This window comes from Dipodomys merriami, unplaced genomic scaffold, assembly GCF_024711535.1.
Source record: "Dipodomys merriami isolate MVZ:Mamm:240054 unplaced genomic scaffold, mDipMer1.0.p SCAF_202, whole genome shotgun sequence".
NCBI classification, from domain to species: domain Eukaryota; kingdom Metazoa; phylum Chordata; class Mammalia; order Rodentia; family Heteromyidae; genus Dipodomys; species Dipodomys merriami.
Window position 1 is genome coordinate 1,060,292 of NW_027203405.1, and position 103,656 is coordinate 1,163,947.

General features: G+C 61.8%; 1 protein-coding gene and 1 long non-coding RNA gene across 2 annotated transcripts; one reads left to right on the top strand and one right to left on the bottom strand.

Annotated features, from left to right (window-relative positions):
* Positions 1-42,251: 42,251 nt before the first annotated feature.
* On the bottom strand, positions 42,252-46,825 carry LOC138833241 (uncharacterized). The gene is made up of 4 exons (XR_011373848.1): positions 46,658-46,825; positions 44,879-46,031; positions 44,004-44,067; positions 42,252-43,857 (listed from the first exon to the last, which is right to left on the bottom strand). It is a non-coding gene; the product is annotated as an uncharacterized lncRNA (long non-coding RNA).
* A 3,499-nt stretch (positions 46,826-50,324) lies between these two features.
* Positions 50,325-103,321, top strand: Bahcc1 (BAH domain and coiled-coil containing 1). Its single transcript, XM_070031624.1, has 27 exons — positions 50,325-50,502; positions 70,963-71,142; positions 78,614-78,736; positions 81,446-83,200; positions 83,335-83,443; positions 83,738-83,928; positions 84,016-84,174; positions 84,390-84,607; positions 84,740-85,073; positions 85,916-86,737; positions 88,572-88,771; positions 88,886-89,022; positions 89,505-89,633; positions 91,738-91,849; positions 93,940-94,229; positions 94,755-94,933; positions 95,012-95,313; positions 95,514-95,621; positions 95,699-95,849; positions 95,931-96,045; positions 96,148-96,223; positions 96,696-96,804; positions 97,428-97,544; positions 97,684-97,860; positions 97,982-99,144; positions 100,174-100,410; positions 100,770-103,321. The coding sequence occupies exons 1-27, from the start codon at positions 50,325-50,327 to the stop codon at positions 100,974-100,976; spliced, it is 7,878 nt and encodes a 2,625-aa protein (XP_069887725.1). The 3' UTR covers positions 100,977-103,321.
* The last annotated feature ends 335 nt before the right edge of the window (positions 103,322-103,656 follow it).

The window sequence follows — 103,656 nt, forward strand, 5'->3', positions numbered from 1 at the left end:
TGCCTTGCCCAGCACCTGCTCGGGCTGGGTGGCCTCCAGCAGGCTACAGCTGTTCCCTGAGGCTCCGGTTCTTGCCTCTGGATGGCTGGTCAGCTCCACAAGCACCTGTGGGCTCCTGATACCCACAGCCGCCCCTCCCACCCACAGGCCCCAGGCATCCGCCGTACCCACTGCAGGGGGCAGGTGCTGGGAAGGTTCTCCCGCCTGCACAGCCGGGCGGGAACACTCCAGGAGCGCAGCCAGGGAACCCCTTCTTGGGGGCCCCTCTGGGGAGGCTGCAGCCCTGGTCCCTTCCTTTCCCCCCAGTCCACTTGGCAAACCCTTGGAGAGGCAGGGCAGGTCCTGGGGGCGGTGGGGAGGACTCACCCCAGGCCCCACGGAGGAGAAAATGCTCACAGTCCAAGAGCCCAGGCAGCGCAGGGTCCCCCGCAGGGGGCGGGGGCTGGCCAGCTGGGCAGTGCCCACTGGTGTGGCCAGCGCCCAGGGCCAAGGGGCCCTGCTTACCCTTCCATCCAGGCTCAGTCTGCTCTAAGTGTGGGCCATGTGGCAGGGTATTATAAAACTCTGGAAGGAAGAAGGCCAGACCAGCTGAAGGCTGAGGTGAGATTTTTTTTCCATGCCCCAAGGGGTGCAGAGAGCCCCTGCCTGAAGCAGTCATCAGCAGGCTTAGAATTCAGATATGACGTGTGTGTGTGTGTGCGTGCGCGCGCGCGCACGCGCCAGTCCTGGGGTTTGAACTCGGGGCCTGGGAGCTGTTCCCCAGCTTTTGTGCTCAAAGCTAACTTTCTACCACTTAAGCCACAGTGCCAGTGCCACTGCCAGCTTTTTGGTGGTTCACTGAAGATAAAGGTCTCATGGACTTTCCTGCAGCCTGGCTTCAGATGTAGCTGGGATTACAGGTGAGAGCCCCCGGTGCCGGCTAGCAGAGACTCTTCAGAGGGGGTCGATCCGGCTATCCTGGGCGCTAGCTCACTCATCACACCAAACACACGGTGGGCATGCAGATGAAGGGTGGTGCTGACTCAGAGGGCTGGCCGCGGCCTGGAGCCAGGTGGGCATGCTCAGAAGTGAGCCAGAAAGAGACCCAGGGGGGGAGGCCAGATGGTCGGGCATGTGTGGCCTTGGCAGGCAGGCCCAGCCTAGAGCTCAGGGGCGGACACGGTGCCCGACCTGCCTCCACTCTGGCCGGGGAAGGTGTCCGCGCCCCCACACCACGTCTCCTGCCAGTTTGGGAGGCTTCCTGTGTCTTACTGGCAGTCTCACACGGGTGAGAAGCATCCAGAGAGGGTGAAGCAAAGCCCTGTGGCAGGCCTTGGGCCCCCTGGAACATTGGGACAGCTGGGAGGGGGGACGGACAGACTGGAGACCCCCAGTCCAGTCTGCTCCAGGCTGGTGGAGCGCATGGGCAGAGGTGGCTGGGTGCCCGTGGTGTGGTGTGCAGAGGTGGCTGGGTGCCCTGCGGTGTGGTGTGCAGGCCTCAGGGAGCATGGCTTCGTGCGTCTGATCGTCCCCACACACCCCCAGAGTTGTCATCTTGGGTCACACGGGGCTGTACAGGGCTAGGGAGCACCAGGAAGCTGGGCTGCAGGCAGTTCTGGGGGACCCCAGTCAGTCTGGGGCTCTGCTCTGGTTTCCCCGGCTGTCAGTTCTGGGCTGGCCATGTCCATCCTGTGTCCTCCCCGTCTAAGGTTTGGATTTTGCTGGGATGAAGTGCTGAGCCCTGGGCTGCCCTGGCGGGGCGGGTGGCCTCTGGTCTGCGCTGATGGCTGGCGTGGGATGGCGGGGGGGGGGGGGAGGGGGGAGGGTCGTTCAGGGCTCTGTCCCCTGCATCAGTGCAAATAACGGGGACCCAGAGGAGGGGCCCTGGTGGGACCACACCGGCACCATCCTCTCGGTGCTGAGAAGTAGGCAGGTTTGGGGCTGTGATGGACGGCTCAGGCCGGGCAGGGGCCCCTGATACCTCAACTTTCCCATGTGTGGATGGGTGGTCTGGACTCACCCTGGTTCAGGTGGCGGGGTTTGCTTCGCTGTGGGGGGGCTGTGGAGTGCGTTCAGACGCATGCGCGTGTCCCTCTGAGGCGGCGCCTGCGGCTCCGGGGGGCCGTGCGGCCACAGGGGACCACCGCGGGCTCGGGCGGGCGGCTGCAGCGGAGGGCCAGCAGGGGCTACTCACCCCTCGGAGAGGCTTTGTCTGCAGACGTGGCTGTCAGCTACGTGTTCTGTGTGGTGACGGGGCGGGGGGGGCGGGGAGGGGGGGCGGCGCTGGGAACGGGGTGCCGGGCCATGGCACGGCGCTGACCAGTCAAGGTGACCAGCTGTCCTTTTCTGGCACCGTGTGCTGAGCCGAGGGGCTGTCCCGGGTCTGTCCATGCGGGGTGTGGCAGCGGAGACCGGTGGCTCACTCCCTCCTCAAGCCCTACAACGGCCCCTGGAGTCAGCTGCTCCCGCTCCACCTCTGGTGCTTGCTGTCAGAAACCGTTTTCTAAGTAAAACCAATGCTCGTCTACTTTCTACCTGAAACCCTTTCTAGGAGGATTCTGACACACGTGCTAGATCCCTTATTGCTTTCTCTCCCTTTATTTAATATTACAGACGCTGGTAAGATTCTGCAGATACTACAACTCTACCCTCAGTGTGTCAGCACCTAACATCTAAGAACAAGGTCAAGCCCCGAGACTCACACCTGCTGTCCTAGCTACTCAGAGGCCACAGAGAGCTGAGGAATCAAGGTTCAAAGCCAGCCTGGGCAGAAAAGTCTTCAAGACTCAGTCTCCAATTAACCAGCAAAATGCTAATCTAGAAGTGTGACTCAAGGGGTAGATCGCCAGCCATGAGCAAACAAATGAAATGAGAGAGCAAAGCCCTGAGTTCAAGCCCCAGTACCAGCATAAAGTAGGTAGGTAGGTAGGTAGGTAGATAGGTAGATAGACAGACAGACAGACAGACAGATAGAAGGACCTCAGTACCACTGGGTCCAGACAGAAAAGCTGTTGCTGGCACACCTCCTCCTGTGTACAGACTCCCCAGAGCCTTTCCCTGCCCCTGTCCTGCTGGAGGGGACGCTCTGGGCCCTGGAGTTCTGGGCTGGATGGGCTGTTTTCATCTCCTCAGGCCAGCGTGCTCTGCGTCTGGAGCGGCTGCTCTGTAGAACGGCCCCTTCCTGCTTTCCCTCCTGGTGGTGGCTGGCGGCAACGCCGAGCAGGAGCACTGCACGGTGGCACTGTGGCGGCTTGGAGACTCAAGCTCCCCCGATGACCCCATCTTCTACGTGGGGAGCTCGGAGACTTCTTCCCCTGCGCCCCTCCCACTGGCTCCCTGTGGACAGCGGCAGCTGCTCCGCAGGTCTGTGGGTCCCCAGGGCGCACCCTGGGGGTTTTGTCTCACCTCTGCACGGGCAGGGAGCTGGCTCCAGGCAGAAGAGCCCAGAATGGCTGGCAAAGCACGAGGTGCCAGCAAGGATACCGCCTGGGACCCCGAGCTCCTCCAGGGGGGTTGAGCTTCGTTCCCTCAGCCCAGGGGTACGGGCTTGGGCTGAGGTTCCTGGGAGCGGAGTTGGGAAGATGGAAGGTACAGGGTCACCATGAGGCCCAGGTGGGTATGGACCAGCACTTTCTGTCCCTCCGCGGCCAGCAGGCGCCGGGGGGTGGGGGGGTGGCTCAGGGAGACTCTGGGAAGCCCTCCGTGAGGCCCTGAAGCTGCTGTCTCAGCTGCCCGAGGCCCACTGGCTCAGCACTGCCCCGTGGCGTCTGCTGCCAGACACACACGCACGCAGGCCCGTCAGGCTCTGGCAGGCCGGTCCAGGGGGCAGACCGAGGCCGGCGTGTGGAAGGGCCACGTCTGGAAGCCACAGTTCAGGGAGGTGTCCCGCATGGCAGGAGCTGTCACCTTCCTGGGCAGAAGGGCCAGAGAAAGGGGACAGCGTCCCTGTGGGGCAGGGCAGGCCGCCTCTTCCCTCCGGCGTCCGGCCAGGCGTCCCCCCCCCACCTTGCGGCCCACCTTCCCCACCCCGGCCCAGCCCGGCCCTCCTGTCCCCCTCTCCAGTCGATAAAGGGCATAGGAACACATCCCATTTGGATGACAGCTTCACCAAAAACCATTTCCCAGCTCCAGAGTCAGGTGCACGGCCAATGCCACAGAACCCGGGGCTCCGGCCGGGCAGCACGGGCAGGAGGGGGAGAGCTTAGCTCCCCGCTGCCCACCTGCGCTCCTGGGCCAGCGCTGTGGGGACCCAGCCCAGCCCTGCGCTGGGGCAGTCGGGTCAGAGAAAACAGGGTCGCCGACACCCAGGAGTTCAGGAATGGCTGTCTGTCTGGATATGGGATGGATGAGAACTTGGGAGGAGAAGTAAGAGGAAGCCAGGCCGGGAGGGGGGAAGTGGGGTGGGGACGGACGGACGGTGACCCCGTGAGGTACAAGGGACCAGGCTTCGGCAGGTGACTAGGCAAGGCAAAGCTAGGACGGGTAGCTCAGAGGCTGGGTGAGGGTCGGGGGCTGTCTGTCTGTCATGTCGTCCCCATGTTGTCTGGGGGTATCCTGCGGGGGAACCCTGCGGGGGCCAGGCACTCACCCACAGGGGTGGAATCCGGGTATGGTGCCCCAAGGCCTCCAGCGTGCCAGGGCGGAGCGGGTGGGAGGTGAGCAGTGCAGGAGCAAGTCCGGGCCCTGCGCTGACACTGCAGAGGACTGAGGGGCTCCGCTAATCTCCCTGGGGCACTCAGGCACCATGGACAGGAAGAGGCGGGAATGCACTGGCGCCTGCAGAGCCGACAGCAGGACACCCTGCGGCAGCAGCCCGTGCTGCAGCCCCAAGGACAGCAGCCGCCCACAGCCTGTCTAGCCCGGGAAGCCCGGTCAGTGCGGCCCCAGGCCCCAGGCGCAGTCTCGGGCTGGAGGAGGGACCCGCTGGGCGGAATGATGACAGTAAGTCATCTGCAAAATACTGCGTGTGCACAAGGGCACACTTCTGGTCAGGCCCACTTAGTTTAAGTCCTGCTCTGTGGCCTTGGCCAGATGACCGACCCTCTCTGTGTCTCATGTCTTTGACGGCGGTGTTATTTCCATGGCAACCCAGCTACAGGGAGCCATGGTGCTATTGTTGCAGTGTAGCACGTGTGGGTACCGGACAGCGGCAGCCTTCCCTTCCTTCCAACCCTGCGTCCCTGTGGCTGAGGGACAACGCGCTTTGGCGGTCTCCAGAAACCTCTGGAATAGCACAGATCCATCCCAGCTGAGGCAGTGTGCTGCCCCACCATGGTCCCGTGCCATTAGAAGCCATGCCCTCCCTACCCCCTCCACGGCCTTCACTCTCCTCCCTGAGTGTCCCAGCTCTACCAGGCCCGTCCAGACACACCACCCCAGCGTGGGTCCCGAGACCGCCTGGGCCACCCAGTGCCTGAACTGTACTGTACCACCGGGAGGCAGGCCTCCCCTCCCCCTCAGCCGGCTCCCATTCCTGGCTGCCAGCGTGATTCAGGTGGGACCAGCAGGGCCAGCTTTGTGGACAGCGGGCAGAGTGGTCTGACCACTGGGCCATCCTGGGAGCTTGGAAGCTCTCATCCATCCAACCACCTATCCACCCGCCCGCCATCCGTCCGTCCATTCACCCACCCTCCCATCCGTCCGTCCATTCACCCACCCTCCCATCCGTCCGTCCATTCACCCACCCTCCCATCTGTCCGTCCATTCACCCACCCTCCCATCCGTCCGCTTGCTCACCTACCCACCCACATCCACCTACCGCCTATCCACCCGCCACCCCCACCCGCTCAGCCAGCTTCCCGTGAGTGCCCTACTCCTTCCTGGCCCAGGGCCCAGACGCGTCTTCTCAGGCAGAGCCACTGGAGGAGCTCCTTGGTGATTCCACCCCCTCGCCTGGGCTGGTCCTCATCTCCATCTTCCAGGGGCCTCTGAGACCCTGTCCGGAGGACTGAAGGCTCAGCCCTGAACTGTGGGCACCGCTGCGTGTGCAGGGTGGGCGTCTGCCCCTTCCCATTTTGTACTGGCATTTGTACTGCGCTCTGATGGAGCAGCAACCGGAAGGCTGCTTGAGAAAGGAGGTGGACGGTGGTACCCTAGCCCAGCCCAGCGGCTGTCCTCCACACCCTGACTCCCTGGGCCTAGCCTGCCCTGGCCTGCAGCTCTCCATGGGCCCCCTCCCCTCCTCTCTTGCCAGGGCCTTTCCTGGGACAGTGGCAGAGCTCAGCAGGAAATGGCCTTAGGGGACCTTCTGGGCCAAGGTCCAAGGTCCAGGGTCCAACACTGGACCCTGGCACGGGGGCAGGGATGGCCTGAACCCCTCCCAGGCAGCCCCACCCCAGGGCTGCCGCACCCAGCTGCGAAGTCACACGGGGGTCCCCTCGCCTCGTTCCTGCTAACGGCTTTTGTGGGTTCCTCTGATAGACCCAGGCCCCCTTCTCCCAGCCGGCCTGATCAGCAGTGAGTATACCACCAGGAAAATTACTAATTTCCATCCCTCAAGTTTACTTCTGGGAAAGTTTGCCAATTAACTCAGCCTCGAGCCGAGGCTCCCAGATGAAGGGGAAGGGAGGCAGTGGCTCAGCCTGGCCCTGGGGGAGGGCTGCAGGTCAGAGTTCATCCTCCAGAGCTTGGAAGGTGGTGGAGGACAGACAGGGCGGAGGCCCCTGGCTAGGGTGGCCCAAAGGCGGAGTTAGGAGGCTGTCTGTGCAGCTGGGCAGAGGCCAGGCAGCCCCATTCCTGGATCTCCTGAGCAGTCAGGTCTGGCAAGCCTAGTGGGGGCTGGGGGCAGTGGATACCAGTGCTGGGTCCAACACGACCGCCACAGCCAGGGCCTGGCGTCTCCAGGGTCCCCTCGGCAGCCTTGTGCTGGCCCCCACACACTTTCCTCTCCCATCGCTTGCAGGGCTGCCCCAGGCCTCATTTCCCAGTTCTTCTGTACAAAGCCAGGCCCCCGGCCCTCTGCCCTGTGCAAGACCGGTGCTTTGGCTTAGTGGTCCGTGATGTGGAACTCCTGCAATCAGCATCTGGGTTCTGACTGCACCCGAGGCCAGTGTGTGCTTGGGAGGGCGTGCCAGGGGGACTGGAGGCAAGCTACAGGGCTGAAGAAGCCCACTCCAGCTACAGGAGACTAAAGGATGCGCCACAGGAGGAGGCTTCTGGGCCCTCAGGTCTTGGCATTGCATATGGCGCCTTGGCCAGCAGGAGCCCCTGAAGGAGATACTGAGGGTGAACCTTTGAGGACCTCATCATCAGGCTGGCCCAGGGCTGCCACCTCCTCTTCAGAAGCCAGGTCCTGGGGACAGGGGTGGGTGGTCTCTTGATGATATGGGACTTGTGGCGGGGTGTGTGTGTGTGTGTGTGTGTGTCCACAGCTGTGGGGTGAGGGGAGGTGACACTGCACAAGGTCCCAGGGCCCCCGGGGGCCGGGCCTGGTGGGCTGCGCCACCGAGGCCCTTCTCCACGTGTTTGGAAGGTGGCCCATTAGTATCACCTCCTAGAGGGCCTGGGCCAGACCACTCCACACGGCCCCACAGGCTCACCTCAGCCCCTCTCAAGGGGCTGTGCCCCACCCCATCCTGAGCCCCACCAGGCCCCAGAAATCAGAAATTAAACAACCTGTGTCCCAAAATTCACAACTAGGACCCATTTTATCCTTTTAAAAATTATTTATTTCATAACGACTATGAAGTCCTAGTGCCTGCGTGGACCAGTTGTCAGATAAGCAGCAGCAGCTGACCAGGTCACACCCACAAAGCTGGCAGGTCTCCAGGTGGGACAGGGTTGGCACAGGCAGACAGCTGCCGGCATGGACCGTGGTCCAGAGCGCCCCCCCATACTGACCGCCCAGGGAACGCCTGGACACAGAGATCTGAGGAAGGCAGGGCGCATAGCGCCTGGCCAAGGCCAGGCCTGTGGGCTGTGGAGGGCAGGGTGGAGAAGTCTCCACTGGACCCCCTCCGGCACTGGCCACTGCACTGCGGGGGGAGGGGGGACTGGCTCCATGTCCCTGGGATCACGCCTCTTCCTGGCTCTTTTGTCCCCCTGGGGACCAGCAGGAAGTACCTTCTTTCCACACAATGGAGGCACTGGAGTTCCAAGGTCCTCTTCACCAGAAGCTGGGGTTGTGTCGTCTGCGGTTAGCTACAAGGGGCCTGTAACCATCTCCCTCTGGAACTGACTGCTCAGCGGGGGGTGTGTGTGGGGGGACTGTTCGCAGAGGCCAGCGGTGACCTGGGGCAGCCAGAGAGGGCCCAGGGAGTCCTAACAGCCGGCAGCCTGCTCCTCCCTCCCGCAGGCCGCCCAAGGGAAGGGGGGAGGTGGCGTCTCTTCCCCACTTAGGTCGCCCTGTGTAGGGGTCACGGAGCAGGGAGATGCATGCGACTGAGCCCCTCCCCCTCCAGCCCACACCCCTGCTGCAGGATGCGGCTGTCCCTGTCTGCCCAGATAAGCGACCAGGGCAAATTTAGGGGCTGGGTTAGGGCAGGGGAAGAGATTTGCAGAAATACTCTGGGCTATTGTTACCCTTTCCGAGGCCAGGGAAGGTTTCCTGGCTGCTGTAACAAGCCAAAATAATAATAGTAATGATAATAATGCTGCCCCTCCCCCGGCAGCAGGAATTCTGGAAGAAAAAAAAAACTACACAGCTGCTGCTGCTATCACCCCAGGAAAAAACAAGGTCAGGCGCTGAGAAGATTTCATGGAAGGTGCGCCCCCAGACTGGCCCCCTTCCAGGTGGGGCACCCAGGCTGTCCCTGAAGTGGGGAGGGCAGGCTGGGGGCTTGGCCTACCCCAAGTCTTACAGGACAGAAAGGACAGAATTCCAGCAGCCTACCAGCACTCCCAGGGCTGCTCCAACAAAGCATCCTCAAACGGGCAGAGACAGCATTTATCAGATGTGTGCTAATAGAGTGGGCCCTGGATGTTGGCCTGCTGGTCAGCTGGGGCCACTGAGACCCTTGTCCTGGTCAGGCAGAGGTTTGGCAGGGTGGCAGAGCCTGGAAAGATCCTCCAAGGCTCACGGGCCATGCTCTCTGGTGGGGTGAAGCAGGCTGGAAGGGACCTGGTGGGGCCTCTTTGGTGTAAGGTGTGGAACAGGGCCAGAACAGGGCCGGGCCAACAGCGCAGGGCTGGCCAGGGTGCCGGCAGGGACACCTAAAAATCCAGGCTCACCAGCCCAGGAGCTGGGGGTGAGGAGGAAAAGCAGAGGTGGGGGCAGAGGGGGTTGAGCCCTTGTTTTTTGTTTTTACTTTAGAAATTATGTATTTTATGTCACAATCACTTTTTGTTAAGACCACAAACATCCAATTTGGCTTGGTGTAATAAAATCAGCGCGCGCTCCCTTAAACGGAGCCATTGCAGGGAATTAAGTTGTGAAATCTAATCTATTATATCCATAAAGGAGAATGCCTTCATTGTAAATTCGGGTTATAAAGAAGCCGTACCTGCTCCAGCCTGCAACCTGAGGCTCATCAGAGGCCTCCGGGGGGCCGCGCCGAGGCGCCCGCGCCCCTTCCCGCTGCACCCCCTTGTGAGGCACCGGGCTGGGATCTGCCGGTACCAGGGGCGCCACGGCCTCCTCCCGGCCGGGGCAGAGACGCGCGGGGCGTCCCGGATGCATCGCAGGCGGCCCCGGTCCGCGCACCGCGCACCTGCGGGGCCGAGCCGGGCGGCTGGGCCGGGGGCCCGGAGCCCGCACCACCCGCTCCGCCCCCGAGGCCCCGACCAGACAAAGGCGGCCCGCCGCACCCTTCCACGCCGAGCCTCGTGCGCGTTCCACCGAAGGGATGGGCTCTGCCGCCTTCCCGCGGCCCCGGGGCGGCGGGGAGCCGAGGCGGCGCGGGCCCGGCCGCCGGAGGACGCGCTCGGTCCGGCCGCCCCGCCATCCCCGTCCGGTCGCTTCTTTCCGGCCACCCCGGACTCGGTCCGCAGCGAACAAAGGGAGGGGGTGGGGCCGCCCGGGCGCCGGCGGCGAGGGCCGGGCCGGCCTCCCCCGGGGAACCCGCGGCCCGCACCCCGCACGGGCGGCGGGGTCGACAGCAAAGCCCTGGAGCCGGCCGGGGGCAAGAACCAAAAACAACCACGCGGCAGACGCCCGCTCCCGCCGACCTCCGGGGGGGCCGCGCGGCCCGGGGCCGGGCCTCGCGCTCCTGGCACTGGCGAGGGAGGAGCACGCAGCGCGGAGGGGTCTTCGGGCCGCGGGCCCACTGGAGCGGGGACGGGGCGCGGGGCGGCGCGGCGCCATCCGCCCGAGCGGGGCCTCCACAGCCGGTTGGCTTTTTCGCCGAGGGAAATGGCGTCCGGGGCTTTGGTGGACGCGGGTCCGCGCGCGGGCGCCCGCCAGGGTCGGTGTGGGGGAGGGCCCGCACCCAGCCCGGGGGGCGCACGCCTCGCGCGCCGGCCCGGGAGGCCGCGGGGCTCCGTCCCGGACCCCGGCCTCGGCTTGCCGGCCGAGGGGGAGGCGACACGGAACCAGCCGCCGCCGGGTGGGCGCCCCGCGGAGCAGGGCTCCCCCTCTTCCGGACCGACGCCAGCTCAAGCCTCCCCTCACCGGGAAGACCCGGCCCGGCTCCGCTGCCGCCCCAGCCCGGCGGAGGGACAGCGAGACACGGCGTTCCCCGACGTGAGCTCCGCTTCCCCGCCCGCCGCGGCTCCCCCTTGTTGTACCAACCCGGATCACCTCCCCGGACCCGGCTGGAAGCACCCCCGCCCCCGGCCCCGCTCCCTCCCGGACACCGACCGGGAGAGCGCGCGGACCCGGCTGGAAGCACCCCCCCCCCGCCCGCACACCCGCCCCGGGGCGCCTAGGTCTGAAGTGGGCTCGGGCGAGGCGGAGGAGCCCGGGCAGGCCCGTTACCGACGCCTCCGACCCCGAAAACAATAACAGTAATAGTAATACTCCCACAGGCTCCCGGGCCCGCGAGGACCTGCGCTGAGGCCGGCCGACGGGAGCCGGGAGCGGCTCCGCCAGACCCCGGCTGGATCCGGCTCCCAGCGACCTCCGTGGCTTCCCCGGAAACGGAGGCCGAGCTGGCCGCCCTCGGCCGCGCGCCCTCGGGACCCCGCTCCGAGCGCCCGGGCGGGAGCTCCGGAACCCCAGGCCGGGGCTCACCCCGCGCCCCCAGAAAGACACGATCCCCGCGGGAGGCTCCGACCCGCCAGCCGGGCTGTCGCTCCTCCGCCCCGGGCGCGCGAGAAACAAGGAAAACGCACGTACCTGGCGGCGGCCGAGGGCGGCCTCGCGGGCCTCCGCCGGACCGGGGCCCCGGAAGCCGCTCCCCGCCCGGCCGGGCACCCCACGGCCTGTCCCTCCCCGCCCCGCCCCGCCCACTCGGGGAAGCGCGAGAAGCCGCAGACCGCGTCCGTCTCCACCGCCCGGCGAGCGCCGTTCCCGTCCGCCGGTGTTCCCGGGGCCTCGGCTCCGGGCTGTGGCTCCGACTGCGGGCGGCTCTGGGCTCCGGCGTCCTCAGGTTCCCGGCCGCCGCGCGGAGACGGACGCGGAGCCTCGGTCCGCCGCGGCACGGCCCGGAGCCCCGGGGCGGGAGGGGCGCCGGCGGAGGGACGGGCGGGCTTCCCGCGCCCCGCGCCCCCCGGCCGCGGCCCTCCGGGGCCGCTCGGCCCCACCCCCGCATGGGCGCCCCGCCCCGCCGCCCCGCCGCCCCGCCCTCCCAGTCCGCCGTCCGCCCGTAGCCCCGCCCGGCCTCCGCCCGGCGCCTCCGGTCCCTTTGTCTGGGCCGCTGGCGCGGACCAATGACGTCGGGCGGGGGAGCGGGCGGGACGCAGCCTGGCCAATGGGCGTGGAGGGGTGTGTCGGGGGCGGGGCTGCGGCCTCGCGGGTCCCGCGGACGCGCTCGGCGCGGCCCGCTGCGGAGCCGGGCGCGGTTCTGCCGGCCGGCGCGGGCTCCGTCGCCGGGCAGGCGCCCCGAGGCGGGCGGGGAGGGCGTCCAGGCCACGGGAAGCGGGACGGCGGCTTAGACGTGGGCAGCCTCGAGGCCCTGGAGCCCTGTGCGCGGGCGCGAGTGGCCCGACGAGGTCTGGAGTGTGGCGACCCGAGGCGCCCGGAGCCCCGGGACCCGGGCGTTGAGGCGAGGGCCGGGCGCCCAGCCCGGGCCCGGGAGGACTGGACATGGCCGCAGGCTCGGCCCAGTGAGTCCCCTGCCCGGGAGACGTCGGGACCCGGTCTGGCCCGGACTCCCCAGGTCAGCCCGGCCCCGTGGGCAGCGGGGTAGACGTGAACCGGAGCCCCGGCAGGCGTCTCCGGGGGAGGGGAGCCACCCGCTGGCCTGCTCGCCTCCGGGGGCGGGGGGAGCTTTGATCCCCGCACCTCCTGCCGGTGCCGCCAGGCCCTTCTCACCCCGGGCCAGTCCTCGGCCTGTTCCTCCCCCTCCCCCCCCCCCCCCCCCGCCCCCGTCCCGGGGAAGGCATTTCCACACTCATCCTGGTTCCCAAACCTTGCAAACGAAGTCACAAACCAAAACTGAAGGGACAGTCCTCTGGGCGGCTCGGCCAGGCAGCCCTGGGCTTTCCCCTGGGGGAGGGCCCTGGGTGAGCCCCGGGGAGGCACCCGGAGGGGAGACAGCCCCATCACCGCAGTCCCACAGCCTGCCCGACCTTGACCTGAGAACTCTCAGTCTGCGTGGCCCTGAGTGGCCATTCCATTCCTGGGGTGTCCTGGATCTGGGGGTGGCCTGTGGGTTGTGCTCCAGGAGGCTAATGGTGGTGCTGATGCTCCCAGGCCTGCTGAGCCCCACAGTGTCAAGATGGCTGGCCTCACTCACAAAGAGAAACAGACCAAGAAAAATCAGCAGATACCATAGACTGAAGAACACACCCAGGGACATGGGGTCCCTTTCCTCCCAGGCTGGGCCTGGACTGCTTCCCAGGTTCCTTTGCACCCGTGGCCAGCTCCTCCCCGGGTGAGCTGAGTGGGCCTCTCTCCTGGCCACAGCCGGTCCTCCCTGAGGGAGCTGAGAGCCACCACCAGTGCGACCCAGGAAGCCTCCTGAGAAAGGCAGGACCACTGGGAAGCCTGGGACCCAAGCAACAGAAAGAGTCAAGGTCAAAAAGTGTCCAAGCCAGGTGCCAGTGGGTTAGCCTATAATCCCAGCCACTGTTTGAAGCGAGCCCAGGTGGATGAGTCTGTGAGACTCTCATTTCCAATTACCACCAAAATGCTAGGAGTGGAAGTGTGGCTCAACTAGTGGAACACCAGCCTTGAACTCAAAAGCTAAATAAAGAACAGGGCCCAGTCCCTGAGTTCAAGCCCTAGCATTGGTGCGTGTGCACACATGCTCACAAAACAATAGGTCTAGTTCTTGGATTTTATGTTTACTTCCTTCCTGTGGGTGTGGCAAGGTGGCTTCCTCTGACCAGTGGGGTTTTTATTGGTGGTGGTGGTCGGTGGGCATGGGGCTTGAACTCAGGGCTGGGCTGTTCCTCAGCTCTTTTGTTCAAGACTAGTACTCTACCACTTAGAGCCACAGTGCCACTTCCAGTTTTCTGGTGGTTTAGTGGAGACAAGAGTTTCACAGACTTTCCTGCCTGGGCTGGCTTTGAACTGCGATCCTCAGATCTCAGCCTCCTGAGTAGCTAGGATGACAGGTGTGAGCCACTAGCGCCTGGCTCCACTTTGGGTTCTTGAGTGGTTGGAGAAGAGTCTCATGGCGACTTTTCTGCTCGGGCTGACTTTGATCTACAGTCCTCAGATCTCAGCCTCCTGAGTAACTAGGATTCCAGGCGAGAGGCAATGGTGCTGGCTCAGTGGGATTTTTGTCAGATGCCGAGTGAGGGAAGAAGTGGAATGTGCTAGCAAGCTTTACCTTGTCATCTCACATGCCAGGAGTCCACCCCAGGGGGACTTTGAAGGAAGAAGGAGTGAGCAGGTGCTCCCGGGGAGCCTAGCGCCGGTGCAGGAATGCAGAGCGGGCGGCTCTGCGGCTCTCAGCTGGCCCTTGGGAGTGAGCCTGGCATCACTGCAGCCGCTCAGGGGTGGCCCCTCCAGCAGCACCGTGGTGCCTGCTGACTGAAACATCTGCGCTGATGCAGGCAGAAGCTGGCCCTGGGGGGACAAACACTGGCGCATGTGGTGTTGGTGTAGAGGTTGGGCTGTGGACGGCAGGGAGACCGAGGTAGAGCTGGAAATGATGACACACCCCTGTCACGCTGCGGCCGTGGCTGGGGCCGGGAGCCTGGGCCAGGATAGAAAGGAGCCAGGCTGTGAGCCTGGGCTGCCGGGTTCACTGCAGCTGGGGAGACGATGAGGCGGAATTGTAACTAGATAGCCCAGAGTGGTGAGCTCAGAGGTGGGGAGAGCCACTGTTTACACCTCAAACAGGAGGGGGAGAGAGTGTTACTGCCCCAAGGCCCTCTGCAGAGCCAGCTCCATCAATCAGAGGGCTTGAGCCCGAGGAAGAACTCAGATTAAAGAGCATGTGACTCGGAGCCATGTGGATAATTGAAACTGCCCTCTCCAGACCTTTCCATGCCTGTGGGCACTCACGGGTGCCTGGAAGCCAAAAGGCAGTCAGGGGACTGGGAAGGTGGCTCAGCGGTAGAGCGCTTGCCTCGCATGCATGAAGCCCTGGGTTCCATTCCTCAGCACCACATACACAGAAAAAGCCAGAAGTGGTGCTGTGACTTAAGTGGTAGAGCGCTAGCCTTGAGCAAAAGAAGCTCAGGGGCAGTGTCCAGGCCCTGAATTCAAGCCCCAAGACAGGCAAAAAAAAAAAAAAAAAAGGCAGGCTAGTGGATGATGTCTGTCTGTCTGTCTACGGCTCCTCCTCTCTCAGCCTCTGGCTAGCTGCCTTCTCAGGCTCCCTTGCCAGTGAGCATGGCCACTAACAGAACGTGGAAGGTACCCGCCCCCCCTCCTCTGGGCCTTCTGCAACCTCCCCACCCCCCAGCTGGAGGGAGCGCAGACCGCCCCTCCCTGCCTGGCTCTGGCCTCGGGTAGGTCACAGAGAAATGCGCTGCGGCCAGCGGTGAGCAGCTGTGTTTGGGGTCCATTTGTTACAGCGGTTTAGCCTGAGCTACCACATAAAGAAGCCAGAGTTTTCAAAACACACAGAATGTTTCAAAACAGCACTAATAATGTCTTCAGGCAGAAAAGAAAAAAGATTTTGTCTTAAAGAAAAAACCAAAAACAGCCTATAATCCTAGCTACTCAGAAGGCTGATATCTGAGGATCACAGTTCAAAAGCAGCCCAGAGATGGGTGCTTGTGGCTCACGCCTGGAATCCTAGCTACTCGGAGGCTGAGACCTGAGGATCGAGGTTCAAAGCCAGCCTGGGAAGAAAGTCCGTGAGACTCTTAGCTCCAACTAACCACCAGAAAGCCAGAAGTAGAGCTGTGGCTCAGAGTTAGAATGTTAGCCTTGAACAAAAAGAGCTCAGGAACAGTGCCCAGGTCCTGAGTTCAAGCCCCATGACCACACCAACAGCAACTACAGCAAGCTCAGGCAGGAAAGTCCATGAGATTCTTTTTTTTTTTTTTTTTTTTTTTTCAGGTTGTGGGGCCTGAACTCCGGGCCTGGGCGCTGTCCCTGAGCTCTTCAGCTCAAGGCTAGCGCTCTACCATTTGAGCCACGGAGCCACTTCCAGCTTTTTCTGTTTATGTGGTGCTGAGGAATGGAACCCAGGGCCTCATGCATGCGAGGCAAGCGCTCTACCACTGAGCCACCTTCCCAGCCCTCCATGAGATTCTTATCTCTAATGAACCACCAAAAGCTGGAAATGGAGCTGTAGCTCAAGTGGTAGAACACCAGTCTTAAGGGGTAATAAAGCTCAACGATAGCACCCAGGCCCTGAGTTCAAGCCCCAGTACTGGTACAAAAAAAAAAAAAAAAAAAAAACCTGGCAAGATATAGTGGCACACATCTCTAAACCCAATCCTCTGGAGACAGGGGCAGGAGGATCTTAAGTTTAAGACTGACTACCTATCACAACCCTCTCTGAAAAATAACATAAAATAGAATCTGGAGCAGAGGATGTAGCCCAACGGTAGAGTGGGAGCTTAGCATGTATAACACCTTGAGTGAAACCCCCAGCACCAAAGCAAAAGAGAAAAGGAAGAAGAATCTGAAAGTAAGAAAAAGACAAAATAAAAGAATCTGGGGAATTGAACATTCAGACGCTCTTTGCTTTCTTCCTTACAATTTTATGTATTATTCAAAATTTTACAAGAGTACATTATTCATATATCCAAAAAAATGAAAGAAAATGGTGTTCATGTGAGAAAATAAAAATAAGCTTAAATATATATATTCCAGAATTCAGCGAGGTATCTTGGGAAATTAAAAAAAAAAAAAACTGTAGTGTTGAAATTTAAAAAAAATACTGTATGGGTGGCCGGGCCCGGTAAGCTGGAAGGTCAAACGAAAAAGGGACCAAAACAAAAGCTGAAGATAAACGTGCAGGCAGCACACGATGTGTGGAAAGGGTCCATCCGCCCCCCGTACTCACCTAAGTGGGTTTCCACAGGAGAAAGAGCAGAAGGGGAGGGAATTCTTAAGGAAATAACGAAAATGCCCATGGCCGAGGGAGTCAGGTCATGAGAGCATTTTAGAACAGAGGGAAGGGAGATAAAGGTGCCCAGTGGGGGTAACACACGCTCCTCCAAGAAAAAGAAAAAGAGCCAACATCAGATGGGGACACCTTGGGATTCAAACACAGCATTGGGCACCTTCACGGTCCAGAGGGAAAATGATCTGTGCCTATAATTCCATGCCAGGCCTAACGGCCATTCAGAGCTGAGGAAAACACAAACCCTGTGCTCAATTGTGCCAAGTGCTCAGAGAGTTCATTTCCAACAAATACTACCTGAAATCATTACTAGTTATGTACAGTAGCAAAAAGAACCCATGAATAATAAATAGATAAATAGATACACTCAGGAGGAAGGCCAGGGCACCACAAGCTGCTGACATCTATTTTCCTCGGGGAGTCGGTGTTGAGCTCTGGCCATGTGGGAGAAGGATCTAGATCACCCTAGCATGGACAGTGGCAGGGCGAGGAAGAGGGGAAGGAACTGCAAGAAGGGCTGTGTCCTTCCCATGGAACCGTGTTGATCTGGATTCATTCTAGACAGGAGGAAGAAGAGGTACTTTCAGCTGGACATCGGTGGCTCCCGCCTGTCAGCCTAGCTACTCTGGAGGCTGAGATCTGAGTATTGCGGTTGGAAGCCAGCCCAGGCAGGAAAGTCCATGAGATTGTTATCTCCAATGAGCCTCCAAAAAGCTGGCTCAAGTGGTAGAATGCAAAGCCAGGCAAGAGCGCAAGGTCCAGAGTTCAAGCCCTAGTTCAGGGGTGGGGGTGGGGGAGGAATTATAAAAGAGATGCCGGGAGCGAGGCTTGGGGCTCTTGCCTCTGTCCCTTGAACCCACAAGTTCAAGGCTAGCCTGAGTCACAGCAAGATTCCATTTCAAAATGAGAAAGATGGGGCTGGGAAGAAGGGGCTGGAAAGATGATTTGATAAAAGTTCAAATCTGGGGCTGGAGATATGGCTCCAATGGTTGAGCACCTGCCTTACACTTGTAAGGCCTGGGGTTCAAGCCCTAGTACCCTGCATGTCACCCTAGATCCCAGGAAGTCTGCAACCACCCCTAGCTCCCGACCAGCCCAAGGGCAGAGCTGAACCTTCTGTGTGTCCAAACTGGAGGTCGGAGGGGAGATGACTCGGGTCTGGGAAATGCAGCTGTCCCCGCCGGTCGTGTGACACCCTGGCCTCCCATGCGGCCCATCAATGCCAGTCTGAGGCCGAGCCTCTGTCCCCACCCGCCCCCCAGAGAACGTGCTGCAGGGGGAAGGGGCAGTGACCCGGCAGAGGCCGTGGCCTTGGCTCCAGGGCACCCTGGGTCGGCTGCGCAGAGGACTGCCGAAGAGAGGTGCGTCTGGGGGCCGGGAACGGGGCTCCACGGCTGGTGCTTGCCTGGCACGGGTGAGGCTCTGGGTTCCATCCCCACCACACACACACACACACACACACACACACACACACACACACACACACACACACACACACACACACACACACCACAAGGATATACTTTGAAATATGTATATCCTGTGCCAATAAAAATATATAGCAGACATATTTACAGAGCTGGTATCATAATATTAATAAAAGATCAAAAGCCATAGAGACAAATACCCTGGAAAAGGTCCCCGAACCTATATTTGGTTTACAAGCATCCCAGGACTGTGGCTGTCGGGTCTGCCAACTCTCTGAGAGTCAGCTGCGGACAGCAGACACCTGCGGAGGAGGCGGAAGGCCGGGCCTCGTGCAGAAAGGGCCGCAGCTACCGTCTGTCTTTTGTCCTCAAGGTGGTGCCTCTGGTTCTTACATCTAGTTCTAAAAAGGAGGGGCGCACCCCTGCGGGCAATGGAAGCAGGTGGACACCGCGGTGTCTGCACGCGTCTGCATACGGGAAGGCACCACATTCCCTTACCACCAACGGTGGGGGGGGGGGAGGTGACAGGCGGCGCCAAGACCCGAGTCCGCTGCGCGGCTCTGAACCACTAGGCACCAACAAACGCATCTTCAAGGCGTACAGAAGAGCAATGACAACAAAAGCCTCACAGAGCTATCACATTAATGGGTGTACAGTTCGTAAGAGATCCCAGACTCGGAAACTGGGTGACACAGACATCCGTGTGAAAAGCACCAATGATGCAGGCGACCCATTCCATGTGACAGAACTGTTCTCAGTGCTCGGAGACCACACTGCTTTCCACATGCGTGCCAGCTCCCCAGACTCAACCTTTATTGGGCCAATAGTTTACAAGGAGCACAAATCGTGCAGTTTATTATTATTTTTTTCATTACAATGAAGTGACTTAGAATTAAGAGAAAGAACGTAACAGACTAAGTCACTGCACAGTTAAGAACACCCTCCTAAATAACCCGTGGCTATAAAAATGGAAATTGCCAAGCTGGGAAGGTGGCTCAGTGGTAGAGCGCTTGCCTCGTATGCATGAAGCCCTGGGTTCGATTCCTCAGCACCACAGACACTGAAAAAGTGGGAAGTGGTGCTGTGGCTCAAGTGGTAGAGCAATGGCCTTGAGCAAAAGAAGACCAGGGACAGCCAGGATGGATGTGATCCTCATGAGCCGGTGCCACAAGACCACCATCTTCACGGACACCAAGGGAAGCTGATCACCATGTTAGAGCTAAAGTGCGTCAAGCAGCGGCTCTACAAGGACGACCAGCTTCTAGATGACAGGAAAACGCTGGGCGAGTGTGGCTTCACCAGGCAGACAGCGCGGCCACAGGCCCCAGCCACAGGGCAGGTGAAGCCTTTGAGGCCCTGCGCATGGAGCCCTTCTCCAGCCCACCAGAGCTTCCAGATGCGATGAAGCCTCAGGATTCCCCAGGCAGCGCCAGTGAACATGCTGTGCGCGAGGGCCCAGGCAGCCCCCAGAGACGCACCCCCCACCCCACTAAACGAGCTTTGGGTGTCTGCCTGAAATGGCAGGTTATTTTCTGTTTGTTTGTTTACATTTTGACCTGGCAGAGGCCCACCTGTGGAGCTGCTTAGCACTGACCAGACAGGTGCTCTGCCACTGAGCCATGCCTCAGCCTGAAACTTCAAGGCATTTATGAATGAAGAAAGTGTCCCCAGTCCAAAGATACAATAGCTCTTCACAATCTTGGGAAAACCAAAAGGGAGGGAATAGAATAACCTTTCCGGCAGGCCGCGGCGGAAAGCCCAGCACACTGTCAGGATCTGCAGAAGACCCAGGCTTTTCCTATGCTTTTGAGCACTTTACATAAGGTGGTAATTATTCCCTGAAAACCTGGCAGAACTTGCCTTAAAGCCCTCTGGGTCTTTTTATGGGTGACATTTTTATGGGGAGATCTTGACCATATTTCACTTCTATGGTTATTTCTACTTCTTCTAAAGTCAATTTTAGTGCTTTTTTTTTTCCTCCTAGAAAATATATTTCTTTTTCTTTTGTTGATACAACTTTGTACCTAAGGTTCTTACAAGTTAGAAATAATCACTCTGCCTTTGTGGTTTTGATCTCCCTTTGGATTCCCCATGCACACACAGCCTTGTATGCACGTGCGAGTGTGTACACGGGCGTGTACAATCTTCAGGAGATGATTTCACTGTGTCAATCATCGGTCACATCTTCTCATCTCTTTCTCAACTGGCTTTTCTCTCCTTCTCTTACAGATATGCTCATCTCTCTCATCCTGAGAGTAAACATCACCGCAAACAGCCTGCTGAAATACCTCCCCTCACACCAAATAGCCCCACACCTCCCTCTCCTCTCTCCTCAGAGAAACATCTGGAAAGAATAGCTTGCACCAGACTTCTGTTTTGCTTTGTTTTGTTCCCCGTCCACTGCACACTAATACTCTTGTAAAGTACAATAAAAAGAGTAACTAGAAAAAGGGAAGAAAAACCTCAAAGACATCCAAAATGCAAGCCCTAATTTTTTTATTATTAGGCTCTGCAGGCAGAGCTCACGCTGTCAGCTTGCTATAAAAGTGCTAAGCACTTCCTTCGTCCCTGCCTGCCGCAGCCAGGAGTGTAACACCTGGGTGGGCACCGGCGGCCACGCCAGGGCTGGGCTACCCTCTGGTGCTGGGGATGAAGCCAGGGCCTTATGCAAGCTGGGGAGGGCCGCTACTAATGGGCATCACGCCCAGATCCATCCCACTCACGAAGCTGTGCGTAGCTGACTTCTGTCCGGATCCCCCTCCCCCAGCCCCGCCACCCCCACCTGGAGGGTTTTGTCAGAGCACCCATCCCCCAGTGACGTTTCAGCCGCTTCTCTTTGCTGACATTGCTCACTGCTGCTTCACCCTTTCTAGTCCATTTTCTGCTGCTGTAAGAAGATTCCTGAGACCAGCTAATTTATAGAGAAAAGGCATTTCTGTGGCACAGTTCTTGGGCAGTCTGGGAACACACGGCTGGCTCCCGGGGAGGCCTTGTAGAGGTAGCATTGCCTGACAAGGGCATCATACGGCAAGGCGGCAGGTGTGCCAGCATGGCCTCTTTCTCTTCTTAGAAAGCCGGGATGCCACCCTGGAGACCCGCCTCCCAGACCTACCCAGCCCTCATTACCTTCAAATACAATCAGCATAGGACTTTGGGGATTAAGGTCTCATGTGACCATTTTCTTCCTTCCTTCCTTCCTTTTTTTTTTTTTTTTCCTCCTGGCAGTGATTTGAACTTGGGGCCATTTCAGCAGCATATACCTCCAGCCTGGCTTTAGCTGGTTTTTTTTTTTTTTGGGGGGGGGGAGGGTCCAGTCGTGGGGCCTGAACTCTGGGCCTGGGCGCTGTCCCTCAGCTCTTCAGCTCTCGGCGAGCGCTCTACCACTTGAGCCACAGCACCACTTCCACTTTTCTTTTTTTTTTTTTTTTTTTTTTTTGGTCGGTCGTGGGGCTTGAACTCTGGGCCTGGGCGCTGTCCCTCAGCTCTTCAGCTCAAGGCGAGCGCTCTACCACTTGAGCTACAGCGCCACTTCCGGTTTTCTGGTGGTTTTTATTGGAGATAGGAGTCTCACGGTCTCTCCTGCCCGGGCTGGCTTTGAACCGCGATCCCCAGATCTCAGCCTCCTGAGTAGCTAGGATTACAGGCATGAGCCACCAGCGCCCGGCCCACTTCCACTTTTCTAAGTGGTTCATTGGAGATAAGAGTCTCACGGACTTTCCTGCCTGGGCTGGCTTTGAACCGTGATCCTCAGATCTCAGCCTCCTGAGTAGCTAGGATGACAGCCATGAGCCATGGGCACCGGCTTAGCTGGTTATTTTGAAGATGAAGTCTCACGGACTTTTCTGCCCCAGTTGGCTTCAAGCTACAATCCTCCAGATCTCCAGCCTTGAGCCCAGGCACTCAGCCCACATGAAGGGCAGACATTCAAGCTTTGACAGTACTTTCTCCTCCTGCTCCTCCTCCTGCTCCTCCTCCTGCTCCTCAAGCTTGTTAGGCAGGCTTTTTGGTTTGGGATTTTTTGTGCTAGTCTCCGACCCTGAACTCAGGGCCTAGACACTGTTTCTGAGCTTTTGTGCTTAAGGCTAGCATTCACTTGAGCCACAGCTCAACTTCTGGCTTTTTTGGTAACTAATTGGAGATAAGAGTTTGCTCAGGCTGGTTTCGAACCATGGTCCAGATCTCAGCTTCCTGTGTAGCTGGGATTACAGGAGTGAGTCACCAGTGCCGGCTGCAATGGCTCTTGAGGGATACATTCTCCAGAGCCCTGTCCTGTCAAAATCCAGGGCACATGGACACCTGCCCACATGGGGATTATTTCCAGGACAGCATGTTTACAATTCTAACTCCCGGCCAGGACACTTGGCTGCTCACAGAACACAGCCCCTAAGTGACTGGGATGCGGGCCGGGGCTACCTCACTTCGAGAAGCAGCCCAGTCCCGTTTTACTCCTCTGCACCGTGGGGCACTGGGCCACCGGGAGGCACTGAGACAGACGTGACCAGAGAGGGGGTGGGACACGGAGCGGAGCAGGGTCCCCGGCTGGCCGGAGCCCTCCAGATCACACAGGTCAACACGGGAACTGGATGCGTGCACAAACCCGGCCACCAGTGTTTCCAGTTTAGAGGCAGGGGTCGGGGCAGAGGGTCCCCAGAGCCAGCGTTGGCTTTTGCAGATTTTTTTTTATCAAGTGTATGCAAACGCACGTAATGAACGTAGCACTGTGTACTTAGCAATTTTATGAAACTGCACACGGATGCGAGCTAGTCTATGAAGTCACACACATAGATGTGTGCGTGCACATCTACATCTACATCTACACCTAGCTGCACAAACACGCCAGGGTTTTCTGTGAAGATTTTTATTGTGAAATGATTGTAGATGCACTAGCAGTTGTCAGAAATAACACCAAGAGCGTCTCCACCGCCAGTGCTGGTTCCCTCGGGGGTACAACTTGGGGTGCAGCCAAGGCTGGAGGCTGGAGTGCCCGGGGGTTGCTCAGGGCCCTCCCAGCCGCACCCCTGCGCCCGCCCTGCTCAGCCCCTGGCAGCCACACCCCTGCGCCACCTGCGCTTTCTCTCATCTCTGTAATTCTGTCCTTTCAAGAAGGGTGTATAAATGGCCTCCTACAGTATCTGACCTTTGTGGACTGACTTTTTCTGTCTCAGCGTCTGGGGATTCATCTGGTTCTGCCAATAGCTCACTCTCTTTTTTGCCAAGGCCCCACACCGCTTCCCGGGCTGGGCCTGCCCCGCGCTGTCTGAGCTGCGTCTGTGGTCACCACCCCACATTCTGTCCTGTGCCTTTTTTACCAGTCCCAGGGTCTGAGCTCACTGTTTCGTGCTTGCCCAGCCAGCGCTTTCCTGTTTGATTCCAGCCTGAAGCCCTTTTATTTGTCCCATTCGTTTCTGGATAAGATCTTCCTTTTTGCCTGGGCCAGCCCAGACTGGGATCCTCCTACTGACTCTTCCCACTAGAGTTGGGACACAGACCTGTGCCATTGTATCCGCCTATTGCTTGAAATGAGGTCTCTTAAATGTTTCTCCTGGTGGACTGGATCATCAATCTCTGCTTCCCAGCACCACGGCTCTTTAGCTTCTCCTGTGGGGGCCATCTGGGCGGTTCCTCATGATCAGCTGTCAGGAGTAAAGTTGTTGTGCGCGTGTCTGGTCAGGATTTTGTATGCGCGAGCATACATATTCACGCATCTGGGATACATTCTCAGGAATGCAGTTGTGGGGTTATTTGGTAGTTGGGTTTTGGGGAGTGTGTGTGTGTACGTGCGTGCACACGTGCTGATACTGAGGGTTGAACTCAGGACCTGAGCACTGACTGGCTATCCCTTAGCTTTTTTTTTTTTTTGGTCGGTCGTGGGGCTTGAACTCTGGGCTTGGGCGCTATCCCTGTGTTCTGCAGCTCAAGGTGAGTGCTCTACCGCTTGAGCCACAGCACCACTTCCGGTTTTCTGATGGTTAATTGGAGATAAGAGTCTCACGGACTTTTCTGCCGAGGCTGGGTTTGAACTGTGATCCTCAGATCTCAGCCTCCTCAGTAGCTAGGATTACAGGGGCCCGGCCCCCTTAGCTTTTTTCTTCAAGTGGCTCTACCACTTGAGCCACAGCTCCACTCTGGCTTTTTTTTTTTTTTTTTTTTTTTTGTCGGTCGTGGGGCTTGAACTCTGGGCCTGGGCGCTGTCCCTCAGCTCTTCAGCTCAAGGCGAGCGCTCTACCTCTTGAGCTACAGCGCCACTTCCGGTTTTCTGGTGGTTTTTATTAGAGATAGGAGTCTCACGGTCTTTCCTGCCCGGGCTGGCTTTGAACCGCGATCCTCAGATCTCAGCCTCCTGAGTAGCTAGGATTACAGGTGTGAGCCACCAGCGCCCGGCTCACTCTGGCTTTTTGCTGGTCAGTTATTGATGAGTCTTATGACTTTCCTGCCAGAGCTGGCTTTGAACTTTATCCTCAGATCTCAGCCTCCTGAGTAGTTGTGTTTGCTTTTAAGGAAGCCTCTGAACCATCTTCCAGAGCGGTGTCATTTTACATCCCTGGCAGCAATGCACGAAAAATCCAGCTTCTCCACATCCTCGCCAGCATGTGATTTTGTGGCCATTTTTGGTTGTAGCCATTCTAACAGGTGTGCACCGATATCTGGCTCTGGTTTGAGCAGGTGACATTGCACAGCTTTTCCTGCGGTTGCTTTTCCACTGGGCAACCTCCTCAATGGAACATTTGCTCCTGTCTTGGCTCACTGGAGCTGGTCTTTACCATTAGCTTTAAGGATTCTTCACATGTTTTAGATGCTAACCTTTGGTCTGGGAAGTGGCAGTCAGACATCTCCCAGGCTTCAGCTTGGCTTTTTACACTCGTCATGGGTTTTTTGTCTTTTTTTTCAACTTTTTACTTTTTTTTTTTTTTTTTTTTTGTCCGGTCATGAGGCCTGAACTCTGGGCCTGGGCACTGTCCCTCAGCTCTTCAGCTCAAGGCTAGTGCTCTACCTCTTGAGCCACAGTGTCACTTCCGGCTTTTTTCTTTTTGCTTATGTGGTGCTGAGAAATTGAACCCAGGGCCTCAGGCATGCAAGGCAAGCGCTCTACCACTGAGCCACCTTCCCAGCCCTCAACTTTTTACTTTTTAATAATTTTCAAGTTACAGGAAGGTTGTTGGAGAAGAATTCAAGATCAGCGATCAGTGATCTTTTTCATTCATAACTTCCCATTCACATTATTAAATGCAGGAAGTAGCATTTACTCCCATCATCTTAGGTTTATATGTATTACATTGTTTTTCTTGTATATATTTTCTATGAAAATGGAAACTCCTGAGCTTAGATTCTTTCTGCTTGTTAAATTATTACTGCTAATAAAAGGTAAAATACAAAAATGTAAGTAATTTAGAAAGAAACTATGATGACATAGATACAACGTACCAACAATGTATTAGTAAATCCTGGGAGATTATGTGGTATCACAATGGAAGCAAAGACCTTTGAATCCTAAATAAAATAATATATATATATATATATATATATATATATATATATATATATATATATATATATATAAAGATGCCTGGCTTACACCTGTAATCTTAGCTACTCAGAAGACTGAGATCTGAAGTTCAAAGCCAGCCCAGATAGGAAAGTCCATGAGACTTTTTTTTTTTTTTTTTTTTTTTTTTGTCGGTCGTGGGCTTGAACTCTGGGCCTGGGCGCTGTCCCTCAGCTCTTACAGCTCAAGGCGAGCGCTCTACCACTTGAGCTACAGCGCCACTTCCAGTTTTCTGGTGGTTTATTGGAGATAGGAGTCTCATGGTCTTTCCTGGCTTTGAACCGCGATCCTCAGATCTCAGCCTCCTGAGTAGCTAGGATTACAGGCGTGAGCCACCAGCGCCCGGCCCTCCATGAGACTTTTATCTCAATAAACTACTCAGAAAATGCCAGAAGTGGGGCTGGGTAGGTGGCTCAGTGGTAGTGTGCTTGACTTACATGCATGAGGCCCTGGGTTCGATTCCTCAGCACCACATAAGCAGAAAAAAAAAAAAAAAGCTGGACATTATTGGGCTGGGAAGGTGGCTCAGTAGTAGAGGGCTTGCCTTGCATGCCTAAAGCCCTGGGTTCGATTCCTTAGTACCACATAAGCAAAAAGAAAAAAGCCGGAAGTGGCGCTGTGAGCGCTAGCCTTGAGCTGAAGAGCTGAGGGACAGCACCCAGGCCCAGAGTTGTGGTAGAGCGCTAGCCTTGAGCCAAAGAAGCTCAGGAACAGTGCCCAGGCCTTGAGTTCAAGCTCCAGGACTGGCACAAAAAAAAAAAAAAAAAAAAGGAAGGAAGAAAAACAAAGTTGTTAAATAGCAAGTACAGAGAGCCCTGAATACTGTTCACCCCAATCCCTCATACTAACATCCTTTTCTTTTTTCTTTTCTTTATTTTTTTTTACCACTCCTGGGGCTTGAACTCTGGGCTTGGGCATTGTCTCTGAGCCCCTTTGTTTTTTTTTGTTGTTGTTGTTGGTCGTGGGGCCTGAACTCTGGGCCTGGGCGCTGTCCTTCAGCTCTTCAGCTCAAGGCTAGTGCTCTACCACTTGAGCTACACACCACTTCCAGCTTTTTCTGCTTATGTGGTGCTGAGGAATCGAACCCAGGGCCTCATGTGTGCAAGGCAAGCGCTCTAGCACTGAGCCACCTTCCCAGCCCCTCTGAGCCCCTTTGTGCTCAAAGCTAGCACTTTATCACTTGAGCCACAGCACCACTTCCAGCTTTTTCTGAGTAGTTTATTGGAGATAAGAGTACTGCCTGGGCTGGCTTTGAATCATGATCCTCAGATCTCAGCCTCCTGAGTAGCTAGGATGACAGGCAGGAGCCACTGGCGCCTGATTCTCTTATTCTGTTTTTTGAACCACTTGAGAGTGAGCTGGGGAGAAGATGCCCTTGTCCCTGACACCTGAGCATTTCCTCCATAACCACAGCATAACCATCAGACTCACGGCCTTCCCTTGATCTGAGGCGGCTGCAAACCCCGGGAACCCCGGCAGCTGTGGTGCCGTGTCTCCTGTGACCCCAGCGCCCACCCAGACACAGACACAGACAGCCACTGTTGTCATGTGTCAGCTCAGAATTAGTCTTTGTGGCTCTGGCCATTCTGAGATCTGACAGGGAGTTCAGAGAGGAAGCTAGAAGCCGGCAATGACTGTGGAGTAGATGGGTAAACTGAGAGCAGAGAGTAACGCCTGGCTACAGGCCTCCGTGTTCTTCCCCGGGGTGGAATGGAGTCCTGGGAGGGAGGCTCCTGCTCTGAGGCTCCGAAGGCCAGGAGCTGGAGCTGTCTCTGTCACCTGACAGAGCCCAGGGCAGTCAGTGAGCCAGAGACTACTTCTAAAATGTGTCTCTTCCAACATGGTAAGCCAGGGTAGGAGCTCACTGCGTAGACTTGCTAGGCAGGCGCTAGACCACTTGAGACATGCCTCCAGCCCGTTCTTTGTTCTGGTTCTTTTTCACAGAGGGTCTAGCTTTTGGCCTGGGCTGGCCTGGATCATGATCCTTCTATTTATACTTCCCACTGAAAGGGTCCTGGGATGAAGGTGCCTACCACTATGCCAGGCTGTTGGTTGAGGGGAAGCCTCCAAACCTGTTCTGTACACAGGAAGCCCTGGATTTCACCTATGACCCCCACCCCCACAAAAAAAAATTAAGCACAACATGGCAAATCAAGTTTGGCTTTTGAATTTGTATTTCTCTCTGTTTCATTGCTTTGGCTTGTTACTTTATTTTTTTGTTGGCGTGAGGCTTGAATTTGGGGCCTGGGCGCTGTCCCTGAGCTCTTTTGCTCAAGGGTAGCGTTCTACTTCTGAGCCACAGCACCACTTCTGGTTTTCTGGTGGCTCAGTGGAGATAAGAGTCTCACAGACTTTTTTACCCTGGCTTCAAACCTCAATCCTCAGGTCTCAGCCTCCTGAGTAGCTAGGATTCCGCTGGTGCCCGGCTCTGGCACTGATATTTTGAAGAGCGTGGGTGGGTGAATTCATGGAAGTCTCCTCAACCCCGTTTGAGTGTTCTGCCACCTCCTGGCCATCAGTCCCAGGTCTGTCCCTCACTTGTGGTATTAATGTCTATCATGTGGCGTAAGGTGACATCTGCCAGATTCCTCCACGGTGCAGTTAATTAGTATTTTGAACTTACTAATTACTACGCAGCAATGACCCGGTGCTTTGAGGACAGGTAGGCGGAGGCTGAGCGGATCGCCCGTTTCCTCCAAACTTGCGCCAGGAGCTGGAGCAGCTGCCCTCACTGCCCCGTATCAAATATTCATGCACCGATGCCAAATGGAAGTTTTCTAATCCCATCGCTCCCTCTACATTTAAGAGTACTTCCCCCATTCACGTATTCAATCATTTCTTTTACCATGAATTATTTATATGGTAAATAAAGACAGCAGTGCATTACTCCACAGCCTTGTGGGACAGACCTCGCTCTGAGCGGAGAGGGAGAGAACCCTTCTGAGCCGTGTCCTGCCTTTCTCTGGGACCCCGTTTTCTGGGAGGACTTCCTGAGTCTCTGGTACAAGAGATATTTTGGCCCAGGGTGAAGCAGGCTCCCCCCACCCCTGGGGTGATGTTTCCCACACAGCCAGCATTAGAAACCAAGTTCCAGGCCAGGATTTTCACTTGCTCAGTGCTGCTGGGGCTTTGTGTCCGGGGCCAGGCACAGACACCCCCCCCCGCCCCCCGTCTATTTCTGGATCAGCTGTGTTAAGAATCACAGTCCTGCAGGGACCACCAGGCAGCCCAGCGCTGAGGAGCTGAGTCCCCCACCCCTCCTTTCTGTGCTCCCAGCTCCTCCTCTTGATAGGCTGTGTGGGATCCCCTCCCCCCCATTTCCCCTCCCCCCCTCGCCCCTCCGTACCACCCTGTGGACATGTGGACCTGCGGCGGCTTCCTGGACTATGTGAAGTACAGGGAGGAGAGGGGAACAGGCTTTGCTGGGGCCATAAATAACCCCACACCGGAGCTGAGACACCAGAATCTATTTTCTCTGAGCTCTAAAGACTGAGACTGCGGCCAGGGCAAGATGGGCTTCTAGAGTCACTGAGGGAGGGTTCACTCCATGCCCTGGCTTCTGGGCAGCCCGCGCTGCCTGGTCCAGCGTGCGCTCTCTGCTCTTCCTCCCAAGGCTTCTGTTCTCGGTGGAAGTTGCTCTCAACTTGTGAGGAAGCCAGTCATTGGTCTGAGCCATGGTTCTGACGCCAGCCAGTTCAGCACCAGCAGTGCCATGCATGGGCTGGTCCCTCTAACTTTCTCGACCGTGTCCCAAATCAATGTCATTCACATGTGGCGGCTAGACCCAGGAGACAGACATACTCATGAGCATGAACGGACATATATACACCTAGATCCATACGTCTTTGCATATAAACACAGACCATGATTCTAACTAGGGGACGATGCAGGAGGGGAAGAGCAAGAGGAGGGAAGAGGGATGGAGAGGGAATAATTTCAAAACACAACTGTAAATAAAGACAGCATGAGGAGCCTCAATCAAGGCCACTGATCCGCAATGGCTGCGGGACAGGGAAGAGAAAGCAGCACACTGAGTTTCTCTGAGCCAAACACACAGGCGCGTCTGAAATGCCATGGTGAGCTGCCCGGCGCAATTAACACCCCAAAAAGAATGGCAGGCCGGGCGCTGGAGGCTCACACCCGTAACCCTAGCTACACAGGAGGCTACGCAGGATCTCAGTTCAAAGCCAGCCTGGGGCAAAAAAAAGCCCACCTTATCTCCAATGAACCACCAAACTCTGGAAGTAAAGCTGTGCCCTAGCCTTGACCACACTCATACACACACTCTCTCTCTCTCTCTCTCTCTCTCTCTCTTTCTCTCTCAATCCGCTAATGCCAAGCTGCTCATCGAGGTGCCCTGACACCAGAGCCGGGGCCGCGTGGCTCAGAGCACACACGGAGCCTCGGGAGCGGGAATCCCCGTCAGGGTCTGCATGGGTTAGCAAGCGAGCCTCCGCTCTGCCCTGGAGTCACGGGAAGAGCCGGAGAGGGACAGGCCTTCGGGGTTCGAGCGCGTGCTTCTCTCAGCAGAGCACACAGGGCCGAGGCCCTGGCCCCACTCACAGGTCCATGTGTTTGATGAATTTGTCATAACTTGAAAGGCCCTGGTTTCCACACTAACTTCCCGTTCCAGTTCACTTGCCAACATTACCACAGGCGGGTTAATTGCATGTCCGTCAACTTGCCCAGGGAGCCACAGCGCTCTCCGCCACCTCCACGCGGCCCCGCAGCCCAGGTGCACTGCTCCACGGCTCCCTGGTCTGTGGACAAGGCTTCCCTGCAGGAAGCCCAGGAGCCCGGCCCAGGCATGCTGGTGCCCCATCAGCCCTGATATTGGGAGCCACGGCGGCAGCCAGCCCTGATCCAGCCCCTCTCGTAGCTGCCCAGGCGGGCAGGAGGAGGCCTGGTCAGTGCCGGACAGAAAATGTAGCACCATCGAGCCGTGTGCCTCCTAACCCAGCAATCCCCCTCCCAAGACATGCAGCAAGGACACACACAGACAGGTGTGTTTGCCACACTGCACGTGGGCTGGAATCCAGCTGGGCTCCCGGAGCCCAGGCAGGGTGGCGGAGCCAGCAAACACCAAGACAGCGGAGCACCAGTCCCCGGAAAGAGAGAGGTAAACACGGGCCAAAAACCCAACCATAGCTGGGTGCTGGTGGCTCCCGCCTATCATCCTAACTCTTCAGGAGGCTGAGATCCGAGGATCATGGCTCAAGGCCAGCTTGGGCAGGAAAGTCCATGAGACTCTTAACTTCAATTAAACACCAAAAAGTGGGAAGTGAAGCTGTGGTAGAGTACTAGCCTTGAGCAAAAAGCTCAAGGACAGTGCCCAGACCCTGAGTTCAAGCTCCAGGATCATCATGCATGTGTGTGTGTGTGCACGCACGTGCGTGGGCTCCCGTGTGTGCGTGCGCGCGCACACACACACACAGAGCCAACTGCAGAACCAAGCTGGTGCTCATGTCCAGGGAAGACGGGGTGCTGGCATCCTGATGTCCACCTGTCTGGATGATTATGTTTGGGTGTGTGCCACTTCACTGGCTTGTTGGATGGTTTTTTACTTTAGAATCTTGTGTGTGTGTGTCAGTCATGGGGCTTGACCTCTGGGCCTGGGTGCCGTCCCTCAGCTCTTCAGCTCAAGGCTAAAACTCTACCACTTGAGCCACAGCACCACTTCTGGCTTTTTTCTTTTTTGCTTATGTGGTGCTGAGGAATCGAACCCAGGGCCTCATGTACACAAGGCAAGCGCTTTACCACTGAGCTACCTTCCCAGCCCCACTTTAGAATCTTTGATGCCCAGAGCTCCATCCCCAGCACTGAAAAAAAAAAAGGGGGGTGGTGGTGGTCATATTAGTTTCTTAAGGTTGCTATGGTGAACTTTCACTTAAAACCACAAACATTTTCAAGCTGCTGGTGGCTCAGGCCTGTCATCCTAGCTACTCAGGAGGCTGAGATCTGAGGACCGTGGTTCAAAGCCAGCCCGGGCAGGAAAAGTCCAGGAGACTCTTATCTCCAATAAACCACCAGAAAAGTGGCACTGTGGCTCCAGTGGCAGAGCGCTAGCCTTGAGCTGAAGAGCTGAGGGACAGCACCCAGGCTGAGAAGTCAAGCCCCATGACCTCCCTCCCTGCCCCCTCCTCCCACTTATCCTCTCACAGGTTAGAGCCCAGAAGTACAAGGTCGTGGTGCTGCAGGGCCAGCCCCTCCGGAGGCTCCAGACCCTTCCCTCCAGCTTCTAGGCCCCAGCATGCCTTGGCTAGTGGTCGCATCACTCCGGTCTCTTTCCCCCTCTACCTTTAGGTGGCTTCTCAGTGTCTGAGTCTGCATCACTCCACCTTTCCCTCTGAGAGGACCTCTGTCATGGATGGAAGCTCCGGAGCACAGATGGAGCTGGTCCACGGGCTGAGGCCTGCATCCCGTCTGTCCCTCCAGACTGTGCGCCTCAGCTTCCGATATTGGGCCACCTATGTGGTGGAGGCTGCCTGGCCTCCCTCTTCCTGCAAACCTCTGGCCTCTCAGCTTTTCTCTCTCCCCTTTGAGGCCCTTCAGCCATGTTGCTTGCTGGAGCCACTGGGATATGGGGCACAGGGGACAGGGGTGGTGGGCGAGGGCAGGCTGGCTGGCCCAGCTGCTGCGTGGTGGCCTCCATCCTGGCCTGCCAAGTCCTCCCATTCACTGCTGCCTGTGCAGCAGCAGCTAGGGGCATGTGTCCCACCAAAAGCTCCGCTGAAGTCCTGACTCCTAAGTGGGGTGAGGGGAGCCCGGAGCTCCCTGGATTGGGGGGCCTGGTGGGGTCCGGCAGGAAGAGGAGGGCCATGCAGGGGCTGGAGCCACCACAGGAGGGGTGGAGAGCTGGAGGCCAGGCCTGGGGGAGGGGAGACCCCTGCACCGGCACTGGGCCTGTGAGAGGAAGGGAGGAGCAGGCAGGGCCTGCAGGGCACCAGCCACCACCACAGATCCACATCCAACCTCTTCCTGTTGTCCTGGGCCTTCCAGTAGGGGCCTCCCTTCCCACCCTTCCCCCACCCTTCCCGGAACCTCCTCCGTCCCGTCCCCCTCTCCCCTCTGCCCTCTCCGGACCCAGGTGCACCACTGTTTCCGCGTTTCTTTTCTTGTTCTGAGACAGCTTCTGTGGCCCCCGCTGGCTCAGGCCTGGGATTGTAGGCGTGAACCACCACACCAGTCCACTTCCCTCACACACCCCAGGACCCAACAGTGGTCCCACACCCTCCAGCCCCCAGCCTGGCCTCCTGGAACCTGCGAACCCACCCTTGGGCCCCCATGGGGCCGTCCCTGCCAGACATGAGGAGTCTGTCTCCCTCCCTCCCCATCCTGGGAACCCCAGAATTTGTGTAAAACCCAACTCCACTCCCGCTCCCTCCCAGGCCCAGGGCCTCCCACCTTCCCTGCGCCGCCCTGCTCTCACCGGTCCACTGGCAGAGGGCCGTTCTGTCCCCCCTTCCTGGTGGCAGCCACAATGTCCTTCTCATGCCCAACCCCGCCTCAGTTCCAGGCCTCCAGGGGGTACGAGGAGCCCTGCCCCTGGGGCTTCCCCTGAGGCCCCCCTTCCTGCCCCGTGGAAGGCCCCTGCGCTCTCCATCTTGGAAACCTCAGGCAGGGCCTCTGCTTCTGGGGGCCCTCCTGCTGGAATGCGCCCCACACCTGTATGACCAAGACAAGGAGCCTGAGATGCCCTGCTGGGACGTCACCCTGACCCACCTGTCTGAAGCAGCATCCGCATGGCTCCCAGAGGCCCCTGGGCAGGCGTGATCGTGGACGTGAGGGTCTGGTGCACCAGGTCCCCCGCCAGCCCCCTCAGCACACCCCCTGGCCCTGGTGCCACCAGGGCGGCTGAGCCAACGGATGGAGGGTGGACAGGCTGGCTGGAGACAAACCCTCGGGCTGGGGGTGGCCGTGCCAGTGGGAGATGGCCAGGGGGTCAGTTCGCAGGCGGGGCGGCTGGTGCCCTGGGGGCTTGGCCCGTGGGCGCCCCTTCCCTACAGCCGCTCCCCACCCCCTTCCAGAGGTCTAGGGGGGCTGGGGGAGGGGCTGCCTGGGAGCTACCCCTTGGGGTGGGCAACGCAGCTCTGCCAGGGGCCTGTGTGGCCATGCGAACAAGGCCACGCCGCAGGAAAAGGCAGCCGATCGGACACGGCTGGGCCCAGGAGACTGCCATGAGCTTTGTGGCCGGCCCTGGAGTCTCACCCTGAGGCCCCTCTGCCTGGCCCGTGGGTGGGCTTTCAGCAGCCAGCAAAGCCCCTGATGATTGGCACAAGATCAGTCAAATAGGCCAGTGGGCAGGAGGGCGGGTCCAGAAGGCCGCCCCTCCCCCACCGGCTGATTTACAACAAAGGCCACTGCAGTGGCGCGCGGCAGGCTGGCCCTTTCTTCCAGGTGCCCCATCAGCTGCATACTGACAGGAGCATCACCTCCAAACCCACACTGCACCACGCACAAAATTAATTAAAAGTAGATCACATGCCAAAAGGTGAAAAATAAACCCTAAAGCTTCTAGAATAAAACATAAGAGGATCCCTTCAGGACACAGAGGTCAGTAGAGATTTCTGACGGAGGACACCAACGCCACTAGCCAGGGAAGACAAGACTTCATTAAAACGAAGAACTGAGAGATATGGTAAGAGAAAGGTAAGCCAGCCACCAGCTGTCCTTCACCTCTGTATCATGAGAGGTTGATAGATGCCCAGCCAAGACTTTGTGTCAAGATTATATTAAAACTTCTCCAAATTACTAAGACAAACCAGTTGACCTTTTTTTTTTTTTTGGTCAGTCACGGGTCTTGAACTCCAGGTCTGGGCGCTGTCCCTCAGCTCTTCAGCTCAAGGCAAGCGCTCTACCACTTGAGCCACAGTGCCACTTCCAGTTTTCGTGGTTTATTTGAGATAAGAGTCTCATGGACTTTCCTCTCCGAGCTGGCTTTGTATCAGATCCTCAGATCTCAACCTCCTGAGTAGCCAGGATTACAGGCGTGAGCCACCAGCCCTCCACAAAACAATTAATTTTTAAAATAGGTATACACAGGTCCCCCATATGGCCAAAGGGCATCAAATAGCCAAATGTCTACATGAAAACATGGTTGGCAACATAGCCAGTACAGAAATGAGAACTAGCCAGCCTCACTGGTCATCAGAAAAATGGACTCTAAACTACCAAAGATGCTGCTCCAAACCCTGAGACTGACTGACAGTTCCACGTGTCTGTGAGGACCTGGGACAGCTGGATTCTCCTTTGTTCCCAGCAGGACAGCCACTTCTGAAAGTCATTTGGTGACTTGAACTCATTCCCCCTCCTACTCCTAGCCATTCACTCCTAACTGGAATCAACACACATCAGCTAATTCTATGTCAACTTGACTGGGCCAGGAGGTGTCCAGATATTTGATTGGCTATTACTTGGGAGTGTATCCTCGAGATCTGGGTGAAGTTAGCCTCTAACTGGGTAAGTGCAGACCAACCTGAATGGGCCTCACAGACTCAGCTGAAGAAAGAACCAAATGGAACAAAACTCAAACCCTCCCAAGAATTAGAGGGGTTTTCCTCCCTCTTGACTGAGCCCAGCCATCAACTGGCTTTGGACTTGAACGGTGCCATCAGCTCTGGGCCTCAGCCTACCCACTGCCGATCTTGGGACCTGGTAACTCCATCCATAGTCACTAAGTCAATGCTTCCTCATAAATCTCTTCAGGTAGACATAGGGGCATCTCCTATTGTTTTTGTCTCTCTGTCTCTAGACAATGCAGAGGAAGACAAGGGAGTTTGTAACTCCTAAAAGACATCTAAGTTAAAAACAATACAAATCACAGTTCCCCAGGCCAGGTGCCTAGAAGCAGTGTGGCCCAGCTAGCTCCTCCTGGCAGCTCTGCCGCCTCTCCCCCAGCCTCTCCTCCAATCTCTCCCCCAGCCTCTCCCCCAGCCTCTCCCGCAGCCTCTCCTCCAATCTCTCCCCCAGCCTCTCCCGCAGCCTCTCCCCCAGCCCCTCCTCCAATCTCTCCCCCAGCCTCTCCCGCAGCCTCTCCCACAGCCTCTCCTCCAACCTCTCCCGCAGCCTCTCCCCCAGCCTCTCCTCCAATCTCTCCCGTAGCCTCTTCCCCAGCCTCTCCCACAGCCTCTCCCCCAGCCTCTCCCCAAACCTCTCCCGTAGCCTATCTGGCAGCCTCTCTCCCACAGCAACTCCCCCAACCTCTCCTGTAGCCTCTCCCCCAACCTCTCCTGTAGCTTCTCCCCAAGCCTTTCCCACAGCCTCTCCCCCAGCCCCCTTGGAGTCACTGCTGTGCCTTGTCTGGAAGCTGATTGCTCTCAAATCTGCTCCCTTTTTGAGGGCCTTTTTCTCTTCCCTCCAAGTCTGCATCTGTAGGGCCACCTCAAGCTAACAGGAGCCTCCTGTCTGGGCCCTGGACTTGAGTTCTTCATTCTCCTGAAAACCTTGAGGGTCCCCCTGGAGAGCAGCCATAGGGCGCAGCCCTGGTCCCACGGACTGTCCTCCAGGTCTCTGAGCTGGGGCCGGGGATCGAGCGACAGGGAGGTGGGAGAGGAGACCCAGGAAAGGTGACAGTTAATCTTGGTCGTTGATTTGGCTAGATTGAGAGTCTCCTAGGAGATTAGTGGCAGACTCTTCTGGGGGTGTCTAAGGGTGTTTCCAGAGATAGTTATGCCACAACCTAGCAATGACATAATGGTGTTATTGGGAGGTGGTAAAAAGTAGGAGGTGGGGCTTATTGGAGGGGAGTCCTTGAGAGCGCACATGTCTCCCTGGGCTCTGTGTGGGGGATGGGTCCCATGCTGTGGGTGACTCTGCTCTATCAGGCCACTCCTCGACCCTCCAAAACCATACGTCCAAATTAATCCTCCCTCCTGTCTGTCAGGCCTTCTGTCACAGCCACAGGGAAAGCAGCTAATGGAAAACAGGAGGGCTGGGTCAGGGAATGAGGGGCTGGAGGGAGATCCTGGGGCAGAACTGGAGGGAAGATGGGGCGCTGAATGAGATGGCCTGGCTGGGCCTAGTGCAGGGGGCAGGCCTCACGTCCTGCTGGCCAGAGGACAGCCAGTGGGAATGGGGGGAAGGCAGGCATGGGGGGTGGGACTCCACGAGCCTGCAGGGTCCCACACTCCCCTCACAGGACGCTGCTCTGTGAGGGGCCAGCCCCTGGTGCAGACCATGTCCTAAGTCTTTCTGTGCCCAGGGATGGGGTGCTCATCCCAGAAAGAGCAGGACTCCCCTCTCTCATCTATTCAGTGCTGCTTGGCAGAGTGGAACGAGGAGCAGGCAGGGCATCCTGGGCAGTGCAGGGCAGCGTCTGGAGATGGACAAATGACCCGGGAAGCTGCTCTGCAGCCCAGCCCAGCACATGCAGCCAGCTGTGCTGCTGCAGGCTGGGCACTCGGTGTCTCTGGGACCAAGAAAGCTCACCACATCGCCAGAGAAGGGGCAGTGTCTCTGCACCCTGAGTGCAGGCTGAGTGTTCCCCCTAGGAGTATCTGGGGGACAGAGGAACAAGAACATGGAGGATCCTCAACCTTGGCTTGGGACCTTGCCCATCAGAGGGAAGCCTAGGAAGTTGGTGGTTCTCATCCGGGGCCTCTGGAAACGTACCAGGTGTGTGTACATTTTTCCAGAAAGAAAACAGATGCATGTCAAGGCTCCCCCTACGTCTCCAGGGAGGTTGCCAGGACAAAGAGAAGGGCCAGGTGGGCGACAGGCTGGCTGGGCAAATGTGGCCAGTGTCTCCACACCGCTGAGTCTGAGTTCTGCTCCCTTGCTGTGTCCTGAGAGAACACACTCACCTTGACAGGAGAGCTCAGAGGCGCCCAGTGAAGCCCCCCAGTCCCTCAGCAAGGCAGTGACCCTGGGAAGCCACAGCACACAGGGGTTAGTGGAAGCCAGTCTGAATGTCCACAGTCCAACCTGGCGACCTTCAGATTCTCCTGGGCAGGGCCTGGATTTCAACTCCCACCCCACCCTGTCCCTAGCTCTCTTCAGGAAGACCAACTCACACCTTTCCCCCAGGAAGCCAGAGGTGGGGGGGGGGGGGCGCGGCAGGCCGCCAAGAACTAGCTTGGGTCAGAGCCCTGGGGCTATTTTATAATAAAGGACCACAAACTATGATCTTGAAAAAGAAAAAGGTTATTATTTCCATTCTGGAGGGCAGGACTCCAAATGGAAGTGTGGCAGGACATCTTCCTTCCAAAGGCTACAGAGCCAGTGGGCAGCTTCTGAGGGCCCAAGGCTCACCTTGTCTTCTTCCCCCTCTTCCTCTTCTCCTCTCCATCCCCCCCCCCCACTGGGATATGAATTCAGGACTTCGCGTCTGCTAGGCAGGTGCTGTATCAAGTGAGCTATGCTTCCAGCTCTTTTTGCTTTCATGTTTATTTTGTTTTGGGTTTGCTTTTTTTTTTTTTCTTCCCAGAGTCTCTCAGCCAAGTGCTGGTGGCTCACGCCTAACTACTCAGGAGGCTGAGATTTGAGGATTGAGGTTCAAAGTCAGTCCTGGCAAAGAAGCAGGTGAAAAAGACTCATCTCCAGTTAAGCACCAAAAAACTGAAAGTGGAATGGGTTGTATCTCAAGTGGTAGAGAGCCAGCCTTGAGCAAAAAAAGTTCAGGGACGGTGCCAAGGCTCTGTTTACACACACACACACACACACACACACACACACACACACACACACACACACACACACACACACACACACACACACAGCCTATCCCAAACCCACTGCTGTTCAGCCAAAAAAAATGGTCCACATTGTAGTCTTTCTTGCCACCAGGAAGCCTTCTGGGATTGACCCCTTACCCCAAATGCTTTGGAGTCATAGCCAAGTCCCCAGCCTCCAGCCACCCCCACACCTCAGCTGAAGCCCCGGCTTGTCTCTGCAATTGGACCCCCGGCGGGCAGATGCCACGCGGGGCCTCTCACTCTGGATGACCAAGAACTCCCAGGCAGCTGGACCAGCACTGGGATGCCGTCACTGATTCTGCTCCCAGCTGGGCCTGGGGTGGAGGCACTCATCGGGGAGAGGGGCTGAAGAAGGGATGTCTCCTTGGCATTCCCTCCCCGGCCCCCTTCCCCTTCCCACCTCCCTCCACCGCGGCTGCCATTTTAAGAAAAAAGGAGAAAGCTTAACAAAATGGTTCTAGCCCCCAGCCTTGAACCTCCCTTTTTACCCTCTCCACACCCCCACTTCGGGGCATGCACGCCTGGAGAGACTGCGTCCAGCACCCACCTAAGGGCTGAAGCCAAAAAGCCAAAAGCAAGCAGCTCTTGTTCTGAGGCTCACTGGCCCGTCCCCCGCCCCCCCAGTCTCGTGGTCTCCACGGGGTGTGGGTGCAGACAAAGCCGTGTTCATAGACACCCTGGGCCTGATGACACTGGCACAAGGACCCCATTCTCTGCTGTCCCCAGCTGTGTCCCCTCCCCCAGTGGGACTGACATCAGAGACTCTGGGTCAGACATCCTGGGAGCCCCCCCCCCGGGGGGGCCAGGCTCAGCTGCTGGGTTCAGAGAAATTCACAAGAGGCCCGGAGGCGGAGTCTGGGGTGGGCAGCTGGGGTGGGCTCATGTGCGGAGGGGGAAGCTGCTGCACTTTTACAACTGATTTCTGAACCGAAAAGTGGAGGTTCACATCCAGCCTGTTAAACGTCATCTCCTGGTTTCAGGCCAGCCTGACCTTGCTGGATCTGGCTTCCAGATTCTTGTCTATTAGCAGTTCCTCCCAGTGGCAGTCAGAGACCTGCCAGGCGCAGCTCACCCCGACGGGCAGGCGGGAGGGCGCCCAGGCCGCCGTGGGCCTGTGGATGCGGTGCTGGGGGAGGCCTCTAGCCTGCGAGGTGAATGTGTGAGGTCTGCGGGGATGCAGAGGCCAGTCCGGCAGCACCCCGAGTCTGCCCAAGGACCCAGGGCCCTGGGTGAGAGAAGGTCGGGGCCAGACATTCACCGCTCACCTCCTGTCCTGTGTCTTGGCTGTCTAAAGGCCCAGGGTCCAGGCCGGTCGGACACCACAGTCCGGGTGTGCAACCAGGAGTTGGGGGGTGGGAGGTCGGTCCCAGAGGCCTGCCGGGGACAGGAGCATGGGGACGCAGGGCTGTCCTTGGGGATGCAGGGCTGTCCTTGAGCGCGCAGCCTCTGGACATGGCTTTCTCCCCGCAGGCAGCCCGAAGGGCTTGGTTTCTCCTGTTCCCCTGCCCCAGGTCCCCAACCAGCCCCGGCTCGGCCCTGTGCCCTGCAGGGTCGAATGCAGGATTGGGCTGGGGGGTGGGGGGGCAGAGGCTGGGAGGGGGGGCAGAGGCAGAGTGCACCCACAGCCTGTACCTGGCTACCCCCTCTCCTCCCCCCCACCCCCCCTGCATGGCCCTCAGCTCGGACAAAGGCTGGCTGAGCGGCGGTGCCTTTAAGGACACAGCAGCTGCGGGGCTCCGGACACTCTGGCCGGGCCTGCAGTCTGCGCCAGCTCCCTTCTCCCTTCTTCAGACACGGGTCTGGGCGCCGCCCCTCCAGAGCGCCGCCTTCCCGGCTTGGGTCTCAGGGACTTCGGGTTCTTTTTCTCCTACCACCCACCGGGGCTTTTCTGCGTGGAAGAGGCATGACATGGGGTCGGGGGCTGGGCCCACCACGAGGCCCACCCCGGGGTCCCGCAGAGGAGGCCTGGCCAGCCGGGCAGTCCACTGCCCCACATCTGCCCAAGGGGAAGGTTTTGGAAAAGGCCTGAGGAGCCGGCATGCAGCAGCAGACTCTTCCGGTCTGCTGGACGTTTTTTCGGGGAGCACCCCTCCAGGGGAACCCTGCCCTCCTGACTATGGACATCTCCCTCCCGAATGGAGTGAAGTATGCGCTTGTAGGTCAGAAAACAATAACTTTTAATTGAACGGATCGCCCATCCTGTTAACAAAGGGCAGTGGCCAGGCAGGCCTCCACAGGCCCTCCCAGCCATGGGACAGGGAGGATAACCAGGCCAAAGACTCAGGTCCCCAGACACGGCAGGAGGAACGGAGGGAGGCTTCTTCCCAGGGAGAGGAGGCAGCAGGGGGCCCCCCACCCCCCAGGACAAGTCCCACAGGCCGTATGGGAGCCCGGCCAGGACAGCACTCTTCCGGCGCAGAGGTGTTGAGGGGAGCCCGACGGAGCTTGGGGACTGGAAGGGATGCACATGGGAAACTGCCGGGACTTCAGGTACCTGGCACCACGGGGGGTGGGGGGAACGACAATGAGGTGCTGCAGGGCTCCGGGTTCCTGGCTGCCTAGGCTGGGCCACCAGAACTGGAGTGGGGTAGAAGCCAGGGGACCCCACAGCCCTGCCCTACCCAGCCTTGCTGCCAGGCTGGGTCCTAGCTGACTCAGCTGGGCTTGATCAGAGGCACCAAGATACCCAGCGTGTATCTGTCTCCCAGGGCCTAGAAGGCTGGAGTCCCTCTACCTGCTGGTGTGGGAATCCGGCCAAGGAAGTCTGGCCTGGTCCGGACTTGCCCTGACAGAGACCCCGGCAGCAGGACCCTGATGTCCACAGCTACTCTGCCTCCCAGCACCTCCTTTGAGGCCAGGACGGCAAGTGGAGGCAGGTGTCCTTGAGGAAGGGTCGGGCTCTAGAAAAGACTGCAGAGATAGCCCGGACAGCCGGGGGCCCTGCCCAGGTGCTAATCCTTCAGCAGGGCTGTGAGCCGCTCAGCCCCTCCCCCATCCCTGCGGGTGAGATCTGAGCTTCGGGTAAGTGCTGCTGGAGTCAGGGGGTCCTTCCTCAAAAACCAAGGCTGTCTGGGGCAGCTTCCTGCCAGGAAAAGACCCACAAAGCAGTGCCTCCATTTCGAGGAAGGCATGCCCTCTGACCCTTCCCAGACTCAGCAGGGAGGATGGGGAGCTGCGATGATGGTGGTGGCCCTCCGAGATCAGGGAAGAGCAGAAAACAGTGAGCAGCAGGGCAAAGGGGCCCTGGAAGCTCCCCCTCAGCCCTGGGGTCCCCAGCATCTCCTGCCTTCCTGATCCTCTTCCCTAGTAGCGGCAATCGTACTGTTACTAATAAAAAGGCAGCCTGGCATTGGATGCCTCTGCCCTTTATGAAAATTGCTTTAATTTAACCCAGATGGGTCTCTTCACTGATAACCTCATACAACGAGCACCCTGAATTATACTTTCCGTGTGAACACACTGGGTTATATTTAGCCACAAATTACGACTCTGTTTAACAAGCACCTTCCCTGAACGGGGAGGGGGCTGGGCCGCCTCCCGACCTGGCTGGACAAACCTGCAACAACAGAAGTTAGAGCTTTCCCTCCCAGGAAGGGGGCGGGGGGGGGGGGCTGTCAATCAGGTTCCTCTCCTTGTGTTTTAAAACTCAGAGCCAGATCCTGAGGTGTGCCTTGGATAAGGTCTTTGGTTTGCAGAGGTGAAGCCTGTGCTTCCAGCTGGGCCTTGGGCACTGCCCGGTCGCCTCTGGGCCGTGTGGAGCTCGGACCCTCGGGGAGACGCGCTGCCAGCCAGCTGTGCTCCCAATCCTTCCTTCTCCGTCCCTGCTCTCTGCCCCTTACCTGGGCCTCAGCCTAGACTCTGGATGGGAGGGGCAGGCACTGGGACAGGGGCTGGGAGTACCCCTTCTCCATCTCTAGGCCCAACTAAGTAACAGACATCTGCAACTGAAAGCTTTCTTTGGGAGCGCAACCCCTTTCTTCTGGGATTGGGAACAGGAACACCCCCACCTTTCTCTTCCTGCTCAAGTAGGTCTGCCCAACAAAGCCTCAGCCTCGAACACAGAAAACCTGGCGAAGACAAGGCTGCCTGTGCCCAAGCAGAAGCCCAGGCTGTACTGCAGGGATCCCTGCCAATACCCCAGGCAGGAGGGCTCTCCTGGACGCCACCTCACCGGGTTCCAGGGACTTTAGTGACCCTGGCCCAGCCAAAGGCTGTGATGAACAGAAGTGCCCCTCCCCCCAGGGTGGGGAGACCTCCTTATAAGGGGAGGGGGCTCACACCCAGGAAACTGCTTTCAATTTTATGTTTTTACACTTCTCTTATTTGAGAAGAAGGGTGCAAATTCTATCATTCCCCACCCCTAGTTAGGCTCTTAAAAAACTGGTTCTGGAACTAGAAGTAGCGCTATGGCTCAAGTGGTAGAGCATGGGCCTTGAGCTGACTTGCTCAGGGACAGCTCCCAGGCCTAGAGCTCAAGCCCCACGACTGACAAAAAAAAAAAAAAAAAAGAGAAATCTTTCATGCGATTGCTTCTAACATATTTATAAGATTATGTCTTTGTTGCTTTGTATGTCCCTTCCCCATGGTATAACCCCTGCTTTCACTGTATTTGATGTTGGTATATGTGGAAGGGAAGGGAAAAAAACAAATCGTTAAAACAGGGATACAGGAGGACCCATTGCAACAATGAGATGTACAAGTCATTATGTTGAAAAACGAACTTTACAACTTTGGTGGGGGGGAGGATGGGAAGGGATGGGAAGGGGAAACAAAGGAGGAGGCTACAATGCTTGATAAGAAATGTACTCATTATCTTGCCCATGTAATTGTAACCCCTCTGTATGGTATTTTCACAATAAAAAATACGTTTATTAAAAAAAAAACAAAACTGGTTCTGGGGTAGCTGGGGAGGCCTAAGAGTGCTGACTATCTCAGCCCAGCCCTTCAGCCCCAGCCCAGGGTCCAATGTGCACATGGTCCAGGCAGGTTCAACACCCCCCCCCCCTTCAGAAACCAGCCTAGGACCTCTCCCTCTGTGCCTCTGGTGGGAAGAATTAAGAGTCAGTTTTTGTCATCAAGAAATTGTTTCTAATTTGCCCTTTGACTAATGGCCCAGGGAACAATGGAGAGACACGGACATGCAATCGCCCAGTGCCAGTGCTGCTGCTCTCTTTACTTGGAGTGGTGACTAATTCACAATTTTATGTAACTCGCCTGATGCTGCCCCCCCCAGCCTGTGTATTAAAAATATGATTATTTACTTGGTGATTTCACACAGTGGGATGGTGGTCACTTGGGAGCTTGGGGGGGTGGGGTGGGGAATGGGCTGAGATGGCTGCTGGACCGGGCACTGTGGGGCAGGAGAGTCGGCTGGAGGTTTCAGGGACAGGTGGGAAGGGCTGGCTGCACTCTGTACTTCTGCATGTGTGAGGTGTCTTTGCCTGCGTGTTTGGCACACGTGTGTGGAGTCATGCGTGTGAGGACAGGTGGTATACATGTGTGTAAATGGAGCACACGCTACGGCACGAGCACCCACGTGTGCACATGCGGAGGATGCGTGAACTCACAAACGATGAAGTGCGGTGTGGGTGTGGTGCCCAGCTGCCAGGGCGCACGGCTCTGTGAGGTGTCCACTGATCTCCCCAGGCCAGGGGAGCCCGGAGAGGGTCTAGCAAGCGGTGGGAAGGAGTTCCATGCTCCAGCTGGGAAGAGATGGGCTGTCTGCTCAGTGTGCCCGTGAGGGGCTGCAGGGCCCAGGGCCCAGGGGCCGGGCACTGGGGCGGAGGGCCCAGCCCTGGTTGGAACCCCCTCCCTGTGCGGAGCCGGGCCGCGCGCAGCCAGGACTGACCTCCGCCGTCCACCTCCGCTCTGCCGCCGGAAGGCTGGGCTGCAGACCCCGGCGCCACGTTCCTCTGCACGCGGAAACACGTGTTCGCTCGGGACCGCGGGGAGGGCGGCCCGGGACCGAGGGCGCCCGGGAGCCCGTGTGGGCGCTGCGAGCTGCCGGCCGGGCGGCAGCCATTGGCGTCACAACCGTTTGGAAAGGGCATTGAGCGAGGGGAAAAGGGGAGAAAAAAGGCTGGGGGAGGAAGGCGGGGCGCGGGGGCCCGGCCGGGGCGCGGGAGGGGGGGTGCGCGTGCGGGGGGGGGCCGGGGCGCGGGAGGGGGGGTGCGCGTGCGGGGGGGGGGCCGGGGCGCGGGAGGGGGGGTGCGCGTGCGGGGGGGGGGGCCGGGGCGCGGGAGGGGGGGGTGCGCGTGCGGGGGGGGGCCGGGGCGCGGGGAGGCGCGTGCGGGGGGGCCCGGCCGGGGCGCGGGGGTGCGTGAGCGCGGGCTCCTCCTTTCCTCTCGCCTTCGGCCGGACTCCCCGGTTGGAGCGGCCCGCGCCGGCCCCGCTCCGGCAGCGCCTTTCTCCGGAGCCGGGCGCGGCGCCCGCGCGCGTGCGTGGGAAGCGGGCCGCCGCCGCCGCCGCCGCCGCCGCCGCCGCCGCCGCCGCCGCGCCCCGCGCGCCTCGGCCCGGAACCCAGCTCCGCCGCCCGGGCCGCGAGACGGCCGCGCGCCCCTCGGGCCTCGCGGGGCTCGGCGCTCCGGGCTCCCCGCTGCCGAGCAGCCGCCGCGCCCCCGGGGCCCCCGGCCGCGGTCCAGCCCGCCGCGGGGGGCCCCGGGTGCCGGCGTGGCCGCGCCGCGTCCCGCGTCCCGCGTCCCGGCCTGCGGACCCCGGGCTTACCTGAGTTCCCCCCGGCCGAGCTGCCCGAAGCGGGTGCCGGCGGAGGCTCCGCTCCGGCGGGCGGGAGGTACGGGAGTCCCTGCCCGAGGCTCGCGGCCCCCACCCCGGGTCACCGCTGCCCGCGGGGGGCGAGGCGGTCCCGGCCGTGCGCCCGCTTCCACCACTAGGAGGATTCCTTTGATCCGCAGACTCTCCGCCGCACCTCGGCTCTCGGGCTGCCGGGGTCGGCCCGCGGGGATCCTGGAAACGGTCCCCAGCTTATCTCCTTTCATCAAGCGGCCTTGGGCAGCCTTGAAACCGCGGAGCCAGTAATTGCTTTTTTCAGGAGGCCCAGTGCGGACTGGACACCAGCCAATCAGCGCCTTGTTTACACTCGGTGATTGACAGTCCGCTGGCGGAGTGCCAACCAATCCCGGCGGTCCCGCGGGGGAGGGGAAGAGGGGGCGGGGAGAAAAAGGAGACGACGGGCTTCAGCTTTAACCCCTGCGCGACCGCACCGGAGCCCGGCTCCGAAGTCCTAACGCGTGCGAGGGTGCATCCAGTCCTGAGCATCTTTTTTTTCTCAGACAGAAAAGGAGGAGTAGCGTATTCGCCACCACTAAGGCATCACCTCGACTTCTTGAGAATAAATACCATTTGGGTAGGAAGCCAAATTCTAGCCGAAGTATTTGCCTGCGGAGGGGCTTAAGAAGCGGTTTGATTCTGGTCTCGGTGGAGGGCGGTTGGGTGGCGGTTTTCCGCGGCAGTGAGGATCCAGCGGTCAGGCAGGACAGCCGCGCGGAGCAGTACGATGCTTCGCGCCCATCGTTTGCACCCTCCCCGAATGACCCGGGGAGGACGCCTGGGAGCGGAGGGAAAAGGCGATCGCGCGCCCCGCCAGCGACCCTCGCTTCTCATGTTGCTTCTTGATCCGTGAGGATCGAGATAGCTCGGAGAGGGTCGGGGGGAGGGCTCGCGCCCGGGGCCCGGCCGGGCCAGCCGTTCCCGGGAGCGGGCGGTGCAGCTGGGTCCCGCAACCCCGGGCGGCCCCGGGGCCCGCAGGAGGGGCCTACCTGAGTCAGGTTCCGATTCCAGGTAGGAAAAGGACATCTGTTTTTACCGAGTGCTGGTGTTTCTTCCCCCGCCGCGGTCCTCTGAACCAGAAGCATTAGATCTGCGGAATTAAAGGCGAGGAAGAAGAAGAAGAAGAAAGGCCTCTCCCTGCGTCCGGACACGCGCTCTCCCTCGCCCCCGGCTCCCTCTCCCGCCCAGCGCCACCACATTCCCCATTCAGCAGCTAGGAGCTGCGCAAAGGAGCTGCGCAGTCGCCAGGCTTGAATTAGGCGCCATCGGGCTGGGTAGTAGCCCCGCTGCTCGCTGATTGGCAGCTCCCTGGCCCGGCGCCAGCCTATTGGGAGGCCTGTTTACGCCGAATGAGTGGCACGAGCTCCCGGCCGTGGAGAGCCGCGCGGCCAATCAGCGCGCGGGCTGGTCCGGGCTGAGCGGCACGAGCTTATTAGTATGCAGGGCCCGTGGCTGGCCGCGCCGGGCTGCAGGTTTGAGGGCCGCTCTGGATGGGCTCGCTAGAGTCGTTGTTGTGGAAGCCGTGCATTTACAGTGCAACAGTCAGCACATTGAAAATACCAATAGGAATACAAAACAAAGTCACATTTACTGATTTAATTGTATTGCATTCACTTGTATCCCGGAAACAGCCTCCAGTAAGTAACTGAAATTGCTTTCCTTTTTGGTTTTGTATTTTGGTTACTATTATTTTTTGTCTTGGCTTTGGGGACTTACATTTTTTGGCGCAGAGGAATTCAGGGTTGTGCTGAGAAGTAACCGATCTTCCCTCTGAAAGAACCCGGGAGAATGTCGAGAAGGCCTTCTTCTTTTTAAAGGTGGACTCGACGGGAGCGCGGTTTTTCCTCCGGAAAGTCGTATCGATCGGTCTCAGGTCCCCCCGTCCTGCGTCCTTGCCGCGCTCCGAGCGCCTGTCTCGATCGACACCCAGCATTAAACATAAATAATCGGGACAGGACGGGGGCCGGGTGGACCGCACGCGCGCCCGGCTCCGGCGGACCCGGCGCCCCGACGCCTCGCGCCCCCATCCTCTCCCCTCCCCCAGCCGCCGCGGAGGGGCCCCGCCCGGCCGCTCCGCCGCGCAGGACCCCGCGGCTCCGGGCGCCCGGGCCGCCGCCCGCAGGGGCTTCCTCGGCCAGGCGAGGGGCTGGGAGGGGAGGGTGGCGGCCGGTTCTCGGGCTCCGCTGGCTCACGGGAACAGTTTAGAGGTGCTGCTTTGTGTGTGTTTATTTTCCTTGGGGAGCGAGGGTGGAGGAGGGGGCCCGGGCGGCGCTCGTCCTCGCGGCGTGGGCTCCGGGGGCGGCCGCGTCCCCCCCCGGGAGGTGGGGGGCAGGGGTCCGGCGCGGCCCTGGCTCCGGTTCCTCGCTCGGGCGGGCGGCGGCGGGGCCGCGCGGCCGTTTCGTAGGGAGCGGGTTCCACCGCGGCGCCGGGCCACCCGCGCCCGCTGCGCGCCCGGCCTCGGCCGGCCGAGTAGGCCCTGCGGCGCCCCGCGCGCCCGGGCACCGGCCGGGGTCGGGGGGGCCCGGATCCCGCTTCCCCACCGGAGACCCCGAGTGTGTGAGCCGGTTCGGGGGCGCAAGAGCTGCAAACAAAGCCAGCCTGAAGATCGGCCCGGGCTCCCGGAGCAGGCCTCCGGCCTGGGGGACGGAGGCCCGGGGGTCACGCCCCGCCGCCCTGGGGAGATGTTCCGGGGTCTGGCCCCTTCCTCCGAGCCGTGGTCAGCGATCCCTCGGCCTGCCGCCACCTTCGCGCCAGCCCTGCCCGGGGCTGCGGCGCGGCCCGGCGGCTCTCCCCGGCAGCCCGCCCTGGGGCCGGGGCCGGGGCGCGCGGTGGGCGCCGAGCTCCGGGACTCTGGGTGGCGACTCGGGCCGCGGGACTGGAGGCCCGGGCCGCGGATGCCCCGCGCGCGCCCCGGCGGGCTCGGGCCTCCCGGGTCCCGGGCGTGGGCAGAGCCGCGGGCGCGGCGGCGGCTCCCGGGAGGAGAGCACACAAAGGGAGGGCCGGGGGCTCACCGCGGGGGTGGCCGTGGCGCGGGCGGGCGGCGCGGTCCACGCGTCCGTGGGCGAGCGAGCGGGCGGACGGGCGAGGAGGGTCCCCGCGCCGGCGGCCGGCCCGCAGGGGCTGCGGGCAAGAGCCCGTGTCCCAAGAACCGCGAGCCGCTCGCACTTTCTCGGCAACTTTGCCAGGACTTGTTGGGGGGCCCGAGACAAAAGGCCAGCCCACACGACCCCCGACGCCGGCGGGCAGCCGCGCACCCCCGCGCCGCCGCCCCCGACCCCGCTCCGGGCCCCCGGCGCCTTTGAAGCCGCGGGTTTCTGACCCTCCCTCCCCTCCTTTCTTTCCCTTTGTCCCGCCGGGCGCCCTCCCGGGCTCGGCCGGCGCCGGGCCGGGCCGGGGCGCGCGGGTCCCTCGCTGGGCCGGGGCCGCCCCTCCCCTGACCCCGGCGTCCACAGCCCGCCGACCCCGCGCGCCCGGGCCCGGGCCGCCCGACGTCCTCGGGCCGGCCCGCGCCTCGGCCGGCCCGGTTATTTGTTGCACCCGGGGAAGCGTGGAGCTCCCCAGGGGGAAGGGAGCCCCAAACTCCTTTGTATGGCGAGTGGAGACAAAGGGCGCTCTGTGTGCAGCCCGCTTATTTACAATGCAAAGGCGCTCCGGATAAACAGTAAAAAAGCTTATCGGCTCAGCAAATAGGTGTTCCCGCAACGCGCGGGCTGCTGGTTATGGATGAAATCAGACGCCGAACAGCCCGCGAGTGGAAGCGCGGTGCAGCCCGAGCCGAGAGCGCGGCGCTTAAATAGGACTCGTCCCTGCCGCTTTGTTGTGACCGTGGGCCGACGTTTTATATGTTAAAAAGGAACCACACAGGAGTTTTTCTCGAAAGTTCACGCTTCCGAGCGTGGCGTCCGGCGCCTCCCCTGGCTGGGAGGCGATCCCTGCCCCGCAGACAATGCGCGCTCGGGGGAAGCCGCGGTGGGTGCCGCGGAGGGAGGCGCACGTGTCTGGCGGTCAGGCCACCACCCCGGGCTCCGTGGCTCCTCGCCGAGTCTGAAATCGTCCCAGTTTCGCCGGCCAGTGGGGGGGGGGTGGACGAGGGACTCGAGGGTCCCTTCTAGGTGGTCCTGCAGGACCGGCGGCTGGGAGGACTGCCCAGGCGCGGCCCATCCGCCTCGCCGCAGCGTCGGCCTGGGTGCCGGCCGCCGATCCCCGGTCTCCCGGCCCCCGGCGGGCTGTGAATGGGGAAACGTCGTGGCCGGTCCGGGAGGCCAAGGGCCAACACTTTCTGACTCTGAGACCCCCCCCCGAGCCCCCAATTCGCAGGAGAAGATCCTGGGCGAATTTGATTGGGGGGCGGGGTGATCGTTGCAGCCTCGCCTGGGAGCTCCCGGCTCCGGGCACGGCGGGCCTGGCACTGCGGCGCGGCGGCCCAGGTGATGCCGGCGGCGGGCGCGGGCGCCCGGGGCGCGGGGGACCCGGCCGGGGGTTTTGGCCCCGGTGCCGGGGCGGCCGGGCCGGTCCTGTTGCGGGGAGGGGGGTGGGGGGCGACAGATTCAAAAGAATGGCCTGGAAGGCGCGTGGGGGAGGGGAGGGGAGAAAAAGAAGGTTATAAAGAAACCTCGAGTTACAATCAATAAAATGACTCGCCCAATTAGCACGGTTATTCGGGTAAGCGGACTGCGGTAAAAGCCGGACCCCGGCGTGGCGGGGAAGCAGGGAAACGCGCGCGGGGCCCGGGCCTGCGCCCGCGAGCCGCCCCTGGGCGGCGGGGGAGGGGAGCGGGCGTGCGGGGGAGGGCGCGCGCCAGTGTGCGTGATGGCTTCGCGGGTTGGGGTTCCGATCGCCCGGCGGAGCCCGCAGCCGCCTCGCCACGGCGCCCTCGCCGCGGGCTCCCGCAGGGCCGGGACGCTGCCCACGGCGCGGCCGGGTCGTCCCCGCTCCTCCAGGCCGCACGCGGCCGGGACGGTGCGTGTGCGTGCGGGGCCCCGGGCGCGGAGCGGCGCGGTGCGGCGCGGTGCGGCGTGTGCCGCGGGGAGCCCGCCGCGCGCTCGGGGCCGCATCTCTGGGTCTGGCGGCGGGTCGGGCGGGCGGGCGGGGGGCGGGGAGAGCGGGCAGGGCGGGGACCCCCGGGCCAGCCGAGCCCCGACTAACCGAGTCTCCTCCGCTTGCCTCCGCAGACCATGGACCTTCACGGCGGCCGCCGGCTCGGGGCACGGCCGCCCGCCGAGAAGCCCGGGCCGCCGGCGTGCTGACGGGCTCCGCCGCCCCTGACGCCGGGGACCCCAGACGCCGCCCCCTCCGCGCCGCCCGCGCCGCCCGCCGTCCCCGGGCCCCGGCCGCGCTGCTCCCGGGAGGCGGCGGCGGGCCGGGGCCGGGGCCAGGGCCCGGCATGGATGGCCGAGACTTCGCGCCGCCGCCGCATCTGCTGTCGGAACGGGGCAGCCTGGGCCACCGCAGCGCCGCGGCCGCCGCGCGCCTCGCCCCGGCCGCGCCCGCCGCGCAGCCCCCGGCGCACTTCCAGCCGGGCAAGTACTTCCCGTCGCCGCTGCCCACGGCGCCTCACGCAGGTCAGTGCCCGGCCGGCGGGGCGGGGGGGGCCCCGGGCAGCCGAGGACGCGGGAGCCCAACGAGCGCCGCCCGCCGCGCCCGGCGCCGGCCGAGGGGCTTCGCCTCGCGGCCCCCACGCCGGGCGGCCGGGCGCCTTCCCCGCGCGGCCCCGGGGCCGCCGCCTCCCCTCCGGCGGAGCGGGCCGCGCTGCCGTCCCTGCGCCTCGCTGGGGCGCGGCGGGCGCCGGGGCCGCGCCGCCCTTCCTGCGGGAGCCGGGAGCCGCACGGCCCGGTGGCCGGGGGTGGGCGCCGGGCGCGGGCCGAGCGCTCCCGGGAGCTGCCCGGGACAGGAGCCGTGCCAGTCAGGGCGAGAATGGGTTTGCAGGGGCTGCGTTTGCTTTCACCAGCGCCTCGGGTGTCCGGGCTCGGCCCGGCTGGGCAGGCGCGCGGGATTTCGGTGCACGCGAGTCGGTGCGCTCTGCGCCCGGGCGGGGAGCGCCCCGCGTCCCCCGCCGGCTGGCCGCGCAGCCCGGGCGTCCACGCGGTAGGTGAACAGAGCCCGTGTCCCGGGGCCGGCCCGAGCCCTCGCCGGCTGGTGGTATGTGGTTCGTTCTAAACATCAGAAATGTCGCTCGGTGCCTTCTTTTTTTAATTTGGCAGTAACAGTTATTATTGCTAGCTTGATGAACTGTGAATACTAATAAAATTATATCTGCTTTAATGGGATTACAATTAGTGCATGGATTAAAACGGATGGCGGAGACGGTACTAAAAGGGGACCGCAGGAAAGGATGGTGACCAAAAAGAAAAAGTACATTTCCTTTATGTACATGTGTGTATATGTACACTCACATATATGCACACCTATGTATATATATATATATACATATATATATGTATCCTTTTCCAAACCTGAAATTGCTTAATTACTAAGGAGCCCCCAGCATTTATTTCAGGAGGATTACCCAGTGGGCAGCCATGCCAGCCAGGCTGCCTGCTCCTCTTTCCTTTTCTGAAGAGCTTTGGGGGAGATGGCCCAGCCAGGTTCTTTCTTGCTCTTCCCTTTTTCTTTCTCTCCTTTTTCCCCCCCTCTCCTAGCTTTATAGCTGGAGAGAGGAAGGGGAAAGTCCTTGCCTAAACAAATGGCAATTTAAAAAAACCTCTTCCCTTTTGTCACTGTGGTTATTAAGTGTCTCTTCCCACCCTGGCCCACCCAGCTCAGACCCCACTGGGGAACGGGGGAGGGGGTCGGGCTGCAGGGACAGTTCCCCAGCTTCCAGGCCAGTCCTGGCCTCTAGCTGCAGGCTTTTGGTTGTGCTGGGGGTGGGAGGCCAAGCCTACTGTTGGGGGATGGGGAGGAAGCCTCCCCGCCCCCATATGCGGGGCCCTCTTGCCCTGCAGTTACAGTGGGATGGAGAGGAGGGGCCCTGTGCGGAGGGAGAGGGAGGCTTTGGTCCGTGCCCTGGCTGGCGGGGGCTGCCCCCCTGGGGAGTACAGGACAGGCCACATTCCCCACCCGTTCAGGTCACTGCTGCCTCCCGACCCCATTCACCAGCCCACAGTCTGCCCATCTCTGGGTCAGCCGCCATTTCTCTTTTCTGCCCTTATTTTCAGATGTAGGTAATACCCAGTCAGGTGGGATGTGGCGGGGTGGCTTGGACCTTTGTCTTTCTTGCTCATTCTAACTTGGACCACGTGGTTCTTGGAGTGCAGGCCACTGAGGGGTGGGAAGGATTGCACCTGGCCCTGGCCTGGGTCCTCTGCTGTGTTATTGACCCCAGGCCTTCTCTCCACCCCATGCACTGGGGGCCCTCCTCCTCGGGTCCCCCCTTAGTGGCTGGAGGGCCACATGTGCCTGATCCTGGAAGCCTAGCTTCCACCCCTGGGGACTGGAAGGACCTATTGTGCTTGGGGATGTTGGGCTGGTTTGTGTGGGAAGCTGGCCGCGTGGGGCCGCGTGGGGCCAGAGCCCTTTGTAATCTCAAGGAGTCAGGATGTCGTATTGGTTTTAAAATTTTGCTTCGTGTATTTTTTTTAAAAGGCGTTACACCTGGCTCCCTCTACTTTTGTCTGTGTCTGGAAAGGAAAAAAGAAAAGTGTAGTGAGTCGAGTCATTTGTTTCAAGCCTTCTGTGCAGATCTCCAAACGGCCAGCGTGGTGGACTCTCCTTCCATTTGCATGGACAGCCTTGGCCTGCGGGCCAGGCTGCAGTGGGGCGGCTGCCCCTCCCTGCGCAGGCTGCCGGCCGAGAGGAGAGTCTGTCGGTGGCTTCTTCCGCTCATTGGGCCGCTTCCCAGGCAGGTGGCAGAGCATCCAGCCATAGGGCTGCAATCCCAGCTCTCTTTAAGTCCTACCTCCTTGTACTGGGCCACTCTCCCTGTGGACCTGGCCTGGCCTGGCCACCGCTGAGCCTGGGCTCAGAGTCTTCCCACAGAGTCTGCCCTTCTTCCTCCGTACCCAGGACTTGCCAGTGTCAGCCAGGAGGACCCCGGCTTCTCCCGGGTTGGTTTTTTCCAAAAGTGAAAGTGTTGTTAGCTATTTGGTCTGTAGGTTTTCTTTCTTTTCTTTTCTTTTTTCTTTTTCCACGTAGGGTCTCGTGGTAAAGTGCTGTTCCTGTAACCTTGTCACTGAGAGGTGCAGTTAAAATGTTTGGAGCCATTATTTTTAGTGCAGTGTTAGATTTTGTCTCTAATACAGATGGTCCGGAGGCAAAGCTGTGAAATCTGGGAAGGGGGGAGGTTAAAAAAAAAAAAAAAAAGAAAGAAAATCAACAAGAAACAACCCAAGATTTCTCATCAATGTTTCTGCCTGGAGCGACTGGGGAATCTCGCTCTCCCCAAGGAGTGAGGAGCACATTTAATCAGCCCACAGTCGGCTGGGAGAAGCCCAGGAGATGAGTGTGCCTGACCCTCCCCTTCCGGCTAGGTCGGCCCCTGTCCTTGTCGGTCTCCCGGTGACCCCCGGGGGCGGAGCCCCACAGAGGGGTCTATTCACGTGTTCTTTTGAATCGTCCTTCTTTCTCTCTTTGGGGTGTGAATTGCCCTGGTCTGGGCTTGGTCTGCCAGCCCATGCCTTGTGTGGAGATGCCATGGGACCCAAGCTGGTTCTGGAGAAGAATTGCCAACCCTCCTTCCTGCTAAAAAGTGCGTGGGGTGGCCAATCTCACTAAGTAGAAAAATAAATATGCAATCTGCCAAAAACTCCGCCCAGCCCTGTAGAGATTTAAAAAAAAAAGAACACATATACAACAATCATTTCCTGTGTGAAAAGACCCTATGGAAGGTCCCCCTCCGTCAACGTGCGTGCGTGCACACGTGTGCATGTGTGTGTGTAAAGAAAAAAATACATTTTTGTAAATACCTCATTAACTCCATGACAGGACCAGTGCCTCTGCAGCAGTTACCAACATTAAGTAGGTGTGAAAAGAGTGACTTTCGAAGCCTCTACCCATCCTGCTCTCCAGTGACAGAGCTAGACATCAAAGCCACCCTGCCCGCCCAGCCGCGGGGATCCGGGAATCTGGCGGCTGGCCTCGGAGACTGGCCGGCTGTGGTGGCCGCGCCCACCCCGCCGAAGCTGTTTTTGGAATGTGGGTTTTTTCTCAGTGGGGGTGTGCTGCCACCATGTCTGATTATTCCTATAAGGAGATGCCGAGTTCTCCATAGGAATATCCAGGTCACGTGAGCAATAAGGCAAATTAGTGATCGAGGCAGGGAGCGGCTTTGTGCAAATAGCACATCTCCCCTGAAAACACACAGCACCCCCAAACGCTCCACGGTTATTCTTAGAAATCTCCCTCAGCTCCCTGCGAGACAGGGTTCAACAGCCCGCACAGACAGGACAAAACGCATAGGAGGTTGTTAGAATAACATGGATGAGGCTAAAAATACCCCTCAGAAACACACATAAAAAAGCCAAATCCAACAACAGAACGAGCTAAAAATATTCCAGGCTTTGGCAAAGAGCAGAGTTAAATAAATTATACAAGAGCCATTCATGGGAGCAAGTTGACTTTCTCTCTTACGGGAACTTGGTTCAAGCTAATAAAAATAATAATTTACTAGCCACTGAGCTTTGCATGAGTTTAAATTTAATTGGTGGGGCTTCTGGCGTTTGTCACTTCTTGGCGATTAGTGGGCTTGCCCTGGCCTTGGGCCGGGTGAGGGGGCTGCCGAGCAGGGCCGGCTGCTGGAGCGGAGCGTACACTAGGTTCAGGGGCAGCGGATGGGGTGGACCAGGGGAGGACAGCCAAGAGGCCAGTGGGGGAGGGAGGCTGCCGAGTGTTCGTCCGTCCAGGAAGACAGAAAAGGAACAAGCAAGCGCGGCTATTTTAATTTGATAAATGATTGTACACCTTTAAGAGTGTGTTTTAACAATCAAGATACACTCCAGCAAGTTGATAGGATGTTCGCTGTCAACTTACATATGTCATCAGAGCGGGCTGTGGGCATAAATAATGTGGGGCGCTCAGAATGCTCTCTGCAGCCTTTCCCCGAGGCTGAGGCCCTGCCACTGCCCCCTCCCCAGTCGGTGTCTCCCCCTCGGTGTCTCCCAGCGAGGGAAGACGGGCCCTGAGGGCCTCTTTCAACGTGGGTGCTTTGGCTGTGTTCCCTCTTCTCTGGGAGCTCCCCACCATATTAAGCACATCAGGAATGCTTGCTCTGAAAAGCCACTGTGGACGTGGGTCTAAGATGAGGATGAGGTAACTGAGGTTTAAGTGTACTGTTTCTCAGGCATCTTATTCTTCCACTCTGAGTTTGGGGTGAGGGCAGCTCCCTTCGTCTGCTTTTCCTTGATGGCTCCCTAATGAAATCTTCCCACCTTCCTGGCTGGGCCTCTTAATGCCCACAGGGACTACATTTCCCAGAAGGCCTTGGTCTAGCTCCAAAGCCAGAGCCCCCTGACCCTCACTGTCCCCTAGCTGGGAATTCCAGAGCATAGATAGAATTCGGCTAGCACTCTGGGAGTAAGCGTTTTCTGGGAGACAGGGAGTGGGGGGGGCCTCACCCCAGCACTCCCTCGCCCTTCCTTATCTGAATTCCTCCTCGTCCGGACGTACTAAATGTAGGAACCTAGCTACCTTGACACTCCGTAGACTGTCACAGAGTCCCAGGGGAGATGCCTGCTCAGCCTGTGGTATGTTCTCTTCTTAGAGGGGCGGTGGCTGGCATGGGAGGGGGGCAGGAACTCCTGCTGTCTGGGAGTCCCTGGGGAAAGTGCCCCTCAGCCCTGGGGTGTACCTCTGTCCCCCCCATAGAGGCTTGCATCCTCAAGAATGGCTTTGGCAAATTGTTCAAAGAAACCCAGGGACAGAGTGGCCTCAGGGTCCCTTCTCCTGTCCAGAGTAGGTTCTGGAACCCTGGCTCCTTGGCAGGCTCCTGGGGGAAACCTGTCCAGGGTGCCCCTTGGAGAGTCCCAGTCGGCAGTGAGCGTGTGTGTGTCCCCTTCACAGACACACTGAACCTGCTTCAGGATACAAAGCACACTTCCGGTCTCCTTGCGATTAGGTGACGCACTGCCCCCTTGCCCTCCAGGGAATGGCTCTCCTGGGGTTCCCTGGTCCCTGTTAACCTCCAGGATCCCACTCCCCTTCTCCACAGACACAGTGTAACACCCAAAAAACAAAATCACGAGTCCCGTGTGCTGGGTAGGAAATGGCCCCGCAGCCTGGTGTGCGCCGGGGCTCCGGGCGGGGGATGGCGCTCCGCTCTGGCTTTTGCGCCCGCGCCGCCCTCAGACAGTTTTATGGGATAATACACCATTCAGATCACGCAGGCCTGTTTGTCAGTGGGCTGCCCTGTTTGTCATCATCTATAATGTGGCCGCTGCCCGTGGCCCCCCAGCCACGGCCACCACAGGCCGGGGACAGGGTGCAGGGTGTGGGGCACCCAGGCCCTAGGTGAAAGATGAGGTTTGCCTGGTGGCGAGGTCAGCAGCGGCCACACTGGGACCCGTGGGCTGGCATTGGGGGCGGCCGGGCTGGTGCAGCTGTCCCCTGGGTTAGGTTCCAGATTGGAGGGGCAGGAAGTGCTTCCTACGTTCTGACCCTGGGGGAGCAAACAGGTGGGTTGGGCCGCTGCTCCCCCCTTCCTCCCACAAAGAGAGCAGTGTCCCGGGACAAGAAGGCTTGAGGCCGGCTGTGGCGCTGACCCTCCGCATTGGCCGAGGTCCCCCGGGCGCCAGGAGCGGGAAGGACACGTGCCGCCCCTCCCCCCCAAGCAGGGACTGGAGTGCTTTCCAGGAGGAAAGTTCTAGAAGAAGGGGTGCACCTCTGGTAGAAGCCTCTGAACACCAGACTGGGGTCCCCAAAGAAAAGAGCTCCGTGGCAGGGGTGGGGGTGTGCTTTCTGGGGGCACTCTGCCAAAAAGATCCTTAGTCCTACTAAAGAAGAGATCAGCTGGCCTGCCGCCATCTTCATAGGCAGAGTTGGGTCTCACAGGACCCCCCCCATCTCCACCCTCTCCCGTCCCTCTCAGCATCAGGGCTCCAGTGGGGAGGCGTAGGGTACATGGCCGAATGCCAGGCCAGCCAATGGGGAGCGGAGCTGGATGGGTGTGAATGGAGGGGAGGGGGAGCTGACCGGCTGGCCATGCCGGAAACTTCAGGACAGGACCCCCAGCCTGGGGTGAGCTGACCGTGAACATACCTCCCCCCGCCCCCCGCCCCCGTGGGCATGCAGAAGGGCTGCACAGCAGCCCAGTGCCTTCCTGTCCTTGCCCATGACCAAGGTGTGGGTGAGAGGCCACGCTACAGGCCGCAGCACACGCGGCCACCCCCATGCCAGGGCCCAGCGCTTCGCATGTGTGCTCACCCTCAGGTACCCCGTGGGAGTGGAGCCGCAGGTGTCCCTGGGCTCTGCAGGACCTCCCGCCCAGGGCCTCCGGAGCGCGCTCTGTGCGGGTGACCAGCGCCCCCTGCAGTACGCATACCCTCCCGGATTGCCCTGAACTTGGTGGGACTTGCTCTTTTCCAAGTTTGGCTTTGCATGAAGATGTTTCCCTTGTGAGGTTCAACGCAACACGCTGAGGAGCCTGTCCCCTCCCTAGATGCCGACCAGTCCCCAAACCCTGGCTCCTTTCCCACCGGAGGCCTGGCCATTGGACCAGACGCTGCCCCAGGTTTGCGCTGCCTCTCCACCTCACGGCCTCCTGGACCCGTCCTCTGGCCTTGGTCAGCTGTGTCGTGGCTGCTGCCCCTGGCTCCGCTTCATCCCCGCTCCCCCAGGAGAGGGGAACCCCTGAAGGCCAGGCACTCAGCCTCCCAGCTAGACGGCCCCCAAGTACCCGCTCTCCTCCCCACGCTGCCCCTCCACGGCCGCCTCCCTCCTGCCTCTTCACCTGTTGGCTCCTAGAGCCCATTTTTGGCTTCCTCCAGAGACCTTAATCCTGAGAACATCCTGGCCCTTGCAGACCATCAGGATTCTGATCTTCAACCCCCAGTCCTCCCCCCACCGTCCACGCAGTCACCTTCCTGCTCTGGTCATGGTCCCTCCCCCTGACCCTTCCCCCCCACCTTTCAGGGCTGCCCCAGAGGGCCTTGCAGCCTTCATCCAGCCACATTGGCTGGAAGGCTTCAGCCAGGGCCCTTCACCCTTCCACCTCCTAGGCTAGGCCTCACTCTCCCCAAACCACTGAGGTGGAGCACAGGTGTCTTTCCTCTGTGCTGTTCAGTGTCCCCCACTGGGAAAGAGCGGATATGCCGGGCACCGGTGCCTCACACCTGTAATCCTACCTGTAAAGCTGCTCAAGAGTCTGAGCCAGCCCAGGCAGGAAAGTCCGTGAGACTCTCATCTCTGGTTAATCACAGAAAACGCCGGAAGTGGTGCTGTGGCTCACGTGGTAGAGCGCTAGCTTTGAGCAAAAGGAGCTCAGGGACAGTGCCCAGGCCCTGAGTTCAAGCCCCAGGACTGTCTAAAAAAAAGAGGGATAAATGATCAAATGAGGAAAAGGGGTTGGAACAGAAGTAGGAAGCCATTGCCAGGTCTGAGCGTGCCCTGACTTGTCCCTTTGTTAAAGACCAAGGTGTCTACTTCTCACTCCATGTGTCCCTGCCCCTATCTCTGCACTGGTCGTCAATCCCTGTCTTCCCTGCAGGAAGAGCCTGCTTCTAGCCTGATGTGGCCCAGGTCCTTTTTCCCACCCTTCCCCACAGGCCCAGGCAGGCGGGAGAAGGAGGGGCTGGAACCCCTGTGTGGCTCTGGTGAGAGGGGTGGGGGGGGTGCGGGGTGCCGATCCCACCCTGGTCTCAGGAGGGTGACAGCAGGCGGCCTGCCCCGTGCGGGGAGGAGAGCAGCCTCCCCACAGCCCCTGAGGACCGGCCAGGTCTGCACAGAGGGGCCGCTGCCTCGGTCAGCGGGTCACCCATGGACAGTCTGCCTGAGAGCCGGTCCCCTTTTTGAGACCTTTTTTTTTGCATCCCTTTGGGCATCCTAAAAATAAACTTTTAATTTGCTTTAAATTACTATTAAAATTAAATCTAAATTAAATTATAACGCATCTTAGGCTAACCCTGAAAAGGCCCTTCGTGTGTGTGACTATAGATAAACCAGGGAAATCAGAAGAACTGTCCACACTGCCACCCTTGTGCTGCATAATTCATTGCAGATTTGGTGACAAATACTAAAATTACAAAACCACCAGGTCCAAAAGGGCCCCGAGGTTGGCCTTGGATTGGGAAACACTCCTTCAAAGGTCGCTAAGCAAAGGCAGGCCAGTAAGGAGCCCAGGGCAGCTCAGAGCCCTCGGGACCTGCCTTCCCCAACTGCGCAAGGGAAGCTCCATGCCTGATCTGTGCCCAGTGCCCTGTGCTCCCCCGCTTCCTGGAGGGCCAGGCTGCTCCGGGCACACCAGCCCTGTATTGTCTGTTTGTGTATCAGTTAGCTATTTGCCAGGTACCAAATTCATCTCAAACTTCGAAGCTTAAACAACAGATGTTCATTATTGCCCCGTTTCTGTGGGTAGGAACGCATGGCCGCGGCAGGGCCCGGATAGATGTGGCTGGAGACCTCAGTTCCTGACCCTGGAGACAGCAGGAGACCCTAGCCACAGCCTCAGCCTTTCTGTAACCTGACCCCTGGGTGGTGGCCCTTGCTTTGGCCAGTCTGTGCAGGCAAGCACCTCAAGCACTGGGGGATGGGGGCAGGGCCAGGGCCAGGGCCGCGGCCACTGGGGCAGCTTGCTCTAACTGTGGCTGTGATGGCCCAGACCCCTGTATCCAGGCCCACCCTACCTCTGGCTGGCTAGACCACACTTTGGGGGGCTCCATCCCTTCTGGGGTCACTGGAGCCCCCCCTCCACCCAGCTCAGCCCCCAGATGTCCTTCTGCTGACCCCATGTCCCTCCCCCACCGGCCCCGCTGCTGGGTGTCTCCATCCTGGGCTGATCGCGCCCGGCCAGGGCGCTGCTGCCCTGGCCACGCCCTTACACCATGGTATCCCCGGAGGGAAGCAGCCCCCACCACTGCCAGCTTGCGGCTCTTTGTGGTTTGCTGTGAGGTCCAGGCTGGGCCGTGCTGGTCAGGGTGTGGCACTGGAGCCTGGGTGGGCGGCCCTGGCACCGTGCTGGAACTCAGAAGCTGGCTAGTGAGCGGGCCAGGGTAGAATTGCCCTCTCCGGATGGCACTCAGGGCTGCTGCTGTGGCAAGGACTGTGGAGGTCTCTGGTCTGGCAGTGCGCTCCTCCAGCTGACCCTGTGCCAGCTACCTGCCCGAGTGGGGTCAGCTCCCCACCCCCTCGGGCTGGCCCCCGCTCCAGGCCAGGCACGGAGCAGCCCACCCCACCCTGCCGCTCCACTGGAGTAGGGAGCTGGCCTGGCCTGCATTGGGTTTCAATGGTCTGAGAACTGCTGTGAGTCTGGGGCTCTCCCGAGACCCTCCAAAGCTGTGGGGAACAGTGCTGAGCCCGAGCAGCCCTGCCCTGCCTCCCACATGGAGCCCAGCCTCTTGCTGGCCCAGCCGGGGAGTGGGCCCCCAGAATCAGATCATCTGCTTGCCTGTGGTCACCCCTGGACCAACCGGGGAGCTTCTCCCACTGTGGCCCCGACCCGCGGTGGCTGGTCGCCAGCCCTGCAGTGGACCACCAGGCTGGGCTTCTGTCAGGTCTCTTGATGGAGGTCTGCTCCCTGGGCTGGTCCTCTTGGCTGCCCTTCTGCCCTCATCCTTGGGGTCCCTTGTGCAGTGGGGTGCGGTTTTTCTGTCCCAGAAACTCCCCCTCACCCTGCTCTCAAGAGTTCCAAGAAGCCCCATATTCCTGCCTGGAGACACTGGGGTTTGCATTCTCCTCACACCGTCTTTGGAGACAGGAAGCCCCCGATGCCATGCTGGAAGGGAGTGGACACTTGGCCTGCTGCCTCAGAAAGCGGCCCGAGGCCTGAGAGCTGGGGCTGGGGCTGGGGCCAGGGCTGGAGCCAGGGCCAGGGCTGCTGGGGCTGGGGCAGGGGCTGGGGCAGGTTCAGGGACAGGGACTGTGGCTGAGGCTGGGGCTGGGACCAGGGCTGCGGCTGCGGCTGGGACAGGGGCTGGGGCAGGGAGGGACAGGGGCTGGGGTCGGGGCAGGGGCAGGGCAGGCCAGGGCAGGGCAGGGCAGGGACAGGGGCAGGAGCAGGGGCAGGGACTGGGACTGGGGCCGGGGCTGGGATGGGCCGGGACAGGGACAGAGGCCGGGGCGGGACCGGGGCTGGGGACCCACCTTCTCCTAGAGCAGCCAAGATGGAAGCTACCAGCCGGGCTGTGTGGTGTCTGGCCACCCTCTGTGCCTCATGTCCCCACTTGGAAGCTGCTGCAGGACAGCGGGAGAGGGCCTGGGCTTTCGGGCAGCCATGTGTCCCCAGGTGCTGAGCAGTCCCCCCCCCCCCCGCCAGATCCCCAGCAGTGATCGGTGCAGTGATGCAATCTTGCTGAGAGATAACAGTATTTTGAACATTTTGTGCTCAGTGGTCCCTGCACTCCCTGCCCCTCTGTTCCCCAGGAAGGGTTTTCTGGGCTTCCCCCTGGGTCTCAGATCTTATTGTCACAACACCTACCCGTCTGGGGTCCTCAGGTGTGAGGGCACCCGAGACTGGAAGGCTATCCCCAGAGCCAGGACCTGGAGTCAGGCAGCCACTGCCTCAGTTTCCCTCTGGCCACCCTCCTTCCTCACCTTTGTGCTCTGCTCCCCGGGATGGGGGTCCTGGCCCAGTGCCGGGGCTTGCCAGGCCCCTTGAATTCATGGCAGGGACCGAGGGGAGGATGGCTGCTGGGCTGGTGTGAAGGGGGTCTCGGAAGGGCTCAAGTTGCCGAAGTTCAGGGAGGACCATGAGTCCCTCCCAAAGTGGGCTCTAGGGCCAGCCCTACCTGAAGCCGGTGCTGGCACTGGCTGCCAGAATACCTTGCCTCTCTCCTCTAGCCCTAGGTGGTGCCACGTTTCCCAGGAGCAGAAGCTCGCTGGCCCACGTCCTTGGAATGGCCAGCTAGAGCGCTCTCTTGGCCGCACATAGCAGATGCCCCGCTGGCCATGCAAGTCTGTCACGATGGCTGGGGCTGGACGCCCACTGCTCCTGGTGCCCTCCAGGGCAGTGGCGGGGCTGGGGATGTCAGGGCAGATGCCGACTGGGTGGCTGCAAACACCCACCGGCAGACCCTCGGAGCCAGGCCCCTGCCATGGGGACAGCGGGCCTTACACCTCCAGGCAGACAGGCCATCCACAAGGGTCGGGCCACGGGAGGGGAAGAGGACACCCCAGGCAGCCTCCAGCCTTGCCCCCGCCTGCGGCGTCGGCTCTGGGGGCCGGGGTGGGGCCACAGAGCAGATGGGGAGTGCAGCCGGGAGCGTGAAGCCATCCACGGACCTTCCCGCTGGCGTCAGCATTCCACGGCCCCGTTCTGCAGCAGTCTGTACTGTCCGGCTGGGCGAGGCTCCAGGCTTTCTGTCCCTGACCTGTGTCCTGCTGCTGCTCACAGCTGAGACCCAGGGTACACAGGATCAGTGTGAGGCCTGGAGGAGGGCCTGGCTGCAGGAGAGCCGTGCGGATGGCCGCAGCGGGACCGGAGCCTCCAGCTCGGCCTGCAGGACCTCTTCCTCTTTCCTCAACCCTTTTGGCAGCGCTGGGATTTGAACACACAGCCTCGTGCTTGCTAGGCAAGCACCCTACCACTTGAGCCACCCTGTCTTTTTGCTTTAGAGTAGTGTTCTGTGTTTTTTGCCCACAATTGACATACTACAATCCTCCTACCTATGTATCTCAAATAGCAGAGATTACAGATGTGAGTCACCACACCTGGCTTTCTGTTGCTGTTGTGGAAATGAAGTCTTCCTAACTTTTTGCCTGTGTTGGTCTCAAACTATGATCTTCCTGATCTCTGCTGCTGGAATTGTGTCAGCTGCTTCCTTTCCTCTTCCTCTTCCTTTTCCTTTTCCTCTTCCTCCTCCTCCTCTTTCTCCTCCAGGCCTTTTGTTTATATTTTAATCCTGAGGTAAGGGCTTCTTAATTTTGTCCTGTCTGCACCTCCCAGGGAGCTGAGATTCTAGGCATGCGCTGCCATTCCCCGCTGAGGGCCTGTCATCTCTGAGGCACTCTCAGGCTGGGGCTCTTGTATGTATGTCTTCTTGTGTGTGTGTGTGAATTTGTGGGGCATGCATGGAGGCCCACGTGTAGGCAGTATGACATGCTCCCCTGAGTGTGGGCCGTGTGTTCACACCCATGACGTCTGCTCTCCTGTTTCGTGTGTGTAGTGTACACAAGTGTTGGTGATGGTGTGTGTGCACCTGTGCAGGAGTCTCCCTTTTTTTTTTTTTTTGGGCCTGGGGCTTGAACTTGGGCCTGGGCACTGTCCCTCAGCTCTTCAGCCCAAGGTGAGTGCTCTACCACTTGAGCCACAGCCCCACTTCCGGTTTTCTGGTGGTTTCTTGGAGATAAGAGTCTCAGGGACTTTCCTGCCCGGGCTGGCTTTGAACTGCGATCCTCAGATCTCAGCCTCCTGAGTAGCTAGGATGACAGGCCTGAGCCACCAGCCTCTATACCAGGAGGCCCTTCCTCATGGCTGACTTACTTCAAGACAGTGAGCAGAGAAGTGCTTGCTTCGGCTAAGCTCCTCCAGGCTGGGGGGGAGGGGGTGGTCACTAGTGTGTTGCTGACCAGCCCTGGTCACCTTCCCACGCCCTGCCCTGCTGCCGGTCTGCGGTCCCCTTAGGAGCGCTGGGAGGTCCTGGCCACCGGCCTGCCTGGGAGGGAAGGGGAAGTTATAGAGAATGGGCAGGGGTAGGCAGCCCCCAGCCCCCCCCACCGCACCACGCCCACTCCCCAGGCCCCGGACACTGGAAACCCTGAGTCACCCGGGGAGGTGGATGGGGTCCAGGGCTGCCCCACTGGGGAGCCTTGGCCACTCCACCCCTTGCACTAGCCAAAGGGCTAAATTTACCCTTTTAATAAGAACCAGACTTATATCCGATTTTCCTTTCCTTTTATTAGTTTTGGGCTGTTGGTGGCTGGGCCTGGCCCCGGCCGTCCTTGCCTCCTGGCCGTTTCCATGTTTGCAGGTCAAGTGGCTTAGCAACCGCAGAGCTTTCCTATTATGGCCTTGAGAGGGGCTTCCTTTGGGCCAGCAGGGACTTCCGGAAGGTTCTCCTGGGCTGGCCGAGGGGCTTCCCAGGCCGCCCCAGGGATGGGCCAGGCCTCCCGCCCACTGCTTCACATTCTTGGCCTCCCCTTTAGGCTCGCCCCCACCCCCAGCCCAAGACTGCTTCCAGATCCTTCCTGCCTCTGCCTCCCTCCCCCTCCTGTCTTCCCTTCGTCCTCTCTTCCCCAAGCCCACTCCGCCTCCTCTTCTCCCTCAGCCCAGGCTGGTGTGGATGGTAGGGCCAGGTCACTGGGCGAGCTGCCCTCGGGCGCCCCAGGGTGGTGGCAGTAGGAGGGGGCTCCGTGCCAGCCGTGGCTGGTGAGAGGTGCAGACTGACGGGTGCTGGAGTTCGAAGCCAGGGCTGGGGCTCGCGGGACCTGCCGCCTGGGCAGGCCGGGCTGGGGTGCTGCTGCAGCCTGCTGGGCTAGGGTCTGGGAGCTGCAATTTGAGGCCTGGAGTTTTCCTCTTAGCAAGTGGACCTGGGTGTGTCCCATCCTGAATGGCGGAGTGGGCAGGCCGGGTCAGGGAGCATGGCTGGCCGAGGCCTGCCTTTTGGGCCTGAGAACTGAGGTTGCTAAGGCCACACACACGCGTGTCCACCCAGATGGCTGCACACTCGTAGCACACACACGTGTGTCCAGGTGTGCTCACGCTTAGAGGCCCGCACGGTCCTGGCCAGCTGCAGCCTCCCTCCCGGTGCGGCCTGGCTTCCGCCTGATCCCAGCACACCGGGACGGCACTGGGCTGTGCTTGTGCCACCCCGAGCACACAGAGCAGCATGTGGTGAGGCCCTGGTCCCGGTTTCCTGGGGGTCAGGGGTCTCTGAGCAGCCCCTCCTCTCCTCCCAGAGGACCCGGCCCCTCCCCTCCCAGGCAGCCCCTCCATCCTCCCAGGGTCCTGTATCCTTAGGAAGCCTCACTTCCTGGAATGAGAGGAATGCGGGGTGGGGCCGCAAGTATCTATTCTCTGCACCCCCAGCACTCAACTCTGTGGAGGGGGCATTGTGCTCCGGTGCCGCCCCACACCCCACTCAGCTGCTCCCCAGTCCCTTGGGGAAACCAGAGGCTAGGTCCAGGCATCCCCAGCTCCTGGGTGGCCTTCGCAGAGAGAGCCGGAGGCTGGTGCTGAGGGGAGCGGGAGCCCAGTGAGGGCCGGGGGGCTGGGGGGGGCCTGGCGCAGGCAGCGGGCGCAGCAGCCAGGCCCAGAGCCCGAGGCGCCGGTGCCAGAGCCCGTCAGCTGGGCTTCCGGAAGCCTGGGAAGGGACTTGCTTCTTGGGAGCCGCCACCATTTCAGGGAGCTTTTTTTTTTTTTTTAACAACCCATTTCACAGTTTCCAGAAAAGGAGGACGCGCTCAGTGTTCACTTAACTCAAAACAAATGCCTGTTCTCGGCAGCGCTGCTCCCGAGAACCTGGCTCGGCTCTGTCGCAGCTCTGGGTGGGCACGGCCAGGTGGGCACTGTGCCGCCCGATCGCCCAGGCCCGGCCCCTGGCGTGCCCTGTCCTGAGGGCAGAGGCCTGGGGCGGTCAGTCAGCCCTTTGGGAGGCGGTGCTCGGGAGCTGCTGGACTGTTCACACCTGCGCCATTGCACCCCAGTCCCCCTCGCCTGCCAGAGCTCCGTGTACCACCTTGGCCACAGACGTGGCCACAGCAGGCAGCTGGCCTCCAGCCTTGCCTGCCCACGGAGGGCCACTGAGGGCCAGGCCCTTCCCACACAGGGCTCTGGGAGGGGCTCAGCGGTCAGGCAGAACGGCCATCAGGGGTGGGGACCCCAGCCCCCACACCACTACGGGTCCTGTGCCAGGTGGAATGGGCCTGTTCTTCCCTCAGCGGGCCCCACCGCGTCCGCCCCCGAGAATCTGGACAGGGTAGGGTGTGCGGGCTCGAAGGAGGCCCCAAGGCAGGCCACTCGCTCTGCTGTCTGTCCTCCCTGCCCCCCATCTCTGGCCGGGGGTGTGGGCGTGGCCCGGAGTCTCTGTGGAGGTGTGCCACCGTGTGGCACGTGGACAGACAGACCAGCTTCCCAGAGGCGGGGCTGTGTGAGGCACAGTGACCGCGTGTCCGCAGCGCCTCCTGGCACACTGGCTTCCAGAGGGGTTTTCTCAGCCAGCCTCATGGCCAGGCCAGGCCTCCATGGTGTCCTGGGCAGAGTTCAGGTGGCCCTGGAGCTGGGACCAAAGCCTGTCGTGTCTGGAGCTGCAGGAGAGGCAGTGGGCGCTGGCGCGTGTGCGGTGGGGAGAGGGAGCGGGCGGTAGGGAGGGCCCTTCCCGGGGACGCCCCTCGGTGTGCTGTACCTCTGTGGCGTGGAGACCCAGAGGGAGGCATGCTCCCAGGGACTGGGCAGCCTTGGGCATGCGCACCGAGAGAGGAGGGCGGCCTTCTCGTGACCCGGCCCAGGCGGCCTGGCGCTAGGGTCCGGGGCGGATGATTCAGAGTCCACCACGCCCAGTTCCCCCAATAGGAGCCTGGTGGCACTGAGTTGTATGGGTTTATAAGGTCCTTGGTACAGAGGTGCCAGTGTTGTAGTAGGGTCAGATGATGGTGCCCGTCTGGACGGGGCTCTGAGGAGTTCTGGGGGCTCTGGCCAGTCCTTCTGGGCCTCTCTAGGGCACAGGGCTCCCCACTGACCCCTCGTGGGCTGGTGACTGCAGCCCTCGGGAGGCCAGAAGTTTGCCAAGAGGAAGACGCTTTCAGCCCAATTGAGGCTGGGCTTGGCCCCCGGCTCTGGCCTGGCCGAGGCCCAGGCCACACGGGGCTCCCAGGCAACCACCGCTTCAGCTCTGTCTGGAGTTGGCTACTGGCTGGCAGGTGGGGGCAGGGAAGCAGCAGCCATGTCTGCCCGTGGGCTCTGCCAGCTGGGCACAGCGCCATTGTCCAAGCCCTCAGCGACAGAGGTGACAATAAGAGCACGGATACTCCACCCTGGGTCTTCCCAAGGGCTCACAGAGCCGGGCCGGCTAGGGAGGGTCTCAGAAGCAACAGGGGGTGCCACCCACCCCGAGAATGCCCATCTGGCAGGGCCCGTGGGAGCCTCGGTTTCTGCCAGGCCGGCTCAGGGCCACAGGGCCCACTCCTGAGTCAGGGCTGTAGGGCTCAGCCCCATCGCGGCCTGTGCCCTCCCGGGCCGTCCTGAGCAGCTGGCCTCTTGGCCACGGGGCGACGATTGGGCTCAGTTTCCTCAGAGAGGTGCGAGAGCTCTCACGGTGTCCCGTGGGGTCCCCTGTGGTGCTAGAGGGGCCCAGAGTCCTCCTGGCCGCCATCAGGGTCCTGTGGTCGCTGGCAACTCCCGGGTCATCTCTGATGTACCGGCACTTGAACATACTGTGGTACAGACAGAGGTGGCACAGGCCAGGGGAGGGGCTGCAGCCCTGGCCCGTCCTCTCCCTCATCTTCCAGACGCCAGCAGGGTCCCCCTCTTAGCAGGCTCTGGAAAAGCAGCTGAAGCAGCTGTAAAGGAATTCCTCCGAGGGGCCCCCATCAAGTCCAGAGACACGCCCGTCTGGAGGCCGAGCTGGGGTCTCCAGTCAGAATAGGAAGTGCAGCTGGTCCCTGAGGGGTTCCCGCCCAAGGGACCCCCTTTTGGGGTAGCACTGGAGCTGGGCTTTGGCAAGATTCCCTCTAAGACCCAAGACCCAAGAGGGTGGAGGTGCGGTGGCCTGCTCTGCCCACCCGGCCTGCCTCTCCGCTAGCTGCCCAGCCCCCTGTGGGGAGCCCTTGGAGGGCTGTGGGTGTTTGACCAGTGAGATTTCCTCCTGCACCCCAGGGCAAGGAAACCCTGCTGGGGGGGGCTGTCATTCTGCCTCAGTTTCCCTACCCACTGGGGGGGGCATGTTTAGCTCCGGATCATCCCCCCCACCCTTCCCACCCCCTCCCCCCGCCTGCTGTGCTGTGAGAGAGCCCAAGGTATGGGGTTCCCAGGCCCAGATCATGGAGAAATGTTTTCTCCAGACCTAGCTTTTGGGCTGGATTGCTTCCCGCCCTCCGGGGAGGAAAGGGTGGGCGGGATTCCCTGGGAGGGAGCAGAGGGGGGGTTGGGGGGTAGGAAGGCCGCCACGCTCACCCCACAGGCAGGCCCTCCACCCCCACCCCAGGGTCTCTGGAGTGTGGCTGGAGCGGGCACTTCCCCTCCCAGCCTGGAATCCCCTCTCCGGGCGGGACAGGCCTGTGGTTGCGGCGGGAAGTCCCGGGCTCCTGGCACCTTCCACTGTCCTCACCGGGCCCTGCCCTTCCCAGACGCTTCCCCCGAGTGTCTGGGAGAGGCCGGTGCCAAGCGGTGCCCACCGCCTCAGCGGGGGTCAGGGAGCCACTCCACACCAGCCCGTGCTGGGAGCTGGCGCTGGGGCCCAGTATGGCTGCCAGGGTCTCCTGGGGCAGCCCCCCCCGCCCCCCGCCTGGCTGCCGCTCTGCTGAGTCACCCCAAGTCTGGGAAGCTCCCAGGACCACGCCAGCCGGGATGAGGCATCACAAATACACCAATGCCCCTGCCCCCCGGGTGGGGATCGGTGATCCTGACTCACCGTGGGCCGGCCTGCATCTCTGGGGTCCAGGGCCCCTGAAGCCAGGCTCCATGCTCAGGACAGAGGTGGCAAGGTGTCCCAGGGCCCTGCCTGGGTGGGGACAGCAGTGCGGTTCAGACCGCCCACGGCCTGGCCTATGCACAGAGCTCTCTCGTGCATGCATGCAAGAACTGGTAGCCGTGGCAACAGGGGCAGCTCACTGGCCTTGGCCTTGGTTGCTGGACTCAGGGAGCACGGGCCCTGGCTGATGATGGCTGGGTGAAGGGTGTAGCTGGCTGGGTGGGCAGGGTGTAGGGGCCAGCCTGGCGGGTTCCCCGGCAGCTCGCTCTCTCCTGTTCTCGAACCAGGGATGCAAAGTGGGATGGCTGGGCCCCAGGAGCTTTTGGCCACTGCCTCCTGAGCCTCAGATGAATGGCTGTGAGCGGCTCAGCGCGAGCCTAGTCAGAGTGGTGTCTATGAGTTGGTCAGTACTGTTCCATCCTGCCCTGCCCTCCCTTTCCCCCCCCTTCCCCTGACTCAGTTTCCCCCCTCCCTCACCTGGGATGTAGCACCACAGTCTCACTATGGCCAGTTAGTAGACTTGAACAGATGGACAAAGACTCTGCTTTGGAGAGAGACCCACACCTTGCTTGGGTCCACAGCCCTGGCCTTGGTCCTCAGGGAACCATGGGCAAAGCATTCGTCCAAAGTCTACCAGCATCTGAGAAGCCTGGGTTAGGCTAAGGGCCGAGGCCCGGGAGCATCAGAGGGCTGTGTCTCAGAGAAGGCCACGGGCAGCTTGTCTGCCATGGGTCCAGAATGTGTACATGGTGTATACCCAGCCCCTGGTTAGTGGTGGTACTGATGCTGTGGTTGTTGTTGCTGCTGATGGTTGTTGGGATTGGTGGTGGTGTCGGGGATGGCAGTACCATGGTAGGTAGAGGTGGAGGTGGTGATGTGGTTGTGCTGGTGGAGGATGTGATGGTTGTTGGGGTTGGTGGTGGTGTCGGGGGTGGCAGTACCATGGACGGTGGAGGTGGTGGTGGTGGCGGTGGTGATGTGGTTGGTGGTTCTGGTAAGCTAGCAAAGGTATCATTCTTAGTCTTGCAGTAATAGGAGGATGTCAGTTCAGGACACCTAAGACACAAGGAGGCTCGGGACCCCGGGTGTGATTACCGTCTCCCACAGGGGCAGCTTTTCCTGCCTCTGCCTTATGTATTTGAAGACAAGCACCCCGGGGAGCTGGGCCTCTGCGCGGTGCTCTGTGTGGTACTCTGTGTGGTGCTCTGCGCGGTGCTCTGCGTGGTGCTCTGCGTGGTGCTCTGTGCGGTGCTCAGCATGCCCCGGGGAGCTGGGCCTCTGCGCGGTGCTCTGTGCGGTGCTCTGTGTGGTGCTCTGCGCGGTGCTCTGCGTGGTGCTCTGCGCGGTGCTCTGTGCGGTGCTCAGCATGCCCCGGGGAGCTGGGCCTCTGCGCAGTGCTCTGCGCGGTGCTCTGCGCGGTGCTCTGCGCGGTGCTCTGCGCGGTGCTCTGTGCGGTGCTCAGCATGCCCCGGGGAGCTGGGCCTCTGCGCGGTGCTCTGCGCGGTGCTCTGCGTGGTGCTCTGTGTGGTGCTCTGCGCGGTGCTCAGCATGCCCCGGGGAGCTTGGCCTCTGCGCGGTGCTCAGCATGCCCCGGGGAGCTGGGCCTCTGCGCGGTGCTCAGCATGCCCCGGGGAGCTGGGCCTCTGCGCGGTGCTCTGCGTGGTGCTCTGCGTGGTGCTCTGTGCGGTGCTCTGTGCGGTGCTCAGCATGCCCCGGGGAGCTGGGCCTCTGCACGGTGCTCTGCGTGGTGCTCTGTGCGGTGCTCTGCGCGGTGCTCAGCATGCCCCGGGGAGCTGGGCCTCTGCGCGGTGCTCAGCATGCCCCGGGGAGCTGGGCCTCTGCGCGGTGCTCTGTGTGGTGCTCTGTGTGGTGCTCTGTGCAGTGCTCTGTGCGGTGCTCTGTGCGGTGCTCTGTGCGGTGCTCTGCGTAGTGCTCTGCACGGTGCTCTGTGCGGTGCTCAGCATGCCCCGGGGAGCTGGGCCTCTGCGCGGTGCTCTGCGCGGTGCTCTGTGCGGTGCTCTGCGCGGTGCTCTGCGTGATGCTCTGCGCGGTGCTCTGCGTGGTGCTCTGTGCGGTGCTCTGCGTGGTGCTCTGCGCGGTGCTCTGCGCGGTGCTCTGTGCGGTGCTCAGCATGCCCCGGGGAGCTGGGCCTCTGCGCGGTGCTCTGCGCGGTGCTCTGTGTGGTGCTCTGCGCGGTGCTCAGCATGCCCCGGGGAGCTGGGCCTCTGCGCGGTGCTCAGCATGCCCCGGGGAGCTGTGTCTGTGCGCGCTGCTCAGCACGCTGCGGCCGACTCACTCTCACCCCTGTGTCCACAGCCAGCAGCCGCTTGATGGGAAACTCTCCGGCCTCGTCTTTCATGGGCAGCTTCCTCACCAGCAGCTTGGGCTCGGCGGCTTCCGCGCACGCTGGCGGCCCCGCCTCCTCCCCCTCTGAGCAGGCCTACCGGGGCTCCCACCCTGCCACGCCACAGATCTGGTTCTCCCACTCCCACGAAGGTGAGTCCCAGCCCGGCCCCCAAGGCAGCCAGCAGCCGCCGACCGGCCGCTGGGAGCCCCGGCTGCCGGGCCACGCCAGTTCTGGTGGGGTCGACCTCCATGCCAGGGAGCCTCCAGGATAGGTGGTAATTGGTTGGAAATGGGACTCCCCCCTCACACACACCGGGCACTGGTTCTGGCCAGATGTGTGCTCCAGATGGGCAGAGACGGAGGAAGGGGGGGCCGGGGAGAGAGGGTTAGGGGAGCTGAGGAAATGTGGAACACAGCTGGGCCGGCGGACTGGGCCGTGCCCTCTGCCGGGGGCTGCACCCCACCTCCCTAGACTCAGCCTTGAGGAGGCGTGGGCTCCAGCCGCAGCAGCTGGGTCGGAGAGCCTGTCAGCAGCCAGGCCGTGCCACCGGCGCCTCACCCGGGACAAAGAGCCCCTCCCGCCACCAGCGAGCACACAGCACACAGCCAGCGTCTCTCAATACCTGTTGCTGTCAGGCTAGGACTTCGGGGCTCCCCAGGGCGGGGGCGGGGGTGGGAGGGGCTTCCACCGACAGGAGATGCCCTGCCCACCTCCCTGGGGTTTGCTTAGCACTGTGATGAGTTCAGCATCTCGGACTCCAGCGAAGCGACCGCTGGTGCTCCCTGGGCTGGGAGCTCTCCCCGTGGCGGGAGAAGGGTTAACTCCTCCCCCTCCCCCCGTCTGGCAACACAGTTGGAGGTAATTGCAGTTGGCAGTGGGCACACAGGGCTCTTGCTCCTGGCACTCAGCAGTGCCGTAACTCAATGACGGTGGCGCTCCGGCGTCGTGTTTACAGAGCGCAGCGGACCCACACACCGCGCGCGCCCCGCCCGCGCTTTTCCAGGCAGGGAGATTAGCGCCCAGCGCTGCTGGAAGCCGGAGAAGCCTTCTCTGTGCAAGACGAAGGGGCCACTTTCCAAACGGGACAGGTGACAAGTGAGGGACAGCGGTTGAAGTAATCTGGGCTCTGGGCAGTGCTGGCGCGCAGGTTGGGCCAGCGATAAGGAACGGTGTTCTGAGTCCTCGGGTGGAGGAGAGACGGCCAGGTCCCAAGGACAAGTGGGCACAGGAGGCTTACCTGTGCCCGCCCGCCACAGCTGCTACTGGAGCCTAGCAGACTCCGGAGAGGAGACCAGGCTGGCAGAGCCGGGCCCTGGTACTTGGCTGGCTGGCCGGCCCGGTGGGTTGCTCACCCCGACTTCCGGGCCAGGCCTCGGTGTCGGCTGAGCATCTAGCTAGCTGCAGCGTCGGCACCCAGGGTATGTGTGGGAGGGGGGAGGGCCACTGGGCAGGGGAGGCAGGCAGGGGTGAGGGGTGTCCACTGCAGCCAAGGTGAGGTTGCCCCTGGCCCCAGGGCCCTCCTGGGCTAGGAGCGGGGCAGCCGGTGCAGGCTCCACACTGCAGGCACCTTTTCCAGCCTCGTCCACCCAACCCTCGGGGACCCTGCCAGCCGAGAGGGCTGCCCTGCCCCCGGGTCCGCTCCCACACCGGTGTGTGGGCAGTGGCACACAGACAGCCCGCATCCGCTTCCAGACTTTCGCTTCCCCGCGGTAGAGTGGCTGCTGGCCTACCCTGGGCATGCCTCAACGCCAGTCCCCGCACGGGCCCGGCCTCGCTGGGCCCCGCGCCCCACGTGCTCCCATCCGGCTGGACGGCCGGTGTCTAGGCGGCGTTCTGGGGAGCGTGAGTCCCAGGACCTGGATTCCGTCTCCTCCTGCCCCGTCCCGCATCCTGCCCGAGGGGGAAGGGCTGGCCACCACAAGAAGGCAGCACCCAGGGCGGCGGCCACCCCTCTGCCCACTGCTCCGTAGCCTCTGTGCCGGCCGTACGTTGCGGTTCCCTTCTGTTTGTTTCCCCAAGGCCGGGCACACGAGGTTGGGCATGGCAGGTGCAGTCTAAGGGGCACAGGATGTGCTCTGGCCACCCTCCCCGGGCACCTCAAGGGTCAGCAGTTCATGTCTATCTGTGTGACCATCTGTACATTCCCGGCCCCTGCCTCGGTTTGCCTCCCCACGGCCCGCTCCTTCCCTCCCTCCAGCCCCCGCCCCGCCCCGCCCCGGGATCCCCTCCCTCCAGGGTCCTCCGCCCTCTGAGTCCGCAGCAGCCTCACTCCTGCCGCCGCGGGCCACATGGCCGGGCCAGCTGTGAGCCGCTCTGTGCGCACGGCACAGGCCGCGCGGGTGGGGCCGGAGCGAGTGGCAGGCTGGCTGCCTGCCCTGGCAGCGTGCCCGGCTGCTCGTTTGACGGGGTGCCAGCTGGCTCCCACGTGCTGGGGCCTGTTTCTCGGCTGTGTGTGTTCAGGCGGGCGGGGGGCATGCGACACGGCCGCAGTGGGGGCTGCCGGCGCGGGGGGCTGCTTGGGCGGCCAGTTCTGCAGCCTCCTTCTGGCCCGCTCCTTCCGTGGCCCGAGACGGCCGGAACGCGGGCACCCAGCCTCACCCTCTCCCCACCCCCCACCCCGCGTCCAGGATGGGGACCCCCAGGTGGATCTGACAAGGGGCAGCCCAGGTTGGGGTGAGGGGGGTCCCAGGTGTCCCCCACTCCAGGCAAGGCCTCCCAGCCAGCCGGAAGAGCCCCCCTCACCTCCCATCTGCAGGGCAGCTGCTGGAGCGGGGGCCTGGGCTTCCTGTGTCCCTGGAACAGCTGGGGGTCCAGGGAGGCACCCCGGTTAGAGGAACGCCCCAGAACATCTGGCCTGGGACAGAGGCTGTTGTCTCCGCCCCGGGCCTCCTGGCCACTGGGCTCACCCAAGACGAGGGGTCCTGCCAGAAGTAGACCCGCTGGGGCCTGAGGTGGGCGGCGGAGTCAGCCGGGGCAGAGGCGCGGCCCTGCGCCGTCCGGCCGTCCTGGCCTGGGTGGGTCGGAGCGGGGATGTGGGCATAGCACAGCTGGTCTTATTGTCAGTGGGCCTGGCCCCGCTCTCCCGCCCGCCCGGCCGCGCCCACCCCCCCACCCAGACCACCCACAGGGCCATGAATGGATGCTGCTCCCGGGGGTCAGCCAGGCTAGTCACGGGCACGCGTGCCACCTGGAGGGGGAGCAGAAGGCGCGCGGGCCAGCCCCGGCACGCTGGCCTCTGTCGGGGCCACGCCCTCCCGGGTGGCCGCTTCTCCACCGGGGCCTGGCCGGGTCCCAGTGGGCGCGTGAGCGGCACACGGGAGCCACCAAGTGTGCCTGGCTGTTGCAGACGCTGCAGCCGCCGGTGAGGGCTGCGGGAGCAAGGCAGAGGCTGGGCCTAAGACGGGCAGAGGTCTCTCCCTGTGTCCACCCACCCCGGGGGGCCGGTGGCTCTGGGGACCCTGGGGTGCTGTCCTCTGGAACCGCCCTCCGCCCGCTGCGCCTCTTCAGATCCTGGAGGCCCCCTCCCTCTCCTCCCTCGCGCCCCAGCTGACGTGTTCCTTTGATCAGCCCCCCAGGAACCCCGCCTCTTCTCCAGGGTTCACGCCCACATCCCAGGCGCTATGCTTTCCGCTTTCCACGGTGTCCCCACCCCACATCTCCAGGGAGCAGCCGGGCGGGTTAGGAAAAGCTGAGAGCAAGGGGACAGCAGGGAGCAAGTGGGCTCCCAGACCCTGCCTTGGGGAGCCAGAGGCAGCGTGGACCAGGACACCCCAGCCAGAGCAGTCAGGCCTGGGGTCCCCTCCGGAGGCAGTGTGCGTTCTCGGGACCCCCACCCCTGCCTTGTGGTCCTGGAGCCGGAGGCTGCACGAGGCCCGTGCCCTCCGCCCTCTGCCCTCTGCCCTCCGCCCTGCGCCCCCCCCTCAGGCTGGGGTAGACAAGGCCTTGGTTATCTCAGCCCCAGAGCTGTGTTGGCCGGAAGTCGGCGGCTTGCCCAGCCGTGAGACCCGGCCTCAGTTTCTCCAGCCTTACTGACCCCCACAGCTGTCAGGAGCCGGTGTAGAGGTCCAGTGTTGTAGAGCTGTCGTTGCTGGGGGGGAGGGGAACAGCTGTGTTCCCCAGGAGGGGGGTCTCTGGGGTTGATGCCCCCTACACCTGTCCAGAGTGGGGACGGCTGGCCGCCAGGCGCGCCCTGCACGCTGCGTACTGTGAGCAGAGGCCCTGGCACCATGTCCGCTGGGAAGACCGCGAGGGGTCTGGGAGGCAGAGCCCGCGAATGTTTTTGGGGTCACGTCCATTCGAAGCCCCCCGTCTCCCCACCCACCCGGCCCGTGCGGAGCCTCGCTGTGGGGTGAGGGCCTGGGTCTGGGCACACCCCGCGGGAGCCGTCCCTCATCCTGAGGACGCATGAGCCTGCCCCGCCGCAGCACCTGCCCAGGTGCTTGAGCCGCGTCCTACGCGCCCACAGAGCGCTTCCTCCAGGCCAGGCCTGCAGCGCGGCGGAGCACCCCAGTCCCTTCCCAGCACAGCCTGCCGCCCGGGTTAGTGAGGCTCCCGAGGAGGGGGGCCGCTGGGGGAGGGCGTGGGGAGGGGGCTGTGGCAAGGTGGTGCCCTGCAGGCGCTAAAGCAGGGATGCGGGTGTCTGACAGGTGCCGCCGGCGCCCACAGCAGACATTGCTGTGCGCTGGGTTGACGCAACCACGGCCCCGTCCTGCCGAACCCCGCGGGCCTGGCGCGGGCCACGACCGCCACAGACCCCTTCCTGAGAGAAGAGGCCGGCGTCCGGGGGAGGGCTGGCACACATGGCGAAAAGCACGGGCCAGGACTGGACATCTGCCCCTCGGGGTGGGCAAGAGCAGCCCCCGCCTGGCAGCCGCCACCCTGCTTCTCTCTCCCTGGCTGCTGTCCTGCCGCTCTGCCCCGCCGCTGCTGCCTCCCTCCGGCAGCCCTGCTCCCTGAGCCTCTTTGGGGACGGTGCTGTGGCAGTGGGCAGGGCGGGAAGAGGGATTCCTCCCGGACCCTTCCATCGCCGCACAGACTACTCTTCAGACTACCCTCAGCCGGGCCCCAGGGCCTCGGCCTTTAGGCAGAAACATGTCTCTGGGCAGCCTGGCCCTGGGTTTGAGCGCTCCAGCCTGGCCCCCTGGCTGAGCTTCCTCAGGCCTGGCCTGCGGCTAGGATCCTCTGTGCCCGGTCCTGTGGTCCCGTGTTACCCCACACCCGTGTCTGTGGCTGCAGCCTTCCAGGGGGCCACCTCACCCCACAGGCCACACCAGGCCTGAATCCTGGCTTCTGGGCTCAGAGCAGCTGCTCCGATTCATAAAAATCATTTTATGTTTTCTTCTACAGTCCAGAGACGATAGTCTTGTTGAGAAAAGAAAGGAGCCTTTCTGTTCCTGGGGTGGGAGGACCCCTTCTCCCCTCCTTCCCTCTGCCCCCAGGGTTTCCCACCCCTCCCCACCCTGCATGTCTCCTGCCTCTTCACCCCTTCCTCAGCCACAGTTCCCCATCTGGGGGCCTCTGAGGGTAGGAAGCCCGCGGAGTCTCTGGGCTGGGCCCAGTGCGCTTCGCTCCCCTCCGCTGCCAGCTTGGACTCCAAGGAAGAGGGACACAGAGGGCCACCTGCATCCTTCATAGCACCCAAAAGGGCACCAGGCGGGACCCAGCGCGCCTCCCAGCCAGCTCAGTGTCTGCCCCCTCGGAGAGCAGGCAAGAGGCCCAGACCTCCCGAGGGGCACAGGGGGGTCCGGCCGGGAAACGGCGTCTGGGAAGGAGGAATTTACAGACTTCTGTTTACCAAAACGAGGCCCGTAAAACATTTAACAGCAGCCAATTACAGGGGGACAGCTGCCATGGTTTAACTACCGCCCTCCCTCCCCGCAAGGCCCTGCCCGCCTGCTCCCACCCCCGCCCTTCCCAACTTGTGTCAAGTCTCGGGGCCTTCCAGAAGCTGGGCTTAATCTGGTAAACATCTGCTGCAGATGTGTCCCCCACACAAGCCGGGCCATCGCCCTGCCTTCTAGCCTTAGCCCACTCCCCTCAGGAGGAGCGGCGTGGGGCCAGCCCTCCCGTGCCCTCCCGTGCCCTCATGCCCGGTCTGGGAGTGGTCCCGCTCTGAGGGAGCGAAGCCGTGCCGGGGACCTGTCCTTGTGTGTCCCCAGCCGGCTGTTGCTCACGCTGGCACTGGGGGGCCGCCTGGTGTGCGCGTCCCCGCCCCCTGCTCCTCGGGGCAGCCAACTCCCTCGCCGTCAACCTTGGGGAAGCGCTTGGGCCGCAGGCAGGTGCTCCGGGCTTGACCGCCTTGGAGCACGTGAGAGACTGCACCGTGTGAATTTGGAGCAAGGCGGAATCCCACTCTGCCCCAGCCCAGCTGCCTTGGTTCCGGTTTGTTGGGGGGGGGGGGAAGACGCCCTCCCCCACCCCACCCCCGCCCCAGGTTCTCCTCTGCCTCATCCTAGAGGGCGCCAGTTGGGCCGCGGGTGCTCATGGTAGGGGCCGGGCAGCCACGCATTCCGCGTGTCCACAGCCGCCCCCATCCCCCCTGACACGGGAGAAGCTAAGCATGGACAGCATCTCATGCCCAAGCTGAAGACAGGCTGTCCAACCTGGGGGACAGACCTCAGCCCAGCCCTGTGCAATGAGGACACCCAGACAACCCCCCCCCCCCCCGCCAGCCTAGCGGCTGTGGGAGAGTGAAGGCCAGGCTGATAAGCGGCTGAGGGCTGCTGCCAGCTTGGTGAAGGAACACCCCACCCCACACACTGAAGGCCCCCCTCAGACCCCTCAGTGCTGGAGAGCAGAGGCTAGGTACTGAGGACTGGAGGGCGTATGAATCTTCACTATGCTTCTGGTCCCCGGGCTGTCGCCTGTGCCCGCTGGTCCTGGGACCTGGGGCTTACATGCTCCAGGTAACCTCTGAGCCCGCACTCGGTCGGTGACGCTGTCGGGTGGGAGAGGACTGACCGAGAAGCCACACTCGTGGTGGCTCTGAGCAGCCAGCTCGGGGCCTTCCAGGCCGTCTCCCGCAGGTGGGGACCTCACAGGGACGGGGGGGGGGGGGGGCGGTAACCAGGGCCATCGGAGGGCTTGGCTTGGGGCAGCTTGACCCTCGGGTCTGAGAGAGGCCAGCCCTGCACAACTCCAAGTCGCCAGGCAGTAGCTGGGGCCAGCTTGGGTATACAGAGGCAGAGCTCGGCTTGCCCAGGGGCCTGGGGATCCTGCAGGGGGAGGCCTGTCCAGCCCGGCCCTCCCTTGGCCAGGAGCTCCACAGGGAGTCTGTCCACTTCCCACCTCCTCTCAAGACGCTTCTGCGAGGCCTTTTGTTTCCTGGCCTGGAAGCTGGGGCCAGCAAGTGCTGCTGGGCGGGGATCAAAGGCAGCCCCTCCAGCCTCCCCTCTCCCAGCCCATCAGCAATTCAATTTGTGCTGCACCGGAGGGATGGCATTAGTCTAGTCAGAGTTAATATGATGTATTGATGGGTTGATTTCCCACAGGCAGGCTGCATGCTGGGCTCTTCAGGGCATTGCTCCTGGGCACCCGCGGGCTGCTCACCTTCCTGGGGTCAGGGTGGTACCGGCCGGGGTGCCAGGAGCCACTCCACAGCCAGTCCTTTTACTTCCGTAGCTCCAGCGTACCCAAGATTTTCGGGGAGTCTGGCATCCACCTTCCTCCCCGTGAGCCACTTGGATCACCATGGAAACAGCAATGTTCTCTACGGGCAGCATCGTTTCTATGGAACCCAAAAAGGCAAGTGCTGTGGGGCTTGGGGGGTGCATGGGGTGCATCCTGGGGGGGCCGCTGTAGGAAGCTTCTGAGCTCATGTGAAGGCAGCCAGCTTGGGCAGCCCTCCCACGGGGGCCGCTCCCAGAGGAGATAACCCGTTCAGCCCAAGAGCAGGGAAAAGACTCAGGACCTGGCCCTGCCCTGCACCCCCCAGCTCCGAGGTCACCGAGGGGTGCCTTCAGGGGGAGGGGGACGGGGGAGATCCCACTGCCCGCGGCGTCTGGGCCGCACGAAGCCCAGACCCCAGGCCTCACGGCGCAGGAGGAGGCTCTGAGCACGGGCCCCCGCCGTGGCTGCACAGCGCAGGCCCCAGAGCCTGTGGGAGCGGGGAGGGGGCCACCCCTGGTGGGACGGGGGTTGTTGAGTTAGTGCTTTTCAGACGCCATCCGTGGCAGGCCAGGGCCAGCTGTGTGGTCTGAACGGGGACCGAGATGCCAGCAGGCCCACGCCATCGCCAGCTGTGGGAGGGGCTGTCTGGGGAGGAGCCACCGAGGATGGAGTCCACCCGGACCCAGGGAAGCTGGCAGGTGGCTGGGCCTGTGTCACGTAGTGTGGACAGTGGGTAGACACAGACACTGTGTCACAGCGGTTCTGGGGTTCCCCGGGGAGGAGGTTGAGGCAGCCGGAAGAGCAGAGACCTCCTCAGCCCCTTCTCCCCGCAGGCTGAGGACCTGGCAGTGTCCATCTGTCTGGGTTCTTGAGCCGGTCCTGCCCTGGGCAGGAGGTTCTCGGCCTCACTCCGATGGGCCAGCTGCCACCGAGGCTGGGCAGGAGAGTGCTCCCCTTCCCCTCCCAGGGTGTCAGCTGGGAGCCTGGACAGACAGACGCCCAGGAGCCCAACCCTGGGGCCTGGCTGAGTCCCGCAAGCCCACACACCCAAAGCCTGCAGCTGTTTTGACAGCGTCTGTCAGAGGCAGGCAGGTGTCTGGTCCCAGCCCCAGAAACCTGAGCCCCAAACCTGGGCCCGGGGACTCCCTCCAGGCAGCGGGCGCCTAGTGTATCAGCAGCCTGCCGGCCAGGCCTCTCGATTTTCACAATATTGTGGTAGAGCCTCATCCAAGAACATTATTTGGTTTTGGAAATTGAGCTAATTAGGTTTCTCCTGGGCTCCCTTTCCCACTCCCCTTCCCCCTTGTTTCTAATTAGCAGGAAATTGACAAGGAATTTACATGACTGAGGACAGTTTTACAAGTTCCAAAAGTTTCTTTTTGCCCCACCTCCCACCGCTCGGTTGCTCAGTTTTAGGCCTCACCCTGCTGCCCACCCAGCTAGGGGAGGGCGCCCCCAGGACTTCCCGGGAGCCCAGCCCTGGCTTCAGCCTCCTGCTTGTCTGAGAGGCTTTGCTCCTCACAGCCCCAGCCTGGCAGCGGGTTCTAAGGCCAGCAGAGGGAGCCCTTGACAGCACCTCCAGCCTGGCTAGAGGTGGGGTTCCGGTGGGTACACAAGCTCCCCCAGTGTGACCCAGATTAGACCTGCCACATCCAGCCCAGCCCCCACTGGGTCCCAGTCAGTTAGGAGCCACAGGCCGCATTGTTCTCCGGTCTGTGCTTATACTGGGGTCACCGAGCTGGGCCGGGGGTCATGGGTCACAGTGACCGACAAGGCTTTTGCAGCTCTGGGTACTGTGTAATTGGAGGAAGCTACAGTTTGAGAAAATGGAAAGTTCTGGCAGCTGATGGTATAGCAATGAGCAAACCACATTCAGTGTCTTGAATGCCGTGGTATTATAGACTTAAAACGCTGCAATTTGTCTTGGGTCTATTTTTGCACATTTAAAAACAAAAACAAGCCGGGCGTTGGTGGCTCAGGTCTGTCATCCTAGCTACTCAGGAGGCTGAGATCTGAGGATCGCGGTTCAAAGCCAGCCTGGGCAGCAAAGTCTCTGAGACTTATCTCCAATAAACCACTAGAAAACTGGAAGTGGCGCTGAGGCTTAAGTGGTAGAGCACTCACCTTGAGCTGAAGAGCACAGGACAGTGCCCAGGCCCAGAGTTCAAGCCCCACAACTGACAAAAATAAAATAAAATAACTGGGCATGATAGCTCACACCTGTGATCCAGCTTCTCAGGTGTCAGGAGGATCATGATTAAAGGCTAGCCTTGACAAAAAAAAAAAAAAAAAAAAAATAGAGAAACAAGCTAGTGTAGAGGTGCACACCTGTCTCCCCAGCTACTAGGAGAATGTGCTCCGTGGCCAGCCGAGGACAAAAAACAGCATCTTACCAAGAAAAACAATGAAAGCAAAAGAGGCATGGCCCACACACCGTCGACCACTAAGCCAAGGCCCTGAGTTCAAATTTCAGTATCAAAAAGAAAAATAGCATACTGGGCTGGGAAGGTGGCTCAGTGGTAGAGCGCTTGCCTCACATGCACGAGGCCCTGGGTTCGATTCCTTAGCACCACATACACAGAAAAAGCCAGAAGTGGCGCTGTGGCTCAAGTGGTAGAGCGCTCACCTTGAGCTGAAGAGCTGAGGGACAGCGCCCAGGCCCAGAGTTCAAGTCCACAACCAGCAAGAAAGAAAGGAAGGAAGGAAGGAAGGAAGGAAGGAAGGAAGGAAGGAAGGAAGAAAGCAAGCAGAAGCACTCCTAGGCAGGACCCAGGAGCAGGTCTGGGGCTGGAGCTCTCCCCAGTGGCCCAGGCTTCCTGCTGATGTTGGCTGTTTGGTTCACAGATAACTTCTACCTGCGCAACCTTCCCCCGCAGCCCGCCATCCTTCCCGCCAACCACAGCTTTCCCGGCGTGGCCCGCGCCGCCCCCGCCCACCCCATCGGCTCCTGCAGCCGGGACCGGGCTGAGGCAGGCCCTCCGCAGAAGGGCTCCAGGGAATGCGACCGCTTCCTCACGGGCAAAGAGCTGGGCAAGGAGAAGGCCGGCAAGGGGGCGGAGGGCAGGGAGCGGGCAGAGGAGGACGGCGGCAAGGAGCGGCACAAGCTGGTGCCCCCGCTGCCGCCCGAGGGGCCCTGCAAGGAGGGCGGCCCTCCGGCCAGGGGCTCCTGCGAGGGCCGCCCCAAGCACCTCGCCTCCTGTCTCCTCAACACCAAGGTGCTCAACGGGGACGTGGGCAAGGCCATGCTGGCCAGCTGCGCGGGGGGCACACTGGGCCGGCCGGGCGCGGGGGTGGCGGCGGCGGCGGCGGCGGCGGCGGTGGCGGGACGCTGTGCCAAGGAGGTGGCGGTGTCCACGGAGCCGGCCTTCAGCGAGTGCCTGGAGCGGCGGCAGATGCTGCACCACGCGGTGTCCTACACGGTGCCGTCCGGGCTGCCTGCCGGGCCGCCCCCGGCCCTCAGCACGGCCGCGGGCTCCTTCCCCTGCCTGCAGTTGCACGCCGGCCCCGAGCGGCTCTGCCCGCTGCAGGACAAAGTCTCCCGGGACCTAAAGGCCAGTGGGCCCACCTTTGTGCCTTCTGTGGGACACTTGGCCGACAAGAGCCGCCCGTTCCAGGCGAGGGAGGCCTGTGCCGTGGTGGGCGAGGACAAGGACCGACACCTGGACGGGGCCGGAGCCCCCGACCCCGCCACGCCTTACGGGGTCTCCTACGCCCACCTGAAGGCCGAGGGCAAGGGCGAGCGGCGGCCGGGGGGCTTCGAGGCGGCCCTCCACCCCCGGCTGAAGGGCCTCGAGTACCTCAGTGCGGGCCCTGAGGCCCCCTTCCCCAGGCTCCCCAAGGGCGGGCTGGACAAAAGCGGCTACTTCGAGCTGCCCGCCCCGTCCCAGGACTGCGCCCGGCCCAGCCACCAGGACCCGCTGGGCGGGAAGGCCCCACAGGCCTGCTGCACCTTAGATAGAGGGACAGCCAAGGAGGCCCCCGCCGGCCCCCACGGGGCCCAGAAGGTGGCTCGCATCCGACACCAGCAGCACGTGGTGGCCCCGGAGCTGGAGACGGGGGTCAGCGGGGCCGAGGCCAAGCGCCCGTCCCTGGAGCTGGCGTCTCTGGGCTATGGCGGGCCCCACCTGCCCCCGTGGAGCGTGCAGACCGGCCAAGGCGCCGCCATGGCCCTCAGCGAGGAGCGCAAGGGCACTTCCTACCTGGACCCTTTCAGCAGCGGCCTGCAGCCGGCGGCCCTCCTGTCCCAGGAGCTGCCCGCCCCGCCCGACGAGGTCTCAGCCATGAAGAACCTGCTCAAGTACAGCAACCAAGCCCTGGTGGTGGGCCAGAAGACACCCTTCGTGGGCCTGGCCGGCCTCAAGACCAGCTGTGTCCAGCAGGAGGCTAAGTTCCCGGCCTCCAAGGGCCCAGGCCCGGTGGAAAGGCCAGACTGTGCCCGCAGCCGGGACCACGACACCTCACACGGAGACGGGGAGGTACGGCAGCCGCCCGTGGGCATTGCCGTGGCCTTGTCCCGGCAGAAGGACACCGCGAGCAGGCCGGACACGGGCTACGCCGCCAGCCACGGGCGGCAAGGCAGGAGCGCCTCCACCTTCAAAGGTACACTGTCCTCAGGCAGGGACAGGCCAGCCTGGCGCCCCACCCCGGGACCCCGGGGCCACAGCTTGCCCGGGGCTGGCGGCCTCCTGCCCGCCACCCCTCACCTACCCTCCGTCCGTCTTGCCCCCGTGCAGCTGGCGGGGGGGCACGTGCCGCGCACGTCCTGGACCTGGAGGGTGAAGAGGAGCGGACGAGGATGTGTGATGAGCGTCTGGGGCTGGCCGGCCGGGAGCTGCTGCTGCAGTGAGCGCTGGTCGCGATGAGGGCGGGGGGGGGGGGGGGGGGACAGGCTTGCTCACTTCTGGCTCCCGTGGGAAGTTGGGAGGTTGTTGGGCCCAGGCGCCACGTTCTGACTCAGGGTGGTACCCTCACCCCGGAGCCTTTGGAGGGGCGGTGCTCAGCTCACTCAGAGTCCTCTGGCGCAAGGCCTGGAGCCTGGGGTCTCTGGGGGGGTCTCCATCCTCCATTTTCCCTCGTTAGTAGAAGGGGGGGCGCAGGGTGTAGCATGGAGCCGAGCTCACCATGATGATCTTCCAGGGACAACAAAGACCTGGTCGAGTTTGCCCGGATCCACCCCTCAAGCAGCTGTCCTGGAGACCTGGCCCCCCACCTCATGATGCAAGGCAGCCAGCTGGCGGGGGACCCGGCTGCCCACCCCCACGCGGCCCACCCTCCCTGGCTGCCCCGCACTCACAGCCCCTCACTCTGGATGGGGGGCCATTCCTATGGTCAGTACCCCGAGGGCGGGCCGGGGCTGGCACCCATCCTTCCTGCCTGGGCTCCGCTGGCCTGACCACGGTGCCCCTGTCTCCTAGGCCTAGGGCACCCTGCCCTGCACCAGAACCTGCCGCCCGGCTTCCCCGCCTCCGTGCCTGGCTCCATGTCCTCGGTGTTCCAGCTGTCCCAGGACGCCCCCACACAGCTCGTCATCCTGCCCTCGGAGCCCGCGCCCCACACGGCCCCGCACACACTCGGTACGGGCTGCCCACCTCACAGTCCCTACCAGGGGTGCTCAGCAGGTCCAGGGAGGGTGGCAGGCCCCGGAGGAGGCGGGGCAAGGCAAGCCCACCCTGGGAGGGCACAGGGATGCGGGTCCTGTGGGGACGGGGCTGTGGCTGGCCGGGGGCAGCAGCCCAGGGTGGGCCCGCATCCTTGGCCGAGGCTGACGGCCCTCCGGCCCTGCCCATAGCTGACGTCATGGACCAGGCCTCACTGTGGCCCCCTGTGTATGGGGGCCGAGGGCCAGCCTCGCACATGCAGCACCCAGGCCAGCTCCCCATGTACTCGCGGCCGCAGCTGCTGCGGCAGCAGGAGCTCTACGCCCTACAGCAGCAGCAGCAGCAGCAGCAGCAGCAGCAGCACCGAGCTGCTCAGGCCCTGGAGCTGCAGCGGGCTGCCCAGTTCCAGGTACCCCCACCGCTGCACCCATCCGGGCCCCAGGGTGGCTCCATCCTCCCCGCATGCCTCCTACTCGGCCAGCGAGCCGTCCCAGGGTGTGGAGGGTCCGCCCCAGGCTGAGCCTCTCCCCCTACCCAGCAGCGGAAGCCTGAGGATCACCACGTGGAGATGGAGGAGGCTGCCCAGGAGAAGGGCCTGAAGTCCACCCACAAGCCAGTTGCCTTAACCCCCATGGCCAAGGGCATTTCCTCGCCCGCTGCCGCCGCAGGCCCGGTCAAGCTCTCGCCCTGCTGCCGCTCTCCCACCCTGAAGGCCTCCGCCGGCTGCCCCACCCCACCGCCACCCCGTCCCGGTGCCCCCTGCACTTTAGCCGCCTGTCCCGACGGCAGCCCCGCACCCGGCTCCAAGGTGCCCAGCGCCGAGGACAAGAGTGAGGGCCGGCAGCCTGGAGCTGACCTCACTTCGTTGGAACCAGGTGAGGGGCTCCCCTGGCCCGGCACCCACCCTGCGCCTCCGCTCCTAGCTGGGCAGAGCGAGGCCCGGGGCCGGCCTCTCCTACCCAAGACGCGTTCTTCTCCTTGCTCTTCCATCCTCTCCCAATCCATGGAGAAGCTCCGGGTGTCCCCCCTGCCTGCCACCAGTTAGCAGGTGGGGGCAGACAGAGGCCAGGCCCCACTGGCCTGCACAGGGGGTGGGGGGTGCAGGGGTTATGAGTGGCAATCTCCCTGCCTGCCGGTGACAGCAGCAGGACCACAAGGGCACCAGACACAGCCTGTCCCTGGCCACCAGCTGGGTTCCAGCAAAGCTGAGCCATGAGGGCATGCCTACAGCCTTGTGGGAGCAGAGACATCACTGCCGGGGGGAGGGGGGTATTGGAGGTCCCTCTCCCCCCCCCCCCCGCCGTGTGATCCTCCAAATCAAGGCAAGGGCTTACTCGGAAACCCACATGGCCAACATAACCTTCCCCGGTTCCCCGGAAGAGAGGCTGAGCCAACATGGAGCTCTGGTTTGGTTCGGTTTTGAGGTTTTTGTTTTTTCTTTTCATTTTTTTCCTCCTTTTTTAAAACAACAAATTGTCTTTAACGGAGCATAAGGCTTCCAACTTGCCGCCGTTGCGGTCTGGTTCTGGGAAAAGCTCGCTCAGGCATCCTGTTTTAAAATCACCCACTGTTTTGACCTGAGGAGAGGTGGGGCTCTGGGGTCGGCGTGGAAAGCCCCCTCTCACCAGTGTGAGCCCCCCCCCCCGCGGCCCCTCCCAGGTGTGACCACTCTCGCGCAGTGTGCCCCCAGCCTCCTGACCCCGATCCTCTTCCACAGACCTGCCTCCAGGATTCCTGCGCCCCACCGCCAGCGTGGGCTTCCCCCTCCCCTCAGACGCGCATCCCTCAGACCTCCCGGACCCTGAAACTATGCAAACTGCCCCCCCAGGGGCCCAGTCTGAGCCCCCAAGGATGAGGACGTTGCTGCCGCCCGGGGACCCGGCCCCCCGCAGCCCCAGGAGCCTGGAGGGAGCCGAGCTGCTTACGGAGGCCCCCCAGGACCTCGCGGCCATACCCCACCCTGCAGTGCAGGGGTCCCCGGGGAAGGCCGAGGACCCCAGCCCTCTTGAAGGGCTCCGAGAACTGAGATTTGGGGACCTCCTGGAGGGAGGGGACCCTGAGGCCACTGGCCAGGCTAATTCTACTCAGGGAGGGACACAAGAGGAGAGGACCAGAGAGGAGGGGACCCTTGGGGCCCCATTGGGGGCCTCCCCCCAGGCTCCAGAGCAGCAAGCAGGGAGCTCAGGCACCCTGGATGAGGAAGAGGAGGAAACACAGCAAGCTCCAGAAAAGGCCAAGCCACAGGAAGAGGAGGCCCGGCTGGAGGAGGAAAGTGTGGGAGACTCAGAGGAGGACTGGGGGGCTCCCGGCAGCAGCCACCCACCCAGGACACTGCCAGGGCTGGATGCCCTGGTGGCCGCTACTGTGGGCCTTGGAGATCTGCCCGGCCTGGGCCCGCCGGACCCTCAGCCCCCCGCAGCCTCGGGGTATTCCGGCACAGCCCCACCGCCCTGCGGCTCAGGGATTCACGGGATCGCCCTGCTCAGCGAGCTGGCTGACCTGGAGGTTCAGCGACAGAGGAGTGAGCGCACCACGCAAGGTAAGCCGTGGCCCCCGGAGCCGGGCCATCGGGGTGGCTCGCAGCCAGCTGGCCGGGCGGCGGCCTGACTCACTTGTCTCTGGGGCGAAGGCAGCCCCGGGGAGCCCTTCCCCCACAGACCCGCACCCGTGGGAGTCGGAGGCCATGTGGCAGCGCAGGCGCCTGGCCCAGGCCAGCTGCCCCCTCCGTGGTGGCTTTAGAGGGAGCCTGGAGGCCGGCGCTGGGCTGTCTCCACTTCTGCAGGAGGCGCAGACACCAGGCAGGAGGCTGTGCAGAGTCCTCAGCGGGAAACACTGCCACCTCTTCTAGTCTCACCAGTCGGCTCCAGGGAGGTGACCCTGGCCGGCACAGATGAGCCCCAGGCTGCGGGGCTCTCATGTTGCCCCTGGGGACTAGGGCTGCAAAGTTTCTTCTCCCAGTGAGCCTGTGGGGGACATGGAGCTCCTGGGCTCCGCCCCCTCCAGGGCCCCCTTGTGAGGAAATGGCCCCTCCCCCTCCAGGCCGCCCTGCCCCTCAGCTGCCCTCCACCCAGCAGCGAACCGTGCACACCTCCTGCTCCCCACCTCCCCCAGAAATCCCTCCTGTCAGCAGCCCACCATCTTCCTTTGGGGTCCCAGAGGAAGCCCCTCCCAGGGGGCAGCACCCCATCCAGGCATTGTGTCCAGGCTATTTACAGACAGAAACTAGCAAGGTCGGGGGCTGGGCCTTGTTTCCCCATGCCGAAAGCTTCCGCACCTTTTGTGCTGCGTAGAGATAAAACCCTTGTCCTTGCGCCACTCCTTTTCCTGAAGGCCCTGGTCCTCCTCTGCCAGGCCTGGACAGCGGGCAGCGGGCAGCACCCCAAACAGCTTGCCCTGAGGTCCTGCTCTGGGCAGAGGAGCCCTGCCTGGTGTGGGCCTCCAGCCAGATGCTGGGAAGGCGGCTTGGACCTCCTGGCCACGTGGGTTAGAACACAGCGGGGGGTACCAGCGTCAGGGCCGGGCTTTGGGGACCCCGTGTGAGGGCCACCTGGCCACAGTGAGTGGATGCAGGCACTGTGCGTGTCTGTGTACATGCACGTGTGCATCTGCATGCATGTCTGTGTGTACATGCACATGTGCATCTGCATGCATGTCTATGTGTGTGTGCAGCGTGCGAATGCTGGCGGGACTGGACCTGTGCGTTGGGTAAATATACGTAGTGCACGTGTCCTGGGTGAAAGCCACGTGACCTAAGCCAGTGTGGGCCTGACGTTGCCACGCCCAGCCTGCGGTCCCAGCCAGCCACCCTGCCATACCCACCTTACCCCTGCCCCCCACACCCTCCCCCCCTTCCCCACTAGACAGAGCACTGTGGCTGCTGCTATGGCTAAAATGGGCCATCCTGCCTTGGGGTCAGCCTGCGTGCCCAGTCCTCCACCTCCAGGCCTCTCCCCTATGTGGGTGCTGCCCGCTGGAGTTCTGCCCCGGGGCCGGGCGGCCCCCGGCCATCTCATCCATCTCATTCCTGGGACCACCAAGGTCACTGTGGCCGTGGCCTGTAGCTGCCTGCACCGCTCTAGACGCAGGACCCTCAGACCTCCTTCCTGGTCAGATCCCAGAGTCCCGGAGACGGTGCCAGAAGCGGCCTGGGCCCTGCTTTCTGCTGGTGCCCCCAAATCCTGCATCACCCATCTGTCTTGGAGCCGGTGTGGCTGCTCCCCCACTGTGGCCGCCGCCCCCTCGCTGTGCCCCAACCCTGTCCCTGGTCCTCACGCCCCAGGGCCGGGGTGATGCCAAGGGTGATCCTGAGGCTCTTCACCTGAGCCCCCCCCCCCGGCGGCTGTGGCCCACACGGACCTTCCTGTCCTCAGCAGGGGACGAGGACGTGCTGACCTTCAACCTGCAGCACCTCGCCACACTTGCCACGGCCTGGTCCCTGGTAGAGGCCGCCGGCCTGGACGGCCCTGTCACCCCGGCCCGGCCTCCGTCCGCCGACCCCCGCAGCGGCCCCAGGCCCACCCCACGCATGCAGATCCAGCAGCGCAAGGACACCTGGACCCCCAAAAGCAAGCCCGTGAGTGGGGGGGTCCTGCGGTCTCCCTGCCCAGGGCCACCGCAGGGTGGAGGCGGTCCCTGTGCCCCAGCCCGAGGCCCCCGTCCGGCCCTCAGACGCCTGCGCCCCGCACAGGTGTGCCCGCTGAAGGCTGCCATCGACCGGCTGGACACGCAGGAGGTAGAGATCCGCATGCAGCTCGCAGAGCTCCAGAGGCGCTATAAGGAGAAGCAGCGGGAGCTGGCGCGCCTACAGCGCCGACATGACCATGAGTACGCTGGCGGGCACGCCACGGGCGGGGGGGGGGGTGCCCTCCAGGCAGGGGCCTGGGCTGGGTGTGGGCCCAGCCAGGACCTGTCTGTCACCTTGTAGGCAGGGCTGGGCTTGGGAAGCTGGGGTCTGGGGGTTCCCTAGGGCTCTGGGGGTAGGGCTTTCATCCTGTGAGGAAACCAAGCTGAGGACGGCCAGCAGAGGCCGTGTGGCATGGGCCTGTCCACAGCGGGACCCGTGTCCCGGGGTGCTTGGCTGGAGTTCTGGCACAGAGGCCAGCAGGTGGACAGAGGTGACGGCTGCGGACCCAGAGGAGGCGAAGCCCCTGAGGCTGTGTGTGCAGGGCAGGGACAGACAGACAGAGCTGGGCCCTGCCCTCAGCCTGCCCCTGGCAGCTTTCCTCAGGGTATTACCCTTGGCTAGAGGCCAGAGGGAGGAAGTTGGGGGGGCACACATTTCTGACAAGCCCTCCTTTGACCCTCAGAAGAGAGGAGAGTTCCCGGAGCCCCGCACGGCGGGGGCCTGGTCGGCCGAGGAAACGCAAACACTCCAGCTCCCTGCCCACCCTGCGCCCTGGCGGCCAGCTTGCTAGGAGCGAAGGCAAGAAAGCCAAGTGAGTCCTGGATACCGGGCACAGGGCGGGCGGGCGGGCGGGCAGGCAGCCCAGGCGGAGGGCCCCAGGTCCTCACCCTCTGGTTCCCCGGGCCCTGGCCTGCTGCTTCTCTGCATACATTGACTAAAGGTCTAGGCCGTTCTCTCCTGGAACGTTACAAGCGTCCGGGGGACAGAACCCTGCAGGGGTCAGTGCAGACAGCTACATCTCCCCCTCCCCCGTGCCCCCCCTCACCCGCCCCGGAAGCCACCGGCTGTGGCCAGGGCCGTGGCCTCCCCCCACCCCGCCCCACAGGCCGGCCCCGGCCCCTTGCGTGTGGAGCGGCGTTGTGTAAAAGGCTCTTTATCTGCACTGTATAAAGTCATCGGTCACGCCGCGCTGCTGCTCACGGCTGCCGCGCGCACGATGTTATTATCCATTACCCGCCCGGTGCAGTCGTTGGCGCACTCCCGGGCCGGGTATAATTGTCCTTCTCCGCTACAAATTGCCTCTCCCGGCAGGCCCATTTGCATAAATCCTCTGAGCTCCTCCAAACACGATTGGCGCGCGTGCGTGTGCACTGCATCAATCCTGATGATTTGGTAATAATAGTTAAATCGGCACTAAATGGTTCCTTCAATTAAGACAGAGGCAAAAAATTAATCTCAGGGCTTTATGTCACAAAACATTAGCAAATGCAGAGACGGTTTGGGGGCGGGGGAGTTTGTGTGGGCTGCAGCACGAGGGATTCACCATATGGCGGGGGGGGCGGGGGGGGGTCACGGAGCCCTCCGTGTGCCCTGCCCTGGCATCACCTGAGGGGGCTCCCGGGGGCTCCCTTGGAGAACCAGCCAGCAGCGGTGGAGTGAAGGGCAGGGCAGGCCACGGGAGGCTGGGGCCCCGTGGAGGACTCTGCACAGAGACGGTGTGGACGCTAGAGCTGCTCCCTGGCCGCGGATGCATGCAGGTCTCCAGCCAGGAAACCTGGCCTCCTGTCTGAGCCACTTTAACCAACCAGAGAGCACGGCCCTGGCTGGAGGGCAGCAGCCTCCGCAGGGACAGAGTCCCGGCTCCGCCTCCACCCCACCCCCCTCCAGCTCCTGCTCCTGCTTTGAGCCCTGTTGGGACCATCTGCCTGGGCCGGGGGCCGAGCCTGGTACCTGCAGGAAGCAAGGGAGGCTCCTGGGAGTTGCAGGGAGGAGGAAAGGGGCGTCTGGCCACACCAGGCCATTCATTTCCGTGACCATCCAGCTCCCTAGTACACCCTGTGGGCGGAAGGCCAAAGCCCCAGCCTCAGTTTCCCCATGGAGACCCAAGACTAGGGGAGATGTGGCGGCACCTAGCATGCGGTGCCCAGGAGACATGAAGGACGGGGTGGGCGGTGGGCGGGACCCGGGACCCGTCATGCTGCATCTGCAGCAGCTATTGCCCCCTTTTTGACTTCTGCCCTGGCTCTCAGCCTGGAGGACACAGCCCCCCTCGGGGGGTATGGGGCAATGAGGCTGCACCCCAGTGGCTCCCCGGTCCCATTGGGATGATGCAGGTTCCCTGCACAGGACCCCTGGGGTGCTGACCCCGGCGGTGTGGTGACTGGGCACCGAGGAAGTTCCTCCCTCGTCCCGGAGGCGTGGACCCTGTTCCGAGGGGGCTGCCCCGTGTCCTCTGCTGTACGGGGGCCTCCCCCCACCCCACACCCCACCCCGCCCAGAATCCTCCTGGTAGAAAAGTTGAAGCCACAGCCCCACCACGCGGAGGCTGCCGAACCCTGGCTCCTTGGCGCTGGGTGTGTTAGAGTCCTTGCCAGTCTACGGCCCCCGCTGCCCCAACTCTGGGTCACCATGGTTACGGGCCCCAGGGAGGTTCCTCCCCAGCAGGGCGCGGGGAGATGCCCGTTCCCAGCCCAGCGGAGAACAGGACAGGCGCGGGCCCCAGGACCACTGAGGACTGGCGGTCGCCTTCTGAGAGGTCTCTGCCTGCAAGGGCGTCCGGCGCTGACGCAGGGGCTGTCCTGCGTCCAGAGCTGCTCATACACACCCCCGCAGCTGCCGGAGGCGTGGAGGCCCGGGCACCGAGGCCCAGCTGCTGTGCCATGCCCGCCCCGTGCCCACTACCACCTTGTCCCCAGGACAGTGCGGGCCAGCCTCAGTCTGCTGTGCGCTGAGCTTCGAGGCGACGAACCCCCCAGGAAGCAGAGCAAACTGGAGAAGAGCATCTATGCCGGTCTGCAGCCCTCCACAGTGAGTGCGGGCCTCCACCCCGCCCTGGGGAGGGGCAGTGGCAGGCCTGGAGCACGGGTAACGGGTGCTGGGCCTTTACCCAGCGCGGGTGTGCAGGTGTGCCAGCCAGGGTTGGACGAGAGTCACAACCTCAGCCACCGACGGTGGAGACCCTGGGTGGGCTGGTCGCACCCCGCACCCCGGGCCTTGCCTGCCACATGCACCCCGACATTCTACCCCCTCGGCTCATCCGGTCAGGGAGACGCACGGGTGGCTGCTACCAGGAAGGTGTGTCCAGACCAGCCCCTCTGGGGTGGCTCTGAACGCCACGTGTGTGCGAGAGACAGAGGCGCAGTGTGAGCCAGCACGTCAGCCCTCTCCTCGGCCCCTCCGCGGGGCCGCCCAGGGGCTGGAAGGGTTGAATCTTATCCTGTTGCCACCTGCCTATCCCCTGCTAGGACACTGTGCCCAGGGCCCTGTTTGCTTTCTTCTCTTTTGGCAATATCAGGGTTTGAACTCCGGCCCTGAGGTTACTGAGGCCACGCCTTCCTTTTTGCTTCTAGTTTTTTCTTTTCTTTTCTTTTCTTTTTTTTCTTTTTTGGCAATCCTGGGCTTGGGCTCAGGACCTGGCCGCTGTCCCAAGCCTCTCTGGTAGCACTCTACCACTTGAGCCACAGCGCCACTTCTGACTTTTTCTGTGTATGTGGTACTGAGAAATCAAACCCAGGGCTTCATACATGCTAGGCATGCACTCTGCCACTGAGCCACCTTCCCAGCCCTATTCCATTTATCTTTTTAAAAACAAATTTTTTATTGTGGAAATACTGTGCAGAGGGGTTACAATTACATGAGCAAGGTAATCAGTGTGTTTCTTATCAAGCATTGTTGCATCCTTTGTTTTTTCCCCTTCCCTCCCATCTCCACAACTACACTACCCACCCCTACCCTGTTTATTTTCTTTGGGGTTTTTTTTTTTTTTTTTGTCGGTCGTGGGGCTTGAACTCTGGGCCTGGGCGCTGTCCCTCAGCTCTTCAGCTCAAGGCGAGCGCTCTACCACTTGAGCTACAGCGCCACTTCCAGTTTTCTGGGGGTTTATTGGAGATAGGAGTCTCACGGTCTCTCCTGCCCAGGCTGGCTTTGAACCGCGATCCTCAGATCTCAGCCTCCTGAGTAGCTAGGATTACAGGCGTGAGCCACCAGCGCCCGGCCTTTGTTTTTTTGTTGTTGTTGTTTTTTTGGGTCCGATCGTGGGGCCTGAACTCTGGGCCTGGGCGCTGTCCCTCAGCTCTTCAGCTCAAGGTTAGCGCTCTACCACTTGAGCCTCAGCACCACTCCCGGCTTTTTTCTTTTTGCTTATGTGGTGCTGAGGAATCGAACCCAGGGCCTCAAGGCATGCAAGGCAAGTACTCTACCACTGAGCCACCTTCCCAGCCCCCTGTTTATTTTCTTAATGTCATGCCCAAGCCAACCTGTGACACAGGGTTGCCAAGATCTCTTGCACTCTTCGTAGACTGGCCTAGAACAGTATCCTCCTGATATCTGCTTCCCAAGTAGCTACTGATGTGAGTTTGTCACCCTGCCTGGCTGGCATTCTGAGTCTTTCTTTTTCTTTTTTTTTTTTTTTTTTTTGGTGCCAGTCCCAGAACTTGAACTCAGGGCCTGAGCACTGTTCCTGACTTTTGCTCAAGGTTAGCACTCTACCATTTGCTCCAGCTCTATTTCTAGCTTTTTACTGGTTAATTGGAGGTAAGAGTTTCACCAGACTTTCCTGCACAGGCTGCCATTGATCTGCAGTCCTCGGATCTCAGCTCCCGAGTAGCTGGGATCACAGGCGCGAGCCTCTGTTGCCCCCTCTGCTTTTTATCCGGCTTTTTAGAAGAGTAAATGGCTTTTACCTGCCACACCACAGCCTCCTGACCCTTGGCATCCCCCCTCTGCACAGGAGAGCAGACTGGAGCTGGGGGAGAGGGCGTGGCCATCCCCGCGAGGTCCCCACTGGGCAGGCCCGCAACCCCAGGCCACTTAGCCTCAGCCCCTTCCCAAGGTCCCACGCTGCTGCTTCCCGAGACTCAGGGGCCTCCTTGGCTGCAGCCGCCCCTTCCTGTCCGCAGGAGAAGGTTCGGTGTAAGAAGAGCGGTGGCCAGAGTGAGCTGGTGTCCTCAGCGGCCCACAGGGTGGCACAGCTGAAGCCCGAAGTCAAGACCAAGGCGCTGCCCGCCAGCCTCGGCCCCTTCCAGCGGAAGGAGGCGGCCCCCGGCGGGCGCCTCCAGAAACTGTCCCGAGCCAAGAACCCCAAGGCGTCTGCCACGACCCGGCACCCGCAGCCCGGTGGGGACAGCGGCAGGGAGATGCCCAGGTTCCCCAGCCAGCCCGCGGGGACCCTGGTGCATGAGGCAGGCAAGTCGTAGGTGTGAGTGGCCATGATCTCCTGGGGACGGAGTAGGGGTGGACAGGGCCACGGCCGGCGCAGAGCCTGGTGAAGGCCGGTGGCGCGGGACAGACCCAGGACAGGCTCCGGCTGACGGCAAGGGGAGCCAGTCTCACAGGGAAGCCAGGGGCCCCCGGGTGCATCCCGGAAGTAGGCTAAAAATAGCCCTGCCTGCGCCGGCTCCAGTCCTTCCAGTGTCCAGCAGACATTCGTCCACAGACGAGAGCCTGGAAACATAGACGCTGGCTCCCAGCCCCCTCGCTAGGGTCGGAGCCTGGGAGAGGACAGGCGGTGTCCTGGGGAGGCAGGAAGCCCAGGGCCGTCTGTGCCAGCCCCGACAGAAACCGCAGAATCTCCGCCCCCGTCCCCTGCCCGATGTCCGGGGGTGGGGGGACTCCCAGTCCCCACACTGCCCCACACAGGCGGCCTGCCTGTGTCTGGAGACCTCCAATGGCGGTGTCCAGTGGCGGGCTCACCGGTCCCTCTGTCCCCAGGCAGCGGCTATGACAGCGAAGACTGCCAGGCTCTCCTGGGGCCAGAGGCAGCTCCCCGGGAGTCTGAGCTGGGGCTGCACTCAGGGGCTGGTGGGGCCACCCTAGGGCCCTCGCCGTCCTCCGTGGTCAAGATGGAAGCCAACCAGAAGGCCAAGAAGAAGAAGGAGAGGCAGAGCCTGCTAGGTAACCGGGAGGCCGCGGCGGGCTGCGGTCCACCTGGTCTGCGGGACCCCCGTGACGGCCGCCCTTCCCCCTCCACAGGGGCCTGCCGCTTGTCCAGCCCCGAGAGTGAGGTCAAGATCAAGAGGCGGGCGGCGAAGGCCAAGGTGGGCACCAAGCTGGAGCGGACTCCGGGGCGGCGACCCCCAGGCGCCCCAGGCAAGAAGAAAGGCAAGGGCAAGGCCAAAGGGGGCCTGCGCGGCGAGCCCGGGGCCGCCCCTGGCCGGGAGCCCCTCTTCGCCCCCTCCCGGGCCTTCACCTCCCACGAGGAGGGCAGCAAGCTGGCCAGCGAGCGTCTCAAGAGAGCCACGCGCAAGAGCACCATGCTGCAGCCAGTCTTGCGGGTAAGGCCCGCACGGCCAGCGGCACCTGGGTTTGGTGGGCATCGGAGGTGCTGGGGTTCCGAGGAGAGGACACTCACCGGGAAAGGCTTTGCGGAGCACACGTCCCGGCCCCCTTCCTCACCCCCACCCCCTGCGTCCCCGGGCAGCCTGGCGGGGGGGGGGGATCACCACCCTCACCCCGTCCTCTTCTGACCTCCCAGCGGAAGAACGGGGCCCTGTCCATCGCCCTGTCGGCCCGCAACGCCAAGGCCATCCTGGGGAAGGGCAGGAAGCTGGGCAAGGTGAAAAGCAAGACCGTGGGCAAGCAGGTAGCAGGCCCGCCCCCGCAACCCACCCACGAGAGCCCGGCCCCTCCCACCCCACCTGACCCCTCCCACCCACCCAGGGCCAGGGCCGGGCTGTGAGCCGGCTGCTGGAGAGCTTCACTGTGGAGGACGACTTTGAGTTTGACGATGGCAGCAGCTTCTCAGAAGAGGAAGAGGACGAGGAAGAGGAGGACGGGGGCCAGCTGAGTGCCGAGCAGAGCGCGGCCCTCGGTGAGCAGGGCTGGGCTGGGCTCCGCCTGGGGGGGGGGGGCGGGCTGGGCTGGGCTGACCATGCTGACGCCCTCCCCCCAGCGCGGTCCTGCACCATCCACAAGGAGGACCTGCAGGACGGGCTGCCGGTGCTCATCCCCAAGGAAGACAGCCTGCTCTACGCCGGCAGTGTCAGGACGCTGCAGCCCCCTGACATGTGAGGCCCAGGCCTGTGCTGGGGAATGGGGGAGAGGGGGCTGCCCGCGGGCTGTGGCCCAGGAGACCCCACAGGTTCTCATGCAACACCCTGTGCCCTCAGCTACAGCATCGTCATCGAGGGAGAAAGAGGCAACCGGCAGCGGATCTACTCTCTGGAGCAGCTGCTGCAGGAGGCGGTGAGGGTGGCCCCAAGCCGGCCCAGCCCCACCCTGCCCCCAACCCCTGGGCCCTCCCTGCCTGCTCTCAGGCCCCGCCCCCAGCCCCTGGGCCCCGCCCTGCCTGCTCACAGGCCACGCCCCCAGCCCCTGGGCCACGCCCTGCCTGCTCACAGGCCACGCCCCCAGCCCCTGGGCCACGCCCTGCCTGCTCACAGGCCACGCCCCCAGCCCCTGGGCCTGCCCTGCCTGCTCACAGGCCACGCCCCCAGCCCCTGGGCCACGCCCTGCCTGCTCACAGGCCACGCCCCCAGCCCCTGGGCCCGCCCTGCCTGCTCACAGACCACGCCCCCAGCCCCTGGGCCACGCCCTGCCTGTTCACAGGCCATGCCCCCAGCCCCTGGGCCCCGCCCTACCTGCTCACAGGCCCCGCCCCCAGCCCCTGGGCCCCGCCTTGCCTTCTCACAGGCCACGGCCCTATTGCTTCCTGCAGGTCCTTGATGTCCGGCCGCAGTCCAGCAGGTACCTTCCTCCCGGCACTCGGGTTTGCGCCTATTGGAGCCAGAAGTCCCGCTGCCTATACCCAGGCAACGTGGTCCGAGGTAAGCATGGCCAGCACCAAGACACAGCCCAGGCAGGCCCCTCTGCAACCCTCCGTGCTCCCAGAAGGGCCCTGAGCAGGCGGCTTCCTGTCCCGTCTAAGCAGACCTGCGTCTGCATGGAGTGGGCCCAGGTCAGCTGGGAATCAGGCGTGGTTCGGGGTGCCTCCCATGCCCAGCAAGGAAGGAGAGAAAGTTTAGAAGGAAAAGACCCAGAGCCCCAGGGCTGAGATCCCCAAACTCACATGCACGCCAGCTGCGCTAGGCCCTCCTTCCTGAGCCCAGGCTCTACCCCCTGGTAGAGACCAGGGGGCCGGGAGACCCAGAGGGCACAGTAGGAGAGTGGATGAGTGGGGCCGGAAGCTACCGGGCACTTCTGGAAGAGGTCGCCCCTAAGGTAACTGAGCTGAGAGGAGCGACTCTCCCTTTGCTAGCCCAGGGAGGCTGGGTGGGGTGTGGGGACCAGGGGAGGAAAGGGGTGGCTCGCTACAGGAGGCCAAGGGGAAGCCTCAGTGACACCAAGAGCAGCTGTAGTCAGGAAGCCGCTGCCGAGCCGCCCACCCTCCCCCCTTCCCCCCCACCCCCCCCACCCCCCGCTGCTGCGCCCTCAGTGCCGCCCTCCACAGGCAGCTCCAGTGACCAGGACGACTTGGATTCAGTGTTGGTGGAGTTTGATGACGGGGACACGGGCCACATTGCTGTCTCTAACGTCAGACTTCTGCCTCCAGACTTCAAGATCCAGTGTGAGCACCCGAGCCCTCGAGCACCCCACAGCCCCTCCTGCTGGGCCCACCGCTCCACGGCTCCCCAGAGAGGGACGGGGGCCGGGGGGGGGTTGCCCGCAGAGTTGGGCCCCGCTGAGCCCGCCCGCCCGCCCTGCAGGTACAGAGCCCTCCCCAGCCCTGCTGGTGTCCAGCACTTGCCGGAGAACCAAAAAAGCATCCGGCGAGGCCCCCCAGCCCAGCGAGGCACCCACTCCCAGCCTATCCCCTAAAGTGCAAGATGGCCTGGAAGGTTCCAAGACCGCTGGGAAGAAATCCGTCAGCAAAGACAAAGCTGGTATTTGCAGGACTGGAGAAGGGGGAGGGGGAGAGCCCGGCGGGGGGGAGGGAGGGACGGGGGGAGGCAGCCAGTAGGCCCAGCCAGTACCACTGACCTTCCCTGCCTCCCCCCACCCCAGGCAAAGCTGACCTCCTCACCTCAGGTGCCAAGTCCCCCTCAGGGGCCTCAGACCACTTCCTGGGCCACCGGGGCAGCCCGCTGCTGAGCTGGTCGGCCGTGGCACAGACTAAGCGGAGAGCCGCGGCTGCAGCCTCGGGCGGCAAAGGGCCGGGGGTGCTGCAGAACCTCTTCCAGCTCAACGGCAGCGCCAAGAAGCTGCGGGCCCGCGAGGCGCTGTTCCCCGTGCACGGCGTGGCCGCCCCCGTGTTCGGCAACGGCTTCCGAGCCGACTCCTTCAGCAGCCTGGCCAGCTCCTACGCGCCCTTCGTCAGTGCGGCCGGGGCCGGCCTGCCCGCCGGGGCCCACAAGCTGCTCAGGCCCAAGAAGGTGGAGAGGGCCGAGGCGGAGAAGGGCGGGCGGCGGCGGGCGGGCGGCGAGTTCCTGGTCAAGCTGGACCACGAGGGTGTGACCTCCCCCAAAAACAAGAACTGCAAGGCCCTACTCATGGGTGAAAAGGACTTCGGCCCCAAGCTGGGCCGGCCGCTGCCCAGCCCCAGCTACGCGCACCTGGTGGGCAAGGACAAGAAGGGGCGGGCACCCGTCCACCCCCTGCCCATGGGACTGGCGCTGCGCAAGTACGCAGGCCAGGCGGAGTGCCCGCTGGCCTGCGACAGTGACTGCCCCAGCTCCTACTCGGATGAGGATGAAGACGGGCCGGGGCTGGCCGCCGGCGTGCCCTCCCGCTTCCTCACCCGCCTGTCCGTGTCCTCCTCCTCCTCGGGCTCATCCAGCACCTCCTCCTCCGGCTCCATGTCCACCTCCAGCCTCTGCTCCTCCGACAACGAGGACTCCTCCTACAGCTCGGATGACGAGGACCCCGCCCTGCTGCTACAGACCTGCCTGTCCCGCCCTGTGCCCACCCTCCTGGCCCCGCCCGAGGCCCTGCGCAAGAGCACCCACACCCCGCGCTGCTTCCTGTCCCGGGCCGCCGTGGCCGGCGCGGGCGCGGGCGCAGGACCTAGTGGCGGCAAATCCAAGCTCAAGCGCAAGGAGGCCCTGAGTTTCTCCAAAGCCAAAGAGCTTTCTCGGAGGCAGCGGCTGCCCTCCGTGGAAAACCGGCCAAAGATCTCAGCCTTCCTGCCAGCCCGGCAGCTGTGGAAGTGGTCGGGGAACCCCACACAGGTAGGTGGCTGGTCTCGGGCCGGGAGCTACATTCCCACCTAGACACGGGCTCCCTCCCCCTTGGACCTCCTCATATTCATGTTCCGTTCACTTTCAAGCATATAATGTGCAAACCCTCAGGGAAGAACAAAATCCCATCTCGAGTTCAGTGAAGCAAAACCCGGGGTCTGGATCTGCCTGTGGGGCCCTCGGCCTTCCCTGCATGGGACGGGGGTGGGGTAGGGGCAGGTGCATGCTCTGAGTTCCCCTGTGGCTGGGTCACCTGCCAGGGCTGCCTGAGCAGCTCTGTGTCGACAATGAGCCAGCCAGCCGAGGCAGGGCCCAACAGACTCCCTGCATGGACACGCATCTTCCTTCCCTCCTTCCTTCCTTTTTCTGTGCAGTACTAGGGCCTGAATTCAGGGACTCGGTGCTGTCCCTTTAGCTTCTTTTCTCAAGGCTGGCACCCTGCCACTGCTCCACTTCTGGCTTTTTGTTGGCTAATCAGAGATAAGAGTCTCACAGACTTTCCCGCCCGGGCTGGCTCGAACTGTGAGCCTCAGATCTCAGCCTCCTGAGTAGCTGGCGTGAGCCACCGGCGCCTGGCTGGACACATTCAATCAGTGCTGGTTCCCCGGGTGGGCCTGAGGGTGTAGTTTGGGGGGGTTTGTAAGCACCGGTTTGGGGTAAACACACTACACTGAGCACCTTCGCAGGTCTCTGCCCTGGGCACAGTGTGCCTTAGGGTCTGTGTCCTCTTCCTGTCACAGACAGTGTGGGAAGCAAATCCAAGCCTGGCTGGCCTTATCTGGGAGCCTTGTCTTGATGGTCTCCCGCCAGGGATTGCACAGCTATTTCCTATCCCTGCTCCTGTGTGTGTATGTGTGTGTGCACACGCAGGCACATGCATGCACATGCATGCATACACACACGTGCATGTTCCTCACCAGCTGTTGCTTAGGCTCACCTTCCTCATAACTCCCAGCCGCCGCCTTCCTCAGGCTCTTGAGCCCCTCAGTGCCCCTCCGCCTCTGCTGTCCTCCCCCACAGAGGCGGGGCATGAAGGGGAAGGCCCGGAAGCTGTTCTACAAGGCCATCGTCCGCGGCAAGGAGACCCTGCGCGTCGGAGACTGTGCCGTCTTCCTGTCGGCCGGGCGGCCCAACCTGCCCTACATCGGCCGCATCGAGAGCATGTGGGAGTCCTGGGGCAGCAACATGGTGGTGAGGGTCAAGTGGTTCTACCACCCCGAGGAGACCAAGCTGGGGAAGCGGCAGAGCGACGGGAGGGTGAGTCCAACTGCTCACGGCCAGCCCGGGGAGGGGATGCCTCCTGACCTCTCCCGCGGGGAGCCGCCTGCACCCCTCCCCCGAGCTGTCTGATCAAGGCCACACTTGGCACCAGGCTGGGCCAGCTCATGCCTGAGGTTCAGGGCAGCCCCTCCCAGTCCGAGGGCCATTCCCCTTCCCACTGCCGCAAGCTCCAGACAGACAGAACCCCGGCCCACTCTGTCCTTCCCGGAGAAGCTGGCGTCGTCCACCCTGTGCCCGTGACAGGTCTCTGTGCAGAGCCCCAGCCCCACTGAGAGCCCCGGCCCAGCACAGGGCCTTTCCCCAGCCCGGCCAACGTGCTGCACCCTTCCCCGCAGAACGCGCTGTACCAGTCATGCCATGAGGACGAGAACGACGTGCAGACCATCTCCCACAAGTGCCAGGTCGTGGGGCGGGACCAGTACGAGCAGATGACCCGGAGTCGCAAGTACCAGGACCGGCAGGACCTCTACTACCTGGCAGGCACCTATGACCCCACCACAGGGCGCCTGGTGACCGCGGACGGAGTGCCCATCCTGTGCTGAGCCCCCTCCACCCCAGCCTCCTGCCTGCCCCGGGCCACGCATGAGCCCCGAGGCCAGCCACACCTGGGGCTGCTCAGAGCAAATATGCAAACCCACCAAGGCCAGGTCAGGCCTCCATGCTGTTCCCTGGAAAGAGAGAGCACTTAGGCATGGACCCCAGGCCCGCCCTCCACCGCGGAGCGCCCGACAGGACCCCGGAGAGGACACGGCCACGCTGGTTCCCCACAGGTCTCGCGAGATTAGAATCCAAGCCATATTTCCCTAGTACCTCTGACTGCCCCACCAGGGAAAGCAGAAATCAGGTGTGTTGTCTATTTATTTCTCTATGTAAATACTGTATTTCTGCGGGGAAGTTTTATGGAAAGGAAGTGAAAAAGGATTTTCCCCACCTGTGTGTTGAGGGCGTGTGTGTGTGTGTGTGTGTGTGTGTGTGTGTGTGTGTGTGTGTGTGTGTGTACACGCATGTGTGTGCAATTGTTTGTGTATTTTGTTCTGGAGTTTTCTTTGGAAATGCACTGTTCTCAGCCTGGCTGAGTTCTGATGGGGCATCTGTGAGCAGAGGCTGCCGGGCCCGGAGGCCGCAGCTCAGATCACACCCTCCAGCCTCTTAGGGGCCGACTGTGTTAGGTGGAATTCACACTCAAGTCCCTTTTTAGTGCATCTGGATAAAAGAAGTATTGGGGTTGGGGGACAGTGATGAGGCCCCCCAGAAAAATCACCCACCCAGGACCAGGGGTCCCGACCCCCAACCCCTTATGGGGGCGTGGCAGCAGCCACGAGTATCTTACCTCTGTTTAAAACAAAACAAAAACGAACAAAGTATTTCAAAGTATTGATAAGAAAAGGGGATGTTTGTTTCCTGAAGATTCCAAGTTATTTCCGTTTCCACGGGCCGGTCTGTCCCAGGGAGAGAAGTCTGGCCTCACTCACTGGGCAGAGGGGATGGCCAGCCCCTAAGGCCCCCGATTTGAATCCCTTCTTCTCCTCCCCCAACCCCCAGGGCCTCAACCTCCCTAAGACTTTTTGTTGTTGTTTTGGTCGGTCATTGGGCTTGAACTCAGGGCCTGGGCGCTGTCCCTGAGCTTTTATGCTCAAGGCGAACAGCGTTCTACCACTTGAGCCACAGCTCCGCTTCCAGTTTTCTGATGGCTACTTGGAGATAAGTCTCATGGACTTTCCTGCCCAGGCTGGCTTCAAACTGTGATTCCCAGATCTCGGCTTCCTGTCTCAAAGCCCTCAAGCTGGGGCTGCTGGTGCAGGGCCTTCTCTGGATCTGAACTCAGGCCCCGTGGGTGGTGAGAGTTCCCTCCAAGGCTGAGCAGGTGCTGCGCTGTGAGATGCCCCTTGCTCCACCCCAGACCCTCTTCCCGGCACCTCTCCGGCTCTGAGCTGCTCTGAGTTGGACGGCGGTGAGCTTGAGGCTGAGGGCTGGGGCTGGGGAGGAGGAAAGTGACAAGACAGGCAATGCCCACCCTGGGGACAAGACCCTCCTCCAGCCCCGCCCCTGGCCCTCCCACTCCTCCCCACACCCCCTTTGGGGCTCCAGGGCCTTTTCTGCAGCCACTTGGCAGGGTTCCAGAAGAGCCCGGCGCCCTTTACTCGACCCCCCGACAGCAGCAGACCAGGCCTGTGTCTGGAAGGCCGTGGCCCTCGGGCGCTGGGGACCACGTTCCCCACACACCGCACCCACCCTGGCTCCGGGGGGAGCTGCAGGCAAGCTCCGGGAAGCAGGAAGTGTCCACGGGCACCCTACCCCCAGTGGGCCCCCCGGGAGCCCATTCCCTCCCCTGCTGACCAGTGATCCAGGGGCCACTCCTCGTGGCCCCACAGGACATTCAAGACAGACAGAGGGTCCTGAGCCCCGCTGCCCCTCTCCCGCCCCACATCTACCCTGTGTCTCGGCATGAGTGCAATACTGCGTTCCCGGTGGTCACCCGGAGGCCTGCCGAGGTCCTGCTCAGAGCTTGGGCATCAGGAAGTTGTCAAGTGAAGAATTTAACCTGTTCTAAACCCAAGTAGTGGGAAGCAAGGACGGACAGATGGACCCTTATTCTTGGCCACCTCGTGGATGTTTCTTTCCCTTCTGTTGGCTGTTCCTGTGTTCCTTTTACCCCGTGTGTCGGTGTGTGGTGCGACCCTCCCTACCTGTGGCTAACCGTGGCAAAGCACGCGTCTTGTACATGTGTAAACTAAGAGGATGGTTGGAATTTTTTTCAATGTAAACACTAAAAACAAAACAAACAAAAAAACACAAAGGTTTTATGAACAGCAAACTCTATGTAAAGGCATTTTAGTATTAAATTTTTTATTGATAACTTGCTTAAGAATAAATATATGAACTATTGTACAGGTTTTCAGAGTCGGGATTGTGACTGCCTGATTCCTGTGCGCATGGTTAACTGAGGGCCAAGGGCCCAGGGGCAGGTTGGCGCCCAGCCTGGCCTCCTCCCGCACCCCAGGGTGGGCTTGAGTAAGTGGAGCCCTGGGCCCGAGGGTCCATCCTGTGACTACAGCACCTCTAAAGGGCCTTCGACTTGGCCCTGGAAGCTCGGACCCACCGAGCCTGTGACCAGTCACTCACCTGTCCATCCACGCGGCCATGCTGAGGGTCCCCTGAGGAGGGGTAAAGTGGGACCCTGGGCAGCACAGTGGACACCAGGGAGTGGGTACTGGAGGGGAG

What these genes read in the sequence shown, in the direction of transcription:
- Bahcc1 (XM_070031624.1), top strand. Translation starts at nt 50,325, where the DNA reads ATGGATGGCCGAGACTTCGCGCCGCCGCCGCATCTGCTGTCGGAACGG. An exon ending in CAGCGCCGACATGACCATGA is followed by an intron (nt 89,023 to 89,504) that starts GTACGCTGGCGG and finishes TTTGACCCTCAG; the next exon opens with AAGAGAGGAGAGTTCCCGGA. An exon ending in TGCTGCAGCCAGTCTTGCGG is followed by an intron (nt 95,314 to 95,513) that starts GTAAGGCCCGCA and finishes CTGACCTCCCAG; the next exon opens with CGGAAGAACGGGGCCCTGTC.